This window comes from Periplaneta americana, chromosome 13 (assembly GCF_040183065.1).
Source record: "Periplaneta americana isolate PAMFEO1 chromosome 13, P.americana_PAMFEO1_priV1, whole genome shotgun sequence".
NCBI classification, from domain to species: domain Eukaryota; kingdom Metazoa; phylum Arthropoda; class Insecta; order Blattodea; family Blattidae; genus Periplaneta; species Periplaneta americana.
The window spans coordinates 120,889,699-121,011,594 of NC_091129.1; the positions used below are offsets into that span (position 1 = coordinate 120,889,699).

The 121,896-nt window shown below is 35.5% G+C and overlaps 2 protein-coding genes across 6 annotated transcripts in view; one reads left to right on the plus strand and one right to left on the minus strand.

Moving 5' to 3' along the window:
- LOC138712320 (NADP-dependent malic enzyme-like) overlaps positions 1-20,692 on the plus strand; it is a 143,005-nt gene extending 122,313 nt beyond the window's left edge. Inside the window, exons 8-13 of one of the 2 annotated variants that reach the window (XM_069843952.1) lie at positions 1-174; positions 3,532-3,674; positions 5,665-5,835; positions 8,297-8,420; positions 11,390-11,509; positions 20,375-20,692. The exon at positions 1-174 is cut by the window's left edge and continues 52 nt beyond it. In XM_069843952.1, coding sequence (XP_069700053.1) covers positions 1-174; positions 3,532-3,674; positions 5,665-5,835; positions 8,297-8,420; positions 11,390-11,505 — 728 coding nt within the window. In that variant the 3' untranslated portion in view covers positions 11,506-11,509; positions 20,375-20,692. The remainder of the gene's footprint in view (positions 175-3,531; positions 3,675-5,664; positions 5,836-8,296; positions 8,421-11,389; positions 11,510-20,374) is intronic. The other variant, XM_069843951.1, reaches the window with a different exon arrangement.
- Positions 20,693-27,996: 7,304 nt separating this feature from the next.
- Positions 27,997-121,034, minus strand: bou (boudin). 4 transcript variants are annotated; one of them, XM_069843955.1, is made up of 4 exons: positions 120,882-121,034; positions 120,478-120,565; positions 37,928-38,074; positions 27,997-32,934 (listed from the first exon to the last, which is right to left on the minus strand). In XM_069843955.1, exons 2-4 carry the CDS (start codon positions 120,551-120,553, stop codon positions 32,726-32,728), a joined length of 432 nt encoding a protein of 143 aa, XP_069700056.1. In that variant the 5' UTR covers positions 120,554-120,565; positions 120,882-121,034; the 3' UTR covers positions 27,997-32,725. The 4 variants fall into 4 exon arrangements, with proteins under 4 accessions (XP_069700056.1, XP_069700055.1, XP_069700057.1 ...); XM_069843954.1 differs by lacking the exon at positions 37,928-38,074 and adding an exon at positions 42,256-42,411 and having other exon boundaries at positions 120,882-121,028; XM_069843956.1 differs by lacking the exon at positions 120,882-121,034 and having other exon boundaries at positions 120,478-120,678.
- Between the last annotated feature and the right edge of the window lie 862 nt (positions 121,035-121,896).

A 121,896-nucleotide genomic window follows, 5' to 3' on the forward strand; every position in this document is an offset into this window, starting at 1 on the left:
CTTCACTGGAGGATGCCAGGGCCAAAATTTGGATGGTCGACTCAAAGGGACTGATTGTTAAAGACCGGCCAGAAGGTGGAGTAACTGGACACAAAGTTCACTATGCCCAGAACCACCCCCCAATCAAGAACCTTGGTGATGTCGTCAAGAAAGTGAAGCCCTCTGTTATAATAGGTGAGCAAAATGATAAAAATATAGGCTACCGGTACACAGATAACGTCAAATCACAGATAATATACAGCGTCAGATAAAGTTTGTGACAGCTCGTGAATAAAATCAGGTTATGTTATTAGATATTATGTAGTATGCAGTGTAACAACTTACTTTGTATCATGTTAGACATCTCTTGGAAAATCTAATTTGTGTCTATCCTTTCCTATTAAACTTGATATAAGTAGTTTGTTGTCCCTTGTCTGGCTTTTTGAGTTAGGTTTTTGCTTGGAGTTGCCAAACTAATTGTTTTATTTTCATTATTATTTCTAAACTTATAGAAATAAAGATTTTTCAATAAACTTTCCACTGAATTCATGCTAGTTTCGAACGATCCCAATAAACATGTGGGTAAACACTTGAACAGTTGAAACATACACTGCACTAATATTTAATAGCCTACACAACAATAACTGCAAATGCAGTGTCACCAACAAAACACATTTTTGTGATAGTTTTCACTGCTGCTACATTATTCTATCACACTGGTAAATGCTTCGTACAGGATTGATAACATCAATAACGATATTTTCCATGTTTTATAGACAATACAGAAAGGAAAATCGCGAATTTTAGAACTGAAAAATAAACGTCTTATTGAACAAAATATTCAGCATAATATAATGAGCAGGCATTACTCGATAAGATTTCCATATGCCTCGCAATTTACGAAAAAAATATTGATGAGACTTATTCATTACTATCAGAAATCATTATTTTCATGCAAATCTTTTTCAAGGCAGCCTATAAGCTTCTATAATATCCATTAAAGCCAGAATTCTAATTCAGTGTGTCTTATTACACTGAATATGAAACCTCTATGTAGTCTTAAAGGGCTCATCTATGGTTTTCCCCACCATAGGTTCCTTTTAAAGGATCTTGGATTGAATTTGTTACGGATACAATGTTATGTATGTCCATAGCTTTGGGGTGTGCTGAGAGTACCAGTGCACACCCTATTAAGACTACGCCAACAATAGTTTGTCATTTGAAAGACACATGTTGTTGTGAAAGCAATACTTTTTTTTTTGCACACGTCAATACTTGTAATGTCAAACGGTGTTGTCACATTTTCGTTCCAAAGGTAATTCCTGGTTACAATTTTTATACCGACATCAATACATTGATCTCTATCACCATCATCCACTGTGAATAAATTTTAACATATCAGATTACTTTTAATTAGAACTGAAATTAAAATTACTAACTTTTTGTCATCATCAACTCCAGATGTGACAAGATTGGTTTTTACCCTATGTGGAGTAGATATGAAAATGTCAATTACAATTGCTAACACATCATTAGTAGACATATGTCACAGCTTCTTGTTAGAGCAACAACTGAAAAGGTATAATAAATAAATTCCTATCTCTTTAAAAAAAAACATCCTCTTTGACACTGGCTGGGGCATTAATTAGACGCAGATACTATACCAAGAAGAAAGAAATGAAGGAATTAAGCTTCTGAAGATATCAAGTTGATGGGTATCACAAATCCGGGATTGGAAATACCACCAAAAGAGATCATAATGAACTTACTGGAGGAGCACAGTACAGTACCCTTAGAAAACTAAGGATGACACTCTGTGATGGGAATTCCGAAAGTAGACTTAGTGTGGTAGAAGAAGAGAGTGGCTGTCGTGTAATCTATGAGTCCCGAAAAATATCGTTGTTTGGTATTGAAGAAAATGAGAAAAGAATATCACTAACAGGAATTGTGGGTTACTTCTAAAACCAATTAAGATTCCAAGGCTTTTAAATAGACTATCTACCAAAAAGTAACTGGGCACTGTTTTTGCCCCTTTAGAACCTCGTGGTACCACCTCTTGTTGCTATAACAGCAGCCACCCTGTCAGGCATGCTCTCCACTAGTTTGAGTAGGATATCCACTGGAATGCGTCGCCATTCCTCTTGCAACATGTCACTCAGTTGGACAATGGAAGTTGGCCCCATGTTTCGGTGGCTACAATGCAGTGGTATGCAGACAATAATGTTCACCGGTTGGGCTGGCCTGCACAGAGTCCTGATCTCAATCCCACCTTTGGGATGAATTGGACCGCGGCTGAGGTCTCAGGAGATGTGGCCAACTTCCATTGTCCAACTGAGTGCCATGTTGCAAGAGGAATGGCGACGCATTCCAGTGGATATCCTACACAAACTAGTGGAGAGCATGCCTGACAAGGTGGCTTCTGTCTTACGAGCAAACGTTCTGATGGGGGCAGATAAAAAAGTTAATTTTTTTTCTTCCACCATGTTAATAATGTCAAAAGAAGTGCTTACACAAATTTTAGCCACTCGACCGCAATTATGAGGCCGTCCAGAAAGTGATTTTCCCTGGGGCCGTTTATAGAAAAAAGCACAATTGCATGGAAATATTTATTGAAACAGATACAGGAATTGTTGCGCTATTTCTAAACATATCCCCCACTAGAATTGAGACATTTGTCATACCATGGAATCAATTTTTGTGTTGCAGAAGTCAGCCGCCTCAGATCGGAACCAGCATTTGACTGCGTCTGCACCTCTCTCTGTCGATCCCATGATATGACAAATGTCTCAATTCCGATGGAAAATATGTTGAAAAATAACTCAACAATTGCTGTGTCTGTTCCAATAAATTTATCCAATGAAATTGTGTTTTTTTTTCCTGTTAATGACTCCTGGCGAACTTATTTTTTTACGGCCCTCGTGATTGCGGTCGAGTGGCAAAAATTTGTATAAGCACTTCTTTTGACATTATTAACATGGTGGAAGAAAAAAAATTGACTTTTTTAATCTGCCCCTATCAGAACGTTTACTTGTTAGCAACAAGAGGTGGTACCACGAGGTTTTAATGAGGCAAGAACAGTGCCCAATTACTTTTTGGTAGATAGTGTATATTCTCTTCAATATATGTACCTATATAGTATGGGAAAAGCTATAGTAATCTACAGGTAATGTGTGTTAAACCGTTTTACCACATATTTGTTCGACGGTAAAATACTAATTTTTACTTCATCTGTATTATATTTTTTATCCAGGGAAAATATTCGTCTTTTATTCACTGATTTATAGTAGGCCTACTACCACAGTCTAGTATATACAGTCATGAAGCTCAATACATAGGGACTATGCATCTATAGATAGTTGCTAACCACTAGGATCGCTACTATCACCTCATGACAATGGCACAGTCTATTGTTCCTAGTACCCTCAACAGCTCAAGCTTCGTGACTGTATATACTAGACTGTGGTACTACCGCGGCTCATTATAACAGCTCAGCCACAGTACCCGTATGCTTATAAATAAAGGTTTGACTCTCAACGCTTATCTTACTCTCAGGTGCTGCTGCTGTGGGAGGAGTGTTCACACCAGAGATCCTGCGTGATCTGGCGTCGTTCAACAAGCGTCCCATTGTGTTCGCCCTCAGCAATCCGACCACAAAGGCTGAATGCACTGCAGAAGCTGCGTACACAAACACAAATGTAAGTACGAAGATCTGCAGCTTCTTTTCTTCATCAGTTGGGAGCTCAATCAGATATGGATGTTTGTCCATTGTCTTCTATGTCGTAATCTCGATATTTTGTTAACCACACTTCTGAAGGTCCCTTCATGTATTTGTACATGCACGCAAAGTTCAACATTCATCACCATCATTGGCTTAACAACCCTTTGACAGTCCCAGGCTTTCCACAAGTGTCTGTAACTCTTCCGGTTTTCATTTTAGTCTTTTCATCCAGTTACTTGCTCCAGTAATTGTGGCATCTTATGTTACATTATCATCCCATCTGGTCCTCGGTGTCCTTTTTGACCTGGTACTCACTGGGTTGGATAAGGAGACTCACTTTGCTGGTTTAGTTCTTACATTCTTATTAAATGTCCAGCCAATTGTTTTGAACATGAAAATAACTTGTTTTGCTGAACAAGTCATATAATTCATTACAATACTTGACCTTCCTTTTATTATTCACTGTAACTAGCCATACATGGTTCTTAATATTTTCCTTTCAGAGACTTCTAAGTCTCTTATATACTATTTGGTCATAGTCCAGGTTTCTGATACATAGACCCTACAGTCGACCTGGGTAACATAGTCGGTATAGTGTTGGCCTTCTGTACTCGAGGTTGCAGGTTCGATCCCGCCCAAGTCGATGGCATTTAAGTGTGTTTAAATGCGACAGGCTCATGTCAGTAGATTTACTGGGATGTAAAAGAACTCCTGGGGGTCAAAATTCTGGCATATTGGTGACGCTGATATAACCTCTGCAGTTGCAAGAGTCATTAAATAAACCATAATTTAAATTTTTAGACCCCATACACTACTACCACCACCACCATCATAGCTACTTACCTATCGCCCTCTCTATATTTATTATATTCTATGTTATATAATCATTTTACAACTACTTTCGTGTCGAAACAGAAACTCTTCTGAAATACTGTAGTCACTTTTTTTTTAATTATCGTACCTTCCAATTCCTTCCTTTATTCCTACATCCTATGCCTCTTATCTTCCTACGAGTTTATTGCATTATTTTCCATTTCTATTCTACTTTCATTCTTTTAGAATGCCAAAACTATTTATGTAAGAGAGAATCTCAAAGTAAAATTTTTCATATCAAACAAAAATAAGTCAACCATTGATAAGAATTTCTACAAAATAAGTCAACCATTGATAACAATTTCTACAAAATAAGTCAACCATTGATAATAATTTCTACAAAATAAGTCAACCATTGATAATAATTTCTACAAAATAAGTCAACCATTGATAACAATTTCTACAAAATAAGTCAACCATTGATAACAATTTCTACAAAATAAGTCAACCATTGATAACAATTTCTACAAAATAAGTCAACCATTGATAATAATTTCTACAAAATAAGTCAACCATTGATAATAATTTCTACAAAATAAGTCAACCATTGATAACAATTTCTACAAAATAAGTCAACCATTGATAATAATTTCTACAAAATAAGTCAACCATTGATAACAATTTCTACAAAATAAGTCAATCATTGATAATAATTTCTACAAAATAAGTCAACCATTGATAACAATTTCTACAAAATAAGTCAGCCATTGATAATAATTTCTACAAAATAAGTCAACCATTGATAACAATTTCTACAAAATAAGTCAACCACTGATAACAATATAACTCACTCAGAGGGCATCAATGTTTGTCAAAACACTTGAACAAATTGGAATTACTTCTTCACCACTTTGTCCATTGTGCAGTTTTCAGGAAGAAATGGATCAGAATCATCTTCAGCAATGTCCAACACTTTTTTCCAAATATACTATGTGTGAGAAATATTGGAGACCAAGAGAGTTAATGGTTTTATTGCCAAGAGCTAAGAATTATATAACAATTATTATTATATTGCAGGCTGATTTTTTTGGAAACAAAACCAAATCTAAACAATACAAAATCAATGTAATTTCCAATATTGATACTGTGTGCAGGGCCAATGTGTGTTCGCGAGTGGCTCACCCTTCCTGCCTGTGACGTACAAGGGTCAGACCTACTACCCTGGCCAGGGCAATAACTCCTATATCTTCCCAGGTGTCGCCCTTGGTGTCATCTGCACTGGCATCAGACACATCAGCGACGAAATATTCCTAGTTGCAGCCAAGGTAAGTGCAATGTGGCAATTTCCTACACTTCTGCAAAGACAAACACTTACAAAAAAAATTAAGGCGAGCACGGCCTTCTCAACTTGGTCTTCGTAACCCTTACTAACATGTGCAGTTGTCAATCACAGCCAAGTTTTCATTTACTGTACCGTAATAGTTTATTTTATACATAATACTTATCCTTTACGAATGATGGCATGTAAGATAAATTCAAATTTAGAGTTCAGTTGCCTTTGGTACTAAAGACACTGACACAATATTGAAATGTGCCATGGGTTATTTTACAAGATGGACAAGGTAATTGCAATTTCACAAGGTTGGGTCAGCTAAACACCCAACATAACCAAAGGAGAAAACATTTTTATTTTTTTTATGATATGATATATTTATTTCTCAGCCAACTTTACAATTTATAGTTATGGTGGATCATCACATTTCTGCTTTTCGATTCACCATTCCTTTAATACATACCATCCTTTTCTATTAATATATTCATTTGCCAAGTATTTCCTGATTAAGGCTGGTTCACAATAAACCGGGAACGGAAACGACAACAAGAACGAGAATGGAAATATTGTTAAAATAAATGTATTTAAATGCCAGCATTCACAATTAACTATTGTGAATGCTCACATTTCAGTACATATATTTTAACATTATTTCCGTTCTCGTTTCTGTTCTTGGTTTATTGTGAATCAGCCTTTACTTCCTATTCTTCTGTTTTAAATGAATTACTATCTATTCTTCCCTATCTATCCTATTCTATTCTCTCCCATTTCTCGCTTTCCTATTAAATATTGCATATTCCCTTCCTTAATAATTTATATTATTTATTTATTTATTCTCTATTCTTAAATCTACCTACTCTTAATCATTATTTTTCAGCTATTTTCTCTGAAATTATTTGTTTACATTTCCCTTTTCTCTATTTTACAACACATCACTTATTATTTCCCTACTATTCCGTCCTCCATTTATTTACGTACCGTATTTAACTTTCTCTCTTCACTTCACTCTTGAATTTCCTCTTTAATCACCTCTTTCCATAAATTTATTTCTATAATACTCCTACAGTTATAGTACCCCTGATACTACTCCCAACCCACAACACTGAAAAACATTAAATATCTAATTCACTTAACTACACTTACAATTTCTCTCTCTTCCACTTCACTTTTGTTCAGATGTTCTTTCACTTTAATTTTCTTTTCTTCATTGTTTGTATGTCTATCTTACTACACTCTTACACTCTCTTCTTCACTTAACACTTTCTTCTCTATTTCTATTCTATCACTTTTGCAACCCCTGACTTTCTTGCACTCACCTTTTCGCACTCTTCTTCCTCGCCAATTCCATCTTCCTCACTATTCTATCCTCCACTTCGCCATTTATTAACCCCTCAAAAGCCCCATCTATTCTGCCCTCACAATCACTAATATCTGGTAGTCACTTCGTTACTTTGCTCGTTCTTATCATGTCTTCTCTTGTATTTCCTCCGTTAGTCACATTTTTATTTAATAACAGGTCAACAACAAAATTAATTCAACAATATAATTTACATTCAGATGTAACTAACAAGATCCCTTTTTATCATTTCTTCATATATACAAATATAGCTAATCTAAAATTAATTCAATTACTAACACCATCAGGTTCAAAAGGATAGGTCTATAAATTAGAATTATTCATATTTGGTAAATATGGTTTCCGATGAGCATTTATAACATAACTAAATATCAGCTACTACAGCACAGATCGTAAAATTACTGGTTCTAAATTTTGATAAGTCGACCGAAATGATTAAGCCAAGATTACTAACTCGCAGAGAGACTGAGACCGAGAATACCTGTTACCTTACATTTGTTCCCGCCGTTTTCATGCTGTCCAAAGGGAGAAAGAGATTATTATTGCTGATCCAACATGCAGGCCTACACTGGAGTGAGCTCGACCAACTCAACCTTCAGCCACAGGTGGAGGCAATCACCAATGCTTTGCATGCGCGCAGAATCAAAAAACATAATATCACATTGGAAACCTGAACTCTCGATCTATTAACCACTCTGTAGGATTACAATAAAACGAGACATACACACTCATACCATTACATGTTCGCACAGTCACTATAATGTTTGTAAGTTTATGAAAATGGAATTGAAAGAAGATAATCGTAGGAGTATAAGCCAACACCAGAATAAAGAAATGAACTGGTCAGGCAACAGTAATTTGGAATCAAACTACAAATGTTGCAGAAACATAGTACCCAATAAGTGTGACAAAATAGAGAACAAAAGTAATAATAATAATAATAATAATAATAATAATAATAATAATAATAATAATAATAATAATAATAATACGGTAGTAATAATAGTAACAATAACAATAATAATAATAATAATAATAATAATAATAATAATAATAATAATGATGATGATGATGATTTATGTGCTTCTACTTGCAGGCTTTGGCTGACTTGGTGTCTGAAGACGACCTGGAGAAGGGAAGTCTTTACCCTCCACTCAGCACAATCCAGAAATGTTCCATCAGGATCGCTGCTAAAGTTGCAGAGCACGCATATGAGCACGGTAAGCTGCATGACCAGTCAGCCATTCTATCAGGGTGTGTTACATGCAAAACAAATCCTTACAATTTCTGGGAACTTGGAGAATATACTTAGGAAAAAAAAAAAAAGCTGAGTCACTTAAAAGTTTATAGTAGCAAGAGAACCTTTCAATCACCAAATCGAAACCTCTTTCCAAAGTCATACAGGGAGAGGTGCTGTAGGAAGAGATTAAATACAAAGAATTAGCTGCTAATACGAACTTTAAGTAGAGGTATGAAATTATAGCATTAATTACGAGTATATGAATAAATAGCATTTATTAGCATCCTGCGCCATGGCTTCGTGGTCTAGGGCATCTTGCCTAGGACTCGCGTTACGGAATGCATGCTGGTTCAACTCCTCATGGGGGAAGAAATTTTCTCATGAAATTTCGGCCAGTGTATGGGACCGGTGCCCACCCAGCATCGTGATGCACTTGGAGAGCTCCGATAGGTAGTGAAATCCGGTTACGCAAACCAGCTACAACGGCAGGGGGGCTCATCGTGCTAACCACACGATACCTCTATTCTGGTTGGATGATCGTCTACCTCTACTTCGGCATGTGGCCGTGAGGCCAGTAGCCAGCTGGTCGGTCTTGGCCCTTCATGGACTGTAGTGCCACGGGTTATTATTATTTCTTTTAGCATTTATTGGCTGAAACCTGTTTTGCTATTTTATGTATCTGAGAGGGGTAAATGAAAGTAAGATATATAAATGCTAATGGTCATACCCGAGCAATGTCACAATTTTCAGTTGAATAACTATAAAATCAACAATTGAAATATTACAAACAACTGGTGTCGTCTTCATCAGGGTCGTCTTAACTGCATTATAGGCCCCCAGGCAAAGCAGTGCACTGGACCCAGCCTGCACAACCACTCACGGAAATAAAAATGTAAATTATCTACAATACTATAAATTTGGAATGAAGAAAAAATACCAAATGAATGGAAAATGACATACATTATACCCATACATAAAAAAGGAGATGGAGATAATTTCCATAACTATAGAGGTATATCATTACTAAATACTACATATGAAGTTTTTTCTTCTTGTTGGTACATGTGGAGCGAGCCTCCCCATAACACATTACCACGTCGGCTAACTCAGGAAAAGTGTAGATATCCATTCTCAATTGATGATTAGACTGAACTGAAAGGAAAAGGTATTGAATAATACTGAACAAATTACGACCATATACTGAAAAAAATTATTGGGGAGTATCAAAATGGTTTCCGTCTAGGCCAATCTACTTCAGGTAATATACATATCATCAGGTTGATTAATGAAAAAGTATGGGAATATAATCAGGAAGTACATTATCTGTTTATTGATTTTGTTAAAGCATATGACTCAATACATCGAGAAAGTCTATGGAATATATAATGGCTGAATTTGGAATATCTTTGAAATTAATCAGATTATATAAGATATCTATGGAAGATACAGCATGCAAAGTAGTAACAAATGGAATTACATCAGAAGAATTCGTAAATCAAACAGGATTAAAACAAGGTGACGCTCTCTCACCAATCTTATTTAATATAGCATTAGAGAAGATTGATATATCTAAGACTGCATGCATTATTTCAGTGATAGAATGATAAGTGAGACTGATATGTACCAAGTTTAATTCTGATATGAGTAATGAAACTGGCCATTACAAGTCTCTCCAACTTTCAACCGTTGCCTGTTCCATGGTTCCTACAACACCACTCTCCATGTTCTTTTAGGTCTTTCTTTGTACCTTCTTTCTGGGGGAGACCACCTAAGGATATGGTTGGGCTATCTTTTTTCTGTCATCTTTTTCTCATGTCCATAACACCCCAAAATTCTGGAGTAATTTCTTTCTGTGACCATCTTCTCCTGTCCTGAAAATTTTAATTTCCCCTAATTTTAAGTTACCGATACATAATCAACAGAAAAAAATGGATAGGACATAATATATTCATTTATATTATATCATCTCTTGTGGAGCTATAGAAAATAGCGAGGATATTGTAAAAAAAAATTGAAATACAAGATGGCAAATTATTTCACTGTCACACACCAGAGCACTGGATACTTACGAACTGCTCTCTATTTTTAATGAAACACATGTTTTGCGTTTATGTAAGGATTTGCATTGCAAAGGTGAAGGGTTGGAGGGAAATAAGGGAGTGTTTTGGTTTGGGGGACTTCAGAATTCTATTTTTTTTAATTTACTCACAGCTGGAGTGGGAATGTCTTTCTGCTATTTATAAGGGTAGTAGTGGCAGGTTACGGGGACATTGCCTGCAAAGTGGATACATAAATGTGTCTTACAGCTACATACTACTATTGTATTCTTAAAAGTTCTCATTTCATGTGTGAAGGAATTCATAATCATGTTATTTGCACAACATACCACAATAAGGTTTTAATTTCACTCACAGACTTTTAAACAAAATATTTATTGCAATACCAATAGAGATGAATGCATTTCAAAATAATTAAATATCGAGTTAGTTCTCAAAATTTAAATGCTTAAAGTAAAGTATTAATGAAGTCAATCTTTGTAAATTTTAAGATCTGCAAACTATCATTGTATATCAAAAGTAACTTTCCAAAAATTGCAATATCTAATGTATACTAGATGATATTATGTAAAAGAGTAGCCATGTTTCTTAAACCCTTTTTGGTAAGCAGAACTTCGAAACGTTGTGTTTTTAATACTTCATCAACACTGGAAAAAAATAATCACTTCCCTTAATTGCTTGTCATTCAAGATAGATTAAATAATAAATTCTTTCTAAACTTAACACAACTACTATTCTATGAAGCCCCTCCTCATTTCATGATTGTACTCTGTTGACTGTAGAACAAGGGAGATCTGTCGTGAATGGGGTATAGAGTCCGCATGCTTATTGTTGATTGTATTGGGAAAGATTTTTCAAATTGGCATGCATTTTGTTCACACGTGTCTTACAGGAATGGCCTCTGTCGATCCTGAACCAGAAGACAAGGAAGAATTCATCAGAGCTCAACTCTACGATTACCATTACAAATCTGCACTGCCCTGCTCGTATGCCTGGCCTAAGCTTTGAGCAGGTCAGCTCAGAAATCCCCAGTTTTACTTTCTGCATCCGTAAATCACTTTGGCTTGGTGTGCAGTTGAATTTCTTTAAAACTTTCAGTTGGTGTGGCTTTCTCTACTTTTTATGTTTCAGTTACTAGACTGTGTGTTCTTATTTAGTTCCCTGTATCCATTTTTTGAAGGCAATGTGCTACATAAACTTGAATTTCTGTAAAACAGGAATTATGTATAATAAATATGAAGAGATACATAGGGTTTCCAATCTCGAGCGCCCCCAAACATATACTGGCCATTTCTCAGCCTATCATAATGGGATCCATTTCACTTTTGCTCTTTAATCTTATGATTAAACTATAGGATTAAATGTGTAATTACAGTATTTAATTATAAGTCAAACTGTTTGTACATGATTAGGGTATGAAATTATTTTAATGAAATGTAAGACACGAAATTACACCGAAATGTAGATCATTGTAGGATAATGTAGGAATATTGAATATCAAAATCTAAAATGCAACTAAAAGGAATATATCATAATATGCATTTATTTTTATATTTTCTTAAAATATTCAAACACACAAAGAATAATAACTATCAATGAACCTCACCAATTATACTTCTCTCAAAAACTAGTATTATGCAAAACATCAGGCTTCTTTGAAGTATAATCATGAAACTCTGCACAACTGAAGTTTTTAAAATTTAGTCTCGTATTAAAGTAATATGTCAGACTTCATGATAAAAAAAATGTCGTTATGAATATTTCAATAAATCTTAGTAATATGGCAGTCCAGGTGGCTCGATTAGCACAAAAACATAAACATTATTTTATAAACTTTGTAATAGAATCATAGGTCTATGTGCTATTTTCCAAATATGTATTACATATTTATATTGTAATATTTAATACCAGTAGGTCAGAATGAACTTAAAGCACATATTTTAAATCTTGTCAAATACTTAGCAATATGAAATAGTCTTTGACAAATCGTTTTTCAATACTGATAAATTTTTAAGAAGTGTTCTTGAAATGGAAGAAAATTTTGATCATGTGCAAGCAGTTTTAAATTACAGCAAATATTCAAAATGATTTTTATCTGCTCACAGAGAAAGAAGCTTTACATCATTTCAATAAATTATTGACCACTTGGTCAAGTTCTTCTTGCTTAATGTTATCAACAACATTACAAATATCATGCAGTGGACGCTCATGTAACTCATGAAGTGATTCCGAACTACAATAACGATTGTTTTGAAGGTTTACATATGCTGATAAATCTAGTTACACTTTGTCAGTAAAAATATCAGTTCTGGATTCACAGTCTCATCATGTACTGACTGCAGGAACAAAGTACAAAACTATTTATAGTGTTGCTATCAAAATTAGTCAGTCCTTGAATTATTGAAATCTTATATGGTCGAAATTTCAGTAGCTAATTTTGTTTCTGCAAACTGTGCTGATAGATGATTGAGAGATTTCCTTGAACTTATTTTTAATGATAATCTAATATAGTCTCAGTTTTTCCCGCCTATTATTCGCTTTCTTGTCCAAGATTGAACCAGTAGCACAAAACTTATTATAAAGCCTCCTTATTACTGACTTGCTTGAGACATAAACATCAGGAAATTTTCTCACAAATTTAAATCTACACTCAAAATATAATTCATACTTAGCAAAAGTATTCACTAATAACACATGCTGCTCCATCATATTGTACTTCATATTTAAAAAGTCTACCTCGATATGAGAACATCAATAAGAACAACCAATTGCCAGAGTACAAGGTGTCATGCAGTAAGTGCGGCGTCAATCTAATTGCCTAAGTACCGGATATTGTGGATGGACTTATCCATAAGGAGTTTCCAGAAAAATGGAGGCTCTCGAGATTGGAAGCTGTGTATCTTTAAATGATACATCTAAAATTTATTTCTGTTGTCTATTTTTTTATAAAATAATTTACCGTTTAAAAACTTAATTTCTCTAAACAACCAATGAGGTGAGACCAATAAAAGCTTACTTTTACCAAAAACAAAAACAAAAACAAAAAAAAAATCCAATAATAAATTCCTATGTCTCAATTTATTAATTTATTAGAAATAAATTTTGGTCTAGAACAAAAAAAAATGCACACACAATTCGTCTTATGTACGTGAAAATCATTCTAATTATAATGAAGAGTTATTATCGTCCTGAATTAATATTTTTGAATATAAACAGAAAAATATGTACATAATATGTACTTTTGACACACATTTATAAAGTAATTACGACATAAATATTCTTTCACATTTAAATCATATGACAAAGAATAACAGTAATGATATAGGTGCAAACTTCTGTAATATTACTTTGAACAGGGAAAACCACACACCACTACAATTACACGTATTTATTATATTCCATGTATATTTTTTTCTTATTTTTATACAGGTAATATTTTTATTCTATAGTATTCTTTTGTAAAATAGGTTCTTTTCTATGTTTATAAACATTACAATTAACAATTTATTTAGAGCTTATTACCCTTTCATGTCACCAGTTTTCTTAATTTATATCGTAAATAAAATGTTGAAACAAATTTTTTTAATCACTGCAATGTTTTGGTGTTGTTTTAAGAGTGTTTTTGTCAGAAATTAATTATTAAACTATAAAAGTAATTAATTTTTCGTTCCCAACCCAGAGGTTCTTGAGTTTGAAAGAGCAATACTTAAAGATATTTGGTGATCATGAAAGGTTAATTCCAGTAAGTTAAATTACAAGGAAATCCCACATTTTAATTAAATTTAGCTTATTTTCTAATTTTCGCCACACTCTTTAAATGTATAATTTTCACTTAAATCATTTGGAACATAAATATATTATGGTAATTAAAAAAAAAAACACTGCCCTCAACTCTGTTACAGAGTTCTTGGCACAAGTCTAATCTTAAACAAATCAACCTTTGAGCTTTAACGTGAATATTATTATAATGCAGTAATAAATAAATTTCCCCTCTAGGAAATTGTTTAAAATATCTTTGAATTTTAACCTATAAACAGAAACATCTCATAGCTAAACTCAATTAAAGTAAGGGAATTCTTTGTGATGGGATTCTTGCAGGCTGGACCAGCAAGCCCAAATTTGCATAACTGTGATTATTTATAACTGATGAGAATCGTGTGTAATTCGTAATTGATAATGTTGCTGTGCCGTAAAATTACAATTTGCATAAATCTTAAGGCATTAAGTTATACTTTTAACCAAATGCGATTTATATATATATATAATTTTACGTTAAAAAGTACAGGTTAAAAATAATACCATAGGAACAATAATATTTTAAGTAATTGCATTCATCCGGTTTACGAATCAGAGTAAAAAGCTAAATAAAATGAAAACTATCAAATAAATTATTTTAAATTACGATCTCCCAATAGTCGATAACTATCATGTATAACAAACTCTGTGCTGTTAGAAGATCTGAACATATGTGGAAGCTTAAACTTGCTAGTTCGAACAATGTATGTTATTGCATCACTATTTCTTAAGCCAAAAATGACCAAAAACCATTTTGTGATTTAAGACTCAGTCTCTACATTGGACAATTAAATGGATAGGCAGAAAAAATTGTTCTTGTTTATTAACGAGACTCCCATATAATTCTTTTTTACAAGTTCATGATATTAGTTTGGTGTATTTAATAACATATATATATACACCGTATATGTTAATAAATTAAGAATCATGGTCATCTTCAATGGTCTAATGGTACTTAGTCCTGAACCCAAGTTCAGCTGGATATATCTCATCTCAAGGAGATTAAGTTTTTCAGAGAGTAAAAAATTCTAGAATGAAATAGCCAAATTGAAAATGAGTATCAAATAATCAGAAAACATCTCTCAAGTGGAAACCAATTAACGAATTTTTAATTGACTGGTTTTTGCAACGAACATACAAACAAAATCACATTTCTAGTAATAAAAGAAGAATTAAGTGAAGATATTTCATCATTTATTTCACAGACCTTGAAAATAGTTTACCAATTTTAAAAAATCCAACGTCATCAAAAGAAAATAAGTGGGAGAGGGGGTGACTAGTTTTTTAATTGAACTTTCCAAATATTGCAATTTAAAAATATGTTTGTGAATTCAAATTTTCACAAAAATTCAAACAACATAATATATCAATTAACTGTTTTTAAATTTACAATTTTTTACCTAATATTGAAGCATATCAAATTCAATGAAAGTGGAAATAATAATTTAGTGCTAAGAAAAAACCTGATGCAATTAAACATCTTTGAACCATGCAGTATAACCGGAGTAGCCTATAGGAAATTTTACTAGTATAACCAAATGCCTCAAAGTTTTAATGCACAGAAGATAATTTTATGGCACATAAACAAGTGCAGTAATTGATCTTAGAATTGAAAGAGCAAGTACCAGAGAAATGTTCTGATGATCAAAATTATAGTACTATGAAAGTGTATAAGTTAAATGAATGTACATAATTTAATCATTGCAATTTTAATAATATACGGAACTCTTGGTATAAATTAAAAACTGCTGCTGAATTCTTTCCAATTAAATTAATTTTCATATTACAATAATTGTTCCAGTTTATTATTTATAATTTGGCAAGATTCCATGTATGCAGCACATGTTACCGAGTTTTTTAACTTCCTTCTGGCTTGCCTTTCTGCTGGTTCTATATTCACAGTAATATTTTACTGTATTCAATTATTTAATTTTAAGTGTTGTATATAATAATTACTTCTTCATAGTATTTAGACATATGATTGCATTGAAACTTGTACGAAATATGAATTTTATGTCTTTAATGAATATAAATAAATATTTTCGTATTTATATTTCATTTCTATCCCTACCTGTGCAGTACTTTTCCTATAAATTCTATAAAATCTTAATTTTTTTTCTGCTCCTTTTTTTTAACTTCATTTCGTATTGAGTGTTACTGAAGACTTTCCTTGTATGTACTGTTATGTAATGGGTTATTAGATTGTTAGATTACCTAAAAATATTAAGATACGAACATTTGTAGCTTACATTGCATAATGACGTAACTTCAATTTAAGAAGCCTGAAATGGAAAATGATTTAGGTTGGAAAATACCTTGTTCTAAGCTCCTTTTATTTTCTTGTATTTTTTTTAATTTCTTTGCATTGTACAACATAAATTACAGAGCTGGTACCGGTACTTTAATTTATTTTTTATAGAGTAACTTAAATATGAAATTATTGAGCCAATTTAGAAAGTTCCAAATGTTCTTACATATTTCAGGTTCCTACTTGAAAAAGATCTGCATACAACTTTATTGAATAGGCATATATACCTCTTATGTACTGGTATAATAATCTTTTATGTATGTTTCACGTTATCTGATTCTAGAAATATCTGAGCTGCTCATTTCAAATTCAAAATAAGCATAATAGACATATGAATAGTATAGAAACTATAATGTTTAATAACTTTTATTAATAACAAACATTTGAGTTTTGATAACAGTAACCTGAACTCATCAAACTATATATTATAACTGAGGTAGTTGAAGTTATTTGTATTTGATCTATAATTTTTCATTCAGGATAAATGTTTGCTCCAAGTATCTTCGATATTTTGAAGACTAATATTTTTGTCGATAACTTTAAATTCAGGCTAATATTTTTGTCGATAACTTTAAATTGCAATGAAGACATTTTATTTACCTGATATATCACCACGGCATGGCGCGTCCTCAGGTTGCGGATAGAGGAGACGGCCTCCAGATATGGAGGGTAGCTGCGAATATATTGAATAAGCAGTCGTGGACAGCCGATAAGGGGTGGTCCTCCAGCTTGGGGGTTGGGCGAAGGGCTAACAACCCATCACCGTAAAAACAGCTTGTTACGTATCCCTATAATAAGGAATATAGAGACTGGATTAATCTTGCACAGGATAGGGACCGCTGGCGGGCTTATGTGAGGGCGGCAATGAACCTTCGGGTTCCTTAAAAGCCATTTGTAAGTAAGTAAGTAAGTATGACTCGACAAACACTTCTATCAACACTTAATATTCTAGGAGAAAAATTCGCTCCGACGCCGGGGATCGAACCCCGGTCCTTGGTTCTAAATACCAAGCGCTCTGACCACTGAGCTGTAGGACAAATTAATACATCTATAATACTTCTATCTATCAAGTGAAAATTTCAAATTCAACCCTATTACATTTGCATAGTATAGTACAATTACGTACGGTAATCTAGCAAATCTAATAACCCAAGTCATTTATTGTTCCACTTTGTGTCAATGGTGGTGTGGTATTATGTAAACATGTTGAAATAGCTTATTGTAATATCTTAATAGAATGTTTTTAAGTGTTGGCTTAGCAATGCGCATGTTGGCATGGTGCATGAAAACCTGTACTCTTGAAGACGAGGTAAGATTTGTTTACGTTTCATTATAAAATGCTTAGTATTTCATAACAGTTATGTGATATTGTAATTTCAAAATTATGAAAATGGAAACTTTACAATATTTTGGCTGTTCAGGAACTATAACTTCTCTAGTTGAAGTAAAACTCTTATATTATACAATTAGCTGATCTGTAAAAGCTATAGAAGAATATCAACAGCAATTCACAGCATGAATTTTATCATTTATACGTATAAATAATGTAATAATCCATCTATTCTCCTCTTAAGCCTTGCGGCATGTTACTTTCTCAAGGCTCGCAACAGCATTTCCCAAACTCTGTAAAAGTAAGGACCACTTAACCCTTAGGACCCATGCGTCCAATATAGTGGCCAGCTAGTATTATGGTCATGACGTGATATAATATATTATAAATTATATGTTATATATAAAATACGTTGATATTCTTTAATTTTATATAACATTAAAGACATTACACTTGATTAAAACAAATTTTTTTTGTAATGTTTCCCCCCCCTTAAGGAGCAAAATCATTTCAACTGCAGTCAACTGAAACCCCATCAGCTTCCATGCGTACCATTATACTGATTATTTTACATGGGCCCTCCCCATCCTTTACCACAGGCTCACTGCAGTGGATGGGACGTAAACCTGCGATCTTAGGCACGATATGCTGGCCGGACATATCTTGTGCACCTTAAATCGCTCAGCTAACGAACCCAACATGAATTTATCCGATTATGCAGGTATACAAACCCCTGGTTCAGAGTTAGACATTTGCGTGCAATAGTGATGTAAGTATTCCAGCTTCTAAGAGTTAAAAGAATATCAACAAATTTACATACATACACTTTTAAAATACAATTTTCTAAATTCATTCTCAGCAGCCCGTTATGAATGTTTCGAGTATTTGATTATAAAGTATATTTTATATAGGCTAATATGTATCAGAGTCGTCAGATACCTCAGGCCATAGTTGTGGACAGCAATACAAACACGCTTCAATGTGTAATAAGTTAAGTTTGATCAATAGGTAATGAAATCCATATTTTTGAAGTCATGCAATGATGAAATTTTAATCAGCATATAAACATGTAAGTTCTTTGCTTATAATTTAAAAAAAAAAAATGGCTTTAACATAACATAACTGATATATTCTCTGAAAAAAGGACTCCAAAGAAGTTTGAAAAAATGTAGTTTTTCTTCTTCTTCTTTCTTCTTTGGTGGGCTTCTCCATTCTTCAGCAGTTGCCCTGAATTCCCTTCCGCCATCCTTCTCGATCCCTCCAATCCTCCTCCTGCATGTGTCGGCTACGATATCCATTCCCAGTGACTCATCTGCCTTAACCACCTCTATAATTTTTCCAGTTACTCCTTGTACATTCCATGTTCCAAATGATAAAGCCAAAGTTGATGCCTGTTAATGTGTCCGGCTTTAATATATTTGGGAAATGTAGCAATGTATATTTTTATAAGACCGGGTAGCTAGCCCTGTGCTTAATCCCTCCTTGGAGGACCAGGAATGTAGTTTTTTAGGAAAGATATCGTTTGCATATCATCATCATCATCATCATCATCATCATCAATGGCACAACAGCCCTCCATGGGCCCTGGCCTTCTTCAGAAGTTTTCGCCATTCCTCCCTATCCAATGCCAAACTTCTCCAATTTCTAACACCCAAAGTCTTGATGTCATCCATCACACAGTCTTCCCATCTCAATCTCGGTCTCCCAACCTTCCCTCTTTCCATCGGAATAAATTTAAAAACTCTCTTCGCAACTCTATCATCTTGCATTCTCACAACATGCCCGGCCCAATCCAATCTTCTTATTTTTATGAATTTAACAATGTCCGGCTCATTATATAATCTGTACAGTTCGAAATTATATCTTCTTCTCCATGTTCTGTTTTCTCTAACTGGTCCAAAGATTTGCCTAAGAATCTTTCTTTCAAATGTACATAATAATGTCGCATCGGACTTCGACAATGGCCAAGTCTCAGATGCGTAAGATAGTACAGACCTTATAAGAATTTTATACATCATAATTTTTGTATTCCTAAATATAATTTGAAATTTCTAAGACCATAAAAGCATCTATTGGCAGATAATATTCGTTTTTTTATTCCAGAACTAACATTATTTTTGTTGTTAATTTCAGAGTCAAGTCTTTTGCATAAAGCTTATTGCAATATCTTATGTAAGTATGCAATTAAAACTGAAAAGAACTGAAAAAAAGTGGTATTTTAATCATTTTGAGCATCCTGATCTCTTTATGGTCCAATAAGTGAACATTGAAGGTCTGCACAGAATAGTTCGGAAATGCTGCTGCTTAATATCTTGAGTCTTAAGTTTAAATTTTTCAATTTGTCTTACACTACACCCCAGAAAATAACTATGACTATAGATTTACAAGATACCTTCCTTTTGTGTTACTTTCACTCGCTAATAATTTTTATGCAATTCCTTTAGGCCTGTCCACGACCTACCCTGAGCCTGAAGACAAAGAAGAGTTCGTGCAGAGTCAGGTGTACGACTACATCTATGACCGTACACTGCCACCCACCTACCGGTGGCCTAGCTTCACCCAGCGCAAGTAAAATGATGCCTCATCAACTGCAACAGTCTTTTCAATTAACGTGGTCTCATTGATTTCAATATATTGGGTGACAATCCCATAAGAAATTTACAGGGAACTGTTGCAGTACCCCACAATACAATGTAACTTACAACTCTTTATAATGTTTATTTGTAAATACTGATGAAAATAAAACAATGGACCAATACAAATATTAAGTGTATTGTTAGGATTCCATATACTATAGTCCCATCGCTCTTATTTCCGGCAGCCAATCACGTTGCAGGTCGGCTACATTTAAATGTGTCCATCTTGTGATTCGCTGATGAAAATAAAGAAGGCTCGATAAATACTTAATATAATCGCCCGCCATTTTGGCTCTTTCGTTGGCGTCCGCAGAAAGCACACGAGGACGTTATTTGCCACTCAATTATTTGCTGAATTACAGTGCATTTGATTTATTATCATAGGAGCTACGACATGATAATGTTTAACGATGTGGCAAATAGATCCCTCGACCGGTAGCTCGGCAACGAAAGAACAAAAATGGCGAACGATACTACCTACCTAGACTTTATAGAGCCCTCACTTTCTAAGACGCAAGCAAATAGGAGAGTCACGCCGGGAATAACAGTGTCGCGACTATAGTATTATTGTATAATTCCCTCCCTTTTCCTAAAATGTTTGGCCGAAAAACAGCAGAGAGAATTATGCAAGTATATTTTCTGAAGGGATGTACAAAGTAGTCTAAGTGTTTATAAACGTAAATATAATTTAATTGAATTTCATTATGGATGCTGGCTCGAAGTCTCGCATTCTTGTATCTGGCGGGAAAAGTGAAGATAAATAAATATAAAAATAAACGAACAAACAATAATAATAATAATAATAATTATTATTATTATTATTATTATTATTATTATTATTACTGTGACAGGAGACACAAGGTTATGATTTTCTGATATCTTGATAGCTCATTCTAGTTCATCTAATAACAAGTAGGTACTTCACAGATAAATCACAAAATTGTACATTAAAACAGATAACAGCAGCAGAGTTGCAATATTTTGGGAATAATTTTCTTTCCGTAGCATTCCCTCCTTCAATTCGAACAATGTGCTCCTGAGGCTTTCCTTAGGATCGTAGATTTCATAATAATAATAATCCAATCTTCCTCAACTTGGTGAGGTTGCCAAAGACAAAGAATGTTAAACAGTAACATTTAAAATGACATTAAAAATGTCTTACAAGAAATTTGTTTACAAGAAACTAAAATTTGCAGTAGATATTTCACATAATGAAAATTTATAAAAGAAAAAAATATATAAATAAAAAAATAGAATGAGAAAATTCAACTTATTTATTTTCTCAGTAACAACAAAAAGTTGCAATAAAAATTAGGTATACAAAATGTATGTCATGTACGAATATTTCTGAAAATATACAACCAAGAAAAATGTATAGCCTACTACTCAAGTTTAAGTAAACTTGAGTAATATATATTTTTATGCAATGATTAAAACCTAACACCGTTACAATTACACATATATAAAAACTAAATATAAACATTTACATACAGATAATAAATTTTACAGGAGAAAAAGTTCGTCCAAAGGGCTGGACTCTCATTGCATTTCCGCATTGAATAGCAATACTTAAGCGTTGACACAAATAAGTAGTGCAACGGTGATCACCAGTAATGGAGATCAAAATTTGGCCAATTTGAGATACCAAAATTTTAGCGTCATGACTCCAAGGACCAAAGGTCTCCACAGCAAAGGGGGTAAAGATATAATTGTCTAAAAGATGAGCATATTTATTGACCTTTTTCTTCACGGCTAATTCAGCAGCAGATGCTGCGCGTCTGGAGGTATTCAGCAAGTGAGATGGAGCTAGAGTGTCAACGCAAGTGGAGTCCCAAATTAAAGATTTTCCTCTAGACCATGGAATTAAGGTGAGACCATCAGGTCATTTACCATCCAAGCGACTAATACCTGATGGTTCCAAAAGAGACGGGATGCCACAAGAAGTCAGAGATCTTTTAATGATATCATTGAGTGATGTATGTCTGGAAATGCGACCCTTGCTCCGCGCACATCGAGTAATCATTTAACCCTTAAATTGGCAAAACTTCATTTCTCACACTAGTTTATTAAACCATGTCGGACTGTAAAGAAAACAACTATTGCAATGTCCATATTTTATATGTTGTACAGTACAGTATTGTGAAATTTTAATTTTCCTACTATTTTTTTTCTATTGTATTAAAATTATAGCATATAGCCTATTAACCTGTTTTATCCTATAGGATACCGGTACTTTACGAATTTAAGGGTTAAATATAAATACTGTATTGTGATGCACTTTCTTTCAACTGCAATATTCCATAAGTACTTTCCTTTTTGTTCTAAATGCACTGCAGCCTGAAGGCTTATTGTGTTATCAGTGGAATTGGTGATAGAGAAATGGTTAATTACTTACCTGGTGAAGTTTCACGGACTATAGACTACTGTAAACACAACCATCTTCAAAGTAACATCATCTATTATTAACTTCTGACATCAGCGGTACAATTGCTGGGAACAGTCTTGCAAACTACTGTTGGAATCGATCAGCTTGTGCAGAAGAGAACTTACACCTACGAAGCTGATCTTACACTCTGAGAAATGGAGTGGGGGGAGGATGGCGAAGTACTATGTCAGGATTATATGGTGAATGTTACAACACTAAAGGATTATTAAATAAACTATAATGCAGGTAAGTAAATAGATACTGTATATAATCTTTTCACTGTAAGAAAAATCCTAATGTAAACAATAGCACGTGACTGAAGTGAGGCTTCATTGGCCGCTGTTTGGCGCCATAGACTCCCAGTACATGTTCCTGCCTACTGTTGTACATTCTGTTTCATGTTAAACATTTCCCGTTACTCGTCAAGTAGGCCTAACCTCATTACTATGCATTCGTTTGCTTAGGAAACATTTACTTTATAATTACTGTAATTAAATTATTTTAAACTTAGGTATAAGATCAATCGCTGCCAGATAAAGGAGTTATTCCTTCCAAATCGGAGTCGTCAGAACTATCGTCGGTAGGATTCATGACGAGACGGTCCACAACAGCATCAGTTATCCCTTCCAGCTGGAACATGCGATCTGTTTGACTTGCTCTGAATAGATAACGCTGGATTCAACTCACTTAGCTTATTATATACATTTAAGACTATTTGTTTTTCTCCGCTTTTTGAGAGGGTTTCCACTCTTATGATTAATAACCACACATACCAAGGATGCAGAAGCCATACTTCAGTACCACATCTAGGAGCTCAAGTGACGCCAGCTTGTTATAAGAACAGACTACCTCGGGATTACTGTTGGTATTCATCTGCGTTCATAGTACATAACAAAATATAAATGTAGCTTTTCTTTTATATAGCGTTTTAGATATGAGTGAAGTTATATGTTTCATCATATCTAGCAACTAGAATTCGATTTTTTATTTTCAAATAATACAAGATTATGGTTTCCCAATATGAACTATATTTTCCTGCGTCATGTGAGTGTTTCAACTGGCAGCCAATCACGGGTATGACAGCAACGTGCTTATGTTTACATAAGGATTTTTCTTACAGCGAAAACAGTATAGGTATTAAATAAATAGATATACAGGTAGACATACAGAGGGATTATACTAATACACAGAGTGGAAGTGAAATAACCCTGCAGATTTTGAGAGCAAATAGCTCATATTGTATGTAAGAAAAAAGTGTAATACCGTATTGTTGAAAAGTTCATAGTTTTCTTTAAAAAAAAAATCCTCCCCCCCCCCCCAATGTTTAACATCCTCTTATTCTGCGAATCTAGCTTCCAGGTAAAGCTCTCTGTAAAGCAGGCTCAAATAAATTCAGGGGAAAAATTGTTCCTGGGCCGCGTATCGATCCTGGGACCTTTACCTTAGCGCACCAACACTCTACCGACTGAGCTACCCAGGAAATTCACCCGACATCGTAGCTCAATCTGTAGAGCGTTGGTGCGCTAAGCCAAAGGTCCCGGGATCGATACCTGGCCCCAGAACAATTTTTCCCTTGAATTTATTCAAGTCTGCTTCACAGGGAGCTTTACCTGAAAGCTAGATTTGGATAAATAAATAAATAAATTTAGCTTCCCTTATGAAAACGTTGCCAGATTTGACAAAGTGTATTACATATAATTTGGAAACACACCTAAAAGGTAAAATGATGTACATTTGTAACGGTTAGGGAATCGAATATACAAAATGTCAGAAAAATTTACACCTAAGTAGCGTTTGTGCTCATTTACAGTTAAGAAAGGGGGAGAAAATATCATCAGATATACCGCGAGAAAAATAATAATACGGATTTATTGGGATTGATATCTAAACCAATCAACAGCCATCGGTTAAGATAACTTGAAATTTCCATTATCACTCCCATACAAATGATTTCTCAATATCTGAACCGATCCTTTGAGGGCACTAATGGCTATTTCTTTCACAATGCTGTGTGTTAGCCCCAGGTTTTTACATTTGTTGGCAAAGAAGGAGGGTATGGTACCACGTGCTCCTACCATCAGACCTATTACATCAATGTGGGACAGGCTATATTTATCTTTATAGAACGGGTAGCTTAATATCAAAGACGGACATCTGTCATCTCCATAGTTTTGATCTAGAGGAACTTTTTTGTTTCACAGCATTCTTTGTAGTATTTTAAAACAATTTATTTTTATAAATGTAGTGTTAGAGTTTGTATATAGTTTCACCATAACTGAAAAAAAAAAAAACCATGAAAAAATGTATAAGAATCCACATTATCTAAATTTCATCTGAAGGCCAGATGTCCGCCTTTGATATTAAGCTACATGTTAATGTAGATTCATTAACAGAAAACCACAATTTCAAGTCACACAGAGTTTGTGTGCATTCAATGTGGGTTTCTGGCATCTTGTCAGCCCAATTGAGTTATGTGGACAAAAGGGAAAAATTGAGATGGTGTCAGGTGAAGTTCCTGGGTAGCTCAGTCGGTAGAGTGTTGGTGCACTAAGCCAAAGGTTCTGGAATCGATACCTGGCCCCGAAACAATTTTTCCCTTGAATTTATTTATCCTCTTATTCTGTAATATTGTTCATATTGGTAGAAAATGTAATAATCATTTATCCCTTTATCATATTTCAATAGTGTGGACGGTTTTCGTGTAAATTTAATTTAAAACCTGCTAATTTCAAGCCACTGAACGATGCAACCAGTCTGCAAAGTTGTAGCCAGAGAGGGAGGTACATGTAGGGAGACAGATCTGAGTTTGATCTCTCACATCTGTATTATGAGAAGAAAGAAGACTATTAGCGACAATGCTGCTGGACTGCTCAAACTTCAAACTTAATTTTCTAATTAACCGTGCATTTAATACAAAATGTAATATAGGTTTTCTATTCATTTAAGTGTACCCTATCGTCCCTTCGAATATGTAGGATTATTTCACTTCCACCCTGTATTATAACATGCGGTAACTAAATTAATGAACTAGTGGGGTTGAAACTTCCAATATCTACTTGAGATCAGCTGGTGTATCTGAAATGGAACAAATAAAGAACAAAAGAGTGAAAGAAATTACGAATAAAAGCAGATATGACTATCATTGAAAAAAAAAATTGTAGTATGACTATGTCTGAAGAATGCAAAGGAAAGGCTGTCAATGGAAACTATAAATTGTATACCCCAAGAGGAAAGGAAACGTGACGTAAAAGAATGAACGAAATAAGGGACAGCCTATTAAAAGGAAATCCAGGATAGATGTAAAGGAACAGGTGTTAAGAATTGGAAGATGGCGACAGGCATTGTAAAACTGGATAGTAGTACACTATCATCTATTTGCTTTTGCTGTGTTACAGACTGAAATGCGTGTAAATCATTACACTATGTCACATTCAGTCATACCTACTGAGTCAGTCTCCTGATGCACTTCAGTTTAACAATACGGTACCTTACTGCATGTGTTGTCTAATCATGGCTGAAAGATTTAAGGAGGAAGAAATAATTTTCATTTGCCTTAATTTAAAGAAATCAGCTGTTCAATGTCATAGGAAATTTCAGGGATCATTTTCTAGAGCTCGTGCAGCTAATGTATCTACAATTCATACAACAATGAACAAATTTAAAGCTATGAAATCGGTATTGAGCAAGGAATGAAACCGAAGATGTCACATTTTAACAGGAGAAAAAGTCCACACCTGTGGAGTAACGGTCAGCGCGTCTGGCTGCGAAAGCAGGTGGCCTGGGTTCGAATCCCGGTCGGGGCAAGTTATTTGGTTGAGGTTTTTTCCGGGGTTTTCCCTCAACCCAATATGAGCAAATGCTGGGTAACTTTCGGTGTTGGACTCCGGATTCATATATCATTCAGACGCTAAATAACCTAGATGTTGATACAGCATCGTAAAATAACCCAATTAAAAAAAACTGGAGAAAAAGCTTGTGATATCCATTGCTCATTTACTAAGAGGAAAGAGCTTATGATATCCACGTTCATTTACTCAAAAGCTAGGCCAACAAGCAAGATCTCTAATACATCAGCACAACACAATTCTGAATTACGAAACTTGGTTCGTATAGGTGCAATTTTAAGGTCGTAGAGACCCCTAGAAGAGAATAAATTATTGTAACTAGTTTCTTTATTCCATAAATGACTTTTTATACCCACGATTACGGATTTTTCAGTAATAAATTGCAGTTCCAGCTATATGGGCAGGTTAACTTTCAAAATAAATGGAAATTTTTCCTCTCTTAAAGCATGAAGTCTTCAGTTTAATCTCATGTCTCATACAGATCTCAGTTGAGTTTCGTCACTATTCTGTCAATATGTTAACTGCATTAGTTCCAAGAAAATGTCCATGAAGTTCCTTTGCAGCATCGAGCAGATGATTCGTCTGTTTAAAATGTTACAAGAGATGTGGCAGCAGTGTGAGAGAGAGTCTGCATAATACCCTTTCCAGCTTGCAGCATTGCAAAACAAATGGATGGCACTTTAGTTGCCAGTAAAATTACAATTGTTTGTAGATTAAAGTATAAACTTAATGACGTCACTTTAAAAGAATCTTCCAATTATTTTGATGATGCAGAGATTCCTTATTTCCTTTCGGTTGGTCAATATTGAATATTTCTTGCATGGAATCGTTTATGCGTGCTTTTTAGATATTGGTGATCAATGATCTTAAACACATGATAATATATAAAGATGAAATGAGATGGCATATTACTAATCTAACCAAATTACTTCATTAAATATTTTCAACTTGATTTTTTTCACACATTGCTTTCATTTTGCAATTCTAGAGGTCTTCATTGTGGAATCTTCAATGTCACTTATTTAGTGCATGTCTAATATGCGTTTAAATGTCCCGGAAAGAAAGACTAGAGACTTGTAGGTAAAAAAAAAAGATGCACAAGTTCAACCAGAACTGTAATGAGAGGCATTTGGGAATGCTTCATCAATGAAAAAACTTCATAAAATTTATGTATTTTATGACAATAAAGAAGTAACTTTCATTTACAAAAATATCAAACTCAAGAGTATAACATTACACAACTGAAATGTACAAATTCTGTTGCATTTCCCAACATTATCAATATTTAAATCTGCTCTACAGAGCTGCCAACTGCTATGGAAATTATTTCCCACATAAATCTGGAATGTAACACATGGCATGGATACACGACCTAGACTGTGACCTAAGAGTGTACTGTGGCCTTACCTTATGTCGCATCAACTTTCTTGCAATTAGACACGGTGGGAAAAATTCATTTCTCAAAGTTGACCATCAGTTACGAAACACAGGAGAACAATGAAAATCTTTATGTTAGAACTTTATGTTTAATGGATTTAATTAATCAAAATGATTAAGTGTTCGCATAGGCTTCCGCGGCTGCTGTACATGGTCTGTGGATAAGCTTCGGGGCTTCTACCGTGTTGTCTTGGTGTTGGTGGCTGACGTTTTGACTGCTGTGTTGTGGTCATCTTCAGAGCAAGTTGGATAAGGAAATAGTCTGCGAGCTCGTATATATATATAGTAGTAGTAGTAGTAGTAGTAGTAGTAGTAGTAGTAGTAGTAGTAGTAGTAGTAGTAGTAGTAGTCATACTATATATATACGAGCTCGCAGACTATTTCCTTATCCAACTTGCTCTGAAGATGACCACAACACAGCGGTCGAAACATCAGCCACCAACACCAAGACAACACGATAGAAGCCCCGAAGCTTATTCACAGACCAATCAGAATGATTGTTTAATTTTTCCCATTCTCCTTACTCAGTCTTATTATACCCATATAATCTGACATTCACCTTCGTTAAAATTTAATTAGCTTTGTCTGTGACCTCTCAAATATTAGTGTTCTGAGCTTCACTTCCTTTTGGGAAAAAAAATACGTTAAGGATTTTTATTATTCTTAAAAGTTCATCATCTTCATCTGAATTTGAACCTGTGAACCTTTGGTTAAATGACCCACTTCGCAAAGGTCAGCCAAATTTTGTCCACTAAGAAAGAAATTAATAAATAATCATTAGTTTAAATACATCAATAAATTGAGTGATTGACTCTGTGGTGCTTACATAAGCTTCGCATGCCATTTTTGAGAGTAGTGCAGCTTACTGGCTAAAATTATTCCATGGTCCCCAGCCTCTAGACTGTAATCTTATACACACAAGAGCAGATGCTTTTGATGGAACAGTTTTCTTGCGATGAAGAACTCAATAACTTGAAATTTCGGCTATTATTATCTTTCTACATATCCGCTAACAAAACAATTAATTTGATACTTACATGAGGGCTGTGAAATATGGATGGCAATCATGCAGAAGTCAAAATCTGAATCTGTCCAAACTCATTTTCTCTGCTGCTGAAAAACTCGCTATGTTAGAACATGCAGAAGAAGAATTTGAATTTGACAAGATCTGAAAACATAGAAACTTTGAGATCTACACAGACTAGAGTAGCCAGGGCTGGTTCTAGCAGGTTTGTCGTGCATGCATGGACGTAATTTCCCTAAGAAAGCCGACTGAATAAAATTACAATGTAATTTAGCAAATATTTTAATACAGTCACTATATCAACAGATAACGAAAATAGCAAAAGTATCAGAGAAGTAACTACTTTATGCTACTGGCAACGAAAGTTAACGAAATTTAATTTTATAGCCTGGCTGAACAGGGGCAACGAAAATTCATCCATTTGTAAGAACAGTTAAAATAGTAAAGGAGAATATTCCAGCATTCAATTAAGATGAAATTATCACCTTTGTATACGGAAATAATAAGCTTACAATATTTTAGAAATAATTTTCTTTCCCTGGCTTCCTCCCCTTCAATTCGAACAATGTACTCTTGAAAATTGTTGTAGTCATTGACATCGTCATTATCATCTACAAACTTAGGCTTCTTGTATCTGTTGCGGTCTCATGAATCAAAGACCAAGTTACATATTTCAAATGAAATTAGATATCAAACTGCCTAATGAAAATTCTAGATGGATGTGCGAAATCTCTTCAACCTCTTCACTCCTTTACCAGTACTTTAAAATACTATAAAAATAAAACAGTTTCTAAATATATGGATACAATTTTCATAGTGGATTCTTATAAGCTAAGAACTCTCATTTTAAGTGGATCACTATTAACTGCGACATAGTTTGGCACTTTTTTAAGTTAGATAAAAATAAAATTTCACTTTTGTTTTCCAATGTCCCTCAGTGCTTCGTACATCTTGTACCTAATTGGTTGAGATTTCTGTATTCAAATATTCAAGTGTATACCCACACTGTCACGATAGTTTGTGAAATAACTCACATAAATTTCTCCAAAATCAGAGTGGGATGCAACACAAAGGAGAACATGAAAATTACTTTTGAGATCAAGTGGGAAATTAAATTTGTTTTCATTGGCACCTCTGTAGCTTATAATGTCATTACGCAATTATCTGTCTTTACAGCAAAAGACATCTCTTATTCCTGCTCTACCATTGCTTATTTGCTTATTAGATATTCAAGGCTAGTGCAACATATAAAAAAAAAGAAGAAGAAAAAAAAGATAATACTAATGGATAGAGTTTTCTATTTTGTGTTGTCTACTACTGGTTTTTTTTAATCAAATCATGTATGTATGGAGATAGCACAAAATTAATTTACGCCTTAGGTACGTATTAAATAAAACAAAGTTCAGAACTTTGGAATATTTCACCAGTTTTTTCCTAATAACATTCTACATGTTTTTATGATTTCCCATGACTGAAAACAAGAAAAGTGATGGTCTGCTGATGTCACAGTCTTACCATTTTGCGGCCGAAAAGTTTTCTCCTCAATCTGATAGTTTTCTTCACATTTACTTTTTATTTTATTTTATTTTGCTAATAGTTGTAACATAAAATATAGTATACACAGGTAAAATTTTAGCTCATCCCTGAAAGAGTAGAATTCGTGCTCAGGGGCGGATTCCTGGTTTTAAATTAAGAAGTATATAATACAATTTGTTTTATGTCTACACACAATAAGAATATGTAAATTTAAATTTACAAATTTTCATTATTTATAAAATCCACATATAACTTTATAAATTTAACACTAGAACTATTTGAATTGACAAGATTAGGATATTTAAATATAAATTTGTTACACATTCTTGGAGCTAAATTACTACTATGATTAAATACTGTAGCAATGTTGCATTTTGGTTCAAACAATCCTAAGGAATTCATAACTTTGGTTTTCAAGTTCAGATTTGAAGAATTTCGTCTGAAGAATACAGTGATTTTTATTTAAAATCTGACAGTAAACATTGGTGCGAATTTTAAAATTATTTTAAAACGTTTTTCGGCTTATTATATTTGCACAGAAGTTGAGATGTGAAAGGGATAATGTTTACGAAGAAGGAGAAAGATAAAATTAAATACGAATTAAGACAACATTACCACCACCTTCAAATTTCCCACATTTCAGTACCTACACAATATCGCAATATGTAGGAGCAAATGCATGCAACTTTATGTTCTTCAATTTCTATTTGAAACAGGAGTCTTCAAAAGGCCTTGAATATCCAGCAAGCAGTGACATTAACCTCTGAGCTGTTTACGTAAACCAAAAACATTTCTTGAATCCTGAATGTCTGCTTGAGATCTTCATTTGTACATTTTTCATCAATTCAGAACAGTAAATAATTTTTTATTAACATACATATATTGCATTTCGTCCAACCTTTGGCAAAGATAAAAGCTTGCATAAATCAATACCCACACAATATTGATTCACAGTTGTGTTAGCAATAAAATATTAACACAGCAGCTACACTACAATTCGTCTCCAATGGAATGGAAGAATGAAGACATAATGAACCGTAATCTGAGATGAGCAAAATGTGTTTCAAATTTCTGTGCAAGTTTTCTTAACATTAAAACTCTATATAGGAGAAATGGAGGTTTTGATTTCATATTCAAATTAGGAAATGAGTGATCTTACTAATGCCCCATTTATAAATCTTAATGTAAAAGTTATTATAATTACCGTATGTTCATACCACATTGTACTAAACACCACGCTGCCTTTGTTTCTTATCTATGGTATACTGCTCATGTCTGTAATAACATAGTTTTGACGATTCATAATTCATACAACATTACATACCGGTATATATTAGTTCCATACTTAAGGACTCAAAATACAAAAAGTAAAATCTATACAAACACATCACACTTGTGAAATAAAATATTGCAATATATGTTTCAAAAAGAACATATTTGGCAACTTTCAGCTTACTGTTCATACCTGTATAAGATTTGATCGATAAATTACAGTACTGCACATATCATCCTATAAAACATATCAAATCCTGTATATTTTGTTGAAGCCTATTAGTCTTTTATAGTAATTAAAGAGGCTCTAGTTTCTATGGTTCTGTAATATACAACTTTTAAAGAATGAAGCCCCAGAATAAATTAGAATAAAATGTAAGAGAGAAAAAAGTCCCTCGTATCTGTCGGTAATTTAAAAGTTTTGTAGAAACTGTCTGCACGATTTCATTAAATAGATTTTGAGGTTTGGATCCAAGGTATTCTATATACGTACATACTCCTTCTGAGTATTTTAAAAACCTGTAGTATAATCTAGAATCCTGCACAGATCCTGCCTGCTTCATGGAACACTATCGGCATGGTAACGTGGAAGGATGATATGTGTTCTACCACTACAGGAGTTACAATAGTACGGCCAGCACTGTCAGAAGGGCCACACCGATCAACGTGACTAGGTGGTGTGGTCTCTTCCAGTCAGCAGGATTGCAGCCATCAGATGAACACGTGTACACACATGACCGGTACTCCAGCTGGTCTCCAGGCTGCTTGATGTAGTTGCAGTAGTTGCCCAAATCCAGCGCTGAACAGAAGCGCTTTGTTCCTAGCCCACCTGAAATTTATAAACTTGTTAATAGTTTTCTCGAACAGGTTAGAGCAGCGTTTCTCAAACTTTTCTGAAGTGGGGACCACTTTTTTAAGTCAGAACAGTTCCACGGACCATCTTACTCTTGTTCCCTAACTGCAAAAGGGTATCTGTCGGACACAGGGGGAAGAGCCATTAATCCTTCCCATTGAAGGCTTTAAGGAACCAATCTGGACAAATGCCCAATGCCCCATCCCTACCTTCCCGTGGTGCAGCTGTTAGTAAGCATAATTTTACAAGCTGAACTAAAGGGAGGGGCTACTCATCAATTAGCACTGGTCAGCTTGATGAGTTAATGACTGAATTTGGTATAATTTTCCTCTATTCAATACCTAATTCCCTCTTTACCCTTTCCTATCCAGTCCTCTGACTGAACTCTTACTTTCTTTGACCCCGACGGCATAAGAGCATTCAAGGCCTAGGGGTTCATTTCCCTTTCCTTCCTCCTCTTTCTACTTTTCTGTTCCTAGTGCTGATCTGCTATGGCACTAAAATCGTCCTCCAGTGGCTTAAGGAGGGAAGGCTGGTGATCAACAAGATTTCCCAGCTAGATCCAATGGACCCGTCGACCAATAGCAGGTGTGGTCCTCCAGACATTCTGGGGGTTGTGTGTGAATGAAGTAGCCACCAAAACGTTAAAATATGGTGTTCACTTAAATCGGCTACAACTTGCCATTCTCTACCAAGAAATGGATTCGGAACACCTCAAAATCTGTGCTTCAGTGGCTGGCCATGATAATATCTTTGAAAAATATTGGAATGCAAGAGGTCAAATGACTTTGTTGTCAAACGCCTGGCATTAAAAAACAACAACAACAACTCTTGTTCCCTTCGAAAGCAAATTTATCATTTCATCATCATCATCATCCTTCACGAATTAGGCCTCTGTATACCTGTTTCGGCCCCATCTAGCAGTCTTCTTAAAGGTCTTCCTGGTCGACGATGTCCTCTAGGTTTATATTGCATCATAATTTTTGGGATTCTTGAATTTTCCATTCTTCTTACATGATCTAGCCAATTGAATTTGTATCTGCTGATTTTTTCTTCTACTGACTCTACTTCTAATTGTTCTAAAATTTCTTCATTCCTTTTTCGGTCTAAAAGAGTATATCCTGCTGTCCTCCTCAAAAATTTCATTTCCGTTGCTTTGATTCTGTTCATGTCTTTTTTCTTTAATGACCAAATCTCGCTTCCGTATAAAAGGGTGGGTAATGCTAGTGTATTATATATTTTTATTCTTGTAGATTTTTGTACTAATTTAGCTTTTAATGCATTGTTTATTATTCCTAGAATTTGTGTAAATTTGGTAATTTTCTTGTTCACATCTTTTTCATTTTGATAAGATATTTCACAACCCAGATAATTGAAATTTTGCACTTGTTCGAGGCATTGGTTATTGTGTATTATCTTACTTCTGACTGGGTCTTGTCCTAAAAATGCCATTACTTTAGATTTTTGTGCTGAAATTTCCATCCCAAAATCTTTTAATATTTTATTTAATGTATACAATCCTCTTTGTAAATTATCCTCTGAATTGGAAATTATGACTTGATCATCGGCATAGAGTAAGGTATTTAATGTTAGAGCACTGGTTATTTTGATTCCTGATGTGTAGATTTGGTTCCATTTTAAAATAATTTCATTTATATAAATATTAAATAAAGTTGGTGATAGTGGACAACCTTGTCGAACTCCATTATTAACTAATTTTCTTTTGGATATACAGTTATTTATTTTGACACTTTTTTGCTGTCTGTGTAGATTTCTATTATATTTTGCAATAGCAAATTTGGAATATTTTTTTCTTGTAATATGTCGAATAAAAGGTCTCTTCGGACTTTATCAAAAGCTTTCACAAAATCAATAAAAGCTATATGGGTTTCTAAATTAAATTCTCTTCTTTTTTCTAACAATAGTTTCATACTAAATAATGGATCTACACATGATCTTCCTTTGTAAAGCCATTTTGACACTCCAGAAGGAAAGTTTCAGCATGTTTTTTTAATTTTTCATTTAAAATCCTACTAAATATCTTATAACAGGTGTTGAGGATACTAATCCCTCTATAGTTTTCAACATTCTGTTTATCTCCTGTTTTATATATGGGAATAATTACACTATTTTTCCATTCTTCCGGTAAAGTGGCAGTCAGATATATTCTGTTTAGAAATCTTAGTAATCTTTCTTGAAATAGATCTCCTGCGTATTTATACAATTCTGAATTTAGGTTATCTTCTCCAGGTGATTTACTATTTTTCGTCTTCTTTAATGCTTCTTGTAGTTCTTCTTTGGTAATGCATTGTTCATCTGGGTTTTTTGTGTCCCAGAATTTTGAATCAAAAGCAGGATTGTTCCATAAGTTTTTGTAAAAGTCTAGGAATGTTTCTATTTTGGGGCAAGGATTTATCTTGGCGGATTCCTTTATGTCTCTGTTCATGTATTTTAAAATTTTATATGTATTGGGTTTCATTTTATAAATGTCAGTTTCTAAAAAAGATATAAACTCTTTCCATGGTTGCCTGTGTCGTTTTCTAATTTGTCTGTTAGCTATCGCCCTTTTATGTTTATAATCTATTTCATCATTAACGGATTTTGTTTGAAGGTATTTTCTATAAGCTATATTTTTATTTTTTATGATCTCCTTAATTTCATCATCCCATGATCTTAATTTTTTATTTTGTGTGAAAGCCTTATATTTTCCGATGCTCTCCGTGGCTGCCTGTGATATTTGAGTTTTAATATTTTCCCATTCTTTGTGAATGTCTTCATCTTCAGGTATTTCTAACATTTTTTGTACAAGTCTTTTTTGATAAAGCCAGCGTACACTGTCGTCATGGATTAATCTAATTTTGTAATACATTAATTCTTTTTTTTTATATTAGTATTAACTAATTAAGTTAATGTTAATATAAGAAAATTTCTTATATCGTCATCTGCAAAAAGATAAATAAAGTTAATGCAGAAACATGCCTGATTTTCAACAAGTAAAGATGCAATTTTGCATGTTCTATTATTGGTGTACGATGTATAGTACATGACCATTTCAATGTGCAAACTATTAAGAAAGTCATAAATACATGAAAAGGTTCGGTACTTTGGTCCTGTTATGAATTCGGGTAGTCCCTAGCTGGGTTACAGACACGGCGCCAGATGTGCAGGGAAAAGATAGCGAGAAACACCACGTTCATAGTGCTTTAAATCCCTCTTTTTTTTTTCTGAGAGTAGAGTGGGAAGTCGATAGACAGTTAGGGTAAATAAATTTCATAAAATGTCAGTACTGGGAGAAAAAGTGAAAGGCAATTGCCATGTGTCATTTATAAACTGAGATTTTCAGCTATAGTGTGATACGCAATTCGTTTGAATTTTATTTTTTCGTCTGTCTTTTTTGAAGGACCAACAAAGGCAGACCTCGAGGACCACAGGTGGTCCGCGGACCATAGTTTGAGAAACTCTGGGTTAGAGAAATTATAAGGACTCATATTTTTAACGAGCGTGTGTACACTATGGCACATAAGTAGGGAATGGAAGTGCTAAAAAAGAAAGAGTTAGGACTTTATAAAATTCAACTTAGGAATTTTAGGAGTTTAGATAAAATTCACAAATTTTAAAATTTCAATTTCAGTAAATATTTCATTTTAGCTGGAACTTATGTACCTACAAAGAAATGATTCTGACAATGAATGTTACTGAACTGGAGACTCAAATTATAACAGTGAAAGAGACTGATTGCCGACTGATCAGTTTCTTTTGGTATAACAGGGGTTTATTGTAGAGAAAACTAATTTGTAAGCTCTCACTTAACCTGAACAACTTACCACCCCTTTTATACAAGAATGGACTTTTCCAAGCGAACTTTGGTTCCAGGAAATTAAGGTAAAATCTTCTTCCTCCCACTGCTAAGACCAATATGGAACGAATTTAGGATGTAGCAAACAAAATAGGTATGAAACTATAAATCCATTCCCTACACATAAGCCACAAGAGCTTTTTTTATACACCCTCCTCATTTCCCCCAACTTTGTACAAAACTGCCTCAAAATTATTATTTTAATATTTTAAGTTCTTATTACTATAATTTGTATAAATTAGTTATTCACAAAATAGGAGAAGGATCCTGCAAAATTAAACAATTTTAATTTTATTATTTTCAATGATATTCACTCAACTCTCTGCCAGCATCAATTTATCAGCAAAACCAATCCTAGAAACACTCTCAACAGGTGTATTCAACTTCTTTAAGTGTACAAACTACTATCCTTATTTGTCACGAAAGGAAACAAATCATTGCTCCATGACGCAACATCTGGACTGTATGCTGGATGATACAGAACCTCAGTCGTATGTAATTTCAAAAAAGCAATCTTAAAAAAGTATTATTATGTGTGCACATAAAACATGCTTTAAAACCAGAAATGAATCTAGTAAGACCTGTGCTCTACAATATATATATATTTTTAAATTTATTATATCTTTAAGATATTTGAGTGTAACTTCAGCCAGTTTCGTTACTTAAGCAGAAATTAAAAATTATAGTTTTGTTTTGTTAAAATTTAAATGCTATGTTGCAATGAAAATAAAAAGCTGCAAATGTTAATATAATTTTGATTATTTCCTGCTTTAATATCAATTTTTATTTCTTAAATATATTACTTTGCCCAAAATGTAATGCCTCGGATATTATTTTCTCAGTAAATATTTATTCCAGAAAAATGAAAATACACACATCATAAACGGATTTCTTTTCTACAAACACTATTTTTCCACATAACCTCTATCAACTACTATGGCATTGGCTGTTGAGAAAGAAAAGCATGTATACCTTATCTGTACCAGTCCTTGCTCTGATTACGTAATTTACCTACAATATCTCTCTTCTTACTAATTTACCTACAATATCTCTCTTCTTACTATAGTTACCCTACAAGCAATCATGCATTAGAAGCAACTCAAGCACATATACCTCCATATAGATTGACAGTTTTGACACAGTAGCTGGCCTCGAACACGTGGTTGCAGTTGGCAGCATTGAGCGTGCCATCATGAATCATGTTGTCAGTACAGTCTATGCTTTTGGTGGACGTGCACTGATAGCAGTCGATACCCATCGCTGAAGACAAGCCCAGAAGACACAAGAAATAAAGCATTAGCACAGGAGCATGCATCCCGTGTGAAACCCGGCACCATCACCAAGCGGGATAAGCGATCTCCCACCAAAAGCATGTTACAGCAGCACATTTACAAGGAAACACAAACCACACATCTACCCGAAATGTTACAGTCAAGAAATTTAAGAATGGGAAGTGAATAAACCATTGGACCTTCACTGGCAGTTTAAAAAGTCAAATTAATTTTATAAATACTTCTAGGTATATGAAATCTGACTTCCCCGAACTCTAGTCTTCCAGGGCAGAACTGTACAACATTAGGCATTACATCCAATCTGTGCAACTTAAAATGTGCCGAAAAAGTGGATTTTATAAGGTAAAGCTTCTTTCTGATAGTACAATAAGGAGTTTCGTTTCGTAGATTCGCAGTACATTATGAAATAATCCTGTCCCTGAATTAAACAATTTTAGAAACAGTAGGATCGGACCAACAATGTTTCTTATTCAGGAACATCCATCAAACAATGACGTACTTCAACGAACAATGGCTTCATATTAAATTAAATTATATTAAATTTTGGTAGTAGAAGTAGCTCAGTTCAACAGAATCTAATCAAACCTATTTCAATCTAATCTATTCCAATCAAGTTCCATGTAATCCAATTTAGCCTACTCTAATCTAACCCAGTCCTATGGAATGTATTCCGTCCTACTATAATCCAACCAATTCAATGGAATCTAATCAAATCCTACTTTAAATCCAACCCAATTCAATGGAATCTAATTAAATCCTACTTTAATCCAGTCCAGTTCAATGAAATCTAATTCAATTTGGTTCAATTGAATCTAATCCAACCCTACCTTAATCTGGTTCAATGGAATCTAATCCATTATACTGTACTCTAATCCAATCCAGTTCAATAGAACTTAACCTAGCCCACTCTAATTCAAACAAGTGCAATATAATCTAATAATCTATTCTAATTCAGCTCAGTTCAATGGAATCTTACTCAGTCTACTCTTATCTAACCCAGTCCTAAGGAATGTAATCAAGCCAACCCAGTTCAATAGCATCTAATCCAATCTAGTTCAACGACATCTGATCCAGTCTTGTCTACTCTAATGCAATCCAGTTTAATGGAATCTAAAACTCCATTCTGAATCAACTCGTTCTGATTTAACTCAGTTCAATGAAATCTAATAATTTATTCTAATTTAAGTTAAAATAAATCCACTTTAATCTAATCCAGCCCTATTTAATGTAATCCAGTCTAATCTAATCCAACTCCATTCAATGCAATCTAAACTAACCCAGTTCAATGGAATCTGATTCAACACATTTCATTGCAAACAGTTCAATGCAATCTGATTCAGCCTTATTTAATCCAACCCATTTCAATGCAACGTGATTCAGTTTAGTCTAATGCAATTTAATATAATATAGTATGGTACAATTTATTATCAGACTGTAATTTGTATGTGAGTGAGAAAGGACAGGTTCTTTTTTGGATATAGTGATTGATGTTCCTTTCGGAAGATTTCATATTGAGATATTATGTTTTTGCTGTTCAAAATCAAGTCTTCAGTAGATATGAACCTGGAAACCGCCATCTAATCGCAGGAATGGTACCCACTGGAAGACTAAGCAGGAAGGAAGCAGGCAGTTGAAGTTAATGTTCATCAAGTCATGTAAGTTTCATAATAAGGTTCTCTCAAATGGTCACTCTAAAAATTGTTTCAATTTCATACATTTTTAGACAATCAAAATTCAAATAATAGTTCAGATATCTTGTGCTAGTTGCTTCAGTGGAAATGACTTCATATTTCAATTTTTTCTTAAGTATCATGGAAAGTCATACTAAATTTTATATTATTGTTTATGTTACATTTTAACATTTTCCACTGCTAACACCAACACTTGTATGGACAAATAAACGTAAGATTTCTTGACAAAAGTAAACTTTCGGGTAAATAGTTTATTTGTTAGAGAGATCAGTAAATGTGCATACACCTGACAGCTGAAGAAACCCAAGAATGTTATTAACGACAAAAAGCAGGGTAATTCCTGAAAAGCACAGAAGAGATATAAAAACATGTAAATTTTCAGATGTAGAAACCTGCAACCTGTAAAAATCACAGCCTAGATGAAACACCATGTTAATGCCAGGTTTTGTACACAATCAGAGAGTTTTTTTTCGCACGCCAGTTTTTGTAATTTGAGCCATGATGCTGACACATTTTCTTAAGTTTTACGTGCTTCTTAACTATTCAGTATCTCTATCTAAATGAAATCGCTTAATACGTACGGTATCAAAGTAAAAAATTAACTTTCGTTCTCTGAATTATGTATTGGACTTCATTTATACAGTGTTCAGCAAGTAGTCATATCAGTACATAGTTCATTTTCCATTCATTTACATAAAATAGCTCCACATACCATGGTGAACAAAGATATAGTCCACGTTGAAAATTATTAAGTCCTAATGCGCGGTTAACATGAGCTACAGCAAATTACAAGTCAGATTATGGTAGTTTAACCTTCGCTTAGTTGCCAGCTGCAGTATTGAATCGTTAATACATAATAGCTTCGTGCCATAGCGTCGTGGTCTAAGGCATTCTGCCTAGGACTCGCATTACTACTGAATGTGCGCTACTTCGAATCCTCATGGGGGAAGAAATTTTCTCATGAAATTTCGGCAGTGTATGGGACCGGTGTCCACCCAGCATCGTGATGCACTTGGGGAGCCATGATACATAGGTAGCAAAATCCGGTTGCGAAAACCAGCTATAACGGTTGGGGGGATCATCGTGCTAACCACACAATACCTCCAATATGGTTGGATGATCGTCTACCTCTGTTTCGGCATGTGAACGTGAGGCCAGCAGCCGGCTGGTCAGTCTGGGCCCTCCAAGGGCTGTGGCGCCACAAACTATTATTATTATTATTATTATTATTATTATTATCATCATTATTAGCTCCGTGGCAGAGTGTGGCACTGTCAAATGATACATTGCATATGTTAGGGTTCGAATACCAGAACTGACTTTTTTATGCAGAATACTTCTTTCCCTGCAATGAGTATGAGCTCCAGTTCTGGAATCCGTGTTGAAACAAAAATGGCAGAATTTCAAATGAGTCACAGCCGAATGCTAATATTATTAGTAGTTAGGCCATGAACCAATGTAACTTGTGTCACCACGCCCAATGACGTCACTTCCCCTGACTACGGACACGAGAGCATCGAAGTTGCGCGGCCTCTCTCAGTAATATCTCAGTATCGAGAACAACTATATACTTGTGCAACCACTCATTTGATTTGTAATCGCGAGTTCTGCAATATTTAGGTGATAATAAACACGTACGATACACTTGGAGTGAACCATAGTGATAAATTACTTGTGTACTGGGACTAATTTCAGAATGTCACTTGATATAAAGAGAATAGTACATTATGATACGAAGTTGGGAAGTGCTTTTTACAAAATCGAGGAAAAGTCTGAAAAACGAGCAGAGCGAGTTTTTCAATTTCCGGGATTTTGTAATGCACTTTACTAACGTGCATTATACAACATTTTTTGCACGATCACATTTCTAAAATTGCAAGTACAATATATTTTGCATTGAAAATTTAGAGCAATATTATTTCAAAGCCTTAGCAAAACTGCACTGTAATGGTAACTAAGTAACAATAAGTGCACTGTAATGGATCTATTTGAGTATAGTTTTATGTTATGAAGAATGGTTTCCCTAGCAACAAGTTTCTGTGTGGAAATTTTACAGTAACTTTCAAGGCCTAACAACAATAGCTGCAAAAAAAAAACACGTACGGTGGAAATAGAGGTAAATGACCAAGCATGCTTTTTCCTTTAGAAAAATAACGTATTTCGATACAACGAAATTTCAATATAACGAAGTAATTTCACAGGTTTCTAGGATTTCGTTATGTTAGTATTTTCTTGTAGTTAGTCTGCATCCATCTACCATTCAATCTTCGGAACTGGTAGCATTGGCTGTAGTTAGAGAAAGCACGCAAAAAATAAAACAAGAAATTTGCGTTAAGGCTTCAAACTGGTCTTACTGTGGAAGTTACTCTCTGATGTGTACTTTTCGCTCAAGACAGTTATATATCCCACAAGCTGAAAGAGAAGCAGACACAGAACACCACATGCAGGCTGCTCCAACCTTCGAAGCGGCCCGTGTGCTTGACGCAGTACTGGGCGCCGAACACGGCGTCGCACGGTTGGGGAATCAGGTCGACGTCCCTCGTCAGGTACTCATTGCACTGGAAGGGGTCCTTGATGCTCGTGCTATTGCACTGGTAGCAACTGATGCTAGACGCTGAAAAACATAACAAACTGGTTGGCGATTTCAGGTTCACAACCACGAAGAGCATACCGTTCGCTACATGACAAGAAAATAAAGATCAATATTAAAATTCAAAACGCAAGTGGGTCATTCCATACAAAATTTTAAGAATATGCCAGCGATGTCATGAATTTTTTTGGGCTTTTAATATAATAATGTCATTATGAAAATAAATTAAACTGCCAACTATGACCGCCATATCATTAAAATTTTAGTCATACGGATGACTGAAAAATGGGTGGCAGTTACATGTTATCCATCATTTAAAATATTCTAGACACCCTGTATGAAGTGTCATCGAAACTAAACAGACGTCATTGTAAATCTGAATAACCATATTTTAATACCTTAAAGACTAATCCGAATAATATTAAGGCATGCTCATAAAAACACCTCATTGAAAAAAAAAATAGTTTTATATTCGAATGCAACAAATTAAATTCATGCGAATTTCATCGTATTAAAGAAAATCTTATTCCTAATCCATCTCCCGAGTTTTATGACTTTATCTAAAAAAAACCCCCCTGTGAATAATTAAATTAATAAAATTAATGTTTGTTCCGACGGTCGAAAATCGCTTGCTATGTGTGGCGGTCGCAGCATTCGCGAGACTTCATAACGATGAATAATCTCAAATGACCGTCTCCCTGACCTTGATCGCGCAACATTCTGTACGACGGGAGAGGCTACCTGCTCCTTTGTTCCGGTAAATTATATGTATTAAAAACTGACATGATATTTAAGTCAACTTTCTGAAATTTTCACAGTGGAATCAATATACCCTAAAGAATGAAACACATTTTTTTTTTTCAGTCTGTAAAAAAAGGATTGCATTTTGTGTTCTATATTTTTAAAAATTATTTTACAGTGGGTAACTATTTAAAAAATTATATATGTTTTTCATTTTAAGGGCATTTATAAACAAGCCTCTCCTTTTTCGAATTGCATTGAAATTATTTTTCTATCTTTCTTTACATAGTAAGAAAACTTCAATGAATGAAACCGTGTTCTTTGTTAAAACAATACTTTAAATTCTGATTGCTGCAAAACTGTGAAAATATAAATATAGTATTCCTTGAAATTCATATTTAGAAGATACAAAATAACCTACTACCTACTTTTGAGATATCATGGTTCAAAAATATACTTTTTTGCATGGAATGACCCAAGTAAAACTTATCACTACCTTCTGAATATTTTTAAATAAGAATTTACAGCTTTCTAATATGCGAAATATAGACAACAACCAAAACAGATTCACAAAAAATTATTTAAGAGGAAAATTTTACAGAATTATTTTGGTGCGTTCGACATTTATTATTTATTTAATTAGCGGAAAACAAAGCAGCATAAATTAAATATATTAAACTCGATAATTACTATTTTTAGAAAAGGGCTTAACTTTTTTAATTATTATGGTAATTGTTTTCAAACAGAAGTTTTCTGACATAAGTGAATAATCACGCCGATTCGTTGAAGAGACAGTGTAACACATACATTTTATGATCACACTTCAGATATTGTAAAAATATGTTATACTTGAATAGATTTTTGTTTATTTTACTTTTCATACTGCGTACGGATAGTAATCGTAACAGTACCTACTGTTTTTCTTTTGTTTGTAGGCTATAGCAACCAGACAACGTGTGGTACCACAGTCTAGTATATACAGTCACGAAGCTTGAGTTCTGAGGGTACTAGGAACAATAGACTGTGCCGGTACTATTTCGCATTGTCTGTGATGAGGCGATAGTAGCGATCCTAGTGGTTAGCAACTATCTATGGATGCATATTTCCTACGTATTGAGCTTCGTGATTGTATATACTAGACTGTGGTTGTACAGTCAACTTACGAGACATGAAAACAGTATCGAGATCAGTACGATCGTGTAAAAATATTTTCCACACTCAAAGGAGGAAAACTTACTTTCAGTGTCAGTTTTCTTCTCGGAAATGCTGTCTTTCCACACGTTCTTAGAAACAGACATTTTGTATTTTAGACTTTCAAGGTGATTGTGTCTTGAAAAAGAAATTTGGATTTTTCTCCAGTGTTGGATTCAGTATCTGAAGTGTTTCGTAACTATAGGTTCTATCAACAGGTTAACACAGTAACTTACCAGGCTTGAAGGTCACATATTCTGTTGGGGCACGTTATGCCTGGCGAATCTAAACAACTGTTGTTTACATTAACCACGCATAACGAATACATTAAAGTATGCGATCCTTCGGATCTTGGTCTATGTTACCATTATGATGGGACCTGTAGGTAGTTCCGAAACGTTTCAGGTACTGTCACGTGGCGTCAAACCTAAAATTCTTCTGAAATGATTACTCCTCAGAAAAGAAGCAACAGACCTATATAGGTCTACACATTTTTGGACCAGAAGATAAATTGAGGGAATTTAAGAGAACGAAATAGAAACAATCATCGGTATAATTAGATTCGACATATTTTCATAATAAAGGGTAAAAGAATACAAACCAAAATGTTACGGAGAGGGAGGAGGAATTTTGAAAATACTACTGAATGAGGGCGAAACAAATCTACTGAGGACAAAAACTGAAGATTTATTATATATCTTCCAGTTCAGTATCCCTGTCTTTTTCCCTTCATTGATTCACTGATTCATGACGATAATGAGAATACTGAATATAACATTTTGTTCTAATAATTAAGAGAAATCGTTGCATACACACACGGACAAGTCAAAGCTCAATAAATGGAAAACTGGAAACGTGTTCTTCCGTGAAAATCTCCAAAACCTAAGCAGCAACAACAGAATATAATACAACTCAGCTAATTCAAAATTTCGGGTAATTCGAACCGAAATTCTGAAATTAAAAAAAAAACTCAAATTTCTGAATTTAAGAGCAGTAAAAAAGGAAAATACAATATTTGCTAACGAAAAATGATTTTACTATGTTTCTTAAGGGGAGAGGGTGGTACAATATGTGAAAAACCAGTATGTTAAAAAAAATTCTTTAAAATACTCTTCGATATGTGAAAAATATATTACATAAAATTTAATGCGCATTTATGGCAGTCATTTGCTGTGACGCCATTCTTAAAGCTCTGGTGCACAGAGTTTTTAAATGACACTAAACTTTGATTGCAATTTCCCGCAAATATAACTTCTTAATTTCTTTTCCTTTAAAATACTCACTGCCTTTGATATATGAAAAAATATATTAGATACTTTTAATGTGCATTTATGGTCTTTTCAGCTGTTGTGACGCCATTTTTAAACCGCTGGTACATAGAGTTATTAAATGACACTGCATTTTGATTGTAGTTTACCGTAATTTTGACTCTTTGCTTTATTCCATTCAATAAGTTTGGAATTATTAATGCTACATGCATGATGTTTGGAACACACTTTCCTTATGCTATTAGAAAACTTTTCTCCGTAACAGAAATTTGTTACTTTGTTGCTTTTGAAAAATATGCCTCCATATTTCTATGTTGTTGTTGTTTTCTAATGCCTTGCACTCCAATATTTTTCAAAGATATTATCATGGTCAGCCACTGAAGCACAGATTTTGAGGTGTTCCGAATCCATTTCTTGGTTTGAGTTGCACAATGGGCAGTTAGGGGGCTGATATATTCCAATTCTATGCAGGTGTTTGGTCAAACAGTCATGGCCTGTTGCCAATCTAAATGCAGCTACAGACGATTTTCGTGGTAAATCGGGAATTAACTGTGGATAATGATGCAGAGAGTTCCATTTTTTTCCCTTGAGATTGTATTATCAAACTCCATATTTCTATAAAAGTAGCTCTAAAATTCATTCTTAAAATGTAATTATCTATCATAAAATTTCTGAAAGCCAATATTAAAATTGTGCTCCAGATATTATAAAGAACGCGTTTGTAGGAGTAAAATGTCGTTTAATTTTGAATACAATGTATAAAAATGGTTAAGATATATCCATTTTAGTGAATTACTGTAGGCCTATCCTAGCATTTTTTTTTTCAAATTTGGGCCCCACTTTTTTCAAAACTGATTTCGAATTTAAGTTGTTGCAGGAATATTTCTAAAAATGGAAAAATGAAAATTGTGCATAAAATGGGGGGGGGGGGAAGTTCTAATTTAACCATTATCTTCACAAGAGATCAAAATTCAGTACTTCCTTATGAAATGAAATTACAATTATGATAATAATAATAATAATAATAATAATAATAATAATAATAATATGATGTAAACAACATCGAATCTAGTCAATTAGGTAACAATTTTTAGTAGGTTATTTTACGACGCTTTATCAACATCTTAGGTTATTTAGCGTCTGAATGAGATGAAGGTGATAATGCCAGTGAAATGAGTCCGGGGTCCAGCACCGAAAGTTAGCCAGCATTTGCTCATATTGGGTTGAGGGAAAACCCCGGAAAAAACCTTAACCAGGTAACTTGCCCCGACCGGGAATCGAACCCGGGCCACCTGGTTTCGCGGCCAGACGCGCTAACCGTTACTCCACAGATGTGGACATTTGGGTACCATAACACCAAAAATGTATAATGTTAACACAGTGAAGTCGTTATTTATTGGAATATCTGAACAGTACATCAGTGATTAATAATAATTAAGATAAGTTTTTACTATTATTTGGTTACCTAGAGATCAGTTAATTACAAATATTAATTCATCACTTGTCTTTTGACTTCAGAAAATCAATGGTTATTAGAGGAGAAAAATTCGTTCCGGCGTCGGGGATCAAACCCGGGTTTTTGGTTCTACGTACCAAGTGCTCTAACCACTGAGCTACGCCGAAGTTCAATCCACAGCACCGGATCGAATTCCTCTCCTCTAGTGTTTTTCCCTTTGTGGCCTGACTCCAAGTTCGACATATATTAAGTCAAATGCCATTATACTTCGTACGTAGAGCCAAGGACCCGGGTTCGGTCCCCGGCGCCGGAACGAATTTTTCTCCTCTAATAATCATTGTTACCATAACATATATATTCTGTAGGCCCAAAAATTAATCTTTACGTAGATTCAGAAAACCAGTTAATTTTCTCTGACGTACTGCAGTGACGTGAATCTGCATAACAATCTGATTTCCCTACAGTCTACCTTCCATTAAGCTCTGTGACCGCACGTTGTGTTGCTGCTGTATGTTCCAGTAATGATTTCTGATAATCCGAAAATTGTCTAAACAGAAGAGGACAAAATTCCAATAAGTTCGAATTAGCGGGGTTTTACTGTACTATGTTATACTTTGCATAATAAAATATTAAAAACTGTCAACGTTTTATAATTTGGAAATCGCTATCTACATTTCCTCTTAATGAAATTAAGATCAGATAATATACTGTCACAGCTAATGCTGCAAAATCTTGATAAACAATCGATTTATTCCGTTTTTCAACACGCCCTTTCATGTAGGGTAATTAGCAAGCTAGATGCAGTTGACATAATCAGGTGCGATCTTGCAATAGCGAGCGCAGAGAAGGATCCCATCGGTTATGAACACTACAGCCTGCAATCAAGGACTCAGCTATTCCCTCTGCCGTAAATTACTCTGCTTATTTGCTTTGCTAAACATTTCATTGACATTTTCACGGGTGAAAGATATATGATAATGCTGTGTAAAATGAGATGGGTCGCATGAAACAAACTGCTCTAGGTGGCAAAGAGGAGTCAAGTTTCAAACACGTCCACAATTTTGATTCTAGCGGACACGCACGCACGTACACATGAACACATTATCAGTGATTAACCGGTGACTCTACTTTCTTTGTACTACTGTATCACAAATGTAAACCAATTATTAACTACGTTTCAGACTACACAAACATCACACACGAAAAGTTAATTTAATTAACAATTTGGTAATGCCGTATTCTTTTGATGTGACACGTCTACATATGTTTGAGGTGCAAGAGAAACAAATTGTAACGTTTTGACACATGAAACTGAGAAGTCTACTCTGACTTTTTTTCCCCGAATCAGACAAGGGTGGAACCGTAAGGAATGAGTTTTAATGGCTGGCACTGTTATTTGCCTATGCCCCCATGTTAACCTCTTCCCTTACTATATATTTTACAAATTTTGTGAAAAAAATAATCATATTTTTTTATTTTTGTATAGAGGTAATTTAATATTACAGAATCACTGTACATCACTAATTTTCTTACATACCTAAAAAAAACACTATAAAATAGACATACATACATTCATACCTGAATTATTATCCCGAGTTATCTCCTGCACCTTGATTCCAGCTCTGGTAGTTGTCCCACTTTGATTTTCTCCTGAACTATTTACCAACTTATGTTTTTTTATGGTTTAATTTATGAGGTACAATACCAGAGCTGTTAACAAAGCGTTAAATGTTGCTTGTCGTGTCATAGACTCGAAAGCAGGGTATTACGCACAGTGGCACATTGCATTCCGGACAGTAGTATCTGCTCTTGTGTCGAACTTGTTTGTATTTCGAGTCTCTCGCAATGCTACACATGAAATCCTGTCTGGTTGGGTTGTTCTTCTTCAGAGTTCGTGGAATAACTTCTGGAAAATGTCTACCTGTAAGCCGAAGTGGGTTTGGCGATTTTCCTGGCCATCCTGCCTTGAGTGATAGAACATTCGGGGTGTATTTTTCGAAAATCTTACGAATTACCACCATTCGATAGTCAAACTGTGTCTTCCTGGCTTCAGATATCGTATACCAAACGTAGGAATCCCACCACCAGATGTAGCAATATCACTAACTTCTGTAGCCATCTAGTTAGGAAAAGGTTAATGAAATGATGGAAACGTATAGCCTATATTCGGGATAATAATCCTTAGCAGCGAAAATGGGACTCACGAGTTAACTCGGGTTAATAAATTTTGACGGAAGTTAGCAACCCGAGTTAACTCGGGTTAATCAGGGAAGTGGTTAATTGAAGAAAAAAAAAAACTTTGTATTCGATTTTCAGGTACCCAGCTTTGAAGTCGTTAGCCCTGAACTCTTATTTATGCTTGTTAACTTGAAGTTATGCAAAGTAAATAATTTTGTTATTAGTTGAAAGTGAAAGCTGCATCGACATGTAACTTAGCTAGTAGCTGAGCATAAAGTCGAAGCTTATTTGCATCTGACAGTCAGTGTAGCTGAACTTACTCTGCTTTTTCAAAATTGTCTTTAAAAACAATGACAATTTGTAAAAGTGCCAGGATGGACTGTATTGGTCTTCAGGATCTCCTAAACGTACCTTAGACATTTGGGCATTTTCAGTGCGGAAATTACCATGTAAATAATTCCACTTCTCTGGAAAACGTCTTCTGTCATAATTAACCCTTTCATTAAATCGCATACAGTTTATTCTAATGCAAATAGAACATTCATAAAATAATATGTATTAATTATCGAAAGGTCAGTACCGATCATTTTCTCAAGTTTCTAAAATCGTCATTTACTATAAAACTTCAATTTTTCATTTAGAAATATATTTATTATAGGTATCCATTTCACACCACCTCATTCTAGTGCCGAGGTCAAGAAAGCATGGGGCCTATTTCCATCAGCGTATTCTGAATCTCACCGGTCCGGTGGCATCAATGACGTCACGTTGCAGCGAAATAAGGAACAAAACTGCTGGAAGGATCGATGGCTGTCATGGCGACTGTACAAGTTGTTGTCTGTGCTACGCTAGCAAAATTTTGCGAAATGTTCGTACTGCCATCTCGTTCAAAGAAAAGATAGCATAAACAATTTATTTCTTGAACCGGTAGTAATAACTGGTCCGTTGACATGTTCGTTCATAAGCCATTAACATATTGTTTTTACGTTGTGCTCATTACAAACAATACAGCAGAACTAAAGCAGAACACACCGCCATGACACAACAGTGCACGATGTTATTCGTCTGCTAATTCCCGCCCTATACAAGAACCAATCAGATTCACTGATGGCGGCTGATGGAGACTGCCACCACCTCTGCAAGTTGATGGCACTGGTGCGACACCGGTGGAGCATCAATGACGTCATCGGTTCAAATCGGAACACCGTGATGCCATCGGATTTCTCACCGGTGAGATTCGGAATATGCTCCATGCCTCCAAGGGTTTTTATGGCATGTGAAGAGCTACCTTTACCTTTATTAGTATCCATTTCAATTCCTACTTCATCTCACAATTTCACAGTAAGATATGGGCTTTTATGGGTAGCACAGTCGGTATAGCGCTGGCCTTCTGTTCTCGAGGTTGTGGATTCGATTTCAGCCCAAGTCGATGGCATTTAACTGTGCTTAAATGCGACAGGCTCATGTCACTAGATTTACTGGCATGTAAAAGAGCTTCAGCGGGACAAAATTTCCGACACACCGATGACGCTGATATAACCTCGTTAAATAACCATATTTTTTATCGGCTTTGGCGGTCGGGTAGAGCCTGAGTCCACACATTGTAAACATTGATTATCTTACCGAAAAATAGTTTTTAAAATTTAAAGTCTTGAAAATACATTAAATTTTATACATAAATATCAGACATATTTCAGATCATATACTCACAACACAAACCCAAAGGCATGGATACAATACGTTTGTTGGAACCCAAGTGTTCAACGATCACTGCTTTCAACCATAGTACCTACTAATATCGGCCCTAGAATTTATAACAAATTAATAAAGAAATACGCACATCCAAGAGTTTGAAATTTATAAATGTATGTATGTAATTTCTTATGAGTAATCATTAATTTTTAGATGTTATTTTATTGTAATTTAAGTTATGCATGTAAATTTATTATGTATCGAATCGTCCCCTCTCTTTTTGGGGAGTGCTAGAATTTTGTAAATGTACTATTTCTTTGTATTGTATTTTTCTGGCAATAATCATTATCATTATCATCATTATTATTATTATAATAAATGTGGTTAATTTAAAGACGCTCGCAACTGCAGAGGTTATATCAGCGTCGCCGGATGTGCCGGAATTTTGTCCCGCAGGAGTTCTTTTATATGCCAGTAAATCTACTGATATGAGCCTGTCGCATTTAAGCACACTTAAATGCCATCGACCTGGGCGGGGTCGAACCCGCAACCTTGGGCATAGAAGGCCAGCGCTATACCAACTCGTCAACCAGCTCGACCATTATTATTATTATTAATTGAAATTCATCTTTCACAATCCATTATACGAGTCGAAATGAATAGCAGTAGGCGTTTAGCACGTGGGCAAGTTGTACGGACTCTCAGGTTGCATGCGCAGTAAAGGCATTTAGGTGGCTGGTAGTTGGAAAAAATGAAGAGCATTCTACCAGATACCAGCAAGCTAACAGGCTAGGTAGCAATGGACCGAACAGTCTTCGTCTTGTACAACTCGATTCAGCGTTAATGGCCCCTGTCCTTGGCTGTTTGTCTAGTGAGCGAGCTGTGTGTTGCTTCATAAGAAAGAAATTCACAGACGTGCGTAGGAAGGGAAGAGGAAATAATATCTATGCACGAAGCTGAGGGACAATGTCAAGAAAATATAAGTCATCATGACCTTGTTTAGTCAACAGACGTAGTGGTTAGTAACAGGACGTGTGGAAGAATATTGTGTTTTAAGACGTTTTGTGTACCGCGACATGATAAGAGGAATTGTGTTATGACTGCGCGGCCTGACCTGTGTGAACCAGTAGTGATGAGTAACTCGCTCTTAGTCTGTCTACTTACTTTTTGCAGGAGCCAAAATCCCTGAATTAAGCTGTACGTCTCTATTTCGTAATGTACTTGCTGCCATTTTCACCTTAAAAGGTCTCCCAGCGAATAGGGATTATAAAGAATGGACACTGAGCGAATTTTCCTGTGTTTTGTTTCTCTGTGCGCCAGCGTTTAGTTCTACTTTCAAGCGCTAGAGGTAAGTGTAATCGAGCATACGCTAAGATAATAATTGAGAATAGAGTTGAGACACAGGATTCAAACATCGCCTACCTTATTGCATAATCCAGTAACGCTTTGCTTCAAATAAATTCAAGTTAACAGCTTTTCCTTATTTCTCAGTGACGAACTAGTTGTAATAATAATTTTTTATATTTCAGATATAATAAATTACATTATAAAATGATATAATACATTATAAAATTAAGTATCAAATTCGTTTAATATTTGTATATAATATAATGTAGGTATATGGTTTTACTTCTCATAAGAGTTTTGTTTTTCCATTTTCAGTGCTACCAGTGTACTTGCTGCCATTTTCACCTTAAAAGGTCTCCCAGCGAATAGGGATTATAAAGAATGGACACTGAGCGAATTTTCCTGTGTTTTGTTTCTCTGTGCGCCAGCGTTTAGTTCTACTTTCAAGCGCTAGAGGTAAGTGTAATCGAGCATACGCTAAGATAATAATTGAGAATAGAGTTGAGACACAGGATTCAAACATCGCCTACCTTATTGCATAATCCAGTAACGCTTTGCTTCAAATAAATTCAAGTTAACAGCTTTTCCTTATTTCTCAGTGACGAACTAGTTGTAATAATAATTTTTTATATTTCAGATATAATAAATTACATTATAAAATGATATAATACATTATAAAATTAAGTATCAAATTCGTTTAATATTTGTATATAATATAATGTAGGTATATGGTTTTACTTCTCATAAGAGTTTTGTTTTTCCATTTTCAGTGCTACCAAATCATTACATATTTTAATTGTTGTTGGGGTCAACGTCTCAACTCTCATTATAAAGGAACTATAGAGTCTAGACATTACAGTTAATGATGTATTTATTATTTTATGGATCCAATTTATTTTATTTGAGTACATAATGTACCTAGATGTATTAATTGTATGTGTTATATTTCCGCTGTGTCGACAGCTAGCTGGTGTGATGTCAGCGCCAACTCTAGGGAGAAAGCAGAATCTGACGCTCTAGCTGGCTTGAAGGTCATTGAAATCAGTCCGGCTACATCAAAGGTACCGACGCGAAGTGTCCATTCTTTATAATCCCTATTCGCTGGGTCCCCATCACCAAAAAATAAAAAATAAATAACAATGTTCAGTTTATTAGCGGTCTCCCATAACAATCAACTACTCGTTACATGCTACTGTTGAACGAAATAACGCACAGGATTCCCACCGGCGATGAGTAGCTTTCAATATTGCTACATGGAAAAAGGCATGCATAATTGAATGCGCTTCGTTCACTCTTACATGCATGGCTTGAATGTGTAAAGTTGACAGGGGCGTATTTTGCGGACTACCGGCGGTAGCCCAAGGAAATTACAAAAGAAAAAGTTTATAATATAACATAATGTAATAATTTTGTATTACCGTATTAGTTTTACCACAGTAATTAAAATTAAAGTAATTGTTAGATTTATATGCGCTCTCTGCTCTCGAAAGAAACAAGTTGTCAAGGCGGCATCACTGGAGAAACCGCTGCTACGAAGGGTAGCCTGTGACCGTTCCGCTCACGTCGCACAACTCCCCGTCCCCCCGCTCCCTCCTGTTTCCATCGTGCACTGTAGGTGGGTGAGTTGCCGCTCTCGTGATCGGTTTCTTGGAAGGCGCGAAGCAACAATATGCTTAGTACGCTAGCTCATTAATGTGATTGTGTTCTTGCAGTGCAGTATTTTAAATTTGTGATTTGTTCGAGTGTCTAAGAGTTATATTAATTGTGAATTATTAAGTTTTTAATTTCCCAATTAAGTGATATTGTGAAAAATATGGCAGAACAAGTTTCTGGAAAGGTTTGTGTTGAAAATGACTGTGTAATAGAAGGTTTATTAAAAGTGCCTTTTAACTGTCGTACATACAACGAGAAAGTTGAAATTGTGAAAATGGAAAGACCAACTCCTGAGTTAAATTTGTCCATGGACGTAAAAGAAAAACAGCGTGAGTACACACGCCATTTCACTTCAACATCATATGGTAAGTGGAATTGGTTGTGTGGTAGTTCTAAACTGTCTAAACTATTTTGCTGGCCATGTTTGTTATTTAGCCGCGAAACTAATGTGTGGTCAAAAGAGGGGTTTTCTAATATGAACTCCCTTCGAACGGCAGTCCTAAAACACGGCAAATCAAAAGCTCATATTTATAGTAGCATCAACTTTGCAAACTTTGGGAAGACAAGAATTGATTTACAGCTAGATAAGCAAAAAGTTCTACACATCAACCAACACAATGCTCTTGTGAAAAAAAAATCGGGAGATTTTACTGCGTCTTATTAACGCAGTCTGCGTTTTAGGAAAACAAGAATTGGCTTTTCGGGGTCATAATGAGAGTGTGGAATCAGACAATAGAGGAAATTATATTGAATATTTAAGTTCCTTAAGTAAATTTGACCATTTACTAGCCAATCATCTTGAAAGTTCAACAATATTCCGTGGTACTTCTCCCGCAAATTCAGAATGACTTAATATTTGCTATAAGTGGGGTTATGATAAAGAACATAAAATCTGAAATAGAAGAAGCACCTTTTGTGGCCATTGTTGTTGATGAAACAAGTGACTGCTCTAATCAGAGTCAATTGTCCACTGTTTTAAGATACGTCGACAGTACTGCCAATGTTCAAGAACGGTTTATAGGATTCACAAATGTCAGTTCGGGCAAAACTGCTGCTGCTTTGTTTCAGCATGTGGAAGGTGTTATAGCAGAATACAATGTCGGCAATAAGTTAATTGCACAGACATACGATGGTGCTTCAGTTATGGCGGGAAATATTAATGGCTTAAAAACAAAAGTTCAAGAAAAGTATCCTCAAGCACTATTTGTCCATTGTTACAGCCATGTTCTCAATTTAGTTTTGCAACAAACTACTTTATCCATTCCAGAATGCCGCATTTTTTTCAAAACACTGTCGGGTTTAGCTGCATTTTTCTCATCATCTCCTAAAAGATCAGAAAAACTCAAGGAATTTATGAAAAAGAAACTCCCAAAAGTAGCACCAACTAGATGGAATTTTACATCTCGGCTTGTAAATACAGTAAAGTAATACAGAGAACAACTGACTGCTTTCTATGAAAATATCATTTGTAATGACTCTGAAGAAAACTGGGATGATGATGTAATTGTGCAGGCTCAAGGATATTTGTATTTTTATTTTAGTAGGTTATTTTACGACGCTTTATCAACATCTTAGGTTATTTAGCATCTGAATGAGATGAAGGTGATAATGCCGGTGAAATGAGTCCGGGGTCCAGCACCGAAAGTTACCCAGCATTTGCTCATATTGGGTTGAGGGAAAGGATATTTGTATTTTTTCACACAGTTTCAGAATATATTTCTTCTTGAAGTCTATGCTAGAGTGTAAGCACATACAGATGTGCTCTACAATATTCTTCAGACAAAAAGTCTAGACATAGCATACTGCTTGCAAGAGGTATCAAAGTTAAAACATACTATATCCGAGTTCAGACGTAGTGGGTTTCCGTCCATATGGAGTAATATGGAAAATGAAAATTCTTCAGCCAATACAATGGAACCACCATTAAAGCGAAGAAAAGGAGACGATGAATTGAAATACAGGCAGCTGTACTACAGCATACTAGATCGTATGCACATGGAAATTACTGACAGATTTTCTGATTATGGAAAGCTTCAGTTCACACATCTTCTAGATTCTCAAAAATTTTCTGCTTATAGAGAAAACTTCCCGAATGAGGCACTAAACAAATTATTTCAGTCCTATAACAGTCACTTTGATCAAGTACGTTTGAAAAATGAATTAAGTGTAATATATTCAGCAGAAGTCTTTGATTTTTCGAACAAATCTATCCATGAAATATTATCTGCCATATATGAAAACCAGCTGAACCAAGTTATTCCTGAAGTCCTTAAATTGGCAACATTAATTGTGACAATACCAGTTACGTCAGCATCGGTAGAAAGAACATTTTCTGCGTTGAAGAGAATAAAATCCTACTGTACATCAACTCATACACTAGAACGTTTATCCGGCTTGGCACTGATGTCAATTGAAAAGTCATTTCTACAGAAACTTCGCAAGCGGCCCAACTGTAATTTCAATGACGAAGTCATCAAAGTATTTTCGTCCCAATCAAGACGTCTGGAATTCACATATAAAGAGGTAAGGAATTTTATTATAGGGTTTTTAAAATATATTTTGTGTAATAATAGGGTCAGTGGTAGCCCAGACCCTTAAACCAGTATACGCCACTGAAAGTTGAACCTGTAGATGTACCTTAATTCATTCGCTAGTGATAAAGTACAGTAGGTTGTACTGCATATTATAAATTTTGAGTTTTTAAATACTGTAGCATTAAACTGAGTTTCAGTTCAAATGCTCTTTTTCTTCCCCCCCCCCTCTCTCTCTCTTTGTACGTTTGAGTCATCCGGAATTTCGGATTAGCGAGGTTTTACTGCATCATCAAAGTATATCCCAATACCGGATAAATGCTCGTTTTCTGGATTGTGTACAAGACTGAACAATCTCAAAAATAGACCTCTGTATGATTTTGTTTACAAATGGTACGAATTCTTGCCCTTCCCGTTCTGAATTATCGCTCTATGGATGGAGATTTTCAGTTAAATCCAGTATTAAGAGAAGCGTGTACGTACAACGTTGTTTTAATTGCGAAGATCCGCTCTTAATAACGAAATAATCACAACGGTCCGCGGATATCATGAAATGTCACGCCCCCACAATGTGTTTCATGTGACATGTGACGAACGTGATGCGGGGCTCAAAAAGTTCGTTGTCAGGCGACAGCCGCTTCGACCATTTGTTGCACGCAGTAATGACGTAGCAAATCCCTAATTCAATCTCTCATCTCTTTGACATCCCGAAATCAGAGATAATAGTAATAATGACTGTTTTCATCTGCCATTATCGATATTAGCCCTAACTTAACGTGATTCGCTGCGGTACGACGCACACGCATGGAGCAAGGGCAGTTGTTTATTATCTAATCACGCAATATCAAACTAAAACGCCATCCTCGGTGACCTCTGGATCCAAGTATCGCGGGTTAAAATCCGATCGTCGGCGATGGGTTTTCCGAATTCAAAAATGCGAAGTACGGATTTTTCTAGCAGAAATGAGAAGCTGGGACCTTAACGTCACATTAAAGGCTCATTCACAATTAAAATTAAACATAACGTAAGCGTTAACTTAACGTTACAGTAAAATCAAGAAGTCATACCATCATTCACGATGGGAACATAAACATAATAGCAAACATACTTGGTAACCATGGAAACATAACAACGACGCCATTTCCTCATATTCTGTCGTATAGTTCAGCGCTCCACGATTGCTTTCTGTTTGCAAATCACGTAAGCATAAGCATGAAAGTTTGGAGTTTGCAAACTCTCATGTTAGCGTCTTACGGTAATGTTTATGACAATGCTTATGTGAATGATCCCATTTGGTAGCCTGGGCGCAAACTTCTGTGTTTATGTTACGGTTATGTTTAATTTTCATTGTGAATGGGACTTAAGTTTGAGGGATATAAAAGAACCATACGAGATTCGACCGATAAAAAAGTACTTACTTTTCAGGTGCAGATGGCTCTGCCTACTATACCCTGATCGTGTTCTCTTATGTCTAAAATGAAGAACGATATGATTACCATCCCTTGATAAATACACTTTATAAAAAATATTCTAACCTAGGAGTTTAAACTGGTGATGTGTTTTTAGGTTTTTGACCAGTGGAGAAGCTAAGATGTAAATAATGGGTAGGCTGAAAAAATCTGTTTTCCTTGTATTTTTCTTATAGAGTAGATGTAATTTAGCTTAATTCTGTTACACAGTTTATTTCAGTGTTTAATTAATAGTTCATAGTATTTTGTTGTTTAATTCGTAAATAACTCTTGTATACATGTAGGCCCTAACTCTCATCTAAATCAAATTGTTGAATTCTTTGTAAGTTCATGCATATGTATATATACTTTTTGCTGGTTGAGTGGAAGAGAAGGCCTTACGCCCTTAACTCTGCCAGCTAAAATAAATCATTATTATTATTATTATTATTATTATTATTATTATTATTATTATTATTATATTTCTCGGCTTTTATACCAAAATTTTTTGTGACACAGACCAGATGATGATAAACTAGTGTGAGAAATGAAGTTTTGCCAATTTAAGGATTAATCAAATCCATTCTCCTCAGTCCTCACCTACAAGTTGGGGCTCCCTGGGATCTTTTAAGATGCGAAAGAGAAAGTGGTGTGGGGAAAGCAACGGAAAGCTACCGAATTTATCTTTCCCAAGAAAAACTGTAAACATGGCATGATGATGAGTCTTTCCACGGTAAAAGATTCCGGACATAAACTATCCCCCCATTCGGATGTCCGGGAGGAGGGAGCTGGGGAATGACGCAACCGAGAGAAGAAAAGAAGACCGAAGATTGGAACGTGGAACGTGAGGGCTCTTCTGCAAGCGGATAAGTTGGAAAATTTGAAAGAAGAAATGGTGAACGGGAAAAAAAAGATATCAGATGTTAGATAACAATAAGATATATGAATGGTATGGGGAGACTAAGAAAATGGAAAATAGGAAAAATTGGAGAATGCTGGGTTTGCAGTGAAAGACTTGTCTTTGGGCAGAAAACTATGAATGAATTAATATAAACAATAGTTAATATTATCTATGTATGCTCAGTTGCCTGGAGTAACCTGACATAACAAGCCCAACAGAGTAGATAACCCCTGTGGTGATATCTTTCTGCCCTGGTGATAGAACCTGTACCTACGTACATAGTTCCGAAACGCTGAATATCTGAAGTTTCATGTGTAATATTAATGACTTTCCAGGTGAATATACTGTTATAAATGTACTTAATAACTTTCATGCTCGACCATGCCGAAATGTAGTAATTATACACCTCGTTGTAGCCCTTTAATGCACCTCACTAAAGTACACCTATTCATTAAAGTTCAGGTGTTCACCCAATGACAAGTCATCTTTGTACCGTTATAAAACCGCAAGTATCGATTATTCTCGGATATGCGATCGAAAGACAATTAGCGAAAAGTCACGGAGGCTGGAAATCCAATACTGTCGCAGAAGGTTATGTTCTGTTACTATAATAATTAGCGTTAATTGTAAATAATATTCAAATAAATTCAATTTGTCATCTCGTTTTTCAATTCTAAATCAATTTCCAGGTTATATCAGACTAATGTTCATCTTATTCTCTAACAAGGTCAATGACATTCGGCCTCGGAAAAAATCAATACTTTCGCGTCTGCGCACATCTCACAACTCAGGTCAGTTCGCACATAACCATAACATAACCTAATTTTGAATAATTTCAAGTTAGAAATATGGTATGAAACTTGACTATAATGGTAATTAAGACGCTCGTATGAAAATTATGAAACGCGCTTGCGCTCGTTTCATAAACAAACATACTTGCGTCTTAATTACTACCATTATAGGCTCGTTGCATAATGTACTATTACAGTGTTCTGGAAAATGTAGTGGAAAACGTTCCGAAGAAACTTCATCCTAACCATTTCTCCTCGCGGTGCCGCGGTCAGTGGGTTTGCCTAGCAGCAGCAGCAGTTGTGGAGTTTAATACAGGAAGAGGCTAGCGCGCGCCCCGCAGGAAGGAACCTGCAGACTCAGCTGCCGCGCCGACAAAAATAGTGAAATGTGCTCTCGGCGTGAAGAGGACATCGATTAGTGGGGTCCCACGCGCGCCATAAACAAGAGCCAATACGAATGAGGAGCCGATATTAAATTCCATACTGCACCGCAAGGTATGAGCGGGATATGAATTTTACATCAGCAGTAATGACCAATGAACACTCATATTAACCAAAAGACATACTTTCGAATATTTTAATGTAACGTTGCAAGGATAGCAAAATTAAAAAGAAGGAAAAACTAGGGAGGGAATAAAGAGAAAACACGAAAAAAAATGCACACGAAGAGAGAACACGTAAAAATGAAAGAGAGTAAGAAATAAAGAAAAAAATAAAAGGCAAAGGACAGTTGAGAGATACGACAAATAAAAATAAAGAAGAGAGAAGGGCGGAAAGAGAAAGAGACAAATAAAGAAAGAGAGATTAAGAGATAAGTGAAGAAAGGGAGAGCAGGAGACAAGAGAATAAAGGGAGATTAAGAGACAAGTGAAGAAAGGGAGAGTAAGAGGCAAGTGAAGAAATGGAGAATAAGAGCCAAGTGAAGAAATGGAGATTAAGAGGCAAGTGAAGAAAGGGAGATTAAGAGGCAAGTGAAGAAAGGGAGATTAAGAGGCAAGTGAAGAAATGGAGATTAAGAGGCAAGTGAAGAAAGGGAGATTAAGAGGCAAGTGAAAAAAGGGAGATTAAGAGGCAAGTGAAGAAAGGGAGATTAAGAGGCAAGTGAAGAATTAGAGATTAAGAGGCAAGTGAAGAAATGGAGATTAAGAGACAAGTGAAGAATGAGAGATTAAGAGGCAAGTGAAGAAATGGAGATTAAGAGGCAAGAGATGAAATGGAGATTAAGAGGCAAGTGAAGAAAGAGAGATTAAGAGGCAAGTGAAGAAAGGGAGATTAAGAGGCAAGTGAAGAAAGGGAGATTAAGAGGCAAGTGAAGAAATGGAGATTAAGAGGCAAGTGAAGAAAGGATGAAAAGGAAATTTTAAAAAATGGCAGAAAGGGAGAGAAGAGAGACAAGGGCAGAAAAGGAGAGAAAAGGAGATTAAGTAAAAGGGCCAGAAATGGAAGAAAAAGAGACAAGGGCAGAACGAGAGGGACAAGACAAGAAAGAGAGAAAAAGGGCAGAAAGAGAGAGAAAAAGGGCACAAAGAGAAAGAGAAAAAACTGAATCACAAAGAAATTCGTTAGAGCAGACTTTGAATAAATTATCGTTTGTGTTCTTTTTAAATAAACATTGATTTCTTCCGTACAAACAATATTATAAAATCTGGTTTAACTACTCGCAGATAGTGAATATGAGCAGAGTAGTCCAATTGTTTAGGGGAAATCGCTGTACACCAAATGACACACCGAAAATCTTCTTCCGGCGTCAGACACGATGAAACGCAGCATCACAATTTCTCTCCGTTCTTCGTATAATGAGAAAAATTGTTAAAGGGAGGGAGTAGAAGAAAGAAATATGGAGAGAGCAGAATATGGAAGGCAGAGAGAAAAAATTAACAAAGATGAAAGAACGGAGTGAGCGAGCACGGAGGTCAAAGAGAGGATCAATAAAATTAGTATTATTTATGTTGAATTGAATATTTATTTTTGGAACAATATGTAATGTACTATAAGAAGGAATGGAAATATAAAAATGAAGAAAATACGAAGCAAAGAACGTTAAAAGGACAGAAAGAAGTGAGAGCAAAATGGGAAAGAAATACTCCGATTAGTGAAAATAGTAGAAGTTGATGGAAAATGCATGCATGAATTTACGATGCATGAATGAATAAACGAAGGATTCAAGTTTTCTCAGGTATACCGTTCGGCACCACACTAGGGACGACATCCCATAAGAAGCATGTGAGAAACGGCAGCTGAAGACCAGTAGTAATAAGTACAAGACCGGAAGTGGTGGGCGCCGGCACAACTGCCTGCGAAGCAGGTTGCTTGACAAAGGGTTCCTGAGGTCAATCAGCAGATGGGGTCATTGAAACAACTACAAACTGAATCAAGTTACATCATCACATTTAGCTGTTATTCTACTTGCTTGTACGTTTACACAAGCAAGCAAGGAAAAGAGAAGGTTTCGGAATAACAGATTTTGTGATAGTACCACAGTCTAGTATATACAGTCGCGAAGCTCAATACGTAATAAATATGCAAACATTAGATAGTTGCTCACCACTAGGATCGCTAATATCGCCTCATTACAGGCAATGCAAAATAGTACCGTCACAGTCTATTGTTTCTAGCACCCTCAAAACTCAAGCTTCGTGACTGTATATAGTAGACTATGATAGTACTATTTTGGATGTAGGTACGCCTAAACGATACAAAATGAAGTACAACAAATGCACATTATTCAACGTTAAACGGTTGCATATATGTACATACACTGACAGTGAATTTGTATTTGCCTTGCGCCAACTTCTGTAGGTTGCCGCGATGAATCAGCGCGCAGACGTTCGATTTGCAATGGAGAAGTTCAGAGTTCAAGAGCAGATTAGTCTCTCTCAGGTAATCATACATTTAAATTTTGCTGTAATTTATGGACATGAGCTACTCCTTCCAAATTACTAGTAGTCCCATACGCTTGACAATCCAGCTCTTCTAAAAGTCGTCATCTACAGTCTGATCCGTTTTGGAGGACATAAAATAAAATCGCTGTAAGAATCAGGGGCATAGAGTCCATGGATGTGGTAGAAGCATTGCTTCTCCTTTTAGTTTTTAGAGGAAATCTTTTTTTATTTGTATACAGATAAGGTAACTGCTGAGCCATTTATACCCGAAGCCACACTATCTGAAGTCGAAATTGCGATAGAAAATCTGAAAAATTTTAAGTCTCCAGGTATCGATCAAATTTATTTTGTGCGAGATCGTGCGTATTTGCTTGGTTTCCGCACAAAACCAATCCGCGGAAAGTCTAAAATTCCACATTCAGTATTCCCAACCTAACACACATAACAATTTCCCTCTTCTTACCGCTTAAATGACATATTGATTTTACTGCTTTAGGCTTTTAACATATTATTTTTAGAGACGTTCAATATAGTAATAATTATAAATTGGAAACTTACCACTGCAATTTCACCTAAATTGCACTGTTAATTATTGTTTTTAAATATTTGCAAAAAATTAAGTAATCTCTACAACTCCACCAAAGTTACTGCATTCGTGATGCAAGTAACATTAAGGAAGCCGTGAAAAAATCAACAAGATTCCAGACTCATCAAGAAAGACGTATATTACGGCCTGCTGGAGTATAGTAAACACAGAAAACATTTTAAAGCAACAATGTTGAAGATAGATATTTTTGTTTTGCAAATTTGCTGTCATTGAACAGAAACCAAGATGGAGATTTCATTGCAACTAATTAGAAATTCCTCTTTCAGGTATGTAATAAACGATCTTCGTACAAAATAATGTATGGTACACGAGCGGTATGTTTTCTCTCAATTCTCGGAAATTAAAAAAGCTCAACTACGTTTCGCTTTTTCAAACTTCAACATACCGCTCTTGTAACGCATATTACTATTATTTTATTTTAGTGGTTTTTTTACGACGCTTTATCAACATCTTTGGTTATTTAGCGTTTGAATGAGATGAAGGTGATAATGCCGGTGAAATGAGTCCGGGGTCCAGCACCGAAAGTTAGCCAGCATTTACTCATATTGGGTTGAGGGACAACCACGGGAAAAACCTCAACTAGGTACTGTACTCCAACCAGGAGAAAGTCTCGGGGGAATGAGACGCAGCGGGGTAATGCTGTGAATGAATGCTGAGGTCATAAGATGTCATAAGGTCACACGTGGGTACTCTTATCTCTATTGGCTAACTCTCAAAGCACAAACGATAACACTGACACACACATACCTATACTACCCTAGTTACAAAATTAGATCACTGTTAATCTCCTGGTCTTTTAATCACACCATACAGGAAATAACATATGCAGGAGAGCACGTGGTTTTTAAACTGACGTTATAATGGTAATATTATCTATCTACTTCGCTCCAATAGATGGCGCAATAGTAAGCACATTCCTTTCACGGTTAATCTCCTGGTTGGAGAACAGTAACTTGCCCCAACCGGGAATCGAACCCGGGCCACCTGGTTTCGCGGCAAGACGCGCTGACCGTTTCTCCACAAGTGTGGACGGGATGAATTTGAACACGCCGGTGATGTGAGATGCTAGCTTCCAAATATATACCTGCTTGTCACAATGGGTTGCTGGGGAAAAAGAGAGAGATACAGAAGCATTATATTTTCTCTTTCTAAGGGTGTCCACACCTGTGGAGTAACGGTTAGCGCGTCTGGCCGCGAAACGAGGTTCGATTCCCGGTCGGGGAAAGTTATCTGGTTGAGGTTTTTTTTCCGGGGTTTTCCCTCAACCCAATATGAGCAAATGCTGGGTACCTTTCGGTGCTGGACCCCGGACTCGTTTCACCGGCATTATCACCTTCACCTCATTCAGACGCTAAATAACCTGAGATGTTGATAAAGCGTCGTAAAATAACCTACTAAAAAAAATTTACGGGTATGTAACCAGCAATTTGCTTTCAGATTTTTTTTGACGTTTCTTTGCTGTATTGACAACAGCACGTGCTATTGTTCGCAGCTCGAAACTGTGTAGCGTTTCAAAATTTAAGTCACTGTGATGCGTTGTATTTGTTTACTTTTGGGCGCTGTTATGTTTGCGAGCTGCATTCTTTGTTTTTCAGCACCGAGCTAGAGTTTCACTTGTTTTTCAGTGTTGTTAGGTTAAAATCGTACAAAATGGAAAATTGAATGCAAAAATGATTATATCCCAATGTGAAGTTTAAGTATCGATAGACTTAATTGCTATATTTAGATATATTATATAAAAACGATGGAATATCCATAAAGGAAAAGGATGCAGAAGAATTAGTAGGAATGTGTGTACGATCCAAGACCCCATTTACACCAGCGAAATTGCATTATCCTAAGATCCATCCATAACCTCTCTTCAATAATTTCATCAATCAATCCCGGGACCCTTCGCTTAGCGCACGAATTCTCTACCGACTGAGCTACCCCAGGAACTATACACAACACCGTCACAATTCTTTCCTTTATATCCACACAACTCAAATGGGCTGACAAGACGCCAGAACCAAACTTTGAGTGCACACAATTCTGTGTGACTTAAATTGTGGCTTTTTCTGTTAACGTACCTACAGTAACGAATAATAACCTCTCTTCGTTCAGCCAGTGACATAGAGAAAGAGATATTCGAGTGTTCCCTCTTAAAATACAGAAAATAACAGTTGCATAGAATCGTAATATAAGCAGCCGATCCATGAGAGAAATATGACTGTTTATGTGTTATTTCAAGTGATCCATTTGTTGCAGCAGAAATGACATTGTAGATTTTGATAAACGAAATCCCTCCTGAAATTTTCTGTCACCTAATTCCTCGTAAGAATTCTCTCTTTCCACTAAAGAAACTTCACACTCACCATCATCTCTATCCAAGCAATTCAAATACTGTACAATAATAATTATCTTCGAAAGAATCACCTGTAGATCTGGCAGCCATTTTGTTTTACTTGCCCTACTAATCACTGGTTATCTCCTTTAACCGCTCGAATACCTCCTATTTAAGTCCTAACCGAGGTCGAGGCACTGTAAAAATGCTTAACCAGGGTTATGTGGCAATTTTAATCAATGGTTACACAAACCGACGTTGATGCACGTGGGCATAGGCCTACTACTATAAATAAAATGTTCACTTGTAACGCAACATAATAGAAGAATTGTTATGTTGCGTACACAAACTAAATCGAAATAAAGATGCAGACATATTTTTATATTTAAAAACTCTACTAAATTTAAAGCATTACTTCGTTACGCTACCAGCCTATTCCGAATCTCAAAGGACCGGTGGACAACAATGACGTCACGCTGCAGCGAAATATGAACAAAACTGCTGGAAGGTTCGATGGCTATCATGGCGTCTGTACAAGTTGTTGTCTGTGCTATGCTAGCAAGATTTTGCGAAATTTCCGTACTATCATCTCGTTCAAGGAAAAGAGAGCATAAACAATTTATTTCTTGAACCAATAGTAATAACTGGTCCGTTGACATGTTCGCTCATAAGCCATTAACATATTGTTTTTACGTTGTACTCATTACAAACAATACAGCAGAACCAAAGCAGAACACACCGCCATGACACAACAGTGCACGATGTCATTCGTCTGTTATACTTGTTTTTTTCAAAGATGGGACATGACAGTTAAGCGGCCGAGCTCGGAACTACAGTGCCATGTTGCCAATATGGACTACCACGCTGCCAGCTGATGGAAGGTAGCAATTGTCGTTAAGATGGCTGACAATTGACGTGAAGGTAAGAAAACAATACAAAAATCGACAGAGAATCAAAGACGAAACGTACCAATGCTAATATTGTGTGCACAATAAATGTCGCCAAGAGAACTATTAAACACTCGCCACGTGCGCAACTCAACCGTTGTTACCATAGCAACAGGCCTAGCAAGCTATGTGACATTCAGTTGTTTTTCCGATCGCAACGCTCCTGTCATGTCCCATCTTTAAAAAAAAAAAAACAAGTATAATTCCCCCCTATACAAGAACCAATCAGATTCACTGATGGCGGCTGATGGAGACTGCCACTACCTCTGCAAGCTGATGGAACCGGTGCGACACCGGTGGAGCATCAGTGACGTCATCGTTGAAATTCGGAACACCGTGATGCCATCAGATTCCTCAGCGTTGAGATTCGGAATACGCTTTACGTGTTTGGGGTAAAGTTGTTACGGAAACAAACCATCAAAGGAGAGCAAGCACATAGGCCTAAGTAGAATTAGAACGTGAGGGGAGGTAAGGTAGCAACATTCCTTCCCTCCACCGTAGCGGTTTCGAAACTGTTTGAACCCTTAATAGCCAAACAAAGCGCGTGAAGTTTCGAATCAGACTAATGTTGGTAACAGATAAGCCAATAAGGCACTGTATGCTGAAACCCAAGCGTCAGCAGTTTTTATATCAATAGACAAAACACTTCTGGATACACATATAAATTTTTATGAGTAACATTCTGTGCCGATCATCTCTCCCCTGATATAGCGAAACCAACGGATATAAAAATATACATAGTCGAGAACGAATTCTGTTAAAACGTATGTGTGCAGCCTCTACGAGCGACAGAAGTAAACTTCTAAACTGTAAATGTATAGTAATCTTTTTAAATGTCCGTGTAATGAGAGATGATTAATTAAGGAAGGATTAAAAGACCAGAAAATTAACCGTGATCTAATTTTGTAACTAGAGTAGTATAAAAATGTGTATATCAGTGTTATCGTTTGTGCTTTGAGATATAGCCAATACAGATACGAGTACCCACGTGTGTGACCTTATGACATCTTATGACATCAACATTCATTCACAGCATCACCCCGCTCCGTCTCATTCCCCAAAGACTTTACGTGGTCGGAGTACAGTAGTAGGCCATTACGACACGAAGAAGAAATGTTCGGCCGGCGCTGTGGATCGAGTTACATCATAGCTCAGATGGAAAGAGCATTCAGCGCCCCAAGCTGAGGGTCCTGGGTTCGATTCTCGGTGCCGGAACGAATTTTTCTTCGCTTATAAGTACCGGTATCTAAGTGATGACTACATGAAGTCATTGACATTTAATAGAAAATGGCGAGGTCCTCTAATAAGAATATATACTGTATGTCAGCAATCAGTCTCTTTCGCTGATAGAATTTGTGGTCTTCAGTTCAGTAGCACCCATTGTCAGCATTAGGGGTACATAAATTCCACCTAAAATTAAACATTTTCTGAAATTGAAACTATGAATACTTGTTAATTTTATATAAACTTCTAAAAGTCCTAAACTGAACTTTATGAATTCTTAACCCTTAAATTGGCAAAACTTTTCTCACACTAATTTATTAAACCTTGTCGGTTTGTAAAGAAAACAACTATCGCACTGTCCATATTTTATATGTTGTAAATTTTTTACCAGAGCTTCCTCAAATTAGAGGCTGCCATTAGACAAAGCATACAAAACAAAAACAAAAAAAAACAAGTAGATTATGAAAGATGGAAGAGTGAGAAAAATGACAAACAAACAAACAAACAAAGAAACAATGGCAGTTAACAGAATAAGCTAACAAGAAGAAAAATGATAATGGTGCATCAGTTTTTTCAGTACACTGAATTAGAGTCCATGTAGGTGGTTCCGTAAGAGTTTGATTGACTCTCTAGGAGGGCCAGTTTTTTTTTCTTTTTTTTTTTTTTATTTATTATTGCTAGTAAGTTTGAAATAAATACAATGAAAGATAAACTAGCCCACTCCTGAATGAGTAAGACTCGTGCTCAGGAGAGGATTCCAATACAGACAAAAATAAATTTAAAATTGAGAGTGAATACAGATTAAATAGTGTTTAATATGTTTAAACCCAAACTGTAAATCCAATACAATTTTTTATTTTCTTCATTAATTTGGAGAGGATTCGTGGTTGAAATATTATTGGAATAAAATTTATTTAATAATCTGGGACCTTGACTCATGCTATGATAAAAAGCTGCATTGGCTTTACATTTTGGTTCAGACAAACGCAGAGAATTCATATTTTTAGTTCTATATTTATGTATATACCTTTCAAAGTTATTAAAATTTCTATGAAAATATTTTAATAAAATAAAATAATACATTTTTTTAATGTTGAAAACTTTGAAATGTTTAAACAACAATTCAGTTGGGTAATCTTTCTGCTTTTTTAAACAAATTTTTAATACTTTTTCCTGTAGTAAAATTAACGGATAAAGGTTCCACCCAACCTATAATACCATACATATATATATATAGATTAAAATAATGCTAAATAAATTACACGTAAACAGTTAATTGACAAAATATTTCTTAGAATAACAAAACAAACAACATTCAGAAAAGATTTGTGCAGTCCTAGGGTCTTACGGAATTGAGAAGAGAAGTTAGGTATCGTTCCTCTTGCTCCAAACATCAATCCCGTAACAGTGATATCGTGAAGTTAGTATTTATCTTTATAATACGGGATGGTTGCAACGTGAAATTTTATTTTTTCTACCAATTTTTTTCTATTGTTCTACTAAAATTATAGCATATAGCCTATTAACCTGATGTATCCTATAGGATACTTTGTCAATTTAAGAGTTAAATGTCTCTCTTTAGTACCTAGAAATCCGTTCCCTGACATCATTTTTACTTAACAAATACTATATTTCGTCTACATTTTCGGATAAACTTATTCGTTGATACTGAATATGAACAAGAATCGTCCAATAGTTTACGTAGATGAAATCGGTCTGTACGTACAGACGGATGTCTTCAACAGCATTACATGAAAGAAAATGCAGATTTTGCCAAAAGGACTTACATGACTGACCTAGCAGTAATTTACCTAATGCTTTATACGTCGACAATGCGGCATACTGATAGGCTCTACGTATTTCATAGCAGGCAGTTCTGATTATTGATCACACATTAGCACAGAAAGCGTTGTGATTGCGAGACACACATTCTTCACTCATTCTTTCTTTCCAATGTCGGACTGTGACTCTGTTTATATCCAGACAATTAGGCCTACTACAAAACGTAATCTATGTCCATACGGTTTTCTCTTCACACTGTAACACTTTCGTCTCAATAGACTCTCATTCATGTTTCGCTTTTAAATTCAGCTAATGTAATTGTTTCAGTTCCTTTCAAACTAGGTATGGGAGGAGTTTCATTATATTGTTTCGAAACATTTGAATCAGCACAATGAAATGTTTCAAAACACCCTATCGATACACAGCACATTTCCAAGTTGGGTGTACCAACTACCAACACACACTAACTACACGACTTTTTTGTTAACAATACTAGTACAGTACCACAGTCACAAAGCTTGAGTTGTGAGGATGCTAGGAACAATTGACTGTGCCGGTACTATTTAGCATTGTCTGTAGTGAGCCGATATTAGCGATCCTAGTGGTTAGCAACTATCTATGGATGCATATTTACTATATATTGAGCTTCGTGACTGTATATACTAGAGTCTAGTAACTAGACTGTGATGTAACTCCGATTCTTCCAGATATTAAGTTCACTGTTGGCAGTCATTCCAGGATTCGAAAGTTCAGTGCGAGGCGAAGCTTGTGACCACAGGCCTACAAGTCTCTAAAGGCATGGCTACGACCTCGACTCGCTACATCTCCGTGCTAAACGAGGCTAGCCTTGTAGTCTACCGTCACAATAATACGTCACGCTATATTAGTGTTCTATGAATGGGCTGTGTTGTTGAGCGTTATTTTAATCAAAAGTGTTTTACACATTAATTTTGTGTAAAATGGTCACACTGATTCAACACTGAAGTCATTATTATTTATTTGTAGAATTAAAAGAGATATTGTTTTAGATGGCCGTATGAAACAAAATGTGCTTACAAAGACAGGAGATCGACACTACATTTACATATTAAAATAGCAGATAGAAGGAGACATACCACAAAAATTGAAAATTTATATTTTAAGAAATATCAATTTAAGAGAGCAGTGAATTATGATAAATTATTGAAATAATTTTAATTTTGTCCTATAAATGTGTAATAATTTCATTCGAACAAATGTAACTTTTCGTTCTGCAAAGAAATTTTACAATTTTACATTTGTTCGGATCAAATTTCTGTACATTTAAAGGACGAAACTAATTTTTTTTTTCAATCATCAATACACTGCTCTTTTAAAATGACTGAGCATATTGGGAATTCAATCAGTAGCTTTCCCAAAACACGCTATGAAATGTTTCATATAAACAAATTTTTATTTAGAAAAAAGAAACAAAAACGAGCAAAATTTTATTAAACTCTTTTGTTTGAAATATCTCAAAGGTAATCCCCTGAAATTAATGACATTACTTACGGTTCATCCTGTATACCTTAAAGGCCCATTCACAATGAAAATTAAACATAACCGTAACATAAACACAGAAGTTTGCACCCAGGCTACCACATGGGATCATTCACAATGATTCACATAAGCAATGACATAAACATTACCGTAAGACGTTAACATGAAAGTTTGCATGCTTATGCTTACGTGATTTGCAAACAGAACACAATCGTGGAGCGCTGAAGTATATGACAGAATATGAGGAAATGGCGTCGTTGTTATGTTTCCATGGTTACCAAGTATGTTTGCTGTTATGTTTATGTTTCCATCGTGAATGATCTTGATTTTACCGTAACATTTATATTCTTAAGTTAACGCTTACGTTATGTTTAATTTTCATTGTGAATGAGCATTAACTGTGTACAAATTATATACCAACTGTGTAAGAAACTGTGATTTTTTTAATGTTACCAAAATTATTTAAACTAGATTTTCTTGAAATCTGAGTGTCAAGAACTGTTAAACAAGTTGAATGATAGTAAAAAAAAAAAACATATACTAAATTTCAGTCAGAATATGAAAATCTTTATACAAAAATGGTGCTAGATTTGTTGTACCCTGTTTATAGATGGAGAAACATCCAACAGGTTAGGGATACATATTTGCTTCATTACTTAGATCGGCAGGAAAAGGGATATCTATCTTATGGATACTTGTTACCAATTTTGTCTCTTTTGATAATTATTCTTGACCAATATAAAGCTGAATAGAAATTTGTGCCCTTAAAGAAAACTGAAAATGAAGGAAGATGGAAATTTTGCCGAAAATACTTAAAATCACTCAGGCTGGCAAATTACAGTCCGGATCAGCTTACTTAATACCCTAAGGGTGAAACCTATCTATTTTTCCCCTATTACTACATATGCTAGTGGATTATGGTGATTTTCTAGCTCTCAGGTTGAATTTTCTTTTACCAACTTCTTTTCGAATTTCGGGTACTTACAGACACAACTGGCAGTTATTTTCTAACTGTTATGTTGGCAGCAATGATTTCGGTTTACAGTAAAGCAAACTGATGAAAATGCAAGTAAGTAAATACATTTTTAGGTTAGGTCTCATGAATCGTAAACTCTTTACTCAAAGCAAAAAATTTCATGTTGCCTGACAAAACAAATCGTAATATTAAATCATACTAATCCTAATTACCAACATAATATGCGAGAGGTCCAGGAGGAAAATACACTATTTCATAAATAAATTATTGAACCATTTAGGAAACACCTCTCAACATAAAGATGAGATGTGGTAAATAAGTAAGACATTGTTATTGTTAACATATTATATTATTATTATTATTATTATTATTATTATTATTATTATTTCAGTACGTAGCATTGTGATGTTACCCTCTTTGGTTATATCTGGTATTAGTTGGCAACATTGAAGAGACGGCCAAATTAGACTTTTAGGAACTACTCTCACGTGATCCTCACTATATAATGGTCCTAAAAACAAGTATCTTCAGTTCTAAAAAGAAGTACAGTAGAACCTCTATTATCCGTGGTAATGAAGGGGATGGACTGAACGGTTAATCGAAAAAATCGGATAATCCGTACAATGAAAGATTTTATAATTTCCTCCATGGTCTTGTATTTAAGTCACTATGTAGTGGATCAGAAGTTCACTAATTTAAATCTGGTTATAAACGACAGGTTTTTAAAGGACAAGGAAGTCCTTTGTAATGACTGTCTCAGGAAAGACAGGAATAAAGGAGATCCCAAGTTGTAGATTTACATAATTTTTTACTCTTTATTTATTTTTTTTTTATTAAATCGCGCAGTTGTAACTCCAATCTCGTATTCTGATGCGAGATGAGCCACAGTTTCTCTTTCTCAAACCATTCAATTATTTCCATTTTTTTTTCGATACTTAGCACAACACATTTTCTATTAACACCCATGGAAGACATTTTATATACAAGTTATATTATAGAACGGCAATTCGAACAGTAAACAATGCTGTGTAACGATAAAGGCTTGTAATAAAACACTATTGCAAAAACATATGTAGAATCTACTAACACAGTCTAGTATATACAGTCACGAAGCTTGAGTTGTGAGGGTACTAGGAACAATAGTCTGTGTCGGTACTATTTCGTACTGTCTGCAATGATGCGGTAGTAGCGATAGTAACGATCCTAGTGGTTAGCAACTATCTATGGATGCATATTCCCTACGTATTGAGCTTCGAGACTGTACTAGACTGTGCTACTAATATGATATACAAAACAGTACTTTATATAAGTTATTTATTTCTGAAGAAAAAAAAAGCGCGAGATATAGACAGTCGGATAATCCGCCAATCGGTTAATAGGGTGACGGATAATCGGGGTTCTACTGTACATAGCTCGTTCTAGACACAGATAGGTTATTCGATCTGAAAGGAAAAAATTGATTATACGAGCCCTAAAAGCACGGAAAATGAATTTTAGATGAATACTTGAAGGTGAGCAAGGCCCCCGTGCCAAGTATGATCGGAATCGGTCAAAGGAACAGGCACAACTGTTGCACCTGACAGCTGGGGGATTTGGGCCCTGGAGCCTCCGGGTTATCAGCTCAAAGCGGTTCACTGCGCGCCGACAATCCGAACAGAGACGGGTTCACATGTTGCTGCTATTGTATTGTGGGATTACTGGCGCTAGTAACCAGGGCAACCACTAAGCCGCAAAATAACTCGTCAATGCATCCATTACAATACACGATTCACACAATATGATTTCCGTTATCGCAAAATTTACTCATTTCTACGAATTAAATGATAGGCTACTCTTTTTCACTACAGTTCAGGCTGCATTTAAAACAAATTCTATTTTGAATAACGGTTCGTTCAATTTTCCACCACTGCCTTGTTACAGACTCTTTCTACCGAAAACTCGTATCAATACCATTCCCACTACAGATGTTCTACTTATCCTGGCCCCAGTAGTCCACACAATAATACTAATGGTTGCAAAAACATTGGTTATTGGTTCTTTTAACCCTTACCGGACTTGTAAGTAGTCATGTAAAATAATAAGAATGTCCGCTAATATTAATGGTTCATTAAAGAGTCCTAAATTAAAGGTGTCACCTCATTTTGATTCTCTAGAGATCAGTTGTATTAGCAATTAACTTTAGATTAAAACATGAAACTAATCTTCAGTTATACTTAACTACGAATTTTTGGTTGTACTATAAATACTAACTTCGGTTGGCTTAGATGCATTATAGGTACCGCCAGCCTATATATAGATTCATATTCTTATCTGAAAATAGTATATTATCGATTGTTATTCTAATATATCCAACTTAATAAAATTAATTATTTTTTATAATATTTCAATAATACGTAATGTGACTGCTTTCTCCAAACTTATTAATGATTCCTTATAGTTTTTTACGCAAATATTTTCCTTGATACTTGTAGTGTTTAAATACCCGCCATGGTGACATGAAAACAAACAAACATTGGTTCTCAATTATTCAAACAAAAGGTATCGATAATTTCATTTATCGAATTGCTACTTCCGTTGACTTTTTTTTTAAGGAGATATATGTGGATATATTATTAACTGGCGGTACCTATAGGCTAATGCATCTATTCCATATTGATTATTTCGTCCTAACTTTAAGTTAAATATAACTGGCGAATTTTCTCAAATTAATGATATTAACTGAAGTTTACAGGAAATATCTCCAAAAGAAAAGAAAAGTTTCTCCTTGTAAGTAAAATGGTGAGTGAAGTTTATTTTAATTGTATTTAGACAGATTTTTGTTTAATTTTTAAGTTCTGATTGTGACGAAATGATGTTATAAACACTAAAAAAATTAAAGGTTAAGTTAAATTGAACATTAATACATTTATTTTCAGGTTTCTGATTATTCTGATACCTCATCTCATGATGATACTGACTTAAGCCGTGCTTCTTGAGTTTTCCACGAGCAATGAAATCTGTTCCTGGAACTCGACGACAACAATTTAAAATGAGATTTCTGTTACAAAATTTGTAGTGAAAGAACTTTAACAAAGATCACGTTCTTCATTACAACCACAAACAAAATAAAATCGTGATCATGCTCTGAATACAATATTCCTGATCCTTCTCACGCGTATTGAGACGCATATTCAGGAAGCGGTGATGATTGTTTTCTCTTTCATCGGCGAAAGAGTTGAAAATCAACGGGGTTACACACGAATGCCACTCATGTTTCGAGACGTTGACACGTATTTGATTGCAAATATTAGTCTCTCGTGAAATTTTCGATTAGTTTACAACTTCATAATAGTAATATGCGTTACAAGAGCGGTATGTTGAAGTTTTCATGTTCGAGGAAAAGTTTGAAAAAGCGAAACGTAGTTGAGCTTTTTTAATTTCAGAGAATTGAAAGAAAACATACCGCTCGTGTATCGTACATTATTTTGTGCGAAGATCGTTTATTACATACCTGAAAGAGGAATTTCTAATTAGTTGCAATGAAATCTCCATCTCGGTTTCTGTTCAATGACGGCAAATTTGCAAAACAAAAATATCTATCTTCAACATTGTTGCTTTAAAATGTTTTCTGTGTTTACTATACTCCAGCAGGCCGTGATATACGTCTGTCTCTTTTTTTCCCCCAGTCTATAAATGCGAACTTAAAACAAACGGTAAGGTTATGTAATGATTTATTTTTCATTTTAATATTTTAACAATATTATTTATATAACATATTGCAGTAATAACATCGGCAAGTTTGTTGATTTTTTCACGGTTTCCTTAATGTTACTTGCATCACGAATGCAGTAACTTTAGTGGAGTTGTAGAGTTTACTTAATTTTTGCAAATATTTAAAAACAATAATTAACAGTGCAATTTAGGTGAAATTGCAGTGGTAAGTTTCCAATTTATAATTATTACTATGTTAAACGTCTCTAAAAATAATATGTTAAAAGCCTGAAGCAGTAAAATCAATATCTCACTTAAGCGGTAAGAAGAGGGAAATTGTTATGTGTGTTAGGTTGGGAATACTGAATGTGGAATTTTAGACTTTCCGCGGATTGGTTTTGTGCGGAAACCAAGCAAATACGCACGATCTCGCACAAAATAATTTTTTATACAACGTATGTAGAAAGCAATCTCGAGTTATAAACAAATGTTCAGTTAACCCTTAAATTGGCAAAACTTCATTTCTCATACTAGTTTATTAAACCGTGTCGGACTGTAAAGAAAACAACTATCGCAATGTCCATATTTTATATGTCGTACAATATTATAGTATTGTGAAATTTTAATTTTTCCTACCAATTTTTTTTCTATTGTACTATTAAAATTATAGCATATAGCCTATTAACTTCTTGTATCCTACAGGATACTTCGCGAATTTAGGGGTTAAAATAACATATACCGGTAGTTAGCGACTTTCATACAACTGGCTCAGTTAGCAAACTGTAAATCAAATCGAGATATGACAATGTTATTTTATACTCCAGGTGGAAATGACATGGACGTCATTTGTGAATGCTAACGCTCATCAGTGGACGTGATTAGAGCGATATTTGAGAAGGTCCAATCAATAAACTCATATCTTCAAAGAAAAGCGGCCCGGTATTAATTTCTCGGTATAAACTATACAATCTTTCTCTGAAACTAGAGAACGGATTATGTTAACATACAACGCTTAAGCATTAATTCCTTATACATCTTGATCACACAACTTTTAACACTATATCATTTTGGTAAACGTATTATATGTCTTTTACGTGTTAAATTTTATGTTACCTTGTTAACATGTTTTGGCCTGCTATTGGCCATCATCAGAACTGGTTGTTGCTGGTCTTGGCGCCTTTTGTTTTGTTTCCTGTGGGAGTGTGTTTGTGTAGTGTAATGTGGAGTCAAAAAGTGTGTGTGTTCTGAAATTGAGTTGTGTGTTGAGAATTTAATTTGGATTTGTTTTTGTGTGTTTGTATATTTCGTATTGTTCTAGTGTGTTTAGTTTCTGGCTTTTTGGTTGGATGTGTAGAATTTCCATGTCTATGTTGATGTCTCTATGTGTGGTTAGCATTTGTGATGTGTTCTGCATATGTGGAAGTGTTTTGTAATTTTATTATGGCTGTGATGTGTTCTTTGTAACGTGTTTGAAATGATCTGCCTGTCTGTCCTATGTAGAAGTTGTTGCAGGTACTACTGTCTTCCTCCGACGAGTTTAGCGCTGGGACCTGAGGTATTCTTGCCATCGGTGCGGGGGGGTTGCAGGTAGATTATTTTGTTGCTACAGCCAAGCCGAGCCGAGCGGAGTGGGAAGTATTAATCGTCTAAAAATATGCAGTCTTCAGTCATCTCCCTGATGTTAGCTATGTTAATATTATATGAATTACTCATTAAATATTTCACCGTTACAAGTCATTTTTAAGTAAACATGCTGAGGAAAGTTTTTGGCTTTATTCTATTGGAATTTTAGAATATGTGTGATTGGTATCGTGAAAAACAGATTCCTATAATGTCATGCGTAAATCATTTGTTGGTGATATCTTAAAATAAAAAATCAAGTAGTTATACTTCTCAAGTGAGTTCAGCAGTACAGTATATTTAAATTGATTACTTTACAAATTTAATTCAATTCTACTAATCACTAAATTTTATAGTATGATTCTTCTTTTCATTTATATTATTGTAGTTGTATTATGATTTTTCTTTTTATTTATTTTATTGTATTTATATTTCTGGTGGTGTGATGGGCTTAACTTCGCCAAAATAAATAATAAATAAGTAGTAAATAAATAAATGAAAAATAAATAAATAAAACTTTCTACAATATTTTCCTTCTCTGAACACGTAAGTAGGAATGGTTGTATCTCTATCTCGCCAAAAAATACGTTAGAAAACTAACAGGCATGCTGTTCTCGTAAATTGGACGAATGTTTTCAGTATGATTATACTTCCTTCCAGACTGCCGCTGTCACTGTCCCCTCCCACTCCAGTACCGCGCTAGACTAGTCGGAACCGCATTCCTCTCAGCACTAAACTCCTCAGAGGATGACAGTACTTTTGAGTTTGTATACGCCTGTGTGGTTGTATTTGTTTGTTTGTGTTGTTTGTGTGTTGAGATGTTTTTGTAGAGTATTATTTGTTCTGTATGCGATGTTGTAATTTAATTTCTTGAATGAGGTTGCAATCTTGTGCGTGTTTTTTTTTTTCGTATGTTAGTGTGATGTATTTTTTGTGTTCTTGTTTTTGTGTTGTATTCTTATGTTTTTGACTCCACATTACATTACTCTTTGACTCCACATTACACTACACCACCAAACACACCCCCACAGGAAACAAAGCAAAAGGAGCCAAGACCAGCAACAACCAGTTCTGATGATGGCCAACAGCAGGCCGAAACGTGTTAACAAGGTAACATAAAATTTAACACGTGAAAGACATATAATACGTTTTCCAAAATCAATTCCTGTTCGAAAGTTCAATGAACTTCAGAAAAGCAGGCCTCGGGGACAGAACCTCGAACACCCCACACGCCTGCTGTATGAAGTTGAAGCTGTCAACTTGAACCGACAGCTCGAGATGGAGGGTTCGAGCTTCCGCCCTAATTTCAATCAACAACCCCAACAAGAGGCTCATTATTAGATTACTGCAGACACTACAACAACTGTTTCCGGCGAGAACGTCCGACAACAATTAATCTAAGGATGACAACGCATAACTCAGTTAACTTTGTGGCAACACGAGCGCTGATCAATATGCAGCCCGTCGAACATTCGACATTACTCAATTTAAACTTACGGGTTCGGTGAAGCTGAAGTGATCGCACTCTATGGCAAGCACTGAGTGTGAGGTCTGTAGTCAAAACAGCAGTAAGAAAATGTTAACGTTCAAATAACTGAATTGGGGATTGCAGAAACAGCACATGGCATGAAAACTAAATGTTTCAGTAGACACAAAAAACGGTATTACTGGTGGTAGGCCACATCATTGGTTATAGCACTGGCTTCTTCAGACAGAAGCCTACACAGATGTGTCGTTTTATAACAAATTTATTGGAATTTAATGAATTGTTATTGAAATAAATCAATATATATTAGCTTGACATGTGCTGTTTCTGCAAGGAATCAAAATTGTAGTTAATTATTCCAGTTCAACTAAAGTTTATTTTCATTTTGTTGGAGTGTAGACCGATAAGCAGAGTACAAATAGGTATAGATTAAATGGGACCGTCAAATGCTTGTCTATTAACATAATATTAAATAATATGTTACAATTTATACAACATGAACGTTTTCGGCATCATTTTGTGCCATCTTCAGATGTTAAAATAGTCTTTGTACATGCTTAATATGTGCTAACAATGGTGAAACATGGATGACACGCGACATAATCATTGTGTACGATTTAAATGAACTTATGTGATATTATGTCCACACAGCTGTTTGTTGTACACTATCATTTCGTAATGGATTAAACACTGAGTAAATTGAACAACTGGACCAGATCTGTAAAACTTGAGTATTAAAACACTTGCAAATAATGCTTGGTAAAATATGATTAATCACTTAGTTGACATGTTTAAAAACACATTAAAACAATTAAAACTCTGCGTCTGTAGTGATTATGCTATGTGGATTTCAGCCATTAGCAATTCGTTGGAGTGCTGTGATGTTTAAACCAACAGCTGTGTGGACATAAAATCACATAAGTTCATTTAAATCGTACACAATGATTATGTCGCGTGTCACCCATGTTTCACCATTGTTAGCACATATTAAGCATGTACAAAGACTATTTTAACATCTGAAGATGGCACAAAATGATGCCGAAAACGTTCATGATATATAAATTGTAACATATTATTTAATATTATATTAATAGATAAGCATTTGGCGGTCCCATTTAATCTATACCTAAAGTTTATTTGTCAAATTAGGGATATAATATATGCATAGGCTTACTGTGTACTTAATGCATATGTTCAGCATATAAATGAACTTAATTTTCCACAATAGGCCACTGAAGAATATTATTGTAAAATTCTTGATATTCATGTGGTATGTAACGCATTAGTTTGCGTATATCGTCAAGCTTCTCTCTTTGAATTGGCACGATTTTGTCTGGATATGCCAATAAAGAATGTAATATGTGGTATTCTCTTTTGTACTTACAAGCAAACATTCTCATAGGGGCAGGTAAAAAAATTAATCTTTTTTTCTTCCATCATTTTAATAATGTCAAAAGAAGTGCTCACACAAATTTTGGCCACTTGAGCGCAGTTACGAAGACCGTAAAAAATAGGTTTCCCTGGGGCCATTTACAGAAAGAGAACAAAATTTCATGGAAAGTTTTATTGGAACAGATGTAGCAATTGTTGAGTTATTTTTCAACGTATTCACCACCAGAAGTGAAACATTTGAAGAGTCCACTGCAAGAATGATGGATGTCACTTTCTTGTCGAAAATGAACCAAGACTGTCAATGCATAGCTTAAGACATATAGAATGTACATACAGAGTTATATGGCATTGTCCAGTAATGATCGGAAAATCACAGTTGTGCTTTGAACGCTAAGCATTTCAAACTTTCAATTGCCTCTCCTGCAAAATGTATTCCAAATGACATCCATCATTCTTGCAGTGGACTCTTCATTTGTCATACCGGTTCGAATTCCACACGGCAGACTTCTACAACACAAAGATACAAAAAATTATCCCATGGTATGACAAATGTCCCAATTCCAATGGGTAAAATGTTGAAAAACAGCGTAACAATTTTATTGCTGTATGTTTCAATAAATCTTTCCATGAAATTGTGCTTCTTTTTTTTTTTTTGTAAACGGCCTTAGGGAAAATCACTTTTTGGACGGTCTCGTAATTGCGGTGGAGTGGCCAAAATTTTTATAAGCACATTATTAACGTGGTGTAAGAAAAAAAATAACTTTTTTATCTGTACCCATGAGAATGTTTGCTCGTCAGCAGCAAGGCAGGGTCGCCGTTTATGTTAAAAGCCAGGGCAGAACCAGTGTTGAGAGATGGACGTCGCTATCCTCACTAGATAAAAGATCAGAGCCCTTGGACTAAGCGAGTGATGACCGAGTAAACTGGCCAGGAAGCAGTAAAGCGACGAGAGAGAGCCAAGGCATCGCTTTGTGAAGGCTTTTTATTTGGAAATTTTATTTCCTTTGGGGGGGGGGGGGGAAGCACTCTGTATAAATGTGTCAATAAGGAATCCCTTGCACTATAAATATTTCGTCGCCCTAACCATCTCAGCTTATCTTCATTCCTTGCCCCGGCTCTTCCTTGCCCGCACACAGTGCCATGGAGCACACACAGATGCGTCACGCAAACAACTTTCCCGAGCGGGCATATCATTTTATTGTAGCCTATACACCTTTCACTGGGGTAGCATAAGGTGCTATAACAAAAAAGAAGTACAATGGATAAAGCGCGGAAACTACGTTAACAGTTTCCGTACGATCCATTCATTGTCCAGGAAATACATCAAAATGACAGCGTAATTACGTGGTAAATGAGCCTTGTCCCGGCATTTTCAGCTTTATTTTATACCCAAGGATACTTCTTCTTGTACACTGATAAAATTAGGCATATACGAATTTGTCCCGAACCTTGTACAGGTAAGGAGGCGAGACCTGGCATGTGAGCTGTGCGAGAGGGGAAATAATGAGTTATCAGAAAGAGAGTTTATTTCATGATGGTTAATATTATACGAATCTACAGACACGGAAGTTCATCTAACAAGCAAACATTCTGATGGCAGCAGATAAAAAAGTTAAATTTTTTTTTCCACCATGTTAATATTGTCAAAAGAAGTGCTTATACAAATTTTGGTCACTCGACCGCAATTACGAGGTCGTCCAGAAAGTGATTTTCCCCGGGATATTTTACAGAAAAAAAGCACAATTTCTTGGAAAGATTTATTGAAACAGATACATCAATTATTGCGCTATTTGTTAACATATCCCCCACTGAAAATGAGACATTTGTCATACCTTGGGATTAATTTTTGTATTCTTGTGTCGTAGAAGTCAGCCGACTGGGATCGGAACCAGCGTTTGACAGAGTCTGCACCTCTTTGTCGATCCTATGATACGACAAATATCTCAATTCCTGTGGGAAATATGTTGAAAAATAGCTCAAGAATTGCTATGTCCAATTGCTAAGCTTTGCCAATGAAATTGTGTTTTCTTTCTGTTAACGGCCCCTGGCGAGCTTATTTTTTAACGTCCCTCTTTATCGATCCTATGATCCTATGATACGACAAATATCTCAATTCCTGTGGGAAATATGTTGAAAAATAGCTCAAGAATTGCTATGTCCAATTGCTACGCTTTGCCAATGAAATTGTGTTTTCTTTCTGTTAACAGCCCCTGGCGAGCTTATTTTTTTTAACGTCCCTTGTAATTGCAGTCGAGTGGCCAAAATTTGTATAAGCAGTTATTTTGACATTATTAATATGGTGGAAGAAAAAAATTAACATTTTTATCTCCCTCTATCAGAATGTTTGCTTGTGACACTAAAATCTATCTTCCTCCTCCATACCCACTGAAGATATAGCCACGGCACATAAGGTCACAGGAGAGGTCTTTTCTCCTCTACTGTAGCAACATATCAGTTAGGTCAAATGAACTACACTATATATTAAGTAAGGTTTTAAAGTGTTTAACAAGTCAGGCAAAATTCGGCCCCATTATAAGCCATGAAGGTTCATAGAGTAGCGCAGGGGTCGTCAGCACAGAGCACGCTGGGGCTAGAATCTCTTACCCGCGGAAAACGCAGTGCACTATGATGCACTCCGTAGCTGCTAGCGGATATGCTCTCTATCTCTCCGTGCCGCACGACGGTGCACACGGGACGGCACCGCGTACCCTTTGCACATTTCAGCGAGTGCTGACGACCACTGGAGTAGCGGAAGGTTAAGGCTCTCATCTGTATTTACAATTGGCATTGATGACAGTAGGGATATCAATCCTACGTGCCCATGATGTCTTTACCACAAGAAAATAACTAGTAGGCCTATTCTTTTCTCTTAAAGCCTGAGTAAATCCCAAGAAAGATTGGATCAATGGATAAAATCCATGACTCCGTCGAGAATCGAAACCGTGAAGGCTTGCAGCGTAATGCATGTATAGTACGATTATTTAGTCCTGACAGTCGCCGGCGATCTGCGCCTGGGTCAGGCGAGTCCATTTAGTTAAGCCAAGGGGTGTTTGGGTTATTCACTCGCTTGCCTTCGGAGCGATCGGATGTCATGCGTGCGGTAGAGCGATATGTTTCCAGTACAATTAAGCTGTACTGTATTCCTTTACCGACCGCTCGCTCTTATCTCTACTGCGGAACTCTCCCCACTCCACCTATTACTTCCCCTCTTTCGCGTTGCTGAGCTGTCAGGACTAAACAATCGGTCACGTGCTGTTCACATTGGTTATGTTTAAATATTTCTAACTTATGTTGTAAAACAAATCTTATGAATAACTTCAATTTATTTTCGCATGAAGACACCTTGCATGTAAACAAACTGCATTCACTTACATGAAAATGTAAGGGGACTAGTGGCTTGTGCAGCAAATGCTGCAAAATAAGTTCATTAGACGTTCAAATAAAAATTTTTCAGATTTATTTTCAATGAAGAACACCAGATATTTTGAAAGTGATTTGCTTCCATAATAATGAAACATACTCCCTCTGAATGTTTTTTTATGCCAAATACATTTTCTTGAACCTATCCACCTTTAATTTTTGAGTTTCAACGCGACAACGCAAGTAACAATGTCAGGACGATCAGTGGGTTTTTCATATGGGAGAAAAAAGATACCTATTTCAGTTCATTGTGGATTGTAGGTGAAAGTTAAAAAAAAAAGTCAGTTTGCTACGCTTTCGAACAATAGACATAGCATCTTGGTATAGCTGCTGCATATAGAGTTTGAAATGTAGAGGGTAAAATCATTTTATCCTGCTAAGAGATCTTGCTGAAATGATAGGGAGACTACAAAATGTTGTAGGCCTCTCATTTTATCATTGGCCTTTCCTTAGAAACTGTAATTTTTACGCTTTCTCGAGCCAATACTGAAGAGAATAACGCATATAAATATCTACACGACATCGCCATTATGTATATGAAAAAAACCCAACCCCACTTGATTAGTAACTATAAAAATATTTATTTATTTAACCTGGTAGAGATAAAGCCGTCAGGCCTTCTCTGCCCCTCTACCAGGGGATTACAACTATAATATGAACAATAAAATTACAATTTATATATATATATATATATATATATGGCCGCCACTCGTTAAATTATAGAACTGAAGATCTAATTTAAGATATTCTCTACATCTACTTATATGACCCCAAAACATTTCACTTTCATATCATTAATATAGCATTAATATGTATAATAATGAAAAATAGTCACATCACGGCATTAACTATAACATTTAATTTCTAATGGTAATAATGTCATCAAACCATCTCAAGTTTTGTAGATTTTAATATCCAATACACAGCTATACTCAGAAAATTACACACCGCAAAATCAGACCTGTAAATTATTTTTAGCAAGTCTTTATCTGTCTTTTTACTATTTAATCTCATTTCTTTACTTTTCTTTACGCTTATTTTCATATGAGCCCCTTTTATTTGTCGCGTGGCCTCCTCATGCTATACGAGTCAGCCGTCTCCCGCCAAACGGTGACCGTAATTTGCGGCAAAGCAAAACTCATAATACTGACATAAAAGGCTTACCTCATTGCAGTAATAGCTGGAAATGGTGATATTCGGCATTCAAGCATGCTTGACATCGCTTCAGCACATTCTTTATTTCAGTAGGTTATTTTACGACGCTTTATCAACAGCTTAGGTTATTTAGCGTCTGAATGAGATGAAGGTGATAATGCCGGTGAAATGAGTCCGGGGTCCAACACCGAAAGTTACCCAGCATTTGCTCATATTGGGTTGAGGGAAAACCCCGGAAAAAACTCAACCAGGTAACTTGCCCCGACCGGGAATCGAACCCGGGCCACCTGGTTTCGCGGCCAGACATGCTAACCGTTACTCCACAGGTGTGGACTTCAGCACATTCCTGGACACTTTCTGTAGTTCATTTTCACTTATGTGATGCACTACACGGATTTTGTACGGTGGGATAATCTGCGCAAAGATATCTGAGGGCTTCGTTCTAATCGAAAGCCTATTTCATTTAATTATTTCTCAATTAAGACCCGTTTATTTACTCGACGCTTCTTATTTTGAAACGAGCCTGCCTCGTTAAATTTCTTTACGAGTCTGTATATTAGCTATTCCATCTCAAATCGACCGAAATACAGAGAAAATTGACCTTACAATTTCTAAATACAATGAAACTTTTTTTGTACGTAGAGAACTGTGATACAATGCTTTGTGCAAAGTTTGAGGCATCAGAACTTCATAGTGTTTAAATTAAAAATATTTAAATTTATCGTATTTTCATAAAATTAGCAACTTTAAACTGTTGTATCTCCGAAACCCTTTCACCCAATGATCAAAATCATGGTTTATTTTGATGCTGAGAAATTAAAGTTTAAATTGACATATAAACAGATTTTCTTACTTTTTATGGAAATGGAGAAATTTAGATTTTTCCTCATTAAGACGCCTTTGCTTAGAAAAAAATATTTTAAAAATATATAGTTAGATTCCGCATTGAAAGTACAAATAAACACATATTTTTCACTGATGGTATGTCGAACACATTGTTTTCTTATTTGGCACAATATCGTCTAGGAAACGATGTCTGAATTTACGGAAACACGTTCTCCACGTACGAGTATTTTTCACGAAAGTCTTGCCATGGATAAATATATAATAGGATGCGAAACTTACTGAGTTTTCCGTAACACATGCTAGAGGCGCTAATGTGGAAATTGATCTTGCTGCCACCTGTTGGGCGGTGGAGAACTTGTTACATCTAGCAGCGCTCCAAGTAGCGAAAATAAAAACTAATTACTTCATGCATTTAGCAGCGCACCTGGTGACAAAAATGTTAAACTATGCAGAAAGTATTCCCTCCCTCCCTCATCTATATTCTCAAATTAATCCAATTTAAAATAAAACATTTACATTTTTATTCCTCACAGTATCTTCCACTGAAAATTATTACCGGAGCCAACAGGAAGATAAAGAGAGACCATCTATTTTACACTACACAATTAAAATATAACCAGACAGAGACAGAAAATAAAGCAAAACTTTTCATAATTGGGATTGTATTTTTTGGGTATTTAGTGTACAGCGCAATGGAAAATTCTGCAAAAACTACTTAGATAGTTCAATTTATTATATTACTATTACTTTACAATACATTCAACAACACTATTTTTACAACGTACGTAAACATCACTTTAACATACATTCCTTACTAGAGGGCGGATTTTTGCATATTACCATGTTTTATTAATAATTTATTTATTTAATCTGACAGGATTCAGGCCATAAGACCTTCTCTTCCATCCTACCAGATAGCACATATAAATACAAAAAAAAAAAATACAAATACACATGTAGCATCACTTTCTGTCCACTTATTAGCAACTTTCTGGCTGCCATCTTGTCTTCTCGAGCAACGTCTCGAACGAAGGATGAACTCTGGGTAACGTACCCAACACGTAGTTCTAATGTTCACCACCTACGACGTCGGACGCTGATCATCTTATTTGAGCCCCCTGCCGTCAGAAGGTGCTGACCGCAGTTTCGCATCCTATTATATACTTATCCATGGTCTTGCATATAAAATGCGTTGTTCTATACTGTACATCACAACACAAACGCGCACAACAGAGACGCAGTAGATATAGACTTTAATCTACCGTACTAGCGGGCGGCTTAACGCCGGGACTCGCATCGTTCCCACCCACCAATCAGTTTTCATGGCAGTGGAGGGACATCTTAACTCGTATATTTATACACTGTCGGTAAATTTGTAACAGTACTTAAAAATCACGAGAGGAATCACACTTGTATAAATAAATCCTGTATAAAAAGGTAACAAGATTTACAGGATCCCTGAAATTGCGTGTTAATGTGACAGATTTTGACGAATTTATTTATATTTATAAGAATTGTGAATTTAATTGAGAATGAAATAAATGTAATGCAGTTTAAGAGTTACATTATTGATTATTTTCCTACTGAATATACACCATAATATTATATTGTATCTGTAGAAGTATTTACAACGGAATTACTACGTTTCATGTAAATGATCCGATACTAAGCAACTGACGTCAGAATAGTGTAACGCGTGGCTAACGAGAAAGACAGACTACGGCATGACGTCACATTCATAGTCATAATATGGCCAACAATGAACTAGCATGAGTTTAATATAGCAGCAATTCCTTTGCTTTTTAGAACTTTGAACATGCCTTTATATTAGGCGATTGTCAAGATGGTCATGACTAGACCATGATAATCACGTGACTCCTATTCGTGCCGAAGCCTAGTGTAACGTAACTCGTTGTCAAAACAGTGTGACGTAATTCATTGCCATTGCTAAGCAACTGACATCAGAATAATGTGAAGTAATCACTGCCGTTGCTAAGCAACTGGGTCAGATGTTGAAATTTTCGTAACACATTATTAATTTGAAAGTCTAGCGTAAATGTTTGACGTTAAAAAGCTGCCAGTATTTATTTTGTCACTAATAATGCTTGTTACTTGTCAAATTTGTCGCTTAGAGAAACAGCTGCCTGAACCTCTTAAATATTAAATGAACCACTTTGCACAGTAGACATTTAATCTTAATGAAATTTCCTCGTTTATATGGAGGCTCAAAGAGTCATTTCTAATATTTACATGTTTATAACAAGTCTAACATAACGTATTAACTGATATGGAAAACGTAAAAGGTCACAAAGTTAAATAGACCACTCTAAATATTACGGAAATTTACTGCAGGTCTGCAAGCGCATAGAAGAAGCAAATAGTTCAGACTTGCTTATTCAGTACTCCACCCTCGACAATTGCTGCAAGTACTGATTTAAGCTAGTTCTCTGGTGTGTTCGAATTGGAGGAGAGAAGCCCGGGGAACTTCTCTCCTTCTGGATTTCTTTCCCCAACTTCTGTATTCCTGTTTTCATTCCAAACCGGGGAAAGAAAATTCCCATTTCTGAATATATGTTGATATTATCAGTACCTCACCGGCTGAATAGCGTATTATTCCTCAAATTGCATTTCCGAAAACTTGCTTTTATTTTTTGTGCGACGGTCAAAACATTTTCTCCTCTGTAGTGAATTTGCTACAGTGAGCTTATTCTAAATGTCGTTTGTAATATCGCCTGGATTTCAACGTTTAATATAAATATAATGCAGTAAAACATTTTAAACTGTGTCTTTTATTTAGGAACTACTGTATGTCAGAAATACTATAACCTGCGTTTGTTGTTTTCATATTACGATTTTGTAATTGATTTGTGAATTGTATAGTATCTATTAAGTCACAAGTCATAAGGTGTCTCAGTAATTAAAATCATTTAATAATAATAATAATAATAATAATAATAATAATAATAATAATAATAATAATAATAATAATAAGGTAATTTAAATATTCGTCCTGTAATACAGACCTACATAAAAATAAAAAAATAAGAAAATACAGTAGAAACAATTACTACCGCTAACGAAAACTATTTGATAAATACTTCCTTAGTCTATTCTTAAATTCGTTTGATGTTCAACAGTCTCGGTAGAGAATTCCAAAGTCGAGTCAAAGTGAAATAAGATGAGTTATGAGTATGTTCGGTGGGAGGAGAGTATGGATAATATTGGTGAGTACTGTGATCGTGTATCATTCTATACCAGCGGTCATCAGCACAGAGTACCCTGGGGCTAGCGTCTCTTACCCGCGGAGAACACACTGTACTATGGTGCATTCGTAGCTGCTAGCGGGTATGCTCTCTACCTCTTCCTGCTGCACGACAGGGCACACGGGACGGCTCCGTTTACCCTTTACCCATTTCAGCGAGTGCTGACGACCACTGTTCTATACTTCGTTCCATAATGTGTGACAACAGAAGTAAACATTGCCGGCAGAGGAGGAGAGAAGTATAATAACTGCTATTCAACCAATGGTAGAGGTCTCATTCCACGCTTGTCTTGAAGTTGGGTGGGGGTAGAACTTCAGACCGCCCAACTTCAAGCCAAGCGTGGAATAAGACCTCTGCCATTGGTTGAATAGTAATTATCAGAGAGAGCATTTGGTGTACGTAAACCGTTGAGTTAACTGCTACATGCACTATATCGTGATGTATTAGGGAGCAAGGAAGGGAGGTGGTGAATGTCATCGTGTCGCTACAATAACGACGACTAAAGTACAGTTCCTGCAGCAAATTATCTTTACTATTCAGTAATTTCACTTTATAATATTAAATAACCTATTGTTTATATTGTACATTTAATTACAACATACATAGTTCTGTGTTACATGATATTAATGTAGCTACATAAGAACAATATATTGTATATAAATACAACAATATAGAAAACATAGATTTTACTTTGCACTACTTTGCTCTTCTTCATGACTGCATTTGTTACAATTACGACAATATACTTCATTAAGCTTTTCTGCTTTCAAGTCGTCAGACCACAATAATCGCATCGAATTTTCAAACAGAGCTTTTCTGCTTTCATTTCGTCAGACCACAATAATCGCATTGATTTTTCAAACAGAAATGCAATGGTAACAAGATTTACTTTTGTCTAGCTCTTCGGATGTCAATAGAAACATTTTGCAAACACCTTCAGTTTGAAGTGCCTAACAATAACATTAGCAACGGATCTGTTTGCAATATTTGTCGTTTCATCTATAGATACCCACAATTGTTCATCTTTTAAGGTTTCTCTAATTTCACGTAAGACACCTTCATAATATTTTGCTAATTAATCCGTACGCAGAGTAGATTGTCGGGGTAGTGTTCTGCCATCTGACACATGGGTGTTCAAGTTTTTTAAATGGAATATTTGCCCTAACGAACATGTGGCCCAAGTCTTGGTAAAAATCACATTCCATATTTGAACTCATGGGAATAGCTTCGACTTTCTTCAAATTCAACAACTTAAATCAGTCCTTGTGTCTTTTAGAGTTGTTGTGTTTTTGTACATGGTATCTCTTGTTCCCCAGTAGATCGACTTTTCATACCATGCATGCAAGTTTTTCGCCATCCGTGGAAAAGTGCTGCGATTCGAACTCCTCAACAAGTCGCTGCAATTGTACATGCCGAGGCTTCTTTTTTTCCGCTTATCGTAAACTATGTTGTAATGTAAAGGCAAATAAATGCTTTGCACTTACGGTAAACACAAGTAGAACTAATTAGGACTGCGATAGGAAGAAAGTAAATACAGGAAATAGTGTAGAAGGACCAATAAAGAAGAATATGAAGAAGACAGAAAATTCAAATACGCCAGGAAATGCACAGGTATTGAAAACTATCTAAGACAGCACATACATCAGAGAGCTCTGTGCGCACAATGACTGTACCTGGTAGGTAAGACCCCTTCCCCCACCTCGTGACGTAGTCAAAGCTCGCGGCATAGTAAACTTGTGTCCACTGATAACGTACCCCATCTGCTCTCTTTGGTAATTATACTGCTCTCCTCCTCTGCCGGCAATGTTTACATCTCCTGTCACATTATGGAACGAAATATAGATCAGTCATTTCCAATCGGTGTGCCGCGAATGGTCCGCTGATGTGCCGCAAGAAAATGAAAATAGTAAATGCTATTGTAGTTAATTGGTAAAATAAAACTGAAAAGAGTAGTAAAAAACGAGTCCACAAAAATCCAAACGCAGCGAACGTGGCACACGTCAATATTCAGTCAACACATTCCCTCTAAAAACCCTCAAAATTCCCCCCTGGTTGGGAGCTTCTGGTTTAGTGTGACGCGGGATTTTAAATTACAACTTTAGTGTGTCACATGCAGAAGTACATACGTAGGTGACAAGAGACGATAAATTACTTTCTGCTCGAATTGACGAGCACGCCTAAACTGACGCAGGTTTCCAACACATTCTGTCGGGCAATTCTTTGAATATCAACGAAAAAGATTGAAAAACGCTGGTCGAAAAAAGATTGAAAAACGCTGGTCTAGATCAGTGTTCCGCAACATTTTTCTACTCACGGTACACCCTAGATGGGCCTTGACTGAACTCGGCACACCAAAATGTTAATCCCCTCAAAAACATAATGATGTGACTATTAATATAATTACGTAGGCTCTAATGTCATCAAATTTATTATTATTATTATTATTATTATTATTATTATTATTATTATTATTATTATAAAACAGAAATCGACTCTTGCATTTATTAACAATTTATGAACTTTAATTCACTGTAGAAAATAAGCATGTCTATTACTAATATTAAAGTAAACAACTCTATTCATACCTTCAATGTGATACTTGGGCCTGCTTAGCTGCACACAGGTTGCTGATCCGCGGCGGAATCGTTAACAGTGCAAGCCTCATTTCTTCATCGATGGATTTGAGTCTCTCTGTTTTAATTTCAGTTAACGTCGAGAAGCCCAGTTCACACATATATGTAGTTAAAAATGGCAGTAACATATTAACTGTCATCTCAGAGATAGTAGGGTATTCAGTCCTTATTGATAACCAAAATGTTTCCAAAGGCACTTTGAGAAATTTTAATTTCAATGTTCTGTCTGCTTTTAAATCTGCCAGTTCTTCTTGTACAGTATATTATTCGGAAGATGTTTTGAATCCACAATGGATGTATCACGAACCCAGTCGAAATCTTGAACACTCTCTCCAAATAATTCTTGAACTTCTGCTGCAAGATTACCAAATCTTCTTTAATGAAGTCCAACACTTTCATGTTAATTGTTATTTTTATTAATTTTAATTAATTTTATTAATTTCTTACAAAAATAGGTAAAAGTTGGCGTCACACCTTTGACTTTATGGAGGCACACCGGTTGCGGAACACTGGTCTAGATTATGGTGAGTGGGTAAATCTTGAAAACGGGATGCGAATTGACGTTAACAATAACAATACATAACAAACTTGTTCCGATGTTACAGTATTTCCCCTCCAACAAACACAGCGCCCTTTAGAACATCTGAATGTCGTTTTGCGCAATATTGTTATACGAAATCTAAAATATGTTATGCTCTGTATCTCAAATTCAAGATTTTGCAGTAAAGTTCTTGTTCCAGTGAAGGCCTCAATTAATATAAATACTTCAAAAGAAAAATAAAAAAAAATAGTATGTCAACGAGAAATGTCCGACTCTCTCTACACTTTTATCAATTCGAACACTGGTTTTCTATGAGTACGAGAAATCAAGCACAGAGCTAACGACACGACTTTTATGAGAAAGAGATCGTCCCGCCCGTCCGCCACCTGTCTTGTTAGTTACACAGTAGCTACAGTACGTTAATAATTCACAAGTCTGAGAGCTGTACTGGATGCTTTACCCCGCTGCAGCTCACGTTTCGTCTGATAGGCACGACACAAAGGACCGGGATATGTACTGTACTCGAATGCTAACGCATTTCTTCCTTTCTTCCTGTGTCCCTGCTTTTTTCTGCCTTTTCCATTACATGCATTGTTTGTATTTACTCGCCAACTCTTTCCTTTATCCTTCCCCCTTTTTTAAATTTTACTTTCTCTTTACACGAAGTATTAAGCACAGCAGAACCGTTCGCTTTGAAACGTAATAAAATTTGATTTTAACTTCACACGATTTGCCTTAAAACTCTGAATACATTTTAAATAGTGTTGTGGGATTTAATCGATTAATCGATCAATTTCTGTTGTAAGATTAATCGATCAAAAATATTTAATCGAATAATCGAGTCGATTAAAATTAATCGGTTGTAGTTGATATTAATTATTATTTTGTTAATACAAACTCATACTAAAAATTCCGACAATATTTCTCTCTCGGAAATTGTTTACTTAAAAGCACAATAGTACTGTAGTTTTCTAACTGTAAACCAGGTAGAGTAAGGAAAATCTTTACACAAACACTTCAGAAAGAGATGGAAATATGAGGAGTGACCTAGTCTACCTCTATTGAAAGTTGAAACATAAGACGAAACTCTTGTTAAGTTTCATGGTTTTCCAAGAAAACTTCCACCTTGTTGTCAGCTCAACTTCCTAGCATATGAAACACATACTTTTCTGGGATTCGTTCCCCTCATCCCTTATAAAATACCCATGTCTACACTGTGTGCAAGTGATAGCTAACTTACCTTCTTCTCTTTCTAAAAGCTGGTAATTCAATTACAATACGGATTAGTCTTCCGTTTCAACCACTGTACTTTTGCAGTTTCTGTACTAAGTTTGTAGGGCTATATGACGGTTGTGTGTTTAGTTTGACAAAGAAAAAAAAATCAGTTTTCTGTGGTTTGTGAAATGTGTAAACTCCATTATGTCATATGAGAATTTGAGAGGTAAACTCGGTGAAACGTTTTGATTTAAATCGAACAATCGTGAAGTGCTTGACAGAAAAAAAAAGTTTTTTTCGTGTTTAGTGATGCAGAAAACATTGTTACTAAACGTAGAGCGGCACTTAATTCGGAGCATGTGAATGCACTCACATGTTTAAAATCATGGATGAAGCAGTATTAACTAGGTGAGTCTTCATACTTTTTTTGTTATTTATGTTTGTCTCAAAAATTCCCGGAGAAATTGACACAATAAATTATAAGCCTCATAATAAATATGTTAGTACGTAATTACTCGTAAAATAGCTGTTTTGTAATATAACGATACAATATATACAGATATACAACATTTAATACTTATGCTTATCACCGAACACAAGCTAAATTTAGCAATAATTGTGTATTACAGAGTATTAAAACATTTTTTCAACTCGATCAAAACTCGATTAATCTATCGATTAATCGATTAAATTCAAATAGTTAACCGATTAAATATTTCGATCGATCAACAGCACTAATTTTAAATACTTCCCACATAAATGATAATTGAATCGGTCATTGCAAAAAGGTCATGAGTCAGCATTTTTACGAAAATGAGTCATGCATTGAGCATTGTGATATAGGGGTAGCCCCACCAGTCTGTGTAAGAATGTCATGAATAGACTTCGTGGAATTGTCACGAGAATCGCAAGGTTTACTCCGCACGCAGTATAGACTATATGAGACGGGGGCGTGCAAAGGATGGAGTATGCCTCTGATGTAAACACTGAGCAGTATACTGCGGTTACAATAAAACCTGTATCCTGCATTCAAGAAATATAAAGAATGATCTTTGAAGTAGGAACTGTCTAAACATGTAAATACACAATTATTTTATAGTGAGATATATTAACTCTTAAAATTTAATGTAAGATACTTAATCATTCTTGAATATGTGCATTGCAGTGAAGATTTACGTACATTTTGAGCGACTGCAAAGTAACCTGCTCCGATGGTCACTTAAACAGTTTTTATATTGGGAAATGTACGTTCAACATCACACGATGTAATACGTGCATATTTGAAGAACGGAAAGTTACTACTTTTTAGTACACCAACTTCAGACGTCTTGTGACCTGACAGTACATCATTTATTATACAAAGGTTGTGAATAGGCAGAATTTTTAGCAATAATGTTTCTCAACTTACATTTCACTTTTTCTGAAATTAGTGAATTGTTATTTTGGATAACGGTTTGTGATACTTTATCCACTATATTAAAGGCTTCTGAGAGTTGTAGTTTAGACGATTCAAACAGAATGATGCTTTTGGACACGATTTTAAAATTAGAATCAATGAACAGAATATCTTCCAATAGCTGTTCAGAAGGCAATGATTTTACAGCTGCAACAGCGGAACTGCCTGTGCTATCCAATGCATCAATTACCTCCATTATTTTGCCGTAATGTTCTGCATAATAATTAACAGCATCCAACCACGTTCCCCAACGGGTCAAGACTGGCTACGGGGGTAAGGGTATTCCAGGAGCAATTATTTGGAACAGTAACACTCTCATTGCAGTATGTTTGATTGAATTCTTGTCTACACTGAACATATTAAGCTTTGACTATTCCAACCACAGTAATGCAAAAACAAGTGCTTACATAGGTATACATTAGCTGTAGCTGCTCTATCTATGCATGCTGCGTGTGGCAATTCAACGAAGTCTAGTCATGAATATATTATCAAACAGTGCTGTAATCGAAGCTTGAAATTTCCACTTCTTGCAGAAAGGTCATGAGTCTTTGATTTTTAAAATGTATTTTATGCCAAACAAAAAATGTTAAATTAAAAATGTATAATGCAACATTTTCCTTGATAACGCTTTAATCATTGACAGTCGCATGACAATTATTAAAGTTTAAGTCGTTTATGCTGTAGGTAGTTTTTTCTTTCTCCTGTAAAATTTCAATTTTCTGACCTTTTTGAAATGGACGATTCAATTGATTTCGTATAGAAGTATCTGCAAGTATCTTAGAATTAGTTTCTGAAAGATCTATTAGTTCAATTTCCAAATATTGCATTTTCTAATATATTGTGAAACAACGAAACAGCGTAAACTGGATGGAAAGAAGGACATCGTAATATAAAAAAGAAGAAAATAGTTGCTCCAAGTAGAATTTCCGTGTTTTCCCTAATAGTTAACGGATTTTATGTACAGGGACATCATTTTATTTTTACTAACATTTTTAATATTAACTTGCCTATACATCTGGATCAACGCCGTTTGCTATCCCCTTCCACGACTGGAGTTCGATGATACTGGCGTAATATACAAACAAATCACTTTACTAGGCATAGGAGGGAAGAAAAGTAGTTCATCCATTTACGTAAACTGGGAAATATTGCGCTTTTGAGTTTGATCATTTTCATTAGGTTTTTGTTTAATCAAAGTACAGTACAGTATTAACAATAAGTGTTTTTACTCACGAACTGAGCTGTCCATGTGGACGTATTCATTATGCAGTGTATATTATACTGTCTACAGCACATTAGCGTACAATATAGAGAATGAAGTTAAATTAAAAAAATAATCATAATATAGATATTTAAACACATTTTTTAAAATGGTGGCCGTTTATTTCGATAGAGGCTTCAGTTCTAATGTGCATATTATCGCACTATAGACTATTGTACCTAATTCCAATTACCAGTTTCGTCCTTCGTACCAGTAACCCATGTTGAAATAATTCTGTGTCTATTCTATAAAAGAGTACCTTACATACTGTAAATTCAATCTTCACTTCTTCCCGATCCGAAAAGATAAAATTACTCAGACATACTAGCTACTGTCCGTCCAAGTGGTTATGTCGTAGGGAGGAAATCACGTGACAGTTAATTGCTTAACGAGGCCCTTTTTTTAAATTATTTTAAACAGTTGTATAATATTACGTAGACGTCCAGTTCCTAACAGAAATTAATGTTCTCAGAAAAGAGCTAAGACAGCCCAGCCACTAGCTGGCGAATAAAAGTTGGTGGGGGGAACCGGGATACGACGTAGGCAAATGGACGACAGTACCTGTGCAAAAATGATTCAATATTGAAAGCTCTTTCGTCACTGGAAAACGCGAACATATTTTTGGAACGTACTGTTTACTATGACCGTAAGGCTACTATGACTGTATATACGGTCTTGGATCTGTGTGGAGGACGGTTGAACTTCATTAGTAGAAGGGGTGGGAGTGAAGTACATTAAAAAACTCAGGTACAATAAAAATTGAAGTAAAAATAAAATTATGTCCGTGTATTTCCTACTAAAAGAGGAAACTTAAGACGAAAAATGAAATGCATACATATTTCCCATTGCGATAATACAGTTTCTGGAATGTATTTATTATTAAAATTATTACAATCAGTAAACCCGTACTTTCTTCCACATGCACTCGTAGAAGCGAGGTTTCGCAATACGTATTTGTTGCTCTCAGCAACTGTACTCATGTAATCTGTCAACAACGTCTTACGTGATTGAAGCAAACGTTCTTGGACGCTACGATTCCCAAAGGAAAGCTGCTTTCCCTAGTGGGAGATCGCACTACACGGGCCCAGACGCGCACAACGGAGAACTTGGCCGAGTAAAATACGTACAATCCGGAAGCCGAAGAGCTGCATTACAAAGCTGGAATCCCCGCTCTAAGGGACTTAACTCCACAAAATGAGCCGCTCTCCGCCAACCATTCAGAACGTCGATATTCAAAGAACTGCCCGACAGAATGCGTTGGAAACCTGCGTCAGTTTAGGCGTGCTCGTCAATTCGAGCAGAAAGTAATTTATCGTCTCTTGTCACCTACATATGTACTTCTGCATCACATTGCTTTCATGCCTGTGGGCGGATTTAAACAGAACTTCGTATTAACTGCATATGTCGGAGCGAAAAAAGTAAGGCCTACGTGTTAAATAAGACACTATGCAATTAATCACATATTTATCATCTTTGTCACCTCATTTTTGTCATCAAAGTAATTACATTCATCTTAACCATTGTCATTATTCATTAATAGGGCTAGGATTTTGATGACCTATAAATCATGAAAAAATGTCCTAAAAGCAATGCATTTATGACCTAAAAATATTTCAAAAATGCCCTTAAAATGCCCTAAAAATTGATCTTACATAATTGGCTAAGAAGGAAAAGAGGTTTTGTACTACTTAATATTTAGACTAGTAATTAAATTAAATTCTAGTACCAACATTTAAGTTTATTTAATTTTACATATGTCTAATTTTTTCTGAGCAGTACACTTCAATTAATTATTTTACCTGATGTAGTTTCCATATTGTCCACCACAAGGCCACTCTTATCCGAAACTAGCAGGTACAGAGGAGTCTGTATTGAAGGGGTGGTTTCACTGACCCATTACATGGGGTGTACTACATTAAAATGGCAATATTTGTGTAGAAAAACAATTAAAATATTATACAAAGTAATAGGTATTAATGGACAAAATATGTAGAGAAAATAAGAAAGGATATAAACATTATTTTACATTAATAATGGGGATTTATGGCCAAAATTAAATGAAAATGCCTAAAAATGACCGAATAAAACAAAAAAATGTTCTTATGAGCCGAACAGGCAAAAAATGCAAAAAAAAAAATACCCTAACAAATACGTCTTAAAACACTCAGTTTATCACATAACATATAAATACTAAAGCAGCTATGTTTCTGGCTTACTAGAAAAAAGATGCATTTTCATCAAAATCCTAGCCCTACTCATTACGGTTATCAAAAGTAATCACATTAGTCATTATCTTTGTTATCGTCAGTTTCGTTATCAAAATAGTCACATTCTTTATCTTCACCGCAATCATTTTCGTTATGAAAATAATCACATTAGCCACTGCCTTTGTCATAACCATTATCGTTATGAAAGGAGTCACATTATCCATCATCTTCGTCATCGACATTTCGCAAAGCAATCATCATATTAATCATCATTGTCGTTATTTTCGTTATCAATGTAATCATATTAGTCATCTTTATCATCGTCATTTTCATTACGTTATCTAAGGAATCGCATGAGCCATTATCTTTGTCATTGTCATTTTCGTTAAGAAATTAATATTATCTACAATCATTATCGTCGTCACTTTCCTTATAAAAGTAATTACATCAGCTATTATCTCTGTCATCGTTTTTTTTTTAGAAAAATTGCTACTTTAGTAGTCCACCGTTGTGGCCGAGGGGTTAGCGAGTCTAACTTCGAACCCAGCGGACCCGGGTTCGATTCCCGTTCGAGACGAGTTGTCTGGGTGAGGTTTTTCGGGGTTTTCCCCCCTCATTCCTATGGATGAATATCAGGTAACTTTATCAGGCGATTGGAACCCCACTCATCTTCGCCACTTCCTTTCCTCCCCTATCATCGTTTCATTCATCATTCCGTTACTTCTTCTGGTTTTCAGATCGCATTACAGGCGGCCCTCCGAAGCTACTGGCTCTCTCGACCGGCCTCCGTGGATTGTATTCAAGTGATGATGGATAGCTTCTGCAACGGAACCCGGAGGACTTCCGCCTCGGACTGTTGAGGGAGCCTTGGAGGGGTTGCCGAAGCAGGAGTGATATATGGACTCTGTTGGCTGTAGGGACCGGTCGTTAAGGGGTCAAGTAGTTAGGTCGGTGCGCGTAGAGGATCAGTGGGCACGCAACTCATCCCATATAGGGTGGTGTACAATAGACCTCAGGTCGTAGTGCGTGGGATGTTCCTCCCTCCCTCCCTCCTAACAAGAAAAAAAAAAGTTACTACTTTAGTAATAAAAGTAACCACATTAGCCATTATCTTTGTTATCGTCATTTTCGTTATGGAAGTCATTATCACTGTCATAGTCATATTCATCAAATGAAGTAATCTTTGCCACTATAATTTTCATTATGAAAGTAATTCGTCATCTTCGTTATTAAATTACTGTATATTTATCGTCTTTATTACTAAAAGTAATCATAGCCTATGTTATCTGTGTCACTCATTTTCGTTATTAAAGTATCATTTTTAATTGGTTATTTTACGACGCTTTATCAAGTACTGTAGTTATCTAGCGTCTGAGTGAGATGAAAGTGATAATACCTGCGAAATGAGTCCAGGGTCCAGCGACGAAAGTTACCCAGCTCTTAATGGGTTGAGGGAAAACCTCGTAAAAACCTCAACCAGGTAACATTTCCCAACCAGAATTTGAACCCGGGCCCGGCAGGCATGCTAACCGCTACTTCACAGCGGTAGACAGTATCCTTGTTAGCACCGTAATTTTCGATTGTCGTTTTCGTTATCGAAATAATTACGTTCATTTTTTGCTTTGTTGTGTTCGTCGTCAAAGTAACCATATTCGTCATAATCGCTATAATAACATCAATATATAGCCTAGGCCTACGCACTTTATTTATTGTGAATTGAGATTTCTACCCGTTCATTTAAATCAGGTTTCTTCGTCATCCCGTTAACCGCAGTCACGCTGTTTAAGTTTCAGTCTGCACAGGCGACTTCCGTGCATGAGTCACTAAGCAAGCTGTTGTTCATTTGCATCCTCTTAGCAACCATTTTATTCAATGCCCATTCCTCTTTTCAAGGTCTAATCAATCAATTTTTAGAACTCTAATTTCGTTTATTTAACGAGCGCATACATGATTCAGTATCCGATAATGAAAATCAAAAATGAACTCCAGAGAAAACGATTATTCATTCACTGAAAATTTGGCTACGCTCAAAATACAATTCAAGAAGTAACAACAAGACATGGGCTAATCAAGAAGTACGAGTAGATGACCGGCTCAAATAGAATAATGTTGACATTACTATAGAATGTCTGGGTTACCTACGTCTTTCTTTTAACAGACTAAAAATACTTCGAAATGATATTTTCTTAATAGATTCAGAGGAATTGATTAACCCTCCGGCTGGCGCGACGGCGCACAATGTGCGCCATGCCGTGATTTTCCGGATGTGTGTGGAGCGGATAAGTTCCTATTTCTTCTGCACACGCTATTCCTCCATTCGAGTGTTCGCTTTATATTAAAATACAACAATATAATAATAATAATAATAATAATAAAGTATACAGGAACGCTATTAAAAATATTCATTAACATTATAGAAAAGGCCGTTTTAATGAAAAATTGTGTGGCGCACAGTGTGCCCCGCGCGCCTGGTCGTGTTACCAGAAACGAAGGATTAAATAAAATGTAATTTCCTAATGTACAGAGCGATCCATTTACAATTTTAATGAGTTATAATTTTCATTTAGTATTAACTTGAAATTGACTTTAATGATCTCAGTGGCTTTGGGAGAATCTATATTTGTACCCCTGCCATCCATTGTTGACTATTATGACTATTGTTGGCTATTAGTAATTAGTTTGCAGTCTAGTTTTTGCGGTTATAACACGAACAAGGAGTTCTCAATTCGGCAACGTGTTTTTATTGTGAAAACTTATTGGAAGACAAATTCCTTCATTCATACTCAACGGGCATTTCGAAGAGAATTCGGTGTGCGCAATGTTCCATTCAGGCCAACAATTTTATCGATGGTAAGGAAGCTGGAGACAACTGGCTCGCTCCTTAGCGAGAGTGGATAACTCAGACCTGCAATGCGTCAAGATTGTGTTGATGTTCGAGGACGTTTAGCACATGTCGTATGTCTAACGATTCCATGAAACTTATAGCCAGTCTCTTCGGTGATCGCCTTGTCTCAAAAAATCTGTGGCCTCCCAGATCACCTGACTTAACCTATCCGGACTTCTTCTTATGGGGCTATCTTAAGGACAGTGTATAGCCACAAGAATAGACCGCGGTCACTTGCTGAACTCCGTGAGACCATTAGGAATGAAATCAGCAGCATGGACGAGGATACACTTCGGAGAACATCAAGGAATATGGGTGCGACGAGTACAGTTGTATATGGATGCAAGTGGAAGACATTTTCAACATTTACTCTGAGGAATCTCCCACAGTTACTCTGTAATTCGACGTTAAATACAACAGAAATAAAAAACAATTAACTGTAGAATAAAAAATGAAGAGTGTTAGATAAAGCAAATTAAGTTGTATTTCTTAATAGCCCCAGTTTCTTCGACCTTCTGGCTTATAATTTATTTCAAGCATCTTCCTCATAGATCTATTTTTATTTATTTATTTATTCATTAAAGACATCAGCTCAAAGAATTTGAGGACCACAAGGGTCCTGAATACAATAAACATGTACAATATAATATGATTTGAAACATTAAAGAAAAAAGAAAAAGAAAGGAAAAGCCATTAGTTGGAGATAAAACAGCAGACTTTTTTAATCTTCTTTAAATGATCACCTATTACATTTTATATCAAGAAAGAGTATCCCTTATAGAATAACTGAAAGGAATAATGGTCGTGTTTCAACTGTTCCATTGTCGTGACCTTCAGTTATTTCTGAATCTAATTACATGAACTGACTGCGTCATTATGAAAAGAGGTTTCAGATTAATATTACACCGTGAAAGAATCTTATGCATGGAATAAAAAACTTGTGCTAACAAACCAACCATTTCTGAGTATCATTATCGCGCTAGCGAGGACATCAAAAGCGACTAAGGATTGAACTCCAATTTATTCCATTCGCAAGTATTCTTTGCTTTTGTCCAGTCTTTTCTCATCGAATAATGCCAGCGAATAGAAGACGAAATAACGAGGGCTGGTCTTGTGTGCACACTCCAATACTCCCGAGGAATCAAACGAAGTACAGTTCTTGAACAAGAGATATGCAACAGCAAACACTGAGTTAGCCCTCTCAAAAAGATAAGATACCTGTGTGTTTTAAGTCTAAAATAAATCAAAGTTGTACTACAATTGCGTCGTTGTTCAACATTCATATCCACAAAGTTATATACCTAATGACAAAAAAAAAAAAAAAACACAAAATTATTAAAAGGTTCTACAAATTATATTGTAATAATAGTAGTGGCAATAGTAACAACAATAATAACAAAGGAACAGAGAAAATGGCCATAGCTTATCAACTCCTTTCAGCCCCTCCGTGTATTTTTTATTCCACACCCTGGAGAAAATAGTCTAAAATTATCGATTACGGTGATGATTATGAATTCTCGATTTCATCTCTTTGTCATCAATTAGGCCTACACCGACGCCACATAACCTAGCAGTTGATATAGCCTTATTAAACAACTCATTTAAAAATAATATATCATTTTGCAAATGATATTGTCGTTCGTAATTTATTTTCCTGGACTACTCGAAGTCAATACATAAATAAAACTATTTAATACGAACTGAAATAAGATAAACTTTTATTTCCTGAATTTCACAAAAATGAATTCTTCATAATCCCAAAACATTTGACTTCATTTATAAATTGTACTGTTTAAATTATTATTTAGGCTTGTATTTAATCAATTTTGTTTCATTTACAAAAAACAGCTTATGAGTACGTACAGAGAAGTCTAACAATCCAATATAATCTTCCTATTAATAAAAACCGGCATTCAAAATTTGTGTAGATATAAAAATATATTAGACCGTACTTCAGTGATTAACTCATGCGTCACAATTATGTTTACGAGACTTAAAGTCTTTAGACAATGAACCACTCTCTCGTATTGTCCACTACTACCATAGCCACTTTCCTTTAGCCTGAAGAGTTTTTTTTTACCTCAGAAAGCTCACAACTAAAACTAGAAAATTTCTATACTTAATCAATTTCTCTTAAACATAATATTTTCCCAACGACAGAAACTTAAAATTATCATCCGTCAGTTTATTCTACGAAAAACAGAAAATACGAACAAACTTGTTTCCTAAATCTTGAAGTAGAGCTCCACTATCTAATTTTGATCCCAAACAAAGATTCATTAATATTTTACTACAAATTGTTACATTTCATGTTCATCATTCTCGAATAAATTGAATATGAACAAAATTTGATCAAAAATTGCTGTAGTCTGAACATTGAAAGCACGCCCAAAACCATTTTTATTATCATGGATTCTGAACACTTTTATTTCACGAACATTTCGAAATATACATTTGTAGCGTCACAATTCTTTCTCTCATATTTAACAAAATTAACAAATAAAAATTAATACACACATACACATACACACAAACACATTTTGCAGTAATAAAAACAAACAATCGAGTGAGATGGCTCAATGGTAACTCAATGAGCTCGCATTCGAGAGGTCTCGGGTTCGATCCTCAGTGTCGACCAATCTGGTAAAAGTTTTTTTCCCATGGTTTTCCTCGACTGAACATAACTAAATTAAGGACGAATGCCGAACTGGTCCCCAATTAACACGCAATAATAGACACAGTACAACAGCAACAAACATTCCTAACAGTAAACTACAGGCCAATCGCGATATGACCTAGGAGTTAAAGCGACTATAAATAAGAATACAAAAGTTATAAATATGAAATAGGGGTACAAATATGAAATAGTGTGATATACCCTGGGACGTGTTGTATTCTAGTGAAAGTCTTAAAAATTACTACGCACTGATATGTACTCTCTTTCGCGGGAATGTGTTAGTTTGAGTTAAAAGCTGAACTGTTGAAACGTTCAGCATTATTTTCGAAGAAAGTGGAAATTTTGTCTTTAAGTTCATTTCTTGAATATTCCTCAATGTTAGAAATATTAATGATATATATTCTTAAAGAGAGATAGTCTACGTTCACAGAAATGTACGTTTAATTGCTTTCGTTTTTAAATTATATGTTTTCAGGTTATAACGTATGTATATCAATGTGTAACAAATATGAAGTACTAGTATTATTAGTATTCCATCGTTATACTGTGCTTTTCTGTTTCGTTACTAGTGTTAGCACCTGTAGGAGGAAAGAAAACCTCACCTTCCAACAAACTTAGAAAACAGTGGAATGAAAAGGCAATGTAAGAAGCCACAAAACAAGTTCGAGAAAATACGTAAGAGACGATTCATCTGGATTCAGTATTACGGGTGGAAAAACGCCTTCTAATGAAGATGATGAAAGCTTGTTCTGTGCCTTTTTTAGTAGAGGCCATTTTGACTTCGCAATTTGTTAATCTTGTAACTTGTTAATAGTATTCCATATTTATATTCCATTTCTATGAAGAAAATAATTATGTTAGATTTTGAGGAAATTATTTTTTTTTTCAAATATTTTTATAACATCTTACGAACTCCAGTCTGGTGTACCATTCACAGGGACATTCAGAAATAAACAAGACAATACTTTACGTCCAGTATTCAAAACAGAACGGGAAAACAAAATGGTATTCCATATTTGTAACACTTCCTCTACATATATCACCTGGAAGTCCAGAAAAACAAAATAAAGAAAGAAACCTATTAATTAAACGTTTTAAAAACTTACAGTTACCCTACCATTATCTCTTATGTTCATGAAGTGAAGAATCTATCATTAAAATATGAATTGTGGTGGTGGTGATGTAGCATATTATGACGTAATCATATTATGTAATAATCAGGTAATACTAATATGCGTTACAAGAGCGGTATGTTGAAGTTTTCATGTTCGAGGAAAAGTTTGAAAAAGCGAAACGTAGTTGAGCTTTTTTAATTTCCGAGAATTGAAAGAAAACATACCGCTCGTGTATCGTACATTATTTTGTGCGAAGATCGTTTATTACATACCTGAAAGAGGAATTTCTAATTAGTTGCAATGAAATCTCCATCTTGGTTTCTGTTCAATGAAGGCAAATTTGTAAAACAAAAATATCTTCAACATTGTTGCTTTAAAATGTATTCTGTGTTTACTATACTCCAGCAGGCCGTGATATACATACGTCTGTCTTCTTTTTCCCCCAGTCTATGATGAGTCTGGAATCTTGTTGATTTTTTCACGGCTTCCTTAATGTTACTTGCATCACGAATGCAATAACTTTAGTGGAGTTGTAGAATTTACTTAATTTTTGCAAATATTTAAAAACAATAATTAACAGTGCAATTTAGGTGAAATTGCAGTGATAAGTTTATAATTTATAATTATTATTTGAACGTCTCTAAAAATAATATGTTAAAAGCCTAAAGCAGTAAAATCAATATGTCACTTAAGCGGTAAGAAGAGGGAAATTGTTGTGTGTGTTAGGTTGGGAATACTGAATGTGGAATTTTAGACTTTTCGCGGATTGGTTTGTGCGGAAACCAAGCAAATACGCACGATCTCGCACAAAATACATTTTGTAAATTTAATAGTATCAATGATTACTAGAAAGGAAAACTTAAATTTCTCAGATGAAGAAAAGCTTGAAATCTTACGGAATTAATTCAACGCAAACACCTTAGTAAGCGTTTCAGAAAAATAGGCTTTTAGTTCTTCCCGACCTCTTTCCAAGAATATTTTGCATTAAACGGAACCTGGAGACCGGATGCATGGATCGGATTCTGTTAGTTAAGCACGTGTCGCGCCTTTCAAGCTCCCTCAAGCGAACTGGGGAGCCTGCAAAATCGGATTTGTATCCTAAGACGCTTAAGACGTAAAATGTTTCATACACCAAAACTAATGACGAAGTCAGCAGAGAAACTGCTTTTCTCTGAGACACAATAATGCGTCTCCATGGCAACTCGTGAATTATTAAATAAATAAAGATCATGTGAGGCAACTTAGGAACAAAATTACTCCGAATTAATTTCCAGTTTCTCAAATTTCTTGAAAACCTTCACCATTTTAAAGGATTTAAAAATTCCGTTGACGTCCATAAACTAAATTTAAAAATCGTTTCATAAGGCACAATCATATGAGAATTATACAGTTGTAAGATATTTAGAAAAAACAACAAATTACAGCAAACAATTTTATTCTCCTTCATTTACACTACATTCAATCATAGCTTCTTCTTGCTCAAAGACAGGATCTTCGCTACGAACCCAGCATTCTCCAATCTTTCGTCTTTTCCACCTTGCTCTTCATCTTCGCATACTATCCATACATAAGATATATGGATCATATTAGGAGACAAAGAGGAAGGCAGAAAATAGGAAAGATTGGAGAAAGCTGGGTTTGCAGTGAAAGACCTGAATAAAAATAAATTACACAATAGTATTTACTTATTTACAAATGGGTTTTAAGGAACCCGGAGGTTCATTGCCGCCCTCACATAAGCCCGCCATTGGTCCCTATCCTGTGCAAGATTAATCCAGTCTCTATCATCATATCCCACCTTTCTCGAATCCATCTTAATATTATCCTCCCATCTACGTCTCGGCCTCCCCAAAGGTCTTTTTCCCTCCGGCTTCCCAGCTAACACTCTATAAGCATTTCTGGAATCGCCCGTACGTGCTACATGCCCTGTCCATATCAAACGTCTGGATTTAATGTTCCTAATTATGTCAGGTGAAGAATACAAAGCGTGCAGTTCTGCGTTGTGTAACTTTCTCCATTCTCCTGTACCTTCATTCCAGTTAGTCTAAAAAATTTTACACATTAGTAATTTATTGCATGAATTAAAATTTTAAAATTCATCAATGAATAAAAGGAATGCTTGTGTATACTCTAGTTTTTAAAGCTTTATTATTTAAATTTTTTAAATGTTCAGCCAATTTAATATACAATTTAGATCCAAGGTACAAGTATCTATTATGGATCTTGTTTAATATAAAATAAGACACATTTAAATTTCATTTCGACCTGGTATTGTACACATTTTAAATCGATAAATCACATAAAACCCAACCATGATTTTATGAACAGAGTATTTTTAAACCGTACAAGATAGACAGTATATCTTAATTTTTGGATTAAACAGAGGTCAGTCTTTCAGCCTGCTGACTGGTAGTGCTAGAGAACGTCTGACCTATCTCTGGGTTATCTCCGAAGCTATAAATAAACTCGAAGTTCATTCATAATATCTCTCCCTTTCAAGAAGTCAGTGTCTGTTAGTGCAATAAACTAATGATCGTCGCTTGTAAACAAATAGTTATCACTAAGGTGGCACATACTTTCTCAAATTTGACGTCCTTCGCAACGCGAATATTATTTATACTTTATTTTCTTGACTATCATTTAAAATTAATGTCTGACACTTAAAAGAAAACAAAAATGAAGTATATTATTACGATGTACCGAAGTACATATGATATTTCCGTGCAGATATTTTGCATCATATGATGAAAGATGAGTGGAACGGAGAAAAATTCCCTCCGGCATCGGGATTTGAACCCGGGTTTTCAGCTCTACGTGCTGACGCTCTATCCACTGAGCCACACCTGGCTCTGTCACGGACTGAGGCAGGATGGCCCGTCAGCAGACGACAGAAAGAGCTTGTGGCTCCGGCCCCTGGGGTCTATCAGGCAATTCGCGAAAGGAATCTGGCTTTGTCAGGGGCTAAGGCAGGATGACCCACCTGTGAGTGTCGGATTCACAAATGCCACGCAGACTACATGTCGGACTTCGTCAATCATTCCATATATAGAGTGCAAAATAGTCCAAAGCGTACGTAGGCTAAAGGCCCATTCACAATGAAAATCAAACATAACAGTAACATAAACACAGAAGTTTGCGCCCAGGCTACCAAATGGGATCATTCACAATGATTCACATAAGCATTGACATAAACATTACCGTAAGACATTAACATGAAAGTTTGCAAACTCCAAACTTTCATGCTTATGCTTACGTGATTTGCAAACAGAACACAATCGTGGAGCGCTGAAGTGTACGACAGAATATGAGGAAATGGCGTCGTTGTTATGTTTCCATGGTTACCAAGTATGTTTGCTGTTATGTTTATGTTCCCATCGTGAATGATGGTATGACTTCTTGATTTTACTGTAACGTTAAGTTAACGCTTACGTTATGTTTAATTTTCATTGTGAATGAGCCTAAAGTGTATAGACCCGCATTCTGTCGTAACGCCAAGTCGAGCCATGACCATTTACAATACCTTACAAAAATGTATAATCTACACAGTAGTAAAATTAGCACGTTATTATTATTATTATTATTATTATTATTATTATTATTATTATTATTATTATTATCATCATCGTCACACTACCATCCTTGTATTAAACGTTTATTAGCTAATCGTAGTATGAATAATAAATCTATACTAATAATAAATCTGTAGCCGAAATTTTTCTGGTAATTTTCGATTTTTCAAAAATAATTGGTCCTAACATATATAATTAATCACCCTGAAACCGAAAATCGCTTTTCTGAAATTTTTGTTTGTATGTCTGTCTGTATGTTTGTTACCTTTTCACGCGATAATGGATGAACGGATTTCGATGAAAATTGGAATATAAATTATGTTCGTTGTAGCTTAGATTTTAGGCTATATGGCATTCAAAATGCATTATTTAAAAGGGGAGTTATAAGGGGGCCTGAATTAAATAAATCGAAATATCTCGCTTATTATTGATTTTTGTGAAAAATGTTACATAACAAAAGTTTCTTTAAAAATAATTTGCGATAAGTTTTATTCCTTCAAAAATTTTGACAGGACTGATATTTCATGAGATAAATGAGTTTTAAAATTAAAATAACTGCCATCCAAGGCCGTGTAATGAAATAAAAAACAAATGACTTCGTCTATAAGGGGCCTTGGACAGCAACAATCGAAAGCTATGAAAGATAGCCTACAGAGAATGTTTCTGTGTTTGTATGAAGTAATATCGGAAGCTAAATTAACCGATTTGTATAATTAATTATTATTTCACCATTGGAAAGTGTAGTTTCTCTAGATGGACATAATGCTATAATGTTATTACAGTAACTTCTGATATAATATAATATAATATAATATAATATAATATAATATAATATATATAATGTAATATTATACAATATAATTTAAGTTATTTGAAGGGTTCAGAACCATAGTGGGCCAAACGCCATTTACTGAATACGTAGAAAACAAGGGTTAAAATTAAGTTATTACCATAATTGAATGGAAACCTATAACAAGTAAAATAAAGTATACACATTAAATCTAAATGATGTCAATGTTCATTAAACTATGGTTGCATGTAATAAAAATTAGAAACATGTTAAAAGAATTGTCATTGCACCAATGAGTGGTCTCTGGACCAAAATGATCGCATTTTAATTATTTGGATGCAATTTAAATTAATATATTAAACGATTTATCCTTCTATCAAACACGAATGTTCCCTGGATCAAATGTCCTATTTTAATTATGTAATTACTTTATATTTATTTCTAACGGGTGCAGCGGAGCGCACGGGTACGGCTAGTAATTTAATAAATTAATAACAATAATCTCAGACGCGGTCCTTTGTTCTGTTACGTGAAAGTTGAAAGACATACAAAAGTGGAAAAAAATTATTGCAACTCTGTATCACCCATTCTATGACTGCTTGGGCAGCAAGACTACTGAACAGGAGAATTCTGCATCAGAAGAATGAGAATAAAAACTTTTGGGCTCAGCAACGGGACGATTGAGTATAGATGTGCGAGTTTCGACTAAAGAGCTGCAGAACAGCGCTTAGAACCAGTTTATATTCGGTCAGAGAACAGGGACGTCGCTAGGGGGGTGCGAAAGGGTGCGCAAACACCCCATAAAAAATCGGAGCACCCCTTTCCGCACCCCAAAGGACATTTGAAGTCCTGATTTGAGCAATTTATTTTTAAAAATACTAGGCATAAGTTATTTTGAAGAAAAAAAAAACAAACATATTCCTGTAAGAGTGTAAAACAATTTTCATTAAACGCGAAAAATAAAAACTAGCCATTATTCAAACTGTACATAACATTTGACACGTAATTACAGCATTGTCATAAAGAGAAACTTAAGTCAGAAGGTGATTACTATGCGGATGACTTTCAGTCAATTCTTGATAAAATTTTAAATGAATTGGAACACGGATTTTCTGAAAATAGCTCATTAATTAAAGGCATGAAGTGTTTGCAACCCGCATCTAAGAATTTTCTTGGATGTGAAAAAACTATGTCCCTTGGTGCATCGTTATGGATGTAATGAACAAAGTGTGGAAGCCGAAGTGAAACTAATCCCTAAAACAATTGAATGTTATGAGAATGAACATGATGTCACTACTGACAACATTTTAAAATTTGTTAATTTCCTTCAGGAGTATAAATTGGCATTTCACGAAATTCACAAACTTTCTATAGTTTCTATCGTAACACCAGCATCTAGTGCGGGATGTGAACGTGCATTTTTGTGTTTACGTTGCATCCTAGATCATATATGTAACAGATAACTCATCGCTATTTTAAAATCAGCAGCACTTTGAAGAGAACAACCGCCAGGATCGTCACCCGTCCGCCGTAAACGAGCACGAGATGGCAGTACAGTCGCTAATGCAATTCAAATGGGAATTATGACGTGACTCCTTATGTAACAACTAGATGGCAGCGTAGTAAACCTGACAAAAGTTGTTAACTTCAAAGCCTATAAGGTCGACCTATCTGTTACATATATGATCTAGGGTTGCATTAAAACTCACTTGCGGAACAGAACGGGCCATGAATGTCTCAGCGATCTCGCAGTCCTTGTTGTAGAGCAGGATCTCGTAAAGACGCTGGATATTGAGGATCTAATCGACAAATTTGATGCTGCCCATGGTAATCGACGTATAGCTTTATATTAGGAAACTCAACACATATTCCCAGGTAAGTAGTAATAGTAGTAATCATCATCATACGGTCTCTTGCCAACGCTTGAACGGTCTGCCCAAGGATCTCTTGCCCACAGGATGGTAATTTAAAATTTGGCATGGAATTCTAGAACGAGGCATTCTGATGACATGTGATCTCCAGTTTTGTCTATTTCTGTAGGTATTCCGTAATCGGTTCAATCTGCAGTTCTTTCATAATGTCAAAATACTAGTAGTAGACCTAGTAGTAATACTTACTTACTTACAAATGGCTTTTAAGGAACCCGAAGGTTCATTGCCGCCCTCACTTAAGCCCGCCAGCGGTCCCTATCCTGTGCAAGATTAATCCAGTCTCTATCATCATACCCTACCTCCCTCAAATCCATTTTAATAATAATAATAATAATTTTTATTTATATTTATTTAATATGCTGTACAACAGCCAGTGGCCAATTACAGTTCAGCACAAATATAACAAAAACATAACACAAAAATAATTATTACACACAAATATAATTACAATTAATTACAATAATGAAGATGAATGGATAACTAAGAATACTATGAGACAATGATAATTGAGTATAATGGCTAAAAGAATACATAAATGATAAATCGTTGCCAAGAGCAAACTACTACACATTGAAGGGATCGAATTCGCAGCCATACATGTTGGCATTTTTAATGCATCTGGAGACTGGTGAAAGAAATTTCGAATTTCTAATGTAGAAAAGTTTGTGGGCTCTCATATCTTTTGTTGGAATACGTAAGGTAATAGTGATTAAGAATGAGTCACAGGATATATCACCTTTGAGGACTTTACAAAAGAACAGATAATCTAGCTCATGGCGTCTAGCATATAGATTTTGACAATTAAAATATTCACATTTTCTCTCATAACTATACCCGGAACTATAATAATAATAATAATAATAATAATAATAATAATAATAATAATAATAATAATACATAGTAATGATGATAAACAGATGTATAGTATGCGCGCAACTGCATGAGAGAACATTTTGGATTTTTTATGTACCACATTATTACAGCTCGCACCCCATCCGCACCCCTTTGCTCCGATCCTGGCGACGTCACTGTCAGAGAACCGCCAAGGTTGAGCATCCGACCGAATGTCCTACTGTCAAGCAGTTGCCCCTAATGTTCTGCAGGCTAGAACAACACCAGGCGCACTTCACCATACAAGAACTCTTGACATTTTCTGACTACACAAATGGTGTAACGATTGAAAGAAATTTATTTTCCCTTCAAAATTTTTTACTCTGCACACAATTTCAAATGATAGTCACTCTGAGCGACCACTATGCCACAGTAGGGATTTTGATATAATAAACCAATGTAGCATTATGTGATATTTACAAATGTATAATTGATTAATGTTGCTCTTTTTATAGTTCAGATACACCATTCATTCATTACTTTGGATGATACAATTTAAAACAGTTCTTTTTATCGTTCAGGCACAAATGCCACTTTGCACGTTGAACACAGATGGCACCTCTATATATCCTCAAGTGGTGGTTTCATGGTGGAACATCTGTGCTATAATTGAAGGGTTCAGAACCATAGTGGGCCAAGTGCCATTTACTAAAACCATAGAAAACAAGGGTTAAAATGAAGTTATCATCATAATTCAATGGAAACATATAGCAAGTAATATAAAGTATGCACATTCAAACTAAATGATATATCAATCTTCATTAAACTATGGTATTCACTTAACTTTAACACTCGCTTTCTCAGTTTTTAATAAATGGTACTTGGCCCACTATGGCTCTGAACCAGTAGCGGCCGGTATATCGAAATCCTCGGTGAGGCCAGATGCAACTAGTTTAATTGCCTCCGATAGGAAATGTTTGTTTATATTAATTATTATTGTTATTACATTATTAATATCATTATCACTGTATTATTATTATTATTATTATTATTATTATTATTATCAATGAAAAATAATAATTTCACTCACCAAATAAGCTGTTATGCTCTGAGTTTCAGTGATTGTTTCAGTGTGATGAAGCAACCCATATTATGTGTTGAAATTCCCCTTTCTTTCTTTTCTTTTTATTTTTCTTTGACAGCAACAAACAAGGCCAAGAGAAGTTTATTTTGCATCACATTACCACATAATCATTTATGTTGCCCATACCAGGATGCAATAGAAACTCGAGTTTTAAGATTATGTGTGAGAAAAATTATCAGCGATGTCGTAGGTATCTCGGTAGTCTCTTTCTTTATTTAAAACTTCTTTTCTTTCAGTATTATTTCTTCTCAAAAAAGGACACTCTAACAATGAATTAACTGCACCAGCATTACTTCTGTCATTTGTTTCTGTTTATATTTTCCCGAAATACATAACAACATTGGCCCACATTCACTACTGTACTACACCCTCGCTTATATGTCATAAACTGAGACATAAGGGGAGAGAATCGAGTGGGTCTCTGCCTGCCAAAGAGCTGGAATTTTGTTATTTATGGCCTAGTTAGGAAGACAAGTCACCACTGCTATTCCCACCCCACTCTACCCTTGAGGCCGGCCCATGGATGGGACGAGTGAAATCTGACCAGGCCAGACGAATTGTGCCTCAGCCACAACGTTTTAAGTGCAAACTCAAAGCCCGCGAAAGGACATGAAATGCATTAAGCGAGACCCGGCACGAACGATTCTGGCCTCAGGAACAAATTTTACTGCAAAACGGGTCTATATACATCACAAGCCAGACCCGGCACGAGCGATCCCGGCCTCAGGAACAAATTTTACTGAAAAACAGGTCTATATACATCAAAGTTTTCAAATGCTTCTACAGCGATATATGCTTTCTTTCAAATAACTAATACATTATATGAAAACACAAAATTTGATTTCAGTTAAGCCAAGTGACTGAGGCCCGGCCTCACTTGCCTCAGTCAATCAGCCGCCACTGCTCTGAACCCTTCAATTGAAGACCTAACATTCTAAAGTACCAATTTTTCAAATTTAATTTTATTCAATCTAACGGAGGAACATCCGTATGATAATATATACTAAATTGACTTTGTCGTAGCTCAACTGTAGGTGACTCACTCGTGCGCCAAAAGACGGTGTTGTAGGTAACTCAACATGCATTGCGCAGTGTGTTTTTCATCAACATCTCAGAAAGTTGTTTTGGCACTTAGAATATTAGGTCCTCAATTGCAGAGAACGAAAGAAAACTGTGGTTCTTCTGAACAACCATTATGCTACGAAAAAAGGAAACATGTACTCTCAGTTTTTTTTTTCTTTTTAAGTTTTAATACATGGGTCATTCGACAATAGTAATATGCGTTACAAGAGCGGTATGTTGAAGTTTTCATGTTCGAGGAAAAGTTTGAAAAAGCGAAACGCAGTTGAGCTTTTTTAATTTCCGAGAATTGAAAGAAAACATACCGCTCGTGTATCGTACATTATTTTGTGCGAAGATCGTTTATTACATACCTGACAGAGGAATTTCTAATTAGTTGCAATGAAATCTCCATCTTGGTTTCTGTTCAATGACGGCAAATTTGCAAAACAAAAATATCTATCTTCAACATTGTTGCTTTAAAATGTTTTCTGTGTTTACTATACTCCAGCAGGCCGTGATATACGTCTGTCTTTTTTTTCCCCCAGTCTTAAATGCGAACTTAAAACAAACGGTAAGGTTATGTAATGATTTATTCTTCATTTTAATATTCTAACAATATTATTTATATAACATATTGCAGTAATAACATCGGCAAGTTTAATTTTGCCGGTCAAGGAGATGTTTAGAAATGGAAAATATCTTTGACATCTAATTCTGCACATTGAAATTAATTGTTACATTTGTGCAGTTATTCAGAGTCACTGGAGCACCACTACCAGTTTTTTCTATTGTGAAACTTTTTGATCTCCTTCGTTCATAGTAGCCGCCATGATGAGTCTGGAATCTTGTTGATTTTTTCACGGCTTCCTTAATGTTACTTGCATCACGAATGCAGTAACTTTAGTGGAGTTGTAGAGTTTACTTAATTTTTGCAAATATTTAAAAACAATAATTAACAGTGCAATTTAGGTGAAATTATAGTGGTAAGTTTCCAATTTATAATTATTACTATATTGAACGTCTCTAAAAATAATATGTTAAAAGCCTAAAACAGTAAAATTGATATGTCACTTAAGCGGTAAGAAGAGGGAAATTGTTATGTGTGTTAGGTTGGGAATACTGAATGTGGAATTTTAGACTTTCCGCGGATTGGTTTTGTGCGGAAACTAAGCAAATACGCACGATCTCGCACAAAATTAGTGGCAATAATGTCTGTGTGTGGCACTATCAGCGGTAAATAACGTAAGTTGATAACAATGAGAATAGGAGCATCTGATGTGCGTTATCTGTGAGTCTGAAGACAATAATATCATTTATAAGATATTTGTAGTGAGTTTAATTTGTAGACGGTTATCTGTAGTGCTCTAAAATGTTTAGCAAATAAGAACAAAGCTGCTTCATTAAAATTCAGATTGCAAGAGGCAAAAATGCCTCTCAGAATACTTTAATTAAAATGTCATTAATTTTCGAATGACCTATGTACAACCTGGCTACTGATATCCTATTCCTAAGAAGTTAAATTTAATTTTTGAAGTTAGTACATCACTCTTATCTCTGTACTTAATCAACAAACATTCGCTTCATACATAAGGTGACTAAATCACAAGCTTATACCGCTCATCTACCGAAAAGTTTTATACTTCCGCGATACTTCATCCTGCAACCCAAAGTTTGGTTTTACCGATCCGTGTTCGACACTTGGCAGAACCCCCGTGGAATGGGATCGATAAGACAGACGCTGGTCAAAGCAACACTAGACGTCAAAGGGTAAACATGCTTGAGGCACGTTTCTAACCCACAACCACGGTTCTTACGCAGAGTTAAAACTGTGCCTCGACCTTTACTACATGTTTGTATTCTTTGTAGATCCTTTAAGACAGACAGTACAGCCTCGATGGTTAATATATGATCTGCTTTAATTCTACGTGACCAATTAAAAGCTTTGATCTTGCTGGGTCTCTTCTTTTGAAACTTAATTTCCATTCAGTGACATCGCGAAAGCTTCCGCGATGTGACCGCTTAGTACCTGTAGAAGAGCCCTATATTACTTCCATTTCTTAATCTGATTATACAGGGTGAAAGTGAAATAACCCTGCAGCTTGAAAGGGACGGCAGGGTACTCTTAAATGAATAAAAAACCTATATTACGTTTTGTGAGTAAATGCACGGTTAATTAGAAAATTAAGATGGAAGTTACAGCAGTCTGGCAACATCGCCGTTAACAAAATGGTCTTAGGCTACTTCTCGTAGGAGGTCAACGAACTAAGATCTGTCTCCCTAGGTAAGGCATGTCAAGCACCTTATTCTCGAATACCCTTATCCTCTGTTCTCCTCTCAACAAGGACGACGATAAGGATCACAATATAGACCACACTAAGGATCACGACAAGGACCAGGATAAGGTTCACCATCATAAGAAAACAAGGGCAAATATAAGAAATGCGACATGGACAAGACAAGGACCACGATATGAAAGACGATAAGGACCAAGACTACTATAAGGACCATAACAACGACAACAAATACCACGATAAGGATCATGATAAAGACAACAAGAACGATACAGACATTGCAGTGACAAGGATCATGATAAGGACCACAACAAAGACAACTAGGACCACGATAAGAAACCTGACAAAGACAACAGTGATCACGATATGGACCGTGGCAAAAACAACAAGGATCATTATAAGATCTACAACGATCACGTTAAGGACCACGACATGGATCACGATAAGGCTCACAACTACCAAGACACGGTTCATGACAAGGACCACGACAAGGACCATGATTCACGTCGTGATACTTAGGCCTATCGTGGTTCTTGTCGTTGACCTTGCATAGTCTTTATCGTGGTCTTTGTTGTTTTTGTCAGGGCCCTTATGCTGATACTTGTCTTTATCATGGTCCTTACTGTGATCCTTGTCTTTGTCATGGTCTTTATCGCGACGATTGTTGTTTTTATCATGGTCTTATTTTCTTTGTCAGAATCGTTATCGTGGTCTTGTTCATTACCGTGATCCTTATTGTGGTTCATTTCGCGGTCCTTATCGTGATCTTTGCTGTGGTGCTTGTTGCAGCTCATATTGTGATCCTTGTCGTCTTTATTCTTTAAATGCTATGTTTTATTTAACGACGCTCGCAACTGCAGAGTTTATATCAGCGTCGCCGGATGTGCCGGAATTTTGTCCCACAGGAGTTCTTTTACATGCCAGTAAATCTACTGACATGAGCCTGTCACATTTAAGCACACTTAAATGCCATCGACCTGGCCCGGGATCGAACCCGCAACCTTGGGCATAGAAGGCCAGCGCTATACCAACTTGCCAACCAGGGCGACTCTTTATTCTTGTCGTGGTCCTTGTCTTTATTATGCTACTACAATTGTCATTTCAAATAATAATGTTTTTTTCCCCTTTTGGCAAATGACTCTTGTTTCACACGGTAGATAATGTCGTCCTCAAAGCGGGGCCTTAAGATGCTGTATGGCAGTCTCACCGATTACAGATTTACTCACGATATTTTCTACCGAGCGCCATGTAACTAATTTTGAGGTGAGCTATACTATAGTAGAGGAGACAAGACTTGTCCTGTGACCTTATCATGTGCCGTGGCTACATCACCAATGGGGTATAGAGGGGGAAGACAGATGAACTTTCGTGTCAGTAGATTCGTATAATAGTAATCATCATGGAACAAACACTCTTTCTGTCAGCTCATTCTTTCCCGTCACACAGCTCATATGCCATATCTCGCCTCTTCATCTATATAGTACAAAATTGTTACTTATTCTGCTTCAATGCTAATATAAGAGCTATAGACTACAGTAAATGAAATGAAAAAAAAAAAAACTTAATTTAAAGCCTTCTCGAGGAGGGGAAGTCGTATGTTTCCCCTCTTGGAACGCCCGGGCTGTAATATTCTGTCAGTATTTAGACCGGGAACCTGCGTGGGGTGAGAATAAAAAACTGGATAAATGTGTGTATCCAATGCCCACCCACTTCACTTGCGTGATTCGGGTTCCGCATATTGCGGAAAGATGGCAGAACTGTGACCCATTTTCTAGTTGTACACCACTTCGGCGGGTCACGCTGTACATGTGTAGTATCTGTGAAGAGTTATGTCGTGTACTAGGGTGAGTGTATGTGTAAGTGTTCGTGTAAGTGTAGTGTCTTGAGATGAGTGATGATGATGATGATGAAGATGAAGGGAGAAGAAACCCGATGCCGGCACGTAGCCTACCCCTGTCGATTAGCACCAAGGGGACCACCAGGCTTAACGTCCCCATCCGACGGACGAATCACTAACAACAGTGACATATGCCTTCTCTTCATATGCACTGCGGAGAGATTTGGGATTTAACCCAGGCATATTGGTGTACAATCTAGTGATTAGAAGTTGTGCACCGCCATCTCTCCTAGTCCCGAGGTAGAAATTTTACATGCAGTTCTTAACCCGCAGTACGTTCATCAGAGTAATTATTTCTGAATTTTAGTGCAGGAGTGTCAGGCGAGAATGAGGGGCTATCAGGGACGTCGCTAGGGGGGTGCGAAAGGGTGCGCAAGCACCCCATAAAAAATCGGGGCACCCCTTTCCGCACCCCAAGGGCAATTTATTAACAAAATACTAGGCATAAATTATTTCGAAGAACTAAAACAAACAAACAATTTCTTGGATGTGAAAAAACTACGTCCCATAGTGTATCGTAATGGATGTGATGAGCAATAATAATAATAATAATAATAATAATAATAATAATAATAATAATATGCGCGCAAGTGCATGAAAGGACATTTTGGATTTTTTATGTACCACATTTTTACAGCTCGCACCCCATCCGCACCCCCCTTGCTCTGATCCTGGCGACGTCACTGGGGGCTATCCTACATTCCTATAAATAATCCAATAATTTCATCTGTGAAAATATACATCTCTGTTATAACGGAGACAAAAACGTCCCCTAAAATTCGTAGCTCTTAAGCAGTGTCTATTAGTAAACCCGCCCGCCATTGGACTGCAGACAATTTTTTATTCTGCTAGGAATACCTCAAAATCGAAATATTCTTAAAATCAAGTTCTAATTTAACACCAAATCATTAAACATAAATGGCAGAGAAAAAGTAGAATAGTTACCCATGTTTACTTCTATTAATATTCATCAATTACAACATTTTTTCGATAAAATGTCTAGGTCTTAACGAGATGAACACAATATTTTAATTCAACTGATGTATAGTAAGTAGGCCTATATGGTTATTAACCATTGTGAAACGAAAGTTCTGCGTATTTCATAGTCACGTCACAACAGTAGTTGTTTTGTATCCGGGAAATACTGTACGTAGTTCAAGTATAGCAAATTTTAAGAAAATTATCAAAGTTTTTATTGCTGAGACCATCAGACTTATCAAATAGCAATGTGATAAACACAAGAATGCTATTTTTACATGTGTTTACTTGTGTTTATCACATTGCTATTTGATAAGTTTGACGGTCTCAACAACAAAAATTTTGATAATTTGTACAGCTTATCGGACCCAACATGGTTTTTAAATTTACTAAAAAAAACTCTGCTTTATTATTTTTGAGATGCCTTTGATTTTAAAATCATATGATGTCTGATAAAACATGGATTTTATCTTAAAACCAAGAACTAGATAAGTAGGCCATGGTACTTCAGCTACGTCTGAAATGACAGTTACTAAATAATCTAAAAAAATCGATCAAATATATTATAAGCACTAGAACTTATACTATAAAATTATGCAACATTTCGAAAATAAAATATATTGCAGTCTCCCTCACCTCAGCACTACGCGTATACAAACAATTCCAAGCCTTTGCACCTCTATTAGGGATGAGGTGGGGGTAGGGGAGGCATTACCGATATAAACAAATCCCATTGTATCTTTCGGCTTTTGTTTAGCACATAACGCAACATCATAATATAATCAGATTTCAGACTTGATTTGTATATACAGTTACCGACCCACCATGACCTTAACCGCAGACCAAGAGAAACAAGCAACTATCACGTACAACTTCGGGTCTAGGGTTATCAGAACATACGACGACGTCAACAAACAAGTTACTAACTACAACACACTATAATCGTTTTTATGTCGATGACACCAGGAAAATACAATATACGTGTAGTATGTATGTTTAAAAACATGAACGACAGTACATTCTGTACAACTGGTAATTCTTTTAATTTTCGAAGAATGAAGAAAGAAATACAGTACGAATGAAATACCAGATGTAAAGTTATTAATAGTATTTGTCTTTGCAATAAATTATACGACCTTGTGTTAACTACGAACGCAATGATTATAATAAAAAAAAAACCGTTCCTAACCAAGAAAAAACGGAGCTAACACACAGAGGTGTGGCATGAGTCACAAATCTTAGTTTACAACATTGTACATATCAAAATTCAAAACACTTACCAGTCTTAATTAAAACTGCAAGAAGAGCCGATATTATGACGATGTTATCCATGAAGGTAGAGACCCCCATTCTCATCTATCGAAATTCCTGAGAAATAAAATGAATTCAAACATAAATCCACTTGAACGTAACAAACACACCTGTAAACATCAACTCTGGTATGCGAGCTGCCAGGCACTGTTAGTGGACTCGTCATTTGACCAATAACAAGCAACGTGTGTTGCTAGTGGAAACACCAATAGTAAACCTTGCGTGTTAAGGTAGGAACACCAATAGTAAACCTTTCGTATTAAGGCGGAAAGACTATCGCGGAATATTTAAAACTCAAAGACGTGATCAGTCGGTATAAAAGGTTATCAACGAAAATTTTACGACAAAAGAAAGTACTGATGCATATACGTACCTAATTCTTTGTGCTGATTGATGGTGACTCACTCTTTTCGGACAACACAACGTATTCACACTTCCCGCTTGTTATTCTTATTCCCAACTGTTCACTACTGACTGCCTACACTACTCCTCACCAATTATCTTGTACGCATGCTCAAGTATGTTGTCGTACAGCACCGCTCTCTCACCTCGCAAATAAGTACTGCAAATGCGCAATCTCTGAGCAGGTATGAACAATGGAGATGTGGTTCTCAAGCTATGGTTCGCAAAGAAAATTGGCAATGTAGTACTAACAACAAGAAAATCGCCTATTTGACATGGAAATACGGATGAAAAGGATTACGGAAGCAAAAAAGAGTGATGGACATAAGCAGCGCCATTGGAGAAGGGCTTAATACCTATCGTTCTCTCTCTTCACATTATTGTTATATTTATTTTTTTACTTGGCTATTTAACGACGCTGTATCAACTGCGGTGTTATTTAGCGTCGATGGAATTGATGACAGCGAGATGGTATTTGGGAGATGAGATCAAGGATTCGCCAAGATTACCTGACATTCGCCTTACGGTTGGGAAAATCTCGGAAAAAACGCAACTAGGTAATCAGCCCAAGCGGGAACCGAACCCGTGCCCGAGAGCAACTCTGGATCGACAGGCAAGCGTTGATATATTTATTTTAAAACATATGCAACTCACTTATTCATTATATTTTCAACTATTGTTAAGTTTAATTCATAGGCCTACGTTTCCTTAGCAGTTAAGTTCTCGCTGTATATAAAATGACAATGTTCAAGTTTCAATTTGTTAAATAATCATCAAACTTTATCTTCACATTGTTTCTGTTTCGAATCTAAGTGATGCGCAAATATAAATTATACTAGTAATCGGTGTTTTTTTTTTTTTCTGGAGGAACGCGCCGGAACAGCGGCACTTTTTTGTTTTATTTTTATCACAGAAGCGAGAAATGTATTGAAAATCTTGAAGTTGGAGGAAAAGGAAGTTAAAATGAGCAAATATCCCACGCAATG

Coding starts and splice junctions, on each gene's coding strand:
- bou (XM_069843954.1), bottom strand. CDS start 120,553: ATGAGAATGGGGGTCTCTACCTTCATGGATAACATCGTCATAATATCG. Junction 42,412..120,477: donor TGCAGTTTTAATTAAGACTG/GTAAGTGTTTTG, acceptor TATGTTTTTCAG/CGTCTAGCATCAGTTGCTAC. Junction 32,935..42,255: donor GCACACGGGCCGCTTCGAAG/GTTGGAGCAGCC, acceptor TATAAATTTCAG/GTGGGCTAGGAACAAAGCGC.